General features: G+C 43.5%; 4 protein-coding genes across 16 annotated transcripts; all 4 read right to left on the bottom strand.

Moving 5' to 3' along the window:
* Positions 1 to 2,081: 2,081 nt before the first annotated feature.
* On the bottom strand, positions 2,082 to 60,625 carry LOC115162065 (mitogen-activated protein kinase-binding protein 1). Of its 5 annotated transcripts, none has more exons than XM_029712997.1 (30): positions 59,971 to 60,625; positions 55,856 to 55,947; positions 44,467 to 44,529; positions 42,642 to 42,699; positions 40,419 to 40,589; positions 38,646 to 38,783; positions 34,345 to 34,527; positions 33,649 to 33,666; positions 29,808 to 29,968; positions 28,561 to 28,750; positions 25,574 to 25,714; positions 24,677 to 24,861; positions 23,944 to 24,035; positions 21,072 to 21,197; positions 20,781 to 20,851; positions 19,731 to 19,852; positions 16,950 to 17,025; positions 16,725 to 16,836; positions 16,282 to 16,468; positions 15,264 to 15,415; positions 12,479 to 12,519; positions 11,602 to 11,868; positions 11,215 to 11,342; positions 8,969 to 9,153; positions 8,634 to 8,825; positions 8,251 to 8,326; positions 7,768 to 8,174; positions 5,946 to 6,965; positions 5,380 to 5,465; positions 2,082 to 5,220 (listed from the first exon to the last, which is right to left on the bottom strand). In XM_029712997.1, the coding sequence occupies exons 1-30, from the start codon at positions 60,082 to 60,084 to the stop codon at positions 4,924 to 4,926; spliced, it is 5,151 nt and encodes a 1,716-aa protein (XP_029568857.1). In that variant the 5' UTR covers positions 60,085 to 60,625; the 3' UTR covers positions 2,082 to 4,923. The 5 variants fall into 5 exon arrangements, with proteins under 5 accessions (XP_029568857.1, XP_029568860.1, XP_029568861.1 ...); XM_029713000.1 differs by having other exon boundaries at positions 7,768 to 8,171; XM_029713001.1 differs by having other exon boundaries at positions 42,642 to 42,703; positions 44,477 to 44,529.
* A 5,533-nt stretch (positions 60,626 to 66,158) lies between these two features.
* On the bottom strand, positions 66,159 to 98,224 carry LOC115162062 (MAX gene-associated protein). Of its 4 annotated transcripts, none has more exons than XM_029712991.1 (24): positions 97,686 to 98,224; positions 87,573 to 89,530; positions 85,518 to 87,480; positions 83,976 to 84,063; positions 83,775 to 83,885; positions 83,443 to 83,568; positions 83,184 to 83,297; positions 82,179 to 82,909; positions 81,610 to 81,889; positions 81,283 to 81,431; positions 81,059 to 81,188; positions 80,242 to 80,888; positions 79,522 to 79,822; positions 75,797 to 76,087; positions 73,915 to 74,855; positions 73,547 to 73,669; positions 73,131 to 73,242; positions 72,649 to 73,061; positions 71,851 to 71,988; positions 69,837 to 69,948; positions 69,380 to 69,751; positions 69,073 to 69,231; positions 68,881 to 68,964; positions 66,159 to 68,783 (listed from the first exon to the last, which is right to left on the bottom strand). In XM_029712991.1, exons 2-24 carry the CDS (start codon positions 89,456 to 89,458, stop codon positions 67,909 to 67,911), a joined length of 10,146 nt encoding a protein of 3,381 aa, XP_029568851.1. In that variant the 5' UTR covers positions 89,459 to 89,530; positions 97,686 to 98,224; the 3' UTR covers positions 66,159 to 67,908. The 4 variants fall into 4 exon arrangements, with proteins under 4 accessions (XP_029568851.1, XP_029568854.1, XP_029568852.1 ...); XM_029712994.1 differs by having other exon boundaries at positions 81,059 to 81,173; XM_029712992.1 differs by having other exon boundaries at positions 98,066 to 98,224.
* Positions 98,225 to 99,999: 1,775 nt separating this feature from the next.
* Positions 100,000 to 132,995, bottom strand: LOC115162064 (tyrosine-protein kinase receptor TYRO3). 2 transcript variants are annotated; one of them, XM_029712995.1, is made up of 19 exons: positions 132,549 to 132,995; positions 129,143 to 129,326; positions 125,076 to 125,176; positions 124,787 to 124,957; positions 120,894 to 120,980; positions 120,592 to 120,707; positions 119,890 to 120,070; positions 118,178 to 118,320; positions 115,246 to 115,384; positions 114,199 to 114,325; positions 113,700 to 113,794; positions 113,363 to 113,458; positions 110,279 to 110,362; positions 109,744 to 109,836; positions 108,723 to 108,844; positions 107,322 to 107,431; positions 102,302 to 102,461; positions 101,839 to 101,975; positions 100,000 to 101,641 (listed from the first exon to the last, which is right to left on the bottom strand). In XM_029712995.1, exons 1-19 carry the CDS (start codon positions 132,604 to 132,606, stop codon positions 101,221 to 101,223), a joined length of 2,625 nt encoding a protein of 874 aa, XP_029568855.1. In that variant the 5' UTR covers positions 132,607 to 132,995; the 3' UTR covers positions 100,000 to 101,220. The 2 variants fall into 2 exon arrangements, with proteins under 2 accessions (XP_029568855.1, XP_029568856.1); XM_029712996.1 differs by having other exon boundaries at positions 114,199 to 114,322.
* A 1,577-nt stretch (positions 132,996 to 134,572) lies between these two features.
* On the bottom strand, positions 134,573 to 139,239 carry LOC115162061 (leucine-rich repeat-containing protein 57). 5 transcript variants are annotated; one of them, XM_029712987.1, is made up of 6 exons: positions 139,050 to 139,239; positions 138,468 to 138,786; positions 136,770 to 136,905; positions 136,305 to 136,573; positions 136,007 to 136,192; positions 134,573 to 135,328 (listed from the first exon to the last, which is right to left on the bottom strand). In XM_029712987.1, the coding sequence occupies exons 2-6, from the start codon at positions 138,549 to 138,551 to the stop codon at positions 135,287 to 135,289; spliced, it is 717 nt and encodes a 238-aa protein (XP_029568847.1). In that variant the 5' UTR covers positions 138,552 to 138,786; positions 139,050 to 139,239; the 3' UTR covers positions 134,573 to 135,286. The 5 variants fall into 5 exon arrangements, with proteins under 5 accessions (XP_029568847.1, XP_029568848.1, XP_029568850.1 ...); XM_029712988.1 differs by having other exon boundaries at positions 138,468 to 138,714; XM_029712990.1 differs by having other exon boundaries at positions 138,468 to 138,601.
* Between the last annotated feature and the right edge of the window lie 4,940 nt (positions 139,240 to 144,179).

Here is a 144,179-nt window from a genome sequence, read left to right as displayed (position 1 = left end):
AGCAAAAAAGAAACGTCCCTTTTCAGGACCCTGTCTTTCAAAGATAATTCTTAAAAATCCAAATAACTTCACAGATCTTCATTGTAAAGGGTTTAAACACTGTTTCCCATGCTTGTTCAATGAACCATAAACAATTAATGAACATGCACCTGTGGAACGGTTGTTAAGACACTAACAGCTTACAGACGCTAGGCAATTAAGGTCACAGTTATGAAAACTTAGGACACTAAAGAGGCCTTTCTACTGACTCTGAAAAACCCCAAAAGAAAGACGCCCAGGGTCCCTGCTCATCTGCATGAACGTGCCTTAGGCATGCTGCAAGGAGGCATGAGGACTGCAGGTGTGGCCAGGGCAATAAATTGCAATGTCCGTACTGTGAGACGCCTAAGACAGCGCTACAGGGAGACAGGGCGGACAGCTGATCGTCTTCGCAGAGGCAGACCACGTGTAACAACACCTACACAGGATTGGTACATCTGAACATCACACCTGCAGGACAGGTACAGGATGGCAACAACAACTGCCCGAGTTACACCAAGAACGCACAATCCCTCCATCAGTGCTCAGACTGTCCGTAATAGGCTGAGAGAGGCTGGACTGAGGGCTTGTAGGCCTGTTGTAAGGCAGGTCCTCACTAGACATCACTGGCAACAACGTCGCCTATGGGCACAAACCCACCGTCGCTGGACCAGACTGGACTGGCAAAAAGTACTCTTCACTGACGAGTCGCGGTTTTGTATTACGGAGCTGGAGCAGGATCGATTTGGAGGTGGAGGGTCCGTCATGGTCTGGGGCGGTGTGTCACAGCATCATCGGACTGAGCTTGTCATTGCAGGCAATCTCAACGCTATGCGTTACAGGGAAGACATCCTCCTCCCTCATGTGGTACCCTTCCTGCAGGCTCATCCTGACATGACCCTCCAGCATGACAATGCCACCAGCCATACTGCTCGTTCTGTGCGTGATTTCCTGCAAGACAGGAATGTCAGTGTTCTGCCATGGCCAGTGAAGAGCCCGGATCTCAATCCCATTGAGCACATCTGGGACCTGTTGGATCGGAGGGTGAAGTCTAGGGCCATTCCCCTCAGAAATGTCTGGGAACCTGCAGGTACCTTGGTGGAAGAGTGGGGTAACATCTCATAGCAAGAACTGGCAAATCTGGTGCAGTCCATGAGGAGGAGATGCACTGCAGTACTTAATGCAGCTGGTGGCCACACCAGATACTGACTGTTACTTTCGATTTTGACCCCCCCTTTGTTCAGGGACACATTATACCATTTTTGTTAGTCACATGTCTGTGGATATTGTTCAGTTTATGTCTCAGTTGTTGAATCTTATGTGCATACAAATATTTACACATGTTAAATAAACGCAGTTGACAGTGAGAGGTCATTTCTTTATTTTATGAGTACTGTACTGCAGGTTAATACAACTCGTACTGTACTGCCCTGCCTGTTACTACAACTCGTACTGCCCTGCCTGTTACTACAACTCGTACTGCCCTGCCTGTTACCACAACTCGTACTGCCCTGCCTGTTACCACAACTCGTACTGCCCTGCCTGTTACCACAACTCGTACTGCACTGCCTGTTACTACAACTAGTACTAGTACTGTACTGCCTGTTACTACAACTAGTACTGTACTGCCTGTTACTACAACTAGTACTGTACTGCCTGTTACTACAACTAGTACTGTACTGCCTGTTACTACAACTTGTACTGTACTGCCTGTTACTACAACTAGTACTGTACTGCCTGTTACTACAACTAGTACTGTACTGCCTGTTACTACAACTGATACAACTAGGGTTATTGAGTCTGTTAGGAGGATCATGTAACTTTTTTTTCTTCCTCAGTGAATTTCTGATATGATATGGAGTGACATCAAATACAGCTACTTCCAGCTGGTGGAGTCCCTGTCTGGAGCTGTGGGGCCGCTTTGACATCACATTCAATTAATCTGATAATATACCAGCAAACGTCTGTATGGCTGTGTCTCAAATGGCATCCTATTCCCTTTGATAGGTAACATCCCAAATGGCACCCTATGTAAATAAAGTGCTCAGTCTGAAAAACAAAGGTGAGTGTAATAAATATGTTTTATTCCCTGGCAGAGAGAGAGAAGTTCAGAGAGGGAATACAGTAAAAACACTGAGGTTGGTGCAAAACAGAAAACAGCTCACAAAATGCCTGAAAGGTGATCATTCCTAAAAGAGGAAATGCTGGTCCATCATCTGCAGTTTAAGACAAGTAATCATCATAACATACAAAAGGTGAGATTAGAACTAGGGTCAGCTACAGGGGTACCAGTCAGTGAAAAAAAGCGGGATCGACTCTTTAAAAAGCCTAGGGTACGTTCAACCATGCAATCCTACTAAGGAACGAGCCAGTCAGTCAACCTCCATACCTCCCCACCCTTCATGCATATATACTCATGCATACAAGCAGCAGAAAGTTATCTGTACTACTGTCCATTGAAATACAATCCTATGTCTTAATGAAACCTCCAGTCTGCTAGATAACGTTACCGTTCTGAATATTGTCAATCAGATGGGGAAATACTGAATAACTAATAAACAGCAGAATAATTCATTCTCATTCTATACCATTACCCATGTCCTGTCAGGGCTCGACTGCAATTTAAAATCTTTGCGGTCTGTCCATGCACATCCATCTAGTCATTTGTACATACAATGATTAACTCAAGAGTAGAAAGGATAAAGTTACAGGCGTGGCACTTTGAAAGGATAGAACATTGGGTACCTGATCAGACTGTTTCTACCAATATGTAAAAGTTTCCTAACAACAAGTAACAATAACTGAGAAAATACCCAGTACTGTATACACAGGTGATTAAAAGACTGTTTGAGAGCACTAGTGTATTATAGCATGTAAAATACAGCACAGAATATCATTATCGTGACCAGAGATGAGTGGTGGGAGGTGAGTGATTGGGCTGTCTATCATAGCAGCTGGGCAGTGATTTAGGTCCAACAGCAGGGGGCAATGTTGTGCTTGTCTGCGGCCACAATTACCATAGCAGCAGCAGAACATAAGAATTAGTCTGAGCCCTTGACTCAGATACATTACACCATTATATACACACACAGAGACCCTGAAGGTTCAGTTTAGTATCCTAAGCTATTACAAATACATTAATTTGACCTATGACCATTCTGATAGGAAAGAAAGTGCTTTATATTGTTACTGTCGTGGAAATGTACCAGAGACGAGGATAAAAACGTGAAGCCAATTAATGTTGAGGAATTGGTGCAGCAGAGCTCTGAATGAAATATGTTCTTACCCTCAGGTAACCCAACACTAAGATGTCTCTTTTCATTGTCACCAGAGAACATTTCTCCTTGATGTCATTTGATTCCCTGGGGCGGCAGGGTAGGCTAGTGGTTAGAGTGTTGGGCTAGTAACTGAAAGGTTGCAAGTTCGAATCCCCGAGCTGACAAGGTAAAAATCTGTCATTCTGCCCCTGAACAAGGCAGTTAACCCAGTGTTCCTAGGCCGTCATTGAAAATAAGAATTTGTTCTTAACTGGTTAAATAAAAATTCCCATAGCAGTAGATACATTTCAGTAGTTGCCTTTTGATTACAATTCAATATTATTTTGGTATTGCCGAACACATTTAGAACCATGAAAAAAGCTGGTTTTGAATTAAGGCACCCATTTCCTTGAAACATTTCACACGTTTTATAAAATGATCCAGTAGAGTTGAAGAACGAGGACACTCAGTTGATACTGTCTATCTCTTCAAGGTCTTCTGTTTTTTGCAATATTGGTCCCCCACTGATGACCTCACTCTGGCACAAAACATACTGACACCAGTCAGCAGTATCAAAACAAACTGGACAACAAGAGGCTGTGTAACATGGACCTTTTACAACATAATAAATACAACCACACAACACACACAGACAGGGCCTCTCAAATCACCCACTAAAACATGCTTATGTCTGATAATCTGGCTTCTAAGACTTAGAAGGGTCTTGTGTTCCACTTGTAGTTTTGAGGAGGCTATGGCCTGGTCCATTGTGTTGGTGGGTAAGAGCCCTGGTCGGGACAGGGACACCAACACAGAAAGTTGAAATTGTAGCGATCATAATTGTATTGTTTTAGATCACTGGGGTCAGGAAAGGTATTGAACAACAACACCCTTCGATTCTCCAAAATGTTCTGCAACTTCTACCCAAAATGATGGCCCGCATCAAAATGTAGCAACTATTCATATTTCCTTAATCTAGGGGAGATCTACAGTATCTAACAAATGGCATAACCGCTAATTACTTATGTATTCACCTCAGGCTAACTTCCTTCAAAACAAAGTAGCAGGGCACAATATTTGGCAACAGGGGTAAATAAAACAAGTGTTTGTGAGAGTGCAGTTGTCTGGTAGGTACTGTAGGTGACAGAGGGAGGAAGGTTGGTGAATGACAGTCTATAGTGCAGCTTAGCCACACTGGGAATGAATGCTGAGGTATCGATCATCCTGAGGTATCGATCATCCTGAGGGATCTCCCTACAGTATCAGTATCAGTGCTGTTGGCATGTTAGTGTTATACGTTGGCCTATTACAGTGGGCCTTTGTGCTGACTGCAAGCCACACAATCCCACCAAGTCCTACAGAGATCTGACAGGGAGAGAGGGGACCACCCAACTAGAGTCCAGCAGAGCGAGAGAGCGATAGAAGTCCTTTAACAAAGAACTTGGAAAAAATACGTCCCTCAGGAATATTTTAATTTATTCATCTTCAAAAAGTTGATTTAAAAAACGAGTACTGTAGTAAGTCCACTGATCAATCAGGTCTGCAGATATCCTTGCACAATGGCTTAAAATTCTACATTTGCCAGAGGGTTTGTTGGTTTAGTCTTAAAGGGAGGGGTAAAATAAGATGCCTCTCCCTTGAGACGTCTCTAGGAGACCTGATTGTTGTCCAGCCTCTTCTCCACAGCTTTGAGGAGGAGCTCAGAGTACTGCTCCAGCAAAGCCAGAGTCCTCTCCTCCCCTGAGCCTGATCCCCCTGTCCCTGGTCCTACAGGCCGGCAGGCCAGCATACACAGGGAGCCTCCTGCTGCAGGTTCTCCAGAGGGGGATGGTGGTGAGCTCTGGGGCAGGGAGCTCAGCTCGGCCCTCACAACCTCAAAGGCCTCAGACAGGACCCGGGCCATCTCATGCTGCTCCTGCCTGGAGGCTACTGGCACACTGTTCACCTGCAAGACACAGACATTACCACAAAAATGAAGTGTATGGAACTGTTCTAAGATGTTGTTGTACATTGATTGCTGTATATCAACAGCACATGTCATCTTTGAATCTCCCAGACAGAGATAGTGGTCTATAAAATAGTAGCCTTTCAGTGAGTGACTCACCATCCTGTAGAACCAGGAGGCCTTCCTAAACGAGTTCTGTAGCTCGCTGGCCAACACCCTGCACGACTCCATACTGAGAGAATTGTCTATTTAAGAGGAGAGAGATGTGGTACATGGTAAGGCTCACGCTGCTTAAAACAGCATAGCACAAGCAACTACAAGACAATAGGTTATTTCGTTGGGCAATTTGCCAACATAGGAAACATGTCAACAATATGTAATCATAGAATTTGGAATGTTTGATCTTTTACACAAGAAGGGATGGAAACACAGCAGGACAAGGACCAATGTTAATGAAAAGGGGGAAGTGAAAAAGCGAGAGATGAGACCAGGAGATTAAGAGAGTGTGGTAGAGCGAGAGAGAGAGAAAGAATGAGAGCATGCCTCACCAATCGAGAGAAACCGGTTAAGTGACGGAGGACATGGACAGGGTGAAGGTGAAGAGTACATGGGGGTGGAGACGGCAGGCCACAGTGCACCAGTAGTAAAGAAGTGCTTGGTGCTGGTCAGGGGCAGGCCCAGACGCAGAGATGACAGGGTGAAGGAGGGAGAACGCTGGAGCAAACCTGTGCGGTCCTGGCCGGGCCCTCGTTGTGACAGCAGGTAGACCGGATTTCCCTGAAGAGACAGCTCCGTCACTGGGCTCTCCTCCTGGGTCAGGCCCTGGCATTCCTCTGTCTTTGGCTGTTCCAGTCTGTTGTCTACAACAGGGGCCTCAGGACGCAGCTCTGCTGTGAGACCAAGCTGCTCCGCCTCAGGGCTCTGCACTAGGCTAGTCTCCACAGGAGCAGCAGGGGAGGGGGACAGTGCAATGACTAGCTGGACGTTGTTGGAGAGCAGTGGTGGTTGATTCTGGCCCTGCTGGGGCAACAAGCTAACTGGTGATCTGGGGGAGAGGTTGTCCTCTTTGACAGTCTTGGAGGAAGTGGTGGTGGTCTTGGAGGTACCGTTGGGTGTGAAGACTGCCAGGGAGGGCTTGTCTGGGAGGGACTTGGAGATGTCCAGGTTGAGCTGGGGCCGGGTGCTGCACGTCAGCTTGGCCTGCAGACTCTTGGTGGTTGGGTTAGGGTTAGAGCTAGCTATGAGTGTGGGGAAAACAGCAGCTTGGGGCATGGCTAAACCCATCCCTGAGAGGGAGGAAGACGCCGAGGAGACCATGGCCACTGGGATAGATGTTTTAGTACTCGGACTCTGGGAGGAGCAGCTCTGACTCTTGGTCATTGGAGGGTTGGAGTTGGAGGTGTTGGAACTACTTCCAGACCCAGACTCCTCCTCAGTCACGTTTAGGTCGTCTCCCATGGACACGGAGCGGGACATCTTGGCCATGGAACTGGTGGTGGGGCTCATGTAGGAGCAGCGGGACTTCAGGCTCCTGGGCATAGTGGCTGTGCTGTGGCTGGTACTGGTGTTGTCCTGAGGCTGGGGGGAGGTGGGGCTGCAGAAGGGGGGCATGCTGGGCAGTGTGCTGCGGGGGGTGATGGAGAGTGTCCCTGGACCCTCGCTGGCCTGGGAGTGATGGAACTGGGAGTGATGGGTCAGGGGGGCCACCTCCTTGGAGGGCCGAGGCAGGGTTAGAGGCATGTCTACTGGTAACAAGAGAGAGACAGAGAATAAAGGTAAATTATTAGGCTATGCAGGCCAGGGCGACAACATCTGTGTCTCTTATCAGAAATTGTTTTAGTCGTGGGAATATTTTGGGAACAGATTTCCTAAATTAAACTAATTTGAAGCTGAATTCCTGGTGATTTAAGTATTTTTTGGTCCGCAAGCCACCTGCTGCCGACCAGTGTTTTACACAGGTCCCTAGTGTCTGGGCTGGAGCGTGAAGTCACTAGCTCTGCTGGTCGGCTACTACATAGCAACCTAGATGGCCGTTTTGGGCAAAAATGTGTATTTATTATGAAGTTCGATCCCCACAGTGAATTCTTTTAAAGTTTGCTACAAATCGAGATCTTTAATTAAACAGTGATCCATTGTGACATTTTTTGTCTCACAGGATCACGTGCTGACACAGACCCAATCACGGGCTGGGCAGGCTACGAGGAGGCTTGCGCTCTCATGCCATAGACATTAAGGTTGATGCTCAGGCAGGATGAATACGACTACATCGACCATGATCCTTTGCTGAGCAACACAAAGCAATATGGAGCGCTACAAATGTAAAAAACCTCTGGCTTCATGAGCCATCGGGAGTTTCCCATAGGAATATGTGGATGACGTCAGCACCATCACTATCTACTGGATTTATACCATACATAGAATATAAGATGAGGACCTTCTTAAATCATAACATTGTTCCGCAATACATTATCATAACATTGTCCATTAATACATTATCATAACATCATTACACAAGATATTATCACAATCCCTTCCTTAGTGTCTCACCCTCAGTGTGCAGGTTGTGGACTGACTGGGACTTCCTCATGCCTGTAGTTGTGAGGTGAGAGGCTGTAGCCTTGGCCACAGGGCTGACCATCCTACGGGAGTCCACTGCAGGGTTAAACACCTTCTTCCTCAGAGGAGAGGCCCGCAGATTAAAACACTTCTCCGTTGTGTCCACTACTTCTAGTCTCCCGGTGGGGCCCTTTTGAGAGTCTTCTGAGAGCTTCCTCTGGCTGTGGCCATAGTCCTGAGACTGGCTATAGTCTTGGCTCTGGTCTCTGTCCTGGTTGTGGCTCTGGCCCTGGTTGTGCTCCATGAGAGGCCTCACCTGAGAGACCAGGGGCTTCACCACACCGCTGCCTACCTTCCCCTCACCAATGCTCTTAGATAGGAATGGAAAGGAGGTCCTGCTAGAAAGGAAAAACAATGAGTCATTCAGCTGGGACTGTTTGTCAAAATATTCAGTTGATTTAAAATGATATCTACCTTCCAGGATAGCATTGGGACAGGAACTTGGAGGAGATGCTGATACTGTCAGGGGTGGCAACTCTCGTCGGACTCACTGACAATCAGAGAGGATTAATACAATTGATACATCTGGAAAATAGTTTTACTATTACCGTGTGTGTCTTTGTTATGTGTAAACTACTATGTCTCATGTACTCCTGGCAGCACAATCAATTTCCCTGTGTGGACAATAGTCTCTGGGTGCATCCCAATAATATTTATTTACTCCTGAAGTGTGCACGTGTTCACTACTTCTATTAACAAAAGCATTGGATTGGTGGAGGCATGGGATAGTGGGAGTTTCCAGCAACATGTCTTATACCAGTCAAGGAGAAGGTAACTGGGATGTAGACTGTTCTTACCTGGGTTGTTAAGCTCAGCCAGGTTGCCAAAGTGCTGTTTGAGGAAGGCCTCCTGGTCCGGGGTCTGGGGTACTACCGTCCTCCCCTTGGCATCTCCCCTCCCAACGCCCCCCTCCTCTTCCACCTCCAGTTCCTCCATGTCCAATTCAGAGGAATTCCCATCCATACCGAGAGGCTCAATGGGCTCAGAGTCTGACACACAGACAATTTGATTAACTAGTGGAGGTACATTGCATAAAAACGTCCACAGGGAAACTGTGTGAGCCCTGTGTGTGTGTGTGTGTGTGTGTGTGTGTGTGTGTGTGTGTGTGTGTGTATGCTTGTGTGGGGCTCACCCTCTCCAGGAGGCTGCTGCTGACTGTCTGGGCTGGACAGTCTGCTGCTGGAGTAGTCCACAGAGAAGGCACTGTCTGAGCTGTGTTTGTCATGGTGGCCCTGGCTCCACTGGTTGTGGTTCTGGTACCCCTTCACACTCCTGCTGGCCCCAGGCCCAGGCAGCAGCTCCTTCACCAGGTACTCACTACAGAGAGAGAAACACACATAGTAGAGTGTAAGTTTATTAAAGTGCTAGGATGCATCCCAGATGCCACCATATTCCCTATACAGTGCACTACTTATGACCTGGGTCCATAGGGCATAGGGTACCAAGTGTTACTACACAATATAACAGCAATTGATAAGACATTACATAGTGAAAACAACATTCCAGACCCTAAGTATCTGGATATATGGATTACATGATACAGTGTGTACAGTGCCTTCAGAAACTATTCACACCCCTTGACTTTTTCCACATGTTGTTGTTTTACAGCCTGAATTTAAAACTGATTAAATTGAGATTGTTGGTCACTGGCTCACACACAATACCCCATCATGTCAAAGTGGAATGATGTTTTCTAAATGTTTACAAATGAATTAAAAATGAAAATCTGAAATGTCTTGAGTCAATATGTATTCAACCCCTTTGTTATGGCAAACCTAAATAACAAGTCACATAATAAGATACATGACCTCACTCTGTGTTCAATAATAGTGTTAAGCATGATTTATAATGACTACCTCATCTCTGTACCCACACATACAATTATCTGTAAGGTCCCTCAGTCAAGCAGTGAATTTCAAACACAGATTCAACCACAAAAACCAGGGAGGTTTTCCAATGCCTCGCTAAGAAGGGCACTTATTGGTAGATGGGTAACAATTAAATAAACAGACATTGAATATCACTTTGAGCATGGTGACGTTATTAATTACACTTTGGATGGTGTATCAATACACCCAGTCACTACAAAGATACAGGCATCCTTCCTAACTCAGTTGCCGGAGAGGAAGGAAACCGCTCAGGGGTTTCACAATGAGGCCAATGATGACTTTAAAACAGTTACAGAGTTTAATGGCTGTGATAGGAGAACACTGAGGACGGATCAATAACATTATAGTTACTCTACAATACTAACCTGAATGACAGAGTGAAAAGAAGGAAGACTGTACAGAATAAAAATATTCCAAAACATACATCCTGCTTGCAACAAGGCACTAAAGTAATACTGCAAAAAATGTTGCAAAGCAATTCACTTTTTGTAATTAATACAAAGTGTTATGTTTGGGGCAAATCCAATTCAACACATTACTGAGTACCAATCTCCACATTTTCAGGCATTGTGATGGCTGCATCATGTTATGAGTATGCTTGTAATTGATAAGGACTGGGGAGTTTTTTTAGAGAAACAAATAAACAGATTGGAGCTAAGCACAGGTAAAATTCTAGAGGAAAACCTGGTTCAGTCTGCTTTCCACCAGACACTGGGAGATGAATTCACCTCCCAGCAGGACAATAAACTAAAACACAAGGCCAAATCTACACTGGAGTTGTTTACCAAGAAGACAGTGAATGTTCCTGAGTGGCCGAGTTACAGTTTTGACTTAAATCTACTTGAAAATCTATGGCTTGAAAATGGTTTTCTAGCAGTGATCAACAACCAATTTCACAGAACTTGAAGAATGTTGAAAATAATAAAAATGGGCAAATGTTGCACAATCCTGGTGTGGAAAACTCTTAGAGACTTACCCAGAAAGACTGACAGCTCTTAGAGACTCACCTAGAAAGACAGCCGGAATCACTGTCAAAGGTGCTTCTACAAAGTATTGACTGAGTGGGTTGAATACTTATATAAATTAGATTTTTATTTAGTTTTAAAGAAATTAGCAAAAATGGCTAAAACAATGTTTTCACTTTGTCATTATGGGGTATTGTGTGTAGATAGATGGGTGAGACAAGAAATCCATTTAACCAATTTTGAATTCAGGTTGTAACAACAAAATGTGGAATAAGTCAAGAGGTATGAATACTTTCTGAAGGCACTGCATTTAGTATACAAACTACAGTATATGATATGTAGGGGCCAGGAGTCTTTCCATGTCAGAGAAAACTACAGGCCACAACTATATTGTATGTGTACTATGATAAGGCAGTGATATACACCAATGGCATAATGGAGAGATTATAGAGATCCAGGAGAAAAAAGGTAGAAGCTGTGTGTTTACCTGACGGCTCATTGATTGATTCATTTGATTGATTTACCTGCCGGCTAAGCTGACCCTGTCCTCAAAGCCGTCGGGGTACAGCACTGGGCCTGTCTCTGTGTTAGGTGTCTGTGGAGAGAGCATGATGTATTTGGGCCGCTGCTGGGACCTCTGCTCAGACTCCCCCTGCAAGAAACACAACATGACAAAATACTATGAATCATAAAACATCACCTGAATTAACTGAATTGGACCTTACAATCCTCAATACACAAAATACGGATGAGAGTACCATGGTTTATTCAACCTATTTTGTGCCCCATGGTTGAACATTTAGAAGTATTAAATCCATAGGTAACATAGATGGAGTAATACATTGTCTATCTACTGTATCAAGCAGGGCCAAAGTAAGGTCAGGTGGCTGTTCTCTGTTAAATTAACTCACCCATACAGTGAGGGGTTGCAGGCTGATGGTGCTGCCCAGCTCGTCCTCTCTGAATGGGTCTCTGAAGGAGTCAGAAACAGGCTGGGTCTGGGTCTTAGTGGGGGAGGAGGGGGGCATAGCGAAGGAGTCCAGCTGTCTGAGGTCCAACATGGACTTGACCATCAGATCCATGCTGTCCATGCGTCTGGACCAGCGGCGCCGCGGACGGGGACCCCTGTCCTCAGAGTGGTGACTGCCCTGGGAAGACCGCCTGCCAAAAGAGTTCTCCTACAGGACACACACACACACACACACACACACACACACACACACACACACACACACACACACACACACGAGTTGTGAGCCTACAGTTTATAATGGGAATATTCACAGACTGAGTCTGAATTAAATTTCTACTTTACAAGTGACAAAAAGAAGAGCAAAAATACATGGGAGACAAGGCTGGGGGCAGAGACGACTGAGGAAAGGCTGGGGGCAGAGACGACTGAGGAAAGGCTGGGGGCAGAGACGACTGAGGAAAGGCTGGGGGCAGAGACGACTGAGGAAAGGCTGGGGGCAGAGACGACTGAGGAAAGGCTGGGGGCAGAGACGACTGAGGAAAGGCTGGGGGCAGAGACGACTGAGGAAAGGCTGGGGGCAGAGACGACTGAGGAAAGGCTGGGGGCAGAGACGACTGAGGAAAGGCTGGGGGCAGAGACGACTGAGGAAAGGCTGGGGGCAGAGACGACTGAGGAAAGGCTGGGGGCAGAGACGACTGAGGAAAGGCTGGGGGCAGAGACGACTGAGGAAAGGCTGGGGGCAGAGACGACTGAGGAAAGGCTGGGGGCAGAGACGACTGAGGAAAGGCTGCTTCACAAAGACTGCTGCTACTAACCCTTTTCAGTTCGTGAGAGTTGTGCTTTTCATCTGAGGTGTCTGAAAAACAAACACAAAACCAATTGATATCACAATGTGTCCTGTCAACTTTGTGAAGAACCACATTCTTAATACTGCAGCTATATTGCTTGCTTGTGTACATACAGTACCAGTCAAAAGTTTGGACACACCTACTCATTCAAGGGTTTTTATTTATTTTTTACAATGTTCTACATTGTAGAATAATAGTGAAGACATCAAAACTATGAAATAACACATGGAATCATGTAGTAACCAAAAAAGTGTTAAATCTAAATATACTGCTCAAAAAAATAAAGGGAACACTTAAACAACACATCCTAGATCTGAATGAAATAAATCATGTTATTAAATACTTTTCTCTTTACATAGTTGAATGTGCTGACAACAAAATCACACAAAAATAATCAATGGAAATCCAATTTATCAACCCATGGAGGTCTGGATTTGGAGTCACACTCAAAATTAAAGTGGAAAACCACACTACAGGCTGATCCAACTTTGATGTAATGTCCTTAAAACAAGTCAAAATGAGGCTCAGAAGTGTGTGTGGCCTCCACGTGCCTGTATGACCTCCCTACAACGCCTGGGCATGCTCCTGATGAGGTGGCGGATGGTCTCCTGAGGGATCTCCTCCCAGACCTGGACTAAAGCATCCGCCAACTCCTGGACAATCTGTGGTGCAACGTGGCGTTGGTGGATGGAGCGAGACATGATGTCCCAGATGTGCTCAATTGGATTCGGGTCTGGGGAACGGGCGGGCCAGTCCATAGCATCAATGCCTTCCTCTTGCAGGAACTGCTGACACACTCCAGCCACATGAGGTCTAGCATTGTCTTGCATTAGGAGGAACCCAGGGCCAACCGCACCAGCATATGGTCTCACAAGGGGTCTGAGGATCTCATCTCGGTACCTAATGGCAGTCAGGCTACCTCTGGCGAGCACATGGAGGGCTGTGCGGCCCCCCAAAGAAATGCCACCCCACACCATGACTGACCCACCGCCAAACCGGTCATGCTGGAGGATGTTGCAGGCAGCAGAACGTTCTCCACGGCGTCTCCAGACTCTGTCACATGTGCTCAGTGTGAACTTGCTTTCATCTGTGAAGAGCACAGGGCGCCAGTGGCGAATTTGCCAATCTTGGTGTTCTCTAGCAAATGCCAAACGTCCTGCACGGTGTTGGGCTGTAAGCACAACCCCCACCTGTGGACGTCGGGCCCTCATACCACCCTCATGGAGTCTGTTTCTGACCGTTTGAGCAGACACATGCACATTTGTGGCCTGGTCATTTTGCAGGGCTCTGGCAGTGCTTCTCCTGCTCCTCCTTGCACAAAGGCGGAGGTAGCGGTCCTGCTGCTGGGTTGTTGCCCTCCTACGGCCTCCTCCACGTCTCCTGATGTACTGGCCTGTCTCCTGGTAGCGCCTCCATGCTCTGGACACTACGCTGACAGACACAGCAAACCTTCTTGCCACAGCTCGCATTGATGTGCCATCCTGGATGAGCTGCACTACCTGAGCCACTTGTGTGGGTTGTAGACTCCGTCTATGCTACCACTAGAGTGAAAGCACCGCCAGCATTCAAAAGTGACCAAAACATCAGCCAGGAAGCATAGGAACTGAGAAGTGGTCTGTGGTCTTCACCTGCAGAACCACTCCTTTATTGGGGGTGTCTTGCTAATTGCCTATAATTTCCACTTGTTGTCTATTCCATTTGCACAACAGCATGTGAAATGTATTGTCAATCAGTGTTGCTTCCTAAGTGGACAGTTTGATTTAACAGAAGTGTGATTGACTTGGAGTTACATTGTGTTGTTTAAGTGTTCCCTTTATTTTTTTGAGCAGTGTACATTTTAGATTTGAGATTCTTCAAAGTAGCCACCCTTTGTCTTGATGACAGCTTTGCACACTCTTGGCATTCTCTCAACCAGTTTCACCTGGAATGCTTTTCCAACAGTCTTGAAGGAGTTCCCACATATGCTGAGCACTTGTTGGCTGCTTTTCCTTCACTCTGCGGTCCAACTCATCCCAAACCATCTCAATTGGGTTGAGGTTGGGTGATTGTGGAGGCAAGGTTATCTGACGCAGCACTCCATCACTCTCCTTCTTGGTCAAATAGCCCTTACACAGCCTGGAGGTGTGTTGGGTCATTGTCTTGTTGAAAAACAAATGATAGTCCCACTAAGCGCAAACCAGATGGGATGGTGTATCGCTGCAGAATGCTGTGGTAGCCATGCTGGTTAAGTGTGCCTTGAATTCTAAGTAAATCACTGACAGAGTCACCGCAAAGCACCCCCACACCATCACACCTCCTCCTCCATGCTTTACGGTGGGAACCACACATGCGGAGATCATCCGTTCACTTACTCTGCGTCTCACAAAGACATGGTGGTTGGAACCAAAAATCTCAAATTTGGACTCATCAGACCAAAGGACAGATCACCAGTCTAATGTCCATTGCTCGTGTTTCTTGGCCCAAGCAAGTATCTTCTTCGTATTGGTGTCCATTAGTAGTGGTTTCTTTGCAGTAAATCGCCGGATTGACTGACATTCATGTCTTAAAGTAATGATGGACTGTCGTTTCTCTTTGCTTATTTGAGCTGTTCTTGCCATAATATGGACTTGGTCTTTTACCAAATAGGGCTATCTTCTGTATACCACCCCTACCTTGTCACAACACAACTGATTGGATCAAACGCATTAAGAAGGAAAGAAATCCCACAAATGAACTTATTTTGACTGGTACTGTATGTTAGTGAGATACCAACCTGTGTCTTCTCCTGCACTGCAGCCTGACACCATGTAAGGAGAGACCCTCTCTTCCTCATCCTCCTCTTCTATCCCCTCCTCCTCCACCTCTTTGTCACTGTCGGAGGACATGGTGACAATGGGAGGGGTGCTATGTACCTCTCTCCTGGTGCTGCACAGGACAGACAGAGAATTGAACACACACTATTAGGTGACAATAGTCAAACGGAACATGTTGTATGTGTCCTAAATGGCACCGTATTCCCTATATAGTGCACTACTTTTGACCAGAGCCCTATGGCTCCTGGTCAAAAGTAGTGCACTATAAAGGGGAATAGGGTGCCATTTGGGACGCACAGAGTGCATTTCCAGTTGACATTGAATAACTCTCATAATAACTAACAACGGTCATAGCAACAAGCCTGTAGACAAACAAGGGGGCGGCAGGTATCCTAGTGGTTAAGAGCGTTTGGCCAGTAATCTAAATGGTTGCTGGTTCGAATCCCAGAGCAGACAATCAATCAATCAATCAAATGTATTTATGAAGCCCTTCTTACATCAGCTGATGTCACAAAGTGCTGTTCAGAAACCCAGCCTAAAACCCCAAACAGCAAGCAATGCAGGTGTAGAAGCACGGTGGCTAGGAAAAACTCCCTAGAAAGGTGGAAAATCTGAAGCAGACAAGATGGAAAATCTGTCTATGTGCCCATGAGCAAGGCACTTAACCCTAGTTCCTCTCGTCTGCTAAATGACTAAAATGTAAACAATTCAGGGTTAACATTTGTCTTTCACTCCATCAATCAAATGTATTATGCCAATTGGCATTCAGAATATGTGTCTCCACTAAGTTATGTAAACGTTATGTTTGCTTTCTGCGGGTATTAGCTAGCACAAAACATGTTATCCCATTAACTACATAGTCCAAGGAGGCCCTTTGCCCCACGAGGAGCTAACAGGAACAAGATAACAAACAACAGGAATAAGTCATATGAGTCAAGGTACTTGTCCCACATTAGTGTGTTTAAATACTGCAGCTACCTCAGATTGCAAGGTTTGTGAGGTGGGGTCTTCTGAACTGGCTTGCCGTTTTGCTTGAGGTCCGAGAGACGCTGTCTCATACTGATGGTCAGCTCCGGGGCCAGACGCCACACAAAGATACAGCTATCACCAGACACAGTTATCATGTGCTTGCAGTCATTGGTAAACTTCATTCCAGTCACAACCTCTGTGAAAAAGAAAAAAGACAAACAAATGAAAACGAGGAAAATATCTGGGCACTCAATTATGGACATTTTTACAAAGAAATTATCTGTGGAATTCACAGTATGAGAGGTCATTAAAAGCACTGATGGACATGATGATGAAGAGCAATTCCAGATGGTTTCTCCTTTCTGAATACACTGCTGGCTGCAGATTGTCAGTCACACATTTTGCTGTATTTCTTCTAACTAAATGGGGTATTTTTGTTTTTTTTGTTTTACCAGAGTGTCCAAACATGGTGGCCACACACTCCCCAGAGTAGAAGTCAAAGATGCTGATGTTCTTGTCTGAACAGCTGGTGGCCACATACAGCCCTGAGGGGTCTGTCTGAACCTGAAGAGCGAAAAAGACAACTGTGGGCCCATTTTTATAAACCAGCTACGGTGTTGTCAAATTAGTCTTCACAGCAACACTACATGACATGAAAACATGCAAGCCTAACCCACCTTGATGACAGTCCCATCCTCTCCTTGGGAGCCCTTGTACAGTTTCTTCTGTTTGCCGTTACTGATGTTGAAGATTCTGTTGTTAGGGGAAGGAAGTGTCAAACTAAGAACTAGCCTAACAACCTACAGGCACAGAGGTTCTATTCAGATCTCAACATGAAAACACACCAGCAGCTCAATACTCCAGGAGTAAATCACAAAGACAGTTCTGCTTTCTAAGCACCCGTGGCTTTATCAGGTGATCAATCCTCTGTTTTATCAAATGTCAGCACATCTATAAGATGATGGAGGGCAATAAGTCAATGACCAAGTCAGACGCGTCTGTCCATTTACGTCCTCCCTCAGCAGTTAAGTTATAGACTGAAAAACATTCAGATCAAGAGACTGAGTCATATGACCTTGATAGTTCAATGAAACATTGGACTGTGTTCTGTTCATGAGTCAACCAACTCTGTGCAGCAGTGGGGTATACTACAAAGCACGATTAATGAATTAGCCAGCTAACTGAAATAACTTTACATTTTTTTGAAGCATAGGTTTGAAATGGGCATGGTCTAATTGACTCAACAATCAAAAACACATATCAAAGTTAAGCTTTCTTAATGAACCAGAAAATCAATAGTTATTCCTGGTTGTTTATCAAAGTTAGCTGGCCAACTCATTGATCCTACTTTGTAGCATACCCTCTCTGCTCAGCTGGTATGCATGTCTCTCCCCATCTGACCACATGGGGTCACGCTAACAGCCTAACTGGTGCATTTCCACTGAGTGCCAGAAGGAGAGACCAGCAGCCACCAGCTAGCTGGCAGGCAACCACCCAACAAGGCCCAGTCAGGGCCCTGTCAACCTTGTGGGGAGTTGGCAAAGTGTGAGGGCAGCCAGTCAACCATTGAGTCACACTCTTAAGCACCGCCACTTAGTTGTATAAGGAACAAATCAGAGCCTGTTAAACAAGAGCTAAGCCCTCTAACTCTACCAGAAATAAATACACAAAAAGGCCTGGGGGACATTTATCATTCAGATGCAGTTAAAACAGCCTAGTTTCCATAGTAATGTTTAATCACTGTGCTGAAACAGCAGAGGAGCATGAGGTGTGTTTACAGTTGACTTTAAGCATCTCGAGCGGAGGGAAAGGCCTATTTGGAGTCGTACTACGCTGCCACACTCATCTTATTTACACCAACTGTTCGGTTTCCAAACCACAGGGCGGGGAGGGGGGGCACGCCCCATTTATATATATATACACTACACTTTTGTGGTTACTACATGATTCCATATGTGTTATTTCATTGTTTTTTGTGTCTTCACTATTATTCTACAATGTAGAAAATAGTAAAAATATAGAAAAACCCTGGAATGGGTAGGTGTGTCCAAACTTTTGACTGGTACTGTATATATTTTTATTTCTTAAGGAACTCAGTCCGGCTTTAAACTTACTTTTGAAAGTTCTAATAGTAAATGCACAAGCTGCAATATCCAAAATGGGTACTGCATTATCAGTTCCTCTTGTCAGTCATTGAATACCTTAGAGAGCTGTTTATAACTTGTAAGAACTGTCCAGATCAACTAGCCCATGTCAGCTAATGTTTTCTATTTCGTTTTTTTAGCCCATAGAATTTTGTCAATCAAATATCACATGAATACACAGACATGGCAAAATGTATAGAATTGCAAGAACATTTGCTTTAAAACGGCAACATTTTCTTTGCACCCTATGACAAAATGTGTAGAATTGCAGGAAATAAGCTTTAACCCTGCAAAATTGTCTCCACCAACAAGAGGGGTGTGAACAGTTTGTCATGAACAGTGCTTGTGGCCATAGAAATAGACGTGACACGTGCACAGAAGGGGTGCGGGATGTTCCCCAATGCTGGAAGGGGCCCCCCGAGTGATAAAGTTTGGGAACCCCTGGATTAATAAAGCAGTCCGTAATAAAGCATAACTTGTGGGTAGTTGATAACATAACTTGGTTGTTTGAAATTTCTCCGTTATGGTAGAATTTTCAACCATAACAATTTAATCTCAGATTCATATTGTAACACCCATGGGGTATTTAGGATATAAAGGGGACTGGCCATTCAAACAAGTAGGCACACGACCTGCTGGAGTGGTGAAACAGAGAGGCACATTTTTTACAAGTCTGCATTTGAAATATCAGCATTGTAAGCCAACGCTATGCCATAATTTCTCTCAAAGCGTGTGTTATTGTCGTTGATGCAGGGTGGAGAACGTGAGTGAGAGATGTAAACACTTGAGCAGGCAGGCAGGCAGACGGAGGCTCAGGTCAGGACAGGCTACAGACAGGCTTCACCAGCCAGGGGCTGGGCCCCTGATCTCATCCTTCCTGTGTTTACAACACTCGAGTTAGGACTAATCCACCTGCTAGGGAGGGATGACTGCAAAGTCTGACAGATTACGGAGAGGTCAAACACAAATACACTCACGTGCTTGCGCACGCACGTACTCCCATGCACATACCAGTGGAGGCTGCTGAGGGGAGGACGGCTCATAATAATGTCTGGAATGGAGCGAATAGAACGTTATCAAACGCATCAAAGATGTGGTTTCTATGTGGTTGATACCACTCCATTGACTCCATTCCAGACATTATTATGAGCTATCCTCCCCTCAGCAGCCTCCACTGGCACGTACTCACACTCGCGTACTGTACGCATACACACAGACAGACTAACACTGTGATCACACACACATTGACGCACATATACATACACAGAAAACAATAATTAGGACAAACAAGGACAAGTAGACCAGGCCCCCCACCTGATGCTGCGGTCCTGACAACCAATAACAGCATACTTCCTGGTGGGGTCAATATCCATGTCATACAGCGTTGTCTTGCGTACGATGTGGTGGGTGCGGGTAAACACTGTTCCTTCATCCGACTGTAAACGACAGGGTAAAAACAACCAGAGGTTAAAACAGGTCACCACTCACAACACTACTGTAAATGATCCAGTGAGAAATGAGAGCTGTCCTATTTAAGCTGTTTTGGCAGACATATTGTTACAACGAGTCATAGTATGCGTCCCTATGGGCCCTGGTCAATAGTGGTACATATAGGGAAGAGGTTTCCATTTGGGACGCAGCCATATTCTAATAAACTACAAAATGTATCCCTGTAGGGCTTTTTGTTGCTTTTCTAGCAGTGTGCAGTGACTTCTAAAGCAGTCCATGGATTAAATGGTAGAGAATGACAATACTTTCCATCTACTTGTTAATTAGATTGTAACATTTACATACAGAGGGTTAGAATTGCACACCGATCTCAATGTGGATGAATTAGAATTTTCTCCATTTGTTACTTCATACACTGGTTAGGTTAAGTTCCAAGAGTCAACCTGAAAATAGTCTGACTACTTCAGGATTACGCTATCACCTCAAAAGACTCGAAAGACTACTCCAATTCTGAAGTTAATTTAATTTCATTCACTAAAATGGCTTTGGTCACATGATATCACCAGTCTCACTTTGTGTCTTCTTCCTCTATGTATACCATTACATTATTATCTGCTTCTTGACACCCAAAACTGCCAGCGCTGCTAAGAACAATATGTAGTAAGGAGGACCTGCCGGGGACTTGGGGCATACAACAGCCAGGGTGACACAGAAAGCCTTAGAGGAAAAGTGTCGTTGTTTAATTAAATAGGGGTTGGCTGAGCCACAGTTAAGAATGTGGGTCCATGGCCACAATATGTAGAGAGATCATGATGAAATATTGCCAAGCCTTAACAAAAAAGCATTAGTCCCCCGAACCTAGTTAAACCTCCAGCAGCAGCTGTTCTAGAGCAGCGCCATTGTGTGGGTGTTTACCTTCTGCGCTGTGCGGAAGTAGATGCTCTTGTCAGCGCCACAGCTGATCATCCTGACCTTGCCTTCATCGGCTAAAAGAGAAGGAGCACTGTTACCATGGCAATAATAACCATGTTTACTTTAAACTGCGAGCTAGTGCCACAACTGACACTTCCTTGACACCTTTGGAAGCCAAAGGTCTAACTTCCATAGCTAATATAACTGTTAAAGGAGTGAGACTTGAGAGTTTGAGGTAAAGGGGGGTGGTTGGCAGGATGTTGTAAAGGGTCAAAGGTCATCTGCAAATCTCACCAGCGAATCGTACAGCGGTGATGGAAGAGGAGTGTTCATCCAGCGTCTGCAGCAGGCTGTACTCCCGCTCTGCGTCCAGCACGTGGATCAGCCGGTCTCGACTCGCTGTGGCTAGCAGCTTCAGCCCTGTCACACACAACGCACACAAACTTATTTTAATTCATTACCAGACACTCTTAACCAGAGCGACTTATAGTCAGTGCATTCAAATGGGTCAAAACAGCCACATATCACAGTCATTACAAGAAAAAAACCTTCTTCACACCACATACAGGCCTACATTACACTCCAGGATACTCCAGGACACTAGCAACTTACCAGCAGCCAACCCCTGTTCTCCATTTCAGTGGTGGTAAATCCTTTTCATTAGGAGGTCCTTTTTGTTTTTAACAGCCATAAAGCATCTTATATTAGCCTAATAACCAATGAGCTAACGGACACATCACATGGATATCGAAACCAATCAAAAATGGATTTGAAGCACTTCCCCAGAGTGGACTTGATTGAATTTCCAACCGGAATCATTTCAATAAATGAAAAGCACTACCCTCTCCTTGCTGAGATTGAATGTGGAGGATGAATCGAGGATGAATTGCATAGCAATACCAGGTTCCCCCTCTTATCCATTATGATTTAAAAGGCTAAACTGATCCTATATCAGCACTCGTCGACTCTGAGATGCTTTGTGAATATAGGCCCAGCAGGGCAATGGCTGTTATCTGACTATTATCACCCTTTGAGGTGTTACTATCAAATCAAATTGTATTTGTCACATGCTCCGAATACAACAGGTGTAGTAGACCTTACCGTGAAATGATTACATATAAGCCCTTAACTCTTATATTTCTTAAACTTGCATTGTTGGTTAAGAAAATATTCACTAAATAAACAAACGTTTTTTAAAAAAGTAACACAAAATAGCAATAATGAGGCTATATACAGGGGGTACCGGTACCGAGTCTATGTGCGGGGGCACCGTATAGTGCAGGGGCACCGGTCAGTGCAGGGGCACCGGTCAGTGCAGGGGCACCGGTCAGTGCAGGGGCACCGGTCAGTGCAGGGGCACCGGTCAGTGCAGGGGCACCGGTCAGTGCAGGGGCACCGGTCAGTGCAGGGGCACCGTATAGTGCAGGGGCACCGGTCAGTGCAGGGGCACCGGTCAGTGCAGGGGCACCGGTCAGTGCAGGGGCACCGGTCAGTGCAGGGGCACCGTATAGCGCAGGGGCACCGTATAGCGCAGGGGCACCGTATAGCGCAGGGGCACCGTATAGCGCAGGGGCACCGTATAGCGCAGGGGCACCGTATAGCGCAGGGGCACCGTATAGCGCAGGGGCACCGTATAGCGCAGGGGCACCGTATAGCGCAGGGGCACCGTATAGCGCAGGGGCACCGTATAGCGCAGGGGCACCGTATAGCGCAGGGGCACCGTATAGCGCAGGGGCACCGTATAGCGCAGGGGCGGGGCACCGTATAGCGCAGGGGCACCGTATAGCGCAGGGGCACCGTATAGCGCAGGGGCACCGTATAGCGCAGGGGCACCGTATAGCGCAGGGGCACCGTATAGCGCAGGGGCACCGTATAGCGCAGGGGCACCGTATAGCGCAGGGGCACCGTATAGCGCAGGAGCACCGTATAGCGCCGGGGCACCGTATAGCGCCGGGGCACCGTATAGCGCCGGGGCACCGTATAGCGCAGGGGCACCGTATAGCGCAGGGGCACCGTATAGCGCAGGGGCACCGTATAGCGCAGGGGCACCGTATAGCGCAGGGGCACCGTATAGCGCAGGGGCACCGTATAGCGCAGGGGCACCGTATAGTGCAGGGGCACCGTATAGCGCAGGGGCACCGTATAGTGCAGGGGCACCGTATAGCGCAGGCAGCCAGAGGCAGTGTACTGGGTTTATTCTTAGCCCTCTATCTGCTCCTCTGTGTGGTGCCAACTGGATACCTAGAGGAATGATCCACTAAGAACATCGAAATATTATTAATCCTCCTACTAACATGGGAGCCACTGGATGCATCCCATATGAGACCCTATTACCTATATATAGTGTACTTCTTTTGACCAGGGCCTTTTGGGACGCAGCCAGTGTGACAGATGTGCTGCTACTGGGGCTAGATGATGGAGGTCTGGAGGAGAGCCAAGCAGGACTGGGACCAATGCCAGTGTACTACCCAAGCCCCCAGCTCACACAACACACCCTCAGGCCTGCACAAGCCATGCAGGCATAATATGCTCTGCCTTGCTTTTCTCTGAATTGGACGGCACTTCACCAGGTCTGATAACCCTCTTAATAGCCCCACTGAACACACAGACACTTTGTAACAACACATTCAAATGAGATTAAACATGGGTGTGTGTTGATATTGTTGACTATAGCAGTAGTTACAAAGATAACTTCAATCATTTTTACATTCCATTTCACAAATCTCTTATTGGATGTTTTGGTTTTAATGTGTGAACCAGGAAAGTTAATTCTATAAAGCTGCTCATTTAAACTTTGACTAAGAAGAATTGACATACAGTACATTTGGACCCAACCCAGTCTCTTTATAACATGCTGGAGCTCTGAAGTGGTTTGTTTCACAAGTCACCGGGAGGTTGGTGAAGCATCTGGCAACCAGCTGATAGTGGTTTATACCTTCAGTAGTATCTTTAACCATGTAGTCTCTCATTTCCTCCCAGAAGAGGGGAAATCTGCCTTAGCCGTATCAGGCTTGTCATGGCTTGCAAGCTAACAATAAATATCTGTATTCAGTATGAGTTAGCTAACTACATAGAAGGTGAATATGTTATTATGTTAACAATTTGCCTACTTAAATAAAGGTTAAATAAAAGATTTTAAAATAATTCTGATAACAATTGAATGTACCCGTCTCAGGCTTGGAGTATTCCAGACACAGGATCTCTGAGTCGTGGGCCTGAACGTTCAGAATCTCCCCCATGCTCTCCAGATCGTGGATCCTGCAACAGCAAACAGAACAAAATAGTACTTGATTAGTCCTGTTATGCTCCCATAACACCATTTTTTGTTGTTGCGAGGAGCACACTGTTACAGCTCAGTCTCTCCACACACAGAGACACCGCTGGGCCGCAGTAGAATGCAGAGTAGACCGCCATCATTCAGTTTTGCGTGACAAAGTTCATTAACAAAAAGTAGCCTTGGTGTTAACTGGGTCAGCATCTATCCGTCCAGTGATGTGGACAGAGAGTCAGCTAGGCTGCTGCCTGAATGGACACCAGTCTACTCCAACCCCAATTTAACGAACACACACAGCTCTGATCACACACAAGTACGCGATCACACACACCCTCCCAGGAGTGTAGTTAGGTAATTTCATTAGGACATAGAGGTGCTGAGTCCTGAGGGGTAGTGATGGAAAACAAGGCTCTCTCTGGGACGGCATAGCAGGGGTACTGTACCTCAGGGTTTACCCTGTTGAAGGTCTACTGACCCAAAAATTAATTCGTTTAAAGGGATCCAATCAATTGTTTGTGGAGTAATCAAGAACACCAGTGTGCTAGAGTTTCTCATTCTACAATAGTTTCTTCCATAGACTGAACTACAGGTGTGCGAACAAACCGCTCTTTTTCTCCAACAGTACCTCAAGGTGCCGGTCCGGTCGCCCGATGCCAGGTGCTGCCCGTCTGGGCTGACACACATGGTCCTGATGCCCGTCCTGGTCTCGGAGGTCTGGGGGTCGGCCTTCTCTCCATTCCCCGAGTTGAGGCACTCTGTGTCCAGCAGGCCGGCTGTGTTGTTGTCCATGTAGATGATCTTCTGGAGGTCCTGGACAGAGGGAGGGGGGGGGGGGGGTTATTAGCTGAGAATTTGGGGGTATGTGCAACAGCATCAGTTTCCCCCTCTTAAAGCAATACCAAAGATTTTTTATAACTAAAACAAGATTGACCACAGCTTGTCGTTTCCAAAGGAAACACATGAGTCATAGTGGGCAGGACAAGGAGGAGGTGGGCAGAGCCAAGCACACACTAGCGATATCCTATTGGTTTATTCTAGTATACATCTGCATATTTCTGTTAGGGAACACCTACTCTGTGAAGTGCGCATGTGCAATAACTCAATTCACCTTTGCACTCCTAAACAACGGCATTTTGAAAAACTTTTGCAAGTCTACAAAACTTAGTCCGTTCTGTTCAGAACAGATTCTAGTTTTGGGAACAGAAAATTGTATTGGAGATCAAATGTTTAAATGATGAGAAGATTTGCAGAATGTCGACTAAAATCCATCTCGTTCCATCTTCTTCCACTGCCGGCCAGTGGGCTTCCTCTCACTACCATATTTGGTAGTGAGTGGAAACGCCAACAGGATGCTTCACATTTATACATCCAGTGAAATATCGCTCTCATTGTTCTATCTGTGGCATAACTCAGGATTCAAAGGTTCTTGAGTAGAACTACTTTGCATCAAAACTCAATCAGCAGTCATTCATATTGAGATCAGGGTTTAGATAAAGGGTGTGTGAGAGTGAGACAGACGTACATTGCTGATGACGTTGCGGCTGAGAGTTGTGTTGTGTCCATCAATGTTCCAGAGCCGGACAGTATTGTCTGAAGAACAGCTGAGGAAGGAGCCTGGAGGCAGACAGGGCTGCCTGCCATCACTTACCCTGTCTGGGTACACCTGTACAGGTACAGAGGACATGAAACATCAGTAGACCTATCGTCTAGGAGACGGGTACACCTGTACAGGTACAGAGGACATGAAACATCAGTAGACCTATCGTCTAGGAGACGGGTACACCTGTACAGGTACAGAGGACATGAAACATCAGTAGACCTATCGTCTAGGAGACGGGTACACCTGTACAGGTACAGAGGACATGAAACATCAGTAGACCTATCGTCTAGGAGACGGGTACACCTGTACAGGTACAGAGGACATGAAACATCAGTAGACATATCGTCTAGGAGACGGGTACACATGTACAGGTACAGAGGACATGCAACTGGGGACTACCTGGCATGATGACTCCTTGCTGTCCCCAGTCCACCTGTCCATGCTGCTGCTCCAGTTCCCACTGTTCTGCCTGCAGCTACGGAACCCTGACCTGTTCACCGGACGTGCTTGTTGCACCCTCGACAACTACTATGATTATTATTATTTGACCATGCTGGTCATTTATGAACATTTTAACATCTTGACCATGTTCTGTTATAATATCCACCCGGCACAGCCAGAAGAGGACTGGCCACCCCTCATAGCCTGGTTCCTCTCTAGGTTTCTTCCTAGGTTTTTGGCCTTTCTAGGGAGTTTTTCCTAGGGAGTTTTTCCTAGCCACCGTGCCTCTTTCACATGCATTGCTTGCTGTTTGGGGTTTTAGGCTGGGTTTCTGTACAGCACTTTGAGATTTCAGCTGATATACGAAGGGCTATATAAATAAATTTGATTTTGATTTGATGAAACATCAGTAGACCTATCGTCTAGGAGACGGGTACACCTGTATAGGTACAGAGGACATGAAACATCAGTAGACCTATCGTCTAGGAGACGGGTACACCTGTACAGGTACAGAGGACATGAAACATCAGTAGACCTATCGTCTAGGAGACGGGTACACCTGTACAGGTACAGAGGACATGAAACATCAGTAGACCTATCGTCTAGGAGACGGGTACACCTGTACAGGTACAGAGGACATGAAACATCAGTAGACCTATCGTCTAGGAGAGATGATGTATGTAGATTAATATTTACATTTTGGGAACACCTGACAGGTACAGAGGAGATGAAACATCTGTTCTAAACTAGTGTATGCACATCCAGATAGATTCCAGCTGCAGGGAGGAAAAACGGCTCCATGGAAAATAATAAGCTAACCACACGCGGTTGAATGCTCCGCTGCACACAACAACATACAGAACATTCAGAAAGTATTCAGACCCCTTGACTTTTTACACACTTTCTTACGTTACAGCCTTATTCTAAAATAGATTAAATAACATCAATCTACACACACTACCCCATAATGACAAAGCAAAAACAGGTTTAGACATTTTGGCAAATGTATAAAAATATAAAAATACATTATTTACATAAGTATTTAGACCCTTTGCTATGAGACTCGAAATTGGGCTCAGGAGCATCCTGTTTCCATTGATCATCCTTTCTACAACTTGATTGGAGTCCAACTGTGGTAAATTCAATTGATTGGACATGATTTGGAAAGACACACCTGTCTATATAAGGTCCCACAGTTGACAGTGCATATCAGAGCAAAAACCAAGCCATGAGGTCGAAGGAATTGTCCTTAGAGCTCCAAGACAGGATTGTGTCGAGGCACAGATTTGGGGAAGGGTACCAAAACATTTCTGCAGCATTGAAGGTCCCCAAGAACACAGTGGCCTCCATCATTCTTGAATGGAAGACGTTTGGAACCACCAAGACTCTTTCTAGAGCTGGCCAACCGGCCAAACTGAGCATTCGGGTGAGAAGGGCCTTGTTAAGGGAGGTGACCAAGAACCCGATGGTCACTCTGACAGAGCTCCAGTGTTCCTATGTGGAGACGGGAGAACCTTCCAGAAGGACAACCATCTCTGCAGCACTCCACCAATCAGGCCTTTATGGTAGAGTGGCCAGAGGGAAGCCACTCTCAGTAAAAGGCACGTGACAGCCCGCTTGGAGTTTGCCAAAGGGCACCTAAAGACACTCAGACCATGAGAAACAAGATTCTCTGGTCTGATGAAACCAAGATTGAGCTATTTGGCCTGAATGCCAAGCATCACATCAGGAGGGAACCTGGCACCATCCCTACGGTAAAGCATGGTGGTGGCAGCATCATGTTGTGGGGATGTTTTTCAGTGGCAGGGAGACTAGTCAGGATCAGGGCAAAGATGAACGGAGCAAAGTACAGCGATATCCTTGATGAAAACCTGCTCCAGAGCGCTCAGGACATTAGAGTGGGGTGAAGGTTCACCTTCCAACAGGACAGCGGCCCTAATGACACAGCCAAGACAACAAAGGAGTGGCTTCGGGACAAGTCTCTGAATGTCCTTGAGTGGCCCAGCCAGAGCCTGGACTTGAACCTGATCAAACATCTCTGGAGAGACCTGAAAATAGCTGTGCAGCGACGCTCCCCATCCAACCTGACAGAGCTTGAGAGGATCTGCAGAGAAGAATGGGAGAAACTCCCCAAAAACAGGTGTGCCAAGCTTGTAGCGTCACACTCAAGAAGACTCGAGGCTGTAATCACTGCTAAAGGTGCTTCAACAAAGTACTGAGTAAAGGGTCTGAATACTTAAGTAAATGTGATTTCAGCTGTTGTTTTTTTTATAAATGTGCAAATAAGGCTGTAACGTAACAAAATGTGAAAAAAGTCAAGGGGTCTGAATACTTTCCGAATGCACTGTATATGAGACCACCATTGAACAGTGTGCAACAGGTATCTTGTTTCTTTTCTATATGTAAAACGATCTCTACACAGGGAGTAAAGAGCAACATGTTCCTCCAGGCCTCCCTCCCGGCTTTACCTCGACGCTCCACACGCAGGCCGAGTGGTAAAGGGCGGAGTAGACCTTGCCCACTTTGCGGAGGTCCCGTACGTCCCACACGTACAGGCTGTGGTCGTTGTAGACACAGGACAGCCAGCGGCTCGCAGGGTCATAAGATACAGCCACCGTGTCTGGACACCGGGCGTCCATCTTGTGGCTGAAGAGGTGACTGGAGGGAGGGAGAGTTAGGATGTAAGAACACTGTAATACTCTAATAAAATAAAAATATATATTGAATTTATAAAGCACTTTTCCAGAACCCAGAGATACTTTATAGTTACAGTACAAGCTAACCCAATTCAGTGGTTATGAGAAAAGCCCAGCTATTGGCCGGGCTGGCATCCCTTTACCAACGATTTAATGGTTGTGTTTTTGGCCAGAGGATAATGTGCCTACTGGAGATGTCTTGCCCGTCTATGGCGTTTCCCACAGAAACCTCTATAAACAGCAGTGAGCTGACCTTGATGGCTTCACTTAATAGCAGCTTGGCTTCACTTAATAGCACCAAATAGGGAAAAGGGTGTCATTTGGGATGCAAACATGCAGTTAGTTATTCCATTGGTGGGATTTTTCACAACCCACACAAACATGCTACATACATGATTATTCAGATAATCTGTTATAACATCTGGGGCCTATTGTCAGGAAGTCAGTTGAACAGGGAAATGAACCAGCAGCATTCCAGACTCAGTCCATATTTATGAGGAGAAGAACCAACTCTCAGAGGAATCTCTGTCCGTCTTACTGAAGGCATCAACAACAAAACGTTGATTTAAAAAGAGCTTGAGGGGGATACTGGAATACAAAACAATGACATTTAACTCCAGCTGGGCCCACATGCATCCTGGATGAACAGGAAATCATTAAAGGATATTTTGTGTAGTTGGTTTGCTTGGTATTTGCATAGGTATGTAGAGTATGATGCTGTATGAGAACAAGATACCACACAACCCACACCGCTCTGGCTAACCAACAGGACAGACAGAGACTGTTCCCACTTCCCACAGTCACAAAGACACCATTTAAATACTTCATTCACGACCAGGGCGACATTTAAAAGTCATAATGTTGATAAAAAAACAGGTTCTCTCATATCCAATTTTTTTTCCTATGTCACGATATAGGCAATTACAGCCCCAATTCATTATACAATATGAATTATTGCACACATAAAAACCTCTGCACGTTGTCTGCATTGTGTGGAGGTTAAGGTCGGGGACACTCACCTAGCCTCCACCACGGTGGCGATGTCGGTGCCCAGGCAGTGTGGGCGGGGCAGGGTACAGATGAAGTGCAGGTTGACGGGGCTGAAGGCCCTAACCGTGCCGTCGGCACAGCCACAGAAGATCAGCTCGTCCGTCACAGACAGAGATGTGGCCTGACTGGTCTGCAGGGCAGAGGAGGATGGTTAGAGAGGACACACTTACTGTCCACTACGTAAAACATACACACGTCAGTGTTTCCTCCACTACAGGATGTAGAGAAGACAGGACAGGGACCTGGCTGGCTCCATTCCCTTCTGCCTCACTAGATCAACACATAGGGAATAGGGTGCTATTTGGGATGCAGCCCAGGACTTCAGAGAAATGAATTGCAGAGACAGCAGAAAAGAGCTACAGTGCTGTCTGTTAATGATATTGAACATATTGAACTGAAGACCATTGCCAGAGAGGCATCAGAGAACCCACTAGGACCTAGCAGTCACAGTGTTTCCCATAGGATTTTTTCCAGCAGCGGTGGCAAGGTTAGCTTATGGGAGTGGTGGGCGTGGCCACTGGCACATCTCCGACCCAACACTTTAAATGTCCAGCTCTTGGCCTTAGAAACGACATTTCCTGCAATTCTAGCTTTTTTGCATTGGGGTGGAGAGAAAATGTGTTTTTTTTTGTTCTTACGCTATCTGTGACTCAAATATTACAACAAAATCAATGGGGGCCACATGCCATGACATTTGGGGAATTTTTGCTTCTCCCTGACATCTAGTTTTTATTTTTGTTAGTTCTCAATCTTATTTAAAAATATGTTGCTCCATTATCTTCTCTACATACTTTATAACTGGTTGTAGATGTTGAAGTTTACAGTGAAAACATTTTACCATCACGGAAAGAGTTCGGTATAACCAAACTCTTTGGTTTTTACGCAGATGCTCGCCGCTGCTAAATTAACATAGGGGAAACATTGAGTAAGCATCACATACTTGTCCGTCTGTGTAAATACTGATTACCACACTTTACTATAGCTAGGAACCTGGGTAAACAATATAAGAACATCTCTCAAGTAGTTTAATCTGGCAGAAGAAGTGGTTTCACTAGAAAATAAATATTTTGAAAATGAAACTGTTCAACAACAAAAAAGTATGACAGAAACAGAATGATATGCAGTATATTTCACTGTGGTGAAGGAGATGGGATATGGTATCCACTCCATGAACCACACAACATATATTTCACTGTGGTGAAGGAAATGGGATATGGTATCCACTCCATGAACCACACAACATATATTCCACTGTGGTGAAGGAGATGGGATATGGTATCCACTCCATGAACCACACAACATATATTCCACTGTGGTGAAGGAGATGGGATATGGTATCCACTCCATGAACCACACAACATATATTTCACTGTGGTGAAGGAGATGGGATATGGTATCCACTCCATGAACCACACAACATATATTTCACTGTGGTGAAGGAGATGGGATATGGTATCCACTCCATGAACCACACAACATATATTTCACTGTGGTGAAGGAGATGGGATATGGTATCCACTCCATGAACCACACAACATATATTTCACTGTGGTGAAGGAAATGGGATATGGTATCCACTCCATGAACCACACAACATATATTTCACTGTGGTGAAGGAGATGGGATATGGTATCCACTCCATGAACCACACAACATATATTTCACTGTGGTGAAGGAGATGGGATATGGTATCCACTCCATGAACCACACAACATATATTTCACTGTGGTGAAGGAGATGGGATATGGTATCCACTCCATGAACCACACAACATATATTTCACTGTGGTGAAGGAAATGGGATATGGTATCCACTCCATGAACCACACAACATATATTTCACTGTGGTGAAGGAAATGGGATATGGTATCCACTCCATGAACCACACAACATATATTTCACTGTGGTGAAGGAGATGGGATATGGTATCCACTCCATGAACCACACAACATATATTCCACTGTGGTGAAGGAGATGGGATATGGTATCCACTCCATGAACCACACAACATATATTTCACTGTGGTGAAGGAGATGGGATATGGTATCCACTCCATGAACCACACAACATATATTTCACTGTGGTGAAGGAGATGGGATATGGTATCCACTCCATGAACCACACAACATATATTTCACTGTGGTGAAGGAGATGGGATATGGTATCCACTCCATGAACCACACAACATATATTTCACTGTGGTGAAGGAGATGGGATATGGTATCCACTCCATGAACCACACAACATATATTTCACTGTGGTGAAGGAGATGGGATATGGTATCCACTCCATGAACCACACAACATATATTTCACTGTGGTGAAGGAGATGGGATATGGTATCCACTCCATGAACCACACAACAGATCCAGATCTAGGCCTCCAGCTTGAAAACAACACACAATATAATTCTACAATTTACCAGAATGATGCTTGAAATGATGAATAACAGTAATTCAGCCAGGCATGCAGCCCAGAATGGACACAGCTTTTTCTGCAAGTCCAATAACAGTCATTTACTAAATGTTTTTTTACACATTCTCCACTTGGGCTCAGGTTGCCAAAGCATGCTGTGCTTTCCCAACAGGCAGTGCACTGCTAACCACGGCATGCCAGAGAAGCAACTCTCTTAGTAGGGGAGAAACCAATATATACCAAAGTGGCAGCTTCAAGTGGCCTCTGGGGAAGAGGAGTGTATATGACAGTGTAGTTGTGACAGAGGATGATCCCGCTCATGCCTAAAGCAGATAAGATATGCAGTTGATGTGAGGGGATGAAAGTCATGTCCTAGTTGGATGTTGTGGTCACATGATACAGGCTAGATCACAGCCTGCTTTTAAATGAATCCACACTGGTGGCTTCGCAGTGAGAATGTTAAGAGCGTAAATGAATGAAGTCAGTTTTGAGATGAGCAGCTTGAGTGGAGAGGTTGATATCAAGCTGTCTGATATGCCAGGATGGAATGTAAAGGAGTAGCTACAGTTGAGACAGATCTCTCTCTCTCTCTCTCCCCCTCCCTCCCTCCCTCCCTCCCTCCCTCTGGTCCTGTGTCTGCTACAAAAGCATGACTGTGCACCCACTTCAACCCTGTTAGCAGGAAGGTAGCAGAGTGGGTTACAATCATGTGGTACAAGTTCAGGAAAAGGTTGTTGTGACCTCAGAGCTGGTTTGATCGTAATGCTGCATGAATTCTGTAGCAGGAGAGGCAGGTAGCCTAGCGGTTTAGAGTGTTGGACCAGTAACCGAAAGGTCGCTGGTTCTGTCGATGTGCCCTTGAGCAAGGCACTTAACAATAATCGCTCCTGTTACTCGCTCTGGATAAGAGCGTCTGCTAAATGACTAAAATGTCAAATGTAATGTAAACTGTACAAGCTGACTGTTTGACTGATAATTCCCATGCAGTACATTACAGCTAAAACCCACAAACAGAGTATCCCACAAGTCAACATTATTTTCTCAGGCCCTCAGAACTTGAGGTGAGCACTAGCAGTATCTATCTAAGGCCTGGGGTGAAAACACTGATGAGTTCATGTTTGTTCTCACACCAACACCAAAGTAAAGTGACCAGTGATGTGAGCAGTGATGCTGATAATCACATTGACCACAGCTTGTCATGTGAATTAACGTTAGCCTATAGCTGAGAGTGGTGCTCACATCAACACACCAATAGGGTGGAATGTCAAAGGCATGATAGAATGCAGCATTCTGAGAAACCCTCCAATGGGATGCTCAGGGGAATCGGAGAAGGGGGTGGGGAATAACTTTCAGCTGATGTGACATGGAACTGCAGGACAGGTAATGGACAGACTTACTGTGACACTGTCGTTCTTCTGGACAGTGTGAGAGGAGGAAAAAGCAGAACAACACTGATATTAGACAGACAGCAGCATGGAAGGTCAAATTAATACTTCACCAACACGAGCCAGTTGTCTGTCTACAATTTACTTTTATGCAGAAGTGAAAGCTGTGTTTTGTAAGACAAAGTCGGTGGCTAGATTACATGTAGAATGAGGATATTTTGAAGTAGCCAAGTCAAGTTTGAAACTGTGCCACATGTAGATTGAAAAGGGGTTATATTCTAATCTGATTATGCAGTAAAAAGCTGTGATAAATCACTAACTCTCTCTCTGCCAACATTTACACATAATCGTTACTATAGTGATACATCGCCATTCATTCAGATAGTTTTAGACAAAACGATTCAGTGTTACTCTACGCCTGTGGATACAGCCAGGCAGCTTCAGTCCCAGTGAAACCGAGAAGTAGCCTACTGCCTGAATTTGTCCAATAAACTGGAATATGTCATCAAATTCAGTGTTTCCTTTTTAGTTTATATGGCTTTTGAACCCTGCAGAAGAATACTTATGATTATAAATTATTGAGTCAAGGAAGCCAATTCTTGATTCTATGAATTTGTCTTATAACAAGTCTCATGTCTGTTTTCGGTTGCAAAAGGTTTTGCTACGTTGTGCCCTTAATGAACGTGACCCCAGAGTCTACTTACTCACCCTTAGCTCCACCCATTTGTCCAGCAGGCGTTTGTCATTGAACTCGCAGAGCAGGCCTGAGGAGGTGATGCAGAAGGTGCTACCGGCTTTACGACCCTTCCCACATGCCACGTCACTGAAGAAGTTGTTCCTCAGCTCCCCCAGGAGCCCCGAGCGACCCAGCAGAGGAACCGTGGCGTTCACCTAGCAGACGGACAGAGGGAGGCAGGGAGGGGAGAAGGGTTGGAGCGATGATTAGAAAGATATTGCTATGGGGTCTGATAGATCTAGTTCATCAGTTTGTTATGTTATCCCAAACCCCGGGATGTAAGACCTTCTATACGGCTTCAACATGGCTATTGAAGTAGATATGTGACATCTGTCTTTATTCTAATAGCTTGAGCGATTAGAGAGAACTTTCCCCAACTGGTCCTTCTGACCTCCAACCCAGCGTTGTACAGATTTGTTCCCCCTGTTGATGATGTTAATTATATCTTAAGGTTGAGCCAAAAGATTACATGTAACAAATATGAAATACGAAATTATGTGAAATTGAATGAAACAATAATGTATGTTGATGCTAATATGATGTACAATATTCCATTATGTTTCTATATGGTAACAATAGCTTAATATATTTAATATGCCATATACTATTTTTTAACAGTTTCACTAATTAATTTCAATTAACTTAATCATTAAGACACACCCCTCACTACTGTCATTGGTTACACCAATTGCACTGTGTGTCTCCATAACCTGGTTGAAGTGTTCATGACATTACACTGAGGAAGGCACAGTGATGTCCAAACATGGGTAAAGACCCCTTCAATTGCTGGGAGATTATACATGGAGTGTGCGACTTTATTTTGATAGTTTACATTCCAACAATAACACAAGAGATTAAACTAATGATCAGGGGCTTGCTGATTAATTGCGTAGATTAATTACGTTAGTGTTGGAATTGAACCAATATATGGAACGGCTGAAGATCAAGATGACAAGTTGGGGGAAACGACACCCTATTCCCTACATAATGCACTATATAGGGAAGAGTGTGCAATTTGGAACGCAACCATTATATTAGAGAGAAACATTCCTGAGAGGCTCAGTTAGAACCAGCATTAGTTATTATTTGTCAGTTATGGATGAGTGATGGAGCTGAGGGATAAGCCTGGAGAAATGTAGCCACTCTCAAATTCATAGACAGAGCTATGGATGCAAGTACTGACCATCCATTTTTATTTTTTATTCAACCTTTATTTAACTAGGCAAGTCAGTTAAGAACAAATTCTTATTTACAATGACGGCCTACACCAGCCAAACCCAGACGACGCTTGGCCAATTAGGTGCCGACCCACGGGACTCCCAACCACGGCCGGTTGTGATGCAGCCTGAAATCGAACCAGGGTGTCTGTAGTGACGCCTCAAGCACTGAGATGCAGTGCCTTTAACCGCTGCACCACTCGGGAGCCCATGATAGCCATGATAAAGCCATACACTAACATTCAAAAGTTTGGGGTCACTTAGAAATGTCCTTGTTTTTGAAAGAAAAGCACATTTTTGTCCATTAATATAACATCAAATTGATCAGAAATACAGTGTAGACATTGTTAATGTTGTAAATGACTATTGTAGCTGGAAACGGCAAAAAAAAAAATGAAATATCTACATAGGCGTACAGAGGCCCATTATCAGCAGCCATCATTCCTGTGTTCAAATGGCACGTTGTGTTAGCTAATCCAAGTTTATCATTTTAAAAGGGCTAATTGATCATTAAAAAAATTATTTTGCAATTATGTTAGCACAGCTGAAAACTGTTGTTCTGATTAAAGAAGCAATACAACTGGCCTTCTTTAGACTAGTTGAGTATCTGGAGCATCAGCATTTGTGGGTTCAATTACAGGCTCAAAATGGTCAGAAACAAATAACTTTCTTCTGAAACTCATCAGTCTATTCTTGTTCTGAGAAATTAAGGTTATTCCATGAGAGAAATTGCCAAGAAACTGAAGATCTCATACAACGCTGTGTACTACTCCCTTCACAGAACAGCACAAACTGTCTCTAACCAGAATAGAAAGACGAGTAAGAGGCTCCGGTACACAACTGAGCAAGAGGACAAGTACATTAGAGTGTCTAGTTTGAGAAACAGATGCCTTACAAATCCTCAACTGGCAGCTTCATTAAATAGTACCCGCAAAACACCAGTCTCAACGTCAACAGTGAAGAGGCGACTCCAGGATGCTGGCCTTCTAGGCAGAGTTGCAAAGAAAAAGCCATATCTCAGACTGGCCAATAAAAATAAAAGATTAAGATGGGCAAAAGAACACAGACACTGGACAGAGCAAGATTGGAAAAAAGTTATGGACAGACGGATCTAAGTTTGAGGTGTTCGGATCACAAAGAACATAATTCGTGAGACGCAGAAAACAAATGAAAAGATGCTGGAGGAGTGCTTGACGCCATCTGTCAATCATGGTGGAGGCAATGTGATGGTCTGGGGGTGCTGTGGTGGTGGTAAAGTGGGAGATTTGTACAGGGTAAAAGGGATCTTGAAGAAGGAAGGCTATCACTCCATTTTGCAACGCCATGCCATACCCTGTGGACGGCGCTTAATTGGAGCCAGTTTCCTCCTACAACAGGACAATGACCCAAAACACAGCTCCAAACTATGCAAGAACTATTTAGGGAAGAAGCAGTCAGCTGGTATTCTGTCTATAATGGAGTGGCCAGCACAGTCACCGGATCTCAACCCTATCGAGCTGTTGTAGGAGCAGCTTGACCGTATGATACGTAAGAAGTGCCCATCAAGCCAATCCAACTTGTGGAAGGTGCTTCAGGAAGCATGGGGTGAAATCTCTTCAGATTACCTCAACAAATTGACAGACAACTAGAATGCCAAAAGGTCTGCAAGGCTGTAATTGCTGCAAATGGAGGATTACTTGACGAAAGCAAAGCTTGAAGGACACAATTATTATTTCAATTAAGAATCATTATTTATAACCTTGTCAACGTCTTGACTATATTTCCTATTCAATTTGCAACTCATTTCATGTATGTTTTCATGGAAAACAAGGACATTTTTAAGTAACCCCAAACTTTTGAACAGGAGTGTATATCCATGATATCAACATTTATACTGAACAAAAATAAACACAATTAAAGATTTTACTCTGTTACAGTTCATAGAAGGAAATCAGTCGAGTGAAATAAATTCATTAGGCCCTAATCTATGGATTTCACATGACTGGGCAGGGGAGCATAGGCCCACCCACATGGGAGCCAAGTCTACCCACTGGGGAGCCAGGCTCAACCAATCAGAATACGTTTTTCCATACAAAAGGGCTTTATTACAGACAGAAATACTACTTGGCAACAGCTCTGGTGGACATTCCTGCAGTCAGCATGCCAATTGCACGCTCCCTCAAAACTTGGGACATCGGTGGCATTGTGTTGCGTGACAAAACTGCACATTTTAGAGTGGCCTTTTATTGTCCCCAGCACAAGGTGTGCCTGTGTAATGATAATGCTGTTTAATCAGCTTCTTGATATGCCACACCTGTCAGGTGGATGGATTATCTTGGCAAAGGAGAAATGCTCACTAACAGGGATGTAAACACATTTGTGCACAACATTTTTAAGAAATAAGCTTTTTGTGCGTATGGAACATTTCTGGGATCTTTTATTTAAACTCATGAAAAATGGGACCAACACTTTACATGTTGTGTTAATATTTTTGTTCAGTATAGTTTTATCCATGTTGAGGCTATATAGTGTTTACATTTACATTGTTTACAAACATTGGCTTATATTATGGGTTCTGATGGCGTACAACAGGTGAACTAAGCTCAGGAGGCATTTATACATTATATTCTTCAGGAAACAATCAATGGGCACATATTCATTTTCATCAATAATGGATGTAGCAACTGCACACTGCCCCTTTAAGAAATGTTGTTGTTGGTGTGACTGTGCGAATACCTTGGATGATTTGGTGTGACTGTGTGAATACCTTGGATGATTTGGTGTGACTGTGTGAATACCTTGGATGATTTGGTGTGACTGTGTGAATACCTTGAATGATTTGGTGTGACTGTGTGAATACCTTGAATGATTTGGTGTGACTGTGTGAATACCTTGAATGATTTGGTGTGACTGTGTGAATACCTTGGATGATTTGGTGTGACTGTGTGAATACCTTGGATGATTTGGTGTGACTGTGTGAATACCTTGAATGATTTGGTGTGACTGTGTGAATACCTTGGATGATTTGGTGTGACTGTGTGAATACCTTGGATGATTTGGTGTGACTGTGTGAATACCTTGGATGATTTGGTGTGATCCAGGTACCAGAACTTGACGTGCCTGTTCCCTGCCGTGACAAAGTAGTTGCTGTCATCTGAGAAGGACACAGCTGTGACTTTACTGGACACCTTGTTGGCTGCCACCACTATGTTTTTCTGAGCGGAGAAGAAGAGCACAGAACAGAGCTTTAGATCAACCGTGGATATATACTTTGTCCTCAGAGAAGCATAAAGGAAAAATAGTATAAAACATTGAAGGGTAGCTAAAAACAGCACTTACCATTTTCCACTATACCGGTCTAGTGCATTTGGAAAGTATTCAGACCCCTTCACGGTTTCAACATTTTGATATATTACAGCCTTATTCTAAAATAGATTTTTTTTTCAAAATCTCTCCTCAATCTACACACAATACCCCATAATGACAAAGCAAATGTATTAAAAATATAAAAACAGAATGACCTTACAAGTATTCAGACCCTTTGCTATGAGACTCAAAATTGAGCTCAGGTGCATCCTGTTTCCATTGATCATCCTTGAGATGTTTCTACAACTTGATTGGAGTCCAGCTGTGGTAAATTCAATTGATTGGACATGATTTGGAAAGACACACCTGTCTATATAAGGTCCCACTGTTGAGTGCATATCAGAGCAAAAACCAAGCCATGAGGTCGAAGGAATTGTCCGTAGAACTCCAAGACAGGATTGTGTAGAGGCACAGATCTGGGGAAGTGTACCAAAACATTTCTGCAGAATTGAAGGTCCCCAAGAACACAGTGGCCTCCATCATTCTTGAATGGAAGACGTTTGGAACCACCAAGACTCTTTCTAGAGCTGGCCGCCCGGCCAAACTGACCAATCGGGGGAGAAGGGCCTTGGTCAGGGAGGTGACCAAGAACCCGATGGTCACCCACAGAGCTCCAGAGTTCCTCTGTGGAGATGGGAGAACCTTCCAGAAGGACAACCATCTCTGCATCACTCCACCAATCAGGCCTTTATGGTAGAGTGGCCAGACGGAAGCCACTCCTCAGTAAAAGGCACATGACAGCCCGCTTGGCGTTTTCCAAAAGGCACCTAAAGGACTCTGACCATGAGAAACAAGATTCTCTGGTCTGATGAAACCAAGATTGAGCTATTTGGCCTGAATGCCAAGCATCACATCAGGAGGAAACCTGGCACCATCCCTACGGTAAAGCATGGTGGTGGCAGCATCATGTTGTGGGGATGTTTTTCAGCGGCAGGGATTGGGAGACTAGTCAGGATCGGGGCAAAGATTAACGGAGCAAAGTACAGCGATATCCTTGATGAAAACCTGCTCCAGAGTGCTCAGGACATTAGAGTGGGGCAAAGGTACACATTCCAACAGGACAGCGGCCCTAAGGACACAGCCAAGACAATGTAGGAGTGGCTTCGGGACAAGTCTCTGAATGTCCTTGAGTGGCCCAGCCAGAGCCTGGACTTGAACCTGATCGAACATCTCTGGAGAGACCTGAAAATAGCTGTGCAGCGACGCTCCCCATCCAACCTGACAGAGCTTGAGAGGATCTGCAGAGAAGAATGGAAGAAACTCCCCAAAAACAGGTGTGCCAAGCTTGTAGCGTCATATGCAAGAAGACTCGAGGCTGTAATATCTGCTAAAGGTGCTTCAACAAAGTACTGAGTAAAGGGTCTGAATACTAATGGAAATGTCATATTTCATTTTTTTTTTTTTTTATACATTTGCTAAAATTTCTAAGAACCTGTTTTTGCCTTGTCATTACTTTGTCATTAGTTTAGAGAGTTGCTAGCTACCTTCCAGGCCCAAACATTGATAATCATGTCGTGCTGGTATCCCACGCTGACGATGTACTTGCTATTGGGGGAGAAGGCCACACAGGAGATGCCGTACTTATGTTCCTGTAACTCAGCAACCTGGGTCCGTTCTGCAACGTCCCACACCCGCACAGCAGGCATGTGCCCACTCTGGAGAAACAGAGAGAGAAAGACAGAGAAACAGAGTGACATAGAGAAAGAGAGAGACGAGAGAGACAGACAAAGAGAGAGACAGACAAAGAGAGAGAAAGAGAAACAGAGACAGACAGAGACAGACAGACAAAGAGAGACAGATAGAGACAGAGACAGACAAAGAGAGAGACAGACGGACAAAGACAGAGAGAGACAGAGAGAGAGACAGAGACAAATACAGAGCGAGAGACAGACAGACAAAGACGGAGAGAGACAGAGAGACAGAGAGAGAGACAGACAAAGACAGAGAGAGAGACAGACAGACAGAGAGAAAATAATGCATAATAGAGCAGATAATGTACAAACCATTGTGCTTGTTTTCACTCTACACACCATGTGTCACACATCCCCCACATTCTATATTCATTTTTCTCCCACTTTTATTTATAGCAGCAAGTCAATTGTTATAATAACCACCTGACAGGTTTGTGTTCACAAGGTGATGTCGCCACAGTCAGAATCCCTGGATCATGCAGATGGACAGGAGACGCTCTAGTCTCCACTAAGCTCTTCAATGTACCCTGTAACTGCTTCCCAATCTGCTAATGATTTGTCTTATGCAACTCAACGACAGAACAGAAGATCAAGTGGAGGGAATTTAAAGAGGACAGGCGAGGGAAGCTTAAGCCAGGAAACATATTCTAATACATCCCCTCTGTACGCATCATTCTTATACTGGCTATGGAAAGAGGTACTGTATGAGCGACCTGATAAGGCATATTTCTACAAATGTCAGATACAGGTACGTGTAGTGTTTTGATGGTAAATAAATCTAACCAACTACAGTAGCAGCTAGGTACAGTAAACCCATGGTTGGGATTAGCTTTTGCTGCATCTCCTTAGAACAAAACACAATCAGGAGAGATGTTGTCTAGCTCTTTATAAGAAATAACAGAAGCAGACTGAACAGAGGGACCTCCCTTTGAGAGCATACATAGGGGAGGCAGCATTGTCACTGACAGCATGGTCAGTCAGCTACACCACAGACGACAGAGAGGCAGGGTGAGCTGAGCACCAGCACGTGCTGTGTGCCTTCTGCCACTGGCACATCCATGGAAGTCTCCCTCTTTCCTCTTCCTCTTCCCTCCCTCTCTCTCTCTCCTTCAGACAGCTGACAGAGTCAGTCTGGCACCCTGCCCCCTCCTGCTGCCATGGCAACCCTGCAACAGCACACACACTTTTCTGGCTAGTATGGATTAAACTAACACACACGCGTGCACTGAGAGAGTCAATGGTGCAGTGCGAACACACACACACACACACACACACACACACACACACACACAGTGTGTGTTTTCATGGTACAGTCACAGCTATAGACACAGTCCTTTGTAGATGTGGTACAGACAGTGTTCCGTTTATGAACTGTGGTGTTGGACGCTGCAATGATAGCTCTACCATGCCCTGGCAGTGGATCAGGAAACGGTCAGCAATTTTTTAGGAAGCTACAGTATCATCATTTCATCACGGCATGCAAAGACACAATATAGGGCCCTAAAAAAAATCTGTTTTATATTTTGCCTGATTACGTTTAGTTTTTTCCAAAATTCTGTTTTGTTTTTCCAGGTGTCCGCTTTCCCCTATTTTCAGGTTTTCACTCTCAAATCACACTTTTCTTTATAGAAAAGTAGCATAGGCTACTTTGTAGTTAACATTTAACTGAAGGTTTTTGTGAAAGCCTTTCCATCTACCAGAAGACTTTTCATTAGCATCATCGCTAACAGCTACACAAAGTGGTAGACGCTCGCACTGCACATACAGATGAGGAATTCTCTTCGCTTTTTCAGAAAGTTGCAGGAAATACAAATCACTGATGGATTCTGTTCAAGTCTTATGATACAATTTGACAAATTAATTCACTTTAAATACATTCAGTTGATTCCCTATTAAGTTTGACACATTTTTGAATACTGTTGAATTCTGTTTTAATGTCTGGATTCCGTGATTCTGTCCACGTTTTTTTTTCGCATCACAGATTTTATAGGTCCCTAACAATGGAATGACACTCACCTCTCCGGTGACCACAAATTTGCCATCAGGGGAAAATGACAGAGTGGTGATGGTTTTCCTGTGAAGAGAATAGGAGACAGAGGAGAGGAAACGTTTCATTACTGTCGAAAATAAGTGAATGCATCCTGGTCTCGAGGGGTTTTTCCGCTTGGGGTGTACTCTATGACAATGGCACACTCACCACAATCAATACATCAATCTGATGATTATCGTCACACACTAAAGTAAAGATTAGAGGCTCCTACACCACAGGAAAGGAGTCCTACACAATTGCTGCTGTACCAACAGTACAGTCTGAGAACAGTAAAACGATACACCCTGTGGTGGTAAAGACGAGTGTTGCAGAAATAGTATCTGGCTGAATGGTCACCTCAATGGCCTGTGACTGGGAGTCAAATGGTTGTTTAAAAAGGTTCAATTTCAAGGTGTTTCTTAAACTGTTGAAGCCGTTACCACGGTCCAGTACTAGCACACAGAGATTGTCTGGCAACCTATGTTGTGCAATACTTCATTGGAAATACATTTATGCCCTAGGGCTTATGTGGGGAACCGGTTGCCATTTGGAACGCTAAATTTCCCCCTAGCTAGGTGTCGAATGTTTGATGCATAGCCAAGCAGCTTTTCTCTTATCAAATGTTGTATTAAGCATTACTGAACTGTGATCTAATCACGGCAGGGTAATAATTAGTCTGTAGAGTGATGAGCTGTAGGAGTAAAGCAGAGAGGGAATTAAGTTCCAGTTTTAGTCTCCAGCAAGGAGAGATTAAGAAAACAAACTCATCTCGGTATATGACAGAATGAAGACTGGATGGAGCCAGCTAGTCACATTGATTTAGAGGACATTTTTTCAGCCCTAATGACGCGACCACATCTACCTACCTGTGCTTTTTCCACACATGAAAGGGGTTGGCAGTGGCTTTGAAGCCGGGTGCTGCTTTGGTCGTGGCTGACTGTCTGTCCAGTGCTCTTGTTCAGTCGTTCCATAAGCCATGTTGTGTTAGACACTATAGACTAGCTCCCTCCCGCTCATCCAGATGGCCTGTATTTACAGGTCCTACAGAGTTAGGCAATCCTACTCCATGGAACCAAAAATCTTCACTATTATTCTACAATGTAGAGAATATTAAAAAATAAAGAAAAACCCTGGAATGAGTAAGCGTGTCCAAACTTTTGATTGGAACTGTATATGGGTGGCAGGTAGCCTCGAGGTTAGAGCGTTGGGCCAGTAATCGAAAGATCACTTGTTCGAATCCCGGAGCCGACAAGGTGAAAAGTCTGTGGCTGTGGTCTTGGGCAAGGCACTTCACCTGGAATTCTCCAGGGCTTCCCACTGGACTGATGCAAATAATCATGATCATTCTGCCAGGTCAGCATAGGCTACTTTGTAGTTCAAATTTAACTGAAGGTTTTTGTGAAAGCCTTTCCATTTACCAGAAGACTTTTCATTAGCATCATCGCTAACAGCTACACAAAGTGGTAGACGCTCGCACTGCACATACAGATGAGGCATTCTCTTCGCTTTTTCAGAAAGTTGCAGGAAATACAAATCACTGATGGATTCTGTTCAAGTCTTATGATAAACTTGGACATGTCTTGAGACACAGGTGATGGCTGGGTATGTAGCCTATGCAACAAACCAAGACTATTGTCATGGAATTGCTATTACAATCGTTACTGTTGTAGTTTAGGTATGTAAGCTATGTATGAGGAGGAACCCTTAAGCCTAAGTGACTGTGACTAGCTGGCTGCAGCCACCCACTCTCCTGGCTTTGCCTGGCTTGACGGACTGACCAGGAGGCAGCAGTTACACCGTATGAAGCCTCACCTGGAGCTGTTGAGGATGTGATGCTGTTTGTTCTTCTTGGGGTTCAGCAGCACCACCACACATCTGTAGGAAAGAGAAGGACGAGAATAGGGGTTAGACTACATAGGCCTACTCAGGGGAATGACCCCAATAATCAAGGCTCAGCAGTCTCCCATGTAGCTCAGTTGGTAGAGCATGGTGCTTGCAACACCAACACCAGGGTTGTGGGTTCGATTCCCACTGGGGACCAGTACAAAAAAAAGTATGGAAATATATGCACTAATACTGTAAGTTGCTCTGGATAAGAACGTCTGCTAAAATGACACATTTAAAATGGACTGCAAAGTGCTAGCTAAAAAGTACAGTAAACTAACATGCAAAGTTAGGTAAGTAATAAACTGAAACAAAGCTACTACAGAGAGTGTGGACTGAGTCACAACACAGACTACATGAAATTCCCTGTTGCCAAGCATCTTGCCAAGAATAACTCCTGAGCCGCACTAAAGTAAAGTTACATAAATACTTAATATCCCTCTCTTGCTGTATGTTAGGTTGAATATCAGAGTAGAGGACAGCATGGTTGCAAAGTCACTGTGTGTGAGTGTTTGAGTGAATGCAGGAGCACTGAGTAGCATGACCAAGCAAAAAACAGATTGCCTTTTTAAGCTGCTTCCATTTCTTGTTTCATCTCCCAGTGGGGAAACACTCCTAGAAAGGAAACAACCTTATCACATGGCAGGGAAGATGAGAGGGAATACTTGTTGTGTAGTCAGTCACTGGCCATGTGTCAGGGAAAGGCTGGGCACTGTTGTGATCATCAGAGCTGCTGGAAAAGCCTTTGAATAGAAGTGTTCCAGGTGTACTGGGGATACAATCAAAAGGGACAGCCAGGCACTATGGCATCACCGAGATTGCACAGATAAGAGGGAGAAAGTTCCAGAAAGAAAATGGTGGTGCACCTTGGGAAACTCTACAGTAGCCCTACCATACTACTGTCTACTGAGCTAGTAGCCTCTCCACCACAGAGCAGCTGACAAAGACTTGCTTTGGGGGTCTCTAAGCAAGAACATTGTTAATGCTTCATGTTTTTCTTCCAGAGGACTTCCACTGGAAGTGTGGGGGGAAAAATGAAATGCCATAAAATGAGGGAAGGATCCAGTCATACAGCAGGGTTAACAGGACTAGTGTAGAAACCTGCTGCACTGTGCTGATGCACTGTCCTACTGACACGATGCCAAAAGTTACCTAACACCAATTCACTCTTAAAGAGTCTCCAGAGAATCAAACTGGGCACTGAGACTGCAGCCCGATGCCACGCTTGTACAGGAAGTCCAGCATGTGTCTGTGTGATGCTTAATAGAGTAAAGCTCCTCAGTCCCTCTGAACTGGCTCCTACTGAGAGGGAGAGGAGGTGGTGATGGCCCATGCCAGACAACAACCGTGGCAGACTTAGTCTACCCTGGCACTGCTCATGTGTGCCATTCAGAGGGTGAATGGGCAAGACAAAATATTTAAGTGCCTTTGAACTGGGTATGGTAGTAGGTGCCAGATACACACAGACCTTCCTTCCCCTGGTCAATGGCTGTCTGAGGTGCTGGAGAGGCTTCTGCTTGCAGCCTGAAATGCCACATATGTAGGTTGCAGATACAAATGGGACTGTTACAGTAACTGGCCAGCAGCCAGCCAGCTCTCCAGCCTGGCACGGTGTAAACACGACACACAGACACAGAACGAGAACGAGAGAGAAAACCAGAGAGAGAGAGAGAGAACGAGAGAGAGAGAACGAGAGAGAGACAGACTGCGTCCCAAATGGCACCCCCTATTCCCATAAGGGTCAAAAGTAGTGCACTACATGGAGAATAGGGTGCCATTTGAGACAGCATCTGTTAGTCAGTGGTTGACTACCTAGGCCCCTGCAGCAGGGTTTATGCTGCCTGCTTGCTGGTGTCACATTTCAGAGAGCAGCCAGAGAGGACTGTGGGAAGACGGGACAGGCAGGCCAGCTGGGCCCCAGGGTGAGAGACCACACCACAGAACAATTCCTGTCTGCTGTGCTGTCATCTCATTCAATAGGTAGGAAACAAGCTGCTCGTTGTTGAGTGAGTGCACTACATCACTGCCTTCCATGCCTTGGCTGTCATCGGTTTGTGCTTTATGAGCCTATGTCAGCAGTAGAGGAATGGCTCATGGCTGTCTACTCTGGGGCAGTACTTCAGCCAGAACTACTGGGGTGGGAGGGGAATGAGCTCATGGATCAATATACCATTACTCATTGCACCACAAACACACCATAAAACGCCCTCCCTCCCTTCTACAGTTCCACTGGGTTTTACAGGGGAAGCTAGAGAGTGTGGAATATTGAGTGGTTAGAACATAATAGCATTATTGGATTGGAGTGTACGTAGAACCATGGGATTGATAAAACAGGGCTCAGATCAAAGACCTGAGGAGGAGTGCTGAACGTGAGCCTCTTCTCTCAGACAAAATAATCCTACACGTTCTCTTTCCCACAACACAGGCTGCAGTACTAGGCTAGCACAAACTGCCAACTGCCATCCTGTTTTTTTCTATCCCAGACACTGCTGGTCATCCTGTGTCAGCAAGCACAGTCAAATGAACACAGTTGGCTATTTATTAGCAAAGACATCAGGAAACTAACAGCGTGTCTTGAAGATCTACAGAGTAGCCTAGATAATCAGTAACATCACTACTACCTTAGGCTAAGCATTAGGAAAAGCTCTAATGCTTCATCAAAACATGTTTTCCCCACCTATGCCATGACACTAAACAAACAGACAAGCTCTAACCTGCAGACATTAGCTCCATCCAAAATGGCACCCTATTCCCTACATCAGGGGTATTCAACTCTTACCCTACGAGGTCTGGAGCCTGCTGGTTTTCTGTTCAACCTGATAAATAATTACACTCACCTGGTGGGCCGGGTCTTTTTTCCTTATTAAACAGGTCGGGGCAACTGGGCTGGTTATACACTATACAGTACCAGTCAAAAAGTTTGGACACACCTACTCATTCAAGGGTTTTTCTTTATTATTACAATTTTCTACATTGTAGAATAATAGTGAAGACATCAACACTATGAAATAACACATATGGAATCATGTAGTAAGCAAAAAAAAATCAAAACATATGAATCAAAATATATTTGAGATTTGAGATTCTTCAAAGTAGCCACCCTTTATGACAGCTTTGCACACTCTTGGCATTCTCTCAACCAGCTTCACCTAGAATGCTTTTCCAACAGTCTTGAAGGAGTTCCCACGTATGCTGACCACTTGTTGGCTGCTTTTCCTTCACTCTGCGGTCCAACTCATCCCAAACCATCTCAATTGGGTTGAGGTCAGGGTGATTGTGGAGACCAGGTCAACTCCATCACTCTCATTCTTGGTCAAATAGCCCTTACACAGCCTGGAGGTGTGTTGGGCTATTGTCCTGTTGAAAAACAAACGATAGTGGGACTAAGCGCAAACCAGAGGGGATGGCGTATCTCTGCAAAATGCTGTGGCAGCCACACTGGTTAAGTGTGCCTTGAATTCTAAATAAATCCCATACAGTGTCACCAGCAAAGCACCCCCACACCATCACACCACCTCCTCCATGCTTCACGGTGGGAACCACACATGCAGAGATCATCCATTCGGCAGTTGGAACCAAAAATCTCAAATTTGGACTCAGACCAAAGGACAGATTTCCACCAGTCTAATGTCCATTGCTCATGTTTCTTGGCCCAAGTAAGTCTCTTCTTCTTATAGGTGTCCTTTAGTAGGGATTTCTTTGCAGCAATTCGACCATGAAGGCCTGATTCACACAGTCTCCACTGAACAGTTGATGTTGAGATGTGTCTGTTACTTTATCTCTGTGAAGCATTTATTTGGGCTGCAATCTGAGGCTGGTAACTCGAATGAACTTCTCATCTGCAGAAGAGGTAACTCTGGGTCTTTCTTTCCTGTGGCGGTCCTTATGAGAGCCAGTTTCATCATAGCGCTTGATGGTTTTTGCGACTGCACTTGAAGACATTTTCTGGATCGACAGACCTTCATGTCCTAAAGTAATGGACTGTTGTTTCTCTTTTCTTATTCGAGCGGTTCTTGACCTAATATGGACTTGGTCTTTTACCAAATAGGGCTACCTTGTCACAAAACAACTGATCGTCTCAAGAAGGAAAGAAATTCTACAAAATAACTTATAACAAGGCACGCCTGTTAATTGAAATGCATTCCAGGTGACTACCTCATGAAGCTGGTTGTGAGAATGCCAAGAGTGTGCAAAGCTATCATCAAGACAAAGGGTGGCTACTTTGAAGAATCTCAAATATATTTAGATTTGTTTTTTGGTCACTACATCATTCCATATGTGTTATTTCATAGTTTTGATGTCTTCACTATTATTCTACAATGTAGAAAATAGTAAAAATAAAGAAAAACCCTCAAATGAGAAGGTATGTCCAAACTTTTGACTGGCACTGTATACACAAAAGTATGTGGACACCCCTTCAAATTAGTGGGTTTGGCTATTTCAGCCACACCCTTTTCTGAGAGGTGTATAAAATCGAACACACTGCCATGCAATCTCCATAGACAAACATTGGCAGTAGACTGGCCTTAGTGAAGAGCTCAGTGACTTTAAATGTGGCACCATCATGGGATGACACCTTTCCAACAAGTCAGTTTGTCAAATTTCTGCACTGCTAGAGCTGCCTCGGTCAACTGTAAGTGCTGTTATTGTAAAGGGGAAACATTAAGGAGCAACAACGGCTCAGCCGCAAAGTGGTAGGCCACACAAGCTCACAGACCTTGTCCGCAGAGTGCTAAAGCACGTAGCGCATAAAAATCATCTGTCCTCGGTTGCAACACTTACTACCGAGTTCCAAACTGCCTCTGGAAGCCACCTCAGCACAAGAACTGTTCGTCGGGAGTTTCATAAGATTGGTTTCCATGGCCGGGCAGCTGCTCACAAGTCTAAGATCATTATGTGCAATGCCAAGCGTCGGGTGGAGTGATGAATCACGCTTCACCATCTGGCAGTCCGACGGACAAATCTGGGTTTGGCTGATGCCAGGACAACGCTACCTACCTGAATGCATAGTGCCAAATGTAAAGTTTGGTGGAGGAAGAATAATGGTTCGGGCTAGGACCCTTAGTTCCAGTGAAGGGAAATCTTAACGCTACCGCATACAATGACATTGTGCTTCTAACTATGTGGCAACAGTTTGGGGAAGACGCTTTCCTGTTTCAGCATGACAATGCCGCCGTGCACAAAGCGAGGTCCATACAGAAATGGTTTGTTGAGATCGGTGACGAAGAACTTGACTGGTCTGCATAGTGCCCTGACCTCAATGCCATCAAACACTGTTAGGATGAGTTGGAACGCCCACTGTGAGCCAGGCCTGATCACCCAACTTCAGTGCCCGACCTCACTAATGCTCGTGGCTGAATGGAAGCAAGTCCCCGCAGCAATGTTCCAACATCTAGTGGAAAGCCTTCCCAGAAGAGTGGAGGCTGTTATAGTATCAAAGAGGGGACCAACTCCATATTAATGCCCCTGATTTTAGAATGAGATATTTGACGAGCAGGTGTCCACATACTTTTGGTCATGTAGTGTATTTTAACAGATAAGAGGCTGGAGAAATGATGGGGCTATAACCGTTGAGCATAATTTACATGGAAAATATTATGCAAACTTCAGCCAACCAAAGAATTGCTGCTGAATGGTAACCACTAGTTAGAATAACAATGCTAACACTGTCATACAGTTCTAAACATACTATAGAAAGCTTATATACTTGCAAAACAAATAAAAACATTGATGTTCAACATGGCAGCACGCACCTTATCTCATGCAAGTATTCTAACTGATTTCAGAGCAATATTATTTGCCTTATTTGTTGTCCTCCGTTCACGCTGAGACAGACTGGACGACCTCATCATTAATCTGCCATGCTGCAAGTCTCCTGTCCCGGTACTGTCAGGGTAAATGGCTAACTACAATGGGAGCAAAACTGGTGGTTCTCTGGCCTTAAAAATGCGTAATAGAGCTTGTATCATTTCCACCAGTAGTTTGGAAAGCAGCGCTCACAAGCCAAAACAGGTCCTCGGACATTGTGTACGACGTCATCCATTTCGTATGATATGTTACGTCCTGCAAAAAATAAATCACTGCGCAATTCGTATGACATGTAACAAATTTGTAAGTGTTTAAGATCCTGTTCAATCTCTTTAAATCTACTGTGGAACAATGCAACCCTGACGAAGGAAGCATATTGTAGCTGTACCAACGTTGGTACCTATAAAACGGATTGAATCAGAGCCATGAGAGTGTGCACAATAAGAGAGACTACATAAGAGACAGATACAGTAGTCTACTGTAGATAAACAAAGTGTTAAAGAATATATATTTACTGCCTCAGGATTGAGGCTATTCTCTGTAGTCAGTGCTTTCATTGGAGCTGTATTTTTGTATTCTCCTCAGTTTTTCTTTTCAGTCCATCCAGCGCCTCAAGTCTTACCGCATCCTTTGAGAGTACAGTTACAGATGCTGTTGTGGGACCCTCCAGCAAAGAGCACAGAGGCAGAGTACACTCCTCTACTTCTGAGCAGGGCTATCTAATAGCTAGGGGCTACAAGAGGACAATTACACCCCCCCCCCACCTTCTTCCTAACCCTCGCTCCCTCTTCACACATACGCACCCGTACACACACTCAGTTAATACGGACTCAGTTTGCTGCAGTGCGGTACGGTCAGGACAAGTCGAGGGTGCCTGTCTGACACACATCTATCTAGTCACACATGTTAGACTCCTCCAACAGCCAGCAGGACGTTAAATGCTCACAGAGGACATTTATTCCACATCACTAGAGACGCCGCTGTCTCAGACGACCCAGACATTAATTCATCCAAAACCTACACAGTCCTACCCTGTTCAATAATCTCACATGTTATTCTAGGTTGCACTGTATATATACACACTATAGTACCATGGAAATGGACCTATACAGTCAATGTGCTGCATTCAGGTTCTGCTATAAATGCACTAACAATAGGTAGGCAAAGGTGTCATTTAAAAGGGGCAATCGGAAGTTGCTACATCCATTTTTGGAATTATATGTACCCATTGATTCTTGAAGAATATAACCTATGAGCTCAGTTCAACTGTTGTACCCCATCAGAACCAGTAATAATCTTCTTTTATTCCAATGTTTGTATACAAAGTAAATGTAAACAAACAATACATAGCCTGAAAACATGGTCAAGACTATTATTATGATATCGTGGAAGGTCAGTCCATTCATGCATAGCTCGGTTTATGAATCTGAGATTGGTTACATTTCTCCAGCCCTCAGTTTTTAATCAAACAGGGGCAGGGGGAAATGTTTCATTGTTTCTACTGCTGATTGCCACTTTAAGACGTTCACAGCAAATGGTGATATCCTTCAGTCAAACAACAAAGTTATTTTACATTTAAAAAATACCCTCCCTTGTCACTGACTCAGCATTCAACAAATTGTCTTTGGGATCCTGATATTCCCATTCCCCGATAATATAACAACATTTTTTTATATACTGAGTTACAGTTCATATGAGGAAATCAGTCAATTGAAATAAATTCATTAGGCCCTAATCTATGGATTTCCCAGGACTGGGAGGCCATAAGCCCACCCACTTGGGAGCCAGGCCCAGGCAATCAAAATGAGTTTTTCCCCACAAAAGGACTTTATCACAGACAAACACTCCTCAGTTTCATCTGCTGTCCGGGTGGCTGGTCACAGACGATCCCGCAGGTGAAGAAGCCGGATGTGGAGGTCCTGGGCTGGCGTGGTTACATATGGTCTGCGGTTGTGAGGCCGGTTGGATGTTCTGACAAATTCTCTAAAACGATGTTGGAGGCAGCTTATGGTAGAGCAGTTAACATTAAATTCTCTGGCAACAGCTCTGGTGGACATTCCTGCTGTCAGCATCCCAAATGCACTCTCCCTCAAAAATTGAGACATCTGTGGCATTGTGTTGTGTGACAAAACTGCACATTTTAGAGTGGCCTTTTATTGTCCCCAGCACAAGGAGCACCTGTGTAATGATCACGCTGTTTAATCAGTTTCTTGATATACCACACCTGTCTGGTGGATGGATTATCTTGGCAAAGGAGAAATGCTCACTAACAGGATGTAAGCAAATTTGTGCACAAAATTTGAGAGAAATAAGCTTTTTGTGCATATGGATATTCTCTGGGATCTTTTATTTCAGCTCATGAAACATGGGACAAACGTTTTTTTTTGTTCAGTATACATATTCTAGAGAAGTAGGCTAAATGGAACCAATTAAATTTTCCATGAAGGATCTGGGCCATTGTGGGGTGTGGTCTGGTCAAAAAGTAGTGCACTACCCTATATTAAAAGAGAATAGGGTACAATTTCAGACGCACTCATAGCTAGACCTCGTCAGGTACAGGACTCAGCCCAGGGTCGTATTCAGTAGTGCACACCATAGAAAAGCGTAGCAAAACATTTTGAAATGAGAATGAGCGTTTCTTAAGTTCAGGTTAGTAGTCCCTCCCAGTTTCAGTCCGTTTGGTTCTTAATGAAAACGACCCGGGCCATGATGAAAACGATCCGGGCCATGATGAAAACGACCCGGGCCATGATGAAAACGACCCGGGCCATGTGTGACAGCTTTGTGTAAGGGCTTGGACTGACCCTAAACCCTCCACAGACAGACACTCTCTGGTGTGAAGCTGCTTCCTCTCCAACAAAAACATCTGCAGCGTCGTCCAAATGACACCCTATCCCCTATACAGTACACCAGTACTTTTTACCAGGGCTCATAGGGCTCTGGTGAAAAGTAGTGCACTTCATAGGGAATAGGGTGCCAATTGGGAAGCGGCCTAAGACATCTGCCGGGTCTCATTGGATCTCAGCCTAACACGCACATTAACACAAGCATCTGAGTAAGCAGAAAATAGATCTTTCTGATTCCTGTAATTCCTTGTTGGGATGCCTGTGACCATCTCCCCTCCCAATCCAAGGAATCTATATCAGGCTTACCCCGGCACTTTACACTTCCAGGAAGTAGGCTATGGCTACTGTATTTATTTAGAATCAATGATCTGTACTGATGGAACTGTACGCCACTGTGTAACCTAGTGTGTAGTACATGAGTATATATATATATCACGGACTGGTGCGTCATAGTTCCTCTCTGTTCAGTGGTAAAAGTGGCGGTCATGTGATTCCATTCGTTGTTTTCATAGCCGCACGCAGCTTTAAAGCCTAACAACGTAATGAGATGATGAAGCATGTGATAGAGGGCAGAGACTCTCCCTCACATTGTAGCCCACATTGTCCACAGTCCACCATATGAGCAGACCCCTTGGAGAGATTGAAAACAATATGTGAATGTCGGAGGCTCTTACTCCATACAGCAAACAAATTGAGTTCCCTCAGGAAAAAACTAGTTATTTTACACAGCACTTTTAAGGCTTAAGGAACCTATATGGAGCAATATCCATTGTTGTTGTTGATGGCTGGCTGAGCATAGGCCTACTCGGCAATTTAGTTGCCAATTATTAGATGTGTAGTATTGCAGAGAAACCTTGTGTGGAGACACTGAAAACTGACTTAAAGGCTCTATCATCTCTAAAGACTTCGCTCCTTAGGAGGAAAATGACATGACGTGTTATTGAAGTGATACAACGGTATGACTGTCGTAGTACAAGGAAAGCATCAAGCTGTAAAACTTTAAGCACGGCTAAAATCCTAGTTAAAGCAGTGCTTTGCACAGCATACCGCCTCTCAAACCTTGTAGAAAGGACTTTTTCTGAAAGTGTCAACCTAGCGAGCTACATAACTAAAACAGCTCCTCATGACAGTTCTTCTGTGTTCATATACCACAAGATATCTTTCCCCTGATGAATACAATACACACAGGTCCTGATCACTGCTGAGAAATGACTTTCCTCCTCTCTCTCTCCAGCTTTCTCGCTCCACTCATTCTCTGAATAATCTTACCGTCTAGGGACTTCTGAACTGTATTAAATTCAAAACCTAATGGTGCTCTGCCGCTGTTTACCTAGTCAGCTCTGACGTGACTTACTGGTGCTCTGTTTACCTAGTCAGCTCTGAAGTGACTTAATGGTGCTCTGTTTACCTAGTCAGCTCTGAACTGACTTAATAATGGTGCTCTGTTTACCTAGTCAGCTCTGAAGTGACTTAATGGTGCTCTGTTTACCTAGTCAGCTCTGAACTGTCTTAATAATGGTGCTCCGTTGACCTAGTCAGCTCTGAACTGACTTAATAATGGTGCTCTGTTGACCTAGTCAGCTCTGAACTGACTTAATAATGGTGCTCTGTTTACCTAGTCAGCTCTGAACTGACTTAATAATGGTGCTCTGTCTATCTAGTCAGCTCTGAACTGACTTAATAATGGTGCTCTGTCTATCTAGTCAGCTCTGAAGTGACTTAATGGTGCTCCGTTTACCTAGTCAGCTCTGAACTGACTTAATGGTGCTCTGTTTACCTAGTCAGCTCTGAACTGACTTAATGGTGCTCTGCCTATCTAGTCAGCTCTGAACTGACTTAATGGTGCTCTGCCTATCTAGTCAGCTCTGAACTGACTTAATGGTGCTCTGCCTATCTAGTCAGTTCTGTAATGATAGATCACACATGGCCTCCACGCATATGCTTCACATTATCCAAAAATGACTTTTTTAAATATATTTTTATTTAACTAGGCAAGTCAGTTAAGAACAAATTCTTATTTACAATGACGGCCTACCCCGGCCAAACCCGGACAACGCTGTGCCAATTGTGGCGGGGGCGGCAGGTAGCCTAGTGGTTAGAGCGTTGGGCCATTAACCGAAAGGTTGCTTGATCGAATCCCGAGCTGACAAGGTACAAATATGTCGTTCTGCCCCTGAACAAGGCAATTAACCCACTGTTTCTAGGCCGTCATTGAAAATAAGAATTTGTTCTTAACTGACTTGCCTAGTTAAATAAATGTTTAAAAAAAATGTATAGATAGATATATAGAATATATATATATATAGAATAATAATGCGCTGCCCTATGGGATTCCCAATCACAGCCAGTTGTGATACAGCCTGGATTTGAACCAGGGTGTCTGTAGTGACACCTCTAGCACTGAGATGCAGTGCCTTAGACCACCACGCCACTCGGGAGCCCAGTGGGGCAAAAGAGAAACCAACAACAAAAATTGCATTGAAGTTGAATGAACAAGTATCAGAATAACAAGATGTGGGAAGGTGAACGAGGTGAAGTACTTGGCCTGGACATTAAAACCATTTACTGAACTACTGCTCTTCATTAACACACATTTCTGTGGATTTCCCCATATTTTAGGTTTAGTTGTTGGATGTGTAACAGGTGTTGTCCGGGTCACTCACCCAGCTGGGTAGGCCACTAGTCCAGAGCGAGGGTCACAGGCCAAAGCGCGGTTCCCAAATGCGGTGATCCCTAGTACCTTCTCCAGTGTCACCTGCAAAATAAACATCACTTCAACAATACAATAAATGGACAACACATGACATTACTCACAAATAAACACCACCATAGAAGATGTTCCATAGCATATGTTAAATCATGAATATACATAAGCTTCAGGCCAAGGGTTTGTGTCAGTGTGTGTGTGTGTGTGTGCATATAGTTTGTACCCTTAATACAAAGGAGGAGGATCATGAATGATATGCTACTGTAGCTTCCCAGATGATGAGAAGCGGCATACCAGACTCAGAGTCTCGTTAATTGTTAATTGAAGGGACAAGGAACTACAAAGAAACTCTTACAAATATAGAAACAAGACCGATCAGTATCTGCTATGTAGGCCAATGCACTGCACACATACCTTTTCACAGAGTAAACAAATAGGCATTGGTCAACAACTTGGGTTATAACGTCGCTATAAGCATAGTTGAAGAGAAAAGCAGCATGTCAGCAGGCCAACTTATGAGCTAATAAACATTTTAAATGTTTTGCAAAAAACGAAGCCATCACACTGCATTGACATGTTCTCTGGGTTTCAGCAGTTTGTTAAACAGCAACGACAATTCACAGCAGGAGTAAGCCAGTCAGTAAGCCAGTCAGTAAGCCAGTCAGATAAGATTTAAGTCAAGTTCAGCTCATTGATATTCCTCTCTTACCATCTTCACAGCCTCTCAGAGATAGCCTATACGTCCCTTGTGATTGGATCCCTCCAGGCCTGCTCTTCCTCATCACCCCACAACAAACAGAAAGAACAGCCAAAGGCACCCCCCCCCCAGGAACACTGACTGAACAATAAAACCCCTGGATACGAGCTAGAATAGGCTAGCTACTTGAATCCCAACACTTCCTGGTACAGCCAGTCACCCAACTGTAATGTGGTAGATCACCTCTCCTGGGCTTCAACTGTAATGTGGTAGATCACCTCTCCTGGGCTTCAACTGTAATGTGGTAGATCACCTCTCCTGGGCTTCAACTGTAATGTGGTAGATAACCACCCCCCCAGTCATCACATGACTGTATTCAGTTACTGTGCCTCCCAGTGTGATTGTGTGTGGGGCACATTCGACGACCTGTACAGCTGCCTGTTTTTGTGCTTTCGTCGCCAACCGTTGATTCTCTACGCCTCGCTCTCTTTCTCTACGCCTACCTTGCCGGGTTGTTGGGTTCAAGTTGAAATGTGGCCATGGCAACAATCAGCAGCGGCCAGCAGTGTTGTGGAAGCAGCAAGGTGACAAATAAGTAGCTTGACTATAGGCTAATTCAGTTGTGATGTGATGAATTTATAAATGTATATAATAAATGAATGACCACTAGCCTATAGCTCATAAGACATAGGCTAGATTGTTTTTATGCAACGTCCCAACAGAGGTTGAAGATCCAGACAGGAAAAGGAAAAAAAGTGGAAATTAGGCTATTCCTCCATAAATAGAGTTTAGAACAATGTGCTTTCTGTTGTTTGTTTACAGAGTTCTACGTCAAAGGAATAATTGACTACGTCAACATTTAAAAAAGGGACTTTAATAAGCCCAGTATACCTCCTCCTTGTAAACAAAGCACATCGGAGGAAGTGTTCAGCAGCAAGTTGAAAACGAGCATTGAGCACGGAGTCCACTGCAGTCTACTTCTTCTCGACAAACTGCAGTTGCATCCATGTTCCCAGTAGGCTTCCTGATAATACATAGCCTAATCTTATGGGCTCTGGTCAAAACAACATCCATGTTCCCAGTAGGCTTCCTGATAATACATAGCCTAATCTTATGGGCTCTGGTCAAAACAACATCCATGTTCCCAGTAGGCTTCCTGATAATACATAGCCTAATCTTATGGGCTCTGGTCAAAACAACATCCATGTTCCCAGTAGGCTTCCTGATAATACATAGCCTAATCTTATGGGCTCTGGTCAAAACAACATCCATGTTCCCAGTAGGCTTCCTGATAATACATAGCCTAATCTTATGGGCTCTGGTCAAAACAACATCCATGTTCCCAGTAGGCTTCCTGATAATACATAGCCTAATCTTATGGGCTCTGGTCAAAACAAGTGCACTATAAAATGGGTCATTTGGGACCCATCCACTAACGTTACTATAGGCTACGATCCATGAGGTCGGCAGGCTCAAGGCAGCAGGTAGGCGTCCAGTACAGTAACATTCTAGAACGGTACTCACAGCCTAAGAAAAACAACGTTAGACCCAGGATACGAAGAAAACCCACTCCTCCTTAAATCTCTTATACTCAAACATGTATTCATTTGTCTGACTCCCTACTCCAGAGAGTGTTTCACACTAGGCTAGTAGGCTGTCTGCATAAGCTTGCCATCACATCTTAGCCTACACCCTAAGAAAACAAAGGCAGATTGACATCAAATGAATTAAGCTCACTTAAATAATAAACAATCACAGCAAGACTAATAATTACTCACATCATTACCTATCATGAAGCAAAACAAAATACAAACAATGGGAAGAAGTCATTTTCATATAGCTCCCCCCAAAAAATCAGGACAATCTGATGTAGTATGTTGGTTAACCTAAGGTTGTGAAGATACAGTATAGCCTACATGTGGGCTATGTAGTTGATTCCCTCATACCTGATTCTCAGCTTTCTCCCTGCTGTGTTACATATTGTCAGGCTAGTAGAGTAGTGGTAGGTTAGTGTTTACATCGGTTATGTCTCTGATGTAAGTGCCACGAAGCTCTCGTTCACACACCTCTTAAAACCCACTAGGAGAAACAGCCGTGGACACAATAAAACAATGGGACTAACAGAATGACAGAATTTGGACCTTTTAAAATAGGACACTCATCTTGCCTGAGTAACCTTCCAATGTTTAAAAAAAGATCTATATTTCTATGTAAATAATAGTCATAAGAAATCATAACAGTCGCTAGTGTACTAAAAGAGAGGGAGGGAATTGGAAAGGCTACGTGATGTAGAAAAGTGGGTCTGTACTCTGCATGCAGGCACAAAGACACGGGGCCTACAATCTCTGAGTTTATTCACACATGGGAGATTCTGCAACCATGTTTAAAGACATCTACGAATGACTGTCCAGCATGGCTTGGGGCTTGTTACAGCTTTATAGCCTACGCTTCACAGGGAGCAAGGAGGAGTATTAAGTAGCCTAAGTATGACTGTTCTAGGCACTGCCATGTCTCTTGAGACTTAGTACACTAACCACAGCCACTCCTGGGTGGAACAGGAAGGTACAGTACTGTCGGTGTCCTGCTACAACCGTAATCAGACTGGAATGCACCAGCAGAGTGAACTTCATGGAAGAGGGTGGAATTACTACACATGAAAGCTTGTCATATTGACAACATTCTTGGACTTACCGTCTTCAACGTACAGAATTATTGTCATCTATAAGAACCAATGTTATTTTTATCTGAATTGATTGTACTGCAGGTCTATTCTTCATTGCTTTTCAGGGGGTTCAGTCAACACACATGGAGAGAGAGAGAGAGAAAATGCAGGTAGCATGTAGCCTACATGGGAATGGAACGAACCAAGCAGTCAGTCTGTCTGAAAGGTGACTGCAGGACTAGGCTAGGAGGGACAACTTTATGTATACTAATGATAAGCAACCTCCATGGAGTTGCTGTAGCAAAGGAAAATAAGCCTGCATGCAATGTCAAAGAACATGTTTTTGTTTTATGGTCAGTGACACACTTCTCCAAATATGTGATGTACATGGAATCTATATGAGGATCCACTAAATAAATATGAATGACCCTCCAATGATTGTGTGCATTGTCAATATTTGACGTATTATTCCAGAACACCAGTGCAGTTGCACCACAATACATAATTCTTTCCATTAGAAAGCAATGGACTGTGCATTTAATTTTACTGCTAGATCAATGCTATTTCAATTATATACAAATGACTGATATTGCCTGGTAGGTCGCTCGCAATGTTCGATAGCAAATCTATAAACTGGTTATAAGGGTCTTCTGTCAATGTTCAAAAAACGAAAATGTACAGGGATGAGTGTCCATGCCAGATACATAAATACCTTGTTAGTGAGATTTTCTTTGTTGTTCAGGGCTTTATTCCTTCTCAATTTTATAGATGGCGAGCGAAGCAGATTTTTGATCCGACTCTTTATTGTGGAACCCTCCATCGTCATCTTCAAAAAGAAATGGACCGATCTCTTTAATCGGTTGATAGAATTAGCGCATGCAAATATGGAAACCGGTGGTGAAATACAGACACAATCATTTCTACTTCACCAAAATAAATAAATAGATCAAATAAACAGGAATATGCTGTCATGCTTCCTACAGGTTCAACGAGCTGGTTCTGTCAGCATGTGTGCAGTTCTCGTTTATTTCATTCCCTGCTCTGCCTAGAAAGCTTTTCCGCATTATCTGTCCTTCTTGGATCGCATTCTGATCCACGGAGAGGGATGCATCTGGATGCATTTGGAAAAATTGTAAACGTTCCCAGATTGTCAACAGGATTAGCTACTTCGATGATCGGGTCACAGAAGACAGTCTGTCACGGCTCTGCTCCTCTTGTCATTGCCTCCTCCTCGACGAGAACTCACCAACGATTGGCAAACTGGATCTGTGGCACAACACCAGTTGGTTAGCCAGCTAGCCAAGCTTTCTGGCCATAGAATTAGGAATTACAATACGGAGCTCTATGGTCCCAGCTGTCTCTTGCGTCCCCATATGGGCAAAAAAGATACTAAGGTTTGCTTAAACCACTTAATAAGAATATGCCCAGTGCTATTGCCTACGAGCATGTCAGTTGACAATGTTAACTAGCATTGTATCTAACAATAGTTAGCTAGCTAGATATTTAGCAGTGTCTATTGGGGCTAAGGTTAGCATAGGCGCCTTGGGTACTAGCTACCTTGCCATTGCTATAACTTTTTTCCTGGTTATGCAATGCATGGTTTAATGATCACAATTTCCAACATATCTAGCTTTCTTTTTATAACTTTCCCTTTCGTTTAGACGATTTTCTAAATCACGACTGTCAGGGCCAGACCTTGTCTCGCTTAGTTGCAAGCATCAACATTTACAGTCGTTTGTTTTGATGAGACTGGACAAGCAATCTGACCCAGATCTCACCCTAACTGGTCAAGTCATTGTCGCCATCTAGTGGTGGTTGAAAGCGGCTGGGTCATCCATCTCATGTGGACTGGGCCTGTCTGCCACTGTCAACTTGTTTTGTGTCTCCGAACTCGAATGCAACATTTGAATGAAAAGTCGGCGAATGGCGGCTTTTAGCTATTGCAAATGTAAACACAGCGAATTATAGTTGCCTTGAAAAAAAATACAATTATCGAACCTTTCATTTTCAAGACTTTTCAAACCTTTTATTAATCATTTACATGCATTACACGTTAGTCCCAACTTCCTTGTGTGCTGCGTACCTGGGCACTTGCTCCATATTATAGCTTGCATCATCTTCTTTACCCTATATGACTACACTAATACGTGTGCGGTGGCCAATGTGGTGAACCTTCTAGTGGAGTCCTCCAAATTACTCCACTGCCACAATGCTATTCTGGATCCCTTTTATTTTCCACATCCAAGAGGGGGTTGGGGAGCTTGTCAGTAAAGCATTAGATAGTCTGTTGGTTGTAGTCTGTTGGTGGCAGAAGTATGCATGGAGGGGAAATAAACATTTGGGAGGACCCCCTTCAGTCAGTGTAGTTCAACTGAGCCGAGATGAAGCGTTAGAAAAATGTGCCTTTAGAGCATTTGGTCTAATGCTAGACTAGAGCAATGCAGTGAAAATGTAGGCAATTATGCATGTGTCCAACCTGGTCTCAAAACATTTTGTATTATGTACATACATCCGAGACAATCCATTAGTATGTTACGTTTCGTACGGTATGTATTAACTCTTGAATGTCCATCACCCATTTTGTATTATACGTTACTAATTACAATTCGTAATATGTGTTACGAATTTGCAAAACTTATGATATATTACGAATTCTAGCTAAGTGGCCAGCCGGCTAACATTAGGAAGGGATTATGAGGAGCAAGGGAATGGACACCTGCAGAGTAGTAGGATAACATATTATACAGTAGGTGGCTGCACTGACCTGAACCTCGAGGTAACCACAGTAGCCGATGCCACTCTTCTGCTGCCAGTAGATGATGTTAGGATAGCTGAGGTAAATGAGCAGGACGGGAATGGCCCATATGAGCAGGGAGACCAGAGCAGCGTTGTGGGGTCGGACCAACAGAGATTTGAGTGGGAAGATTATGGACAGGACGCGGTCGGTGATGACTGCACAGATAAACATGGTGCTCGAGGTCAGACCTACAAAGTGGAGTATGTTACTCCGGATGCACAGTGAAAGGCCCATGCTCCAGTCATAGTTCTCACTTACTGCCCAGGGAGATCTATGTACTGTTTGGAGGCCAGGTAGGCTAGGTTCAGTACTCCGATGGAGCAGATAGTCCGCTGTCGAGACGCTTTGAGGCAGGTTACCAGGCTACAGAGGTTTCCAAACATTCAGAGCAGTAAGAGGCTATGGTAGAATGAGGGAATGACTGTTGCAGCCAGTTGCGTGTTTAGCTGCAGTCCTCAAAAAGGGACTAATGGCAGGGAAAGGTCTTCGATGGCCGATGTGCTGTTTCTTTGCCATGACCAGCTGTAGGAGTCTTTTCACAGTTCCTTAATCAACTGATAAATTGAATAAAATGTGTCAGATCAAACAATTACAAATCAAGTAATCTGTCAAATCTCATAGTGCCTTCGGGAAGTATTCAGACCCCTTGACTTTTCCCACATTGTTACATTGCAGCCTTATTCATTAATCTACACACAATACCCCATAATGACAAAGCAAAAAGAGGTTTTTAGAAATGTTTGCTAATTTATATACAAAAAATGGAAATGTCACATTTACTTCAGTATTCAGACCCTTTACTCAGTACTTTGTTGAAGCACCTTTAGCAGATATTACAGCATCGAGTATTCTTGGGTATGACACTATAAGCTTGGCACACCTGTATTTAGGGAGTTTCTCCCATTCTTCTCTGCAGATCCTCTCAAGCTCTGTCAGGTTGGATGGGGAGCATTGCTGCACAGCTATTTTCAGGTCTTTCCAGAGATGTTCGATCGGGTTCAAGTCCGGGGTCTGGCTGGGCCACTCAAGGACATTCAGAGGCTTGTCCCAAAGCCACTCCTGCATTGGCTGTGTGCTTAGGGTCACTGTCCTGTTGGAAGGTTAACCTTTGTCGCAGTCTGAGGTCCTGAGTGCTCTGGAGGTTTTCATCAAGGACGTCTCTGTACTTTGCTTCGTTCATCTTTGCTTCGATCCTGACTAGTCTCCCAGTCTCTGCCGCTGAAAAACATCCCCACTGCATAATGCTGCCACCACCATGCTTCACCGTAGAATGGTGCCAGGTTTCCTCCAGATGTGAAGCTTGGCATTCAGGCCAAAGAGTTCAATCTTAATTTCATCAGACCAGAGAATCTTGTTTCTCATGGTCTGATAGTCTTTAGGTGCCCATTGGCAAACTCCAAGCAGGCTTTCATGTGCCTTTTACTGAAGAGTGGCTTCTGTCTGGCCACTCTGCCATAAAGGCCTGATTGGTGGAGTGCTGCAGAGATGGTTGTCCTTCTGGAAGGTTCTCCTGTCTCCACAGAGGAACTCTAGAGGTCTGTGAGTCACCATTAGGGTCTTGGTCACCTCCCTGACCAAGGCCTTTCTCCCCCAATTGCGCAGTTTGGCCAGGCAGCCAGCTCTAGGTGGTTCCAAACATCTTCTATTAAAGAATGGAGGCCAGTGTTCTTGGGGACCTTCAATGCTGCAGAAATGTTTTTGTACACTTCCCCGGATCTGTGCCTCAACACAATCCTGTCTCGGAGCTCTACGGACAATTCCTTCGACCTCATGGCTTGGTTTTTGCTCAGACATGCACTGTCAACTGTGGGACCTTATATAGACAGGTGTGTCTTTCCAAATCATGTCCAATCAATTGAATTTACCACAGGTGGACTCCAATCAAGTTGTAGAAACAGGATGTACCTGAGCTCAATTTCAAGTCTCATAGCAAAGGGTCTGAATATTTATGTAAATTAGATAGATTTTTATTTTCAATACATTTGCAAACATTTCTAAAAACCTGTTTTCGCTTTGTCATTATGGGGAATTGTGTGTATATTGCTGAGGATTTTATTAATTTAATTCATTTTAGAATAAGGCTGTAACGTAACAAAATGTGGAAAAAGTAAAGTGGTCTGAATACTTTCCAAAGGCACTGTATGTAAAGTCGGGTCTGAAATGAATAGATCCCTTGATAAAGATGAGCAAAATAATATATTTTATACTAATACAGTTGCTCAGAGAAATAGATTTTGTTTAAAGTCAAAACATTTTTTAAACAAAATCTCATCTGAACAATTAGTATAAAATATACATTTTCATTTTTTGAGCATACAATATATACTGAACAAAAATAAAAGCATTTCAAAGATTCTGAGTTGGTCAGATACCTTCAAAAAAAAAAAGTGGATCAGAAAACCGTTCAGTATCTGATGTGACCACCATTTGCCTCATGCAGCGTGACACATCTCCTTCACATAGTTGATAAGGCTGTTGATTGTGGCCTGTGGAATGTTGTCCCACTCCTCTTCAGTGGCTGTGCGAAGTTGCTGGATATTGGCGGGAACTGGAACACACTGTAGTGCACATCAATACTGAGCATCCCAAACATGCTCAACAGGTGACATGTCTGGTGTGTTTGTAGGCAAAGGAAGAAGTGGGAAATTTTTTGCTTCCAGGAATTGTGTACAGATCCTTATGACATGGGGCCATGCATTATAATGTTGAAAGTTGAAGTGATGGAGGATGAATTGCACTAGAATGGGCCTCAGGATCTCATCACGGTAGCTCTGTGCATTTAAATTGTCATCGATAAAATGTTATTGTGTTCGTTGTCCATAGCTTATGCCTGACCATACCATAACCCCACCACCACGGGGCACTCTGTTCACAACATTGACATCAGCAAACCGCTCGCCCACATGACGCCATACACATGGTCTTCGGGGCCGGTTGGACGTACTGCCAAATTCTCTAAAACAACATTGGAGGCAGCTTATGGTAGTGCAGTTAACATTAAATTCTCTGGCAACAGCTCTGGTGGACATTCCCGCAGTCAGCATGCCAAATGCACTCTCCCTCAAAACTTGAGACATCTGTGGCATTGTGTTGTGTGACAAAACTGCACATTTTAGAGTGGCCTTTTATTGTCCCCAGCACAAGGTGCACTTGTGTAATGATCATGCTGTTTAATAAGCTTCTTGATATACCACACCTGTCAGGTGGATGGATTATCTTGGCAAAGGAGAAATGCTCACTAATGGGGACGTAAACTAATTTCTGCGAATTTCTGGGATATTTTATTTCTGCTCATGAAACACAGGACCAACACTTTCCATGTTGCGTTTATATTTTTCTTCAGTATAGCTCAGTATTTGTATTATTTAGAGTATTTTTTTGCCCATCTTTATCAAGGAATCCAATAATTCCAGACCCAATTGTATAATAAAATGTCAATACACAGGAAAATACACTCGTATAGTCTGATATTCTCATTTCTGATATGAAATCACATTTCCGATATGAATAATATTTTTTTTTTTTAAATTATTTGCTTTTCTGTAACAAGCTAAATATTATAAACAACTTTGAGCAAACTTCTAAACAAAAATAGAACTGAAGTAAGGAGGAGATTCTTCTGATCAACACTTACCCTTGGAGAAGGCAGCTGTATTTCAAAACAACTCTTCAATGTTCTGCAACTTTGTTCACACTACGGCATCATTTCACACCTGAAGAAATGATCATGCCTACATCCCAAATGGCAGGGCCCTGGTCAAGAGTTGTCTTTTGGGACACACCTATGGCTATAAATGATAATTCACAGGAGAAATTAAGACATTGTCCGGTAACGGATAAGGTCATTCGTTTGCCATTAGATCCCAGGGGACGATTGGGAAATGTCAGATCTCTCTCTGTCCTTTAAAAAGGGCAAATGAAACCAGGCAGGAGTACTTAGCATTTTAACAATCAGTTACCAATTACCCATGCATGTTCTTTCACAAAATTCCTGTAAAACAAAATGCTTTTCAAACATGTCCAATGTAGGATGTACAGTAAGTCACTTAATCTTTACAGTAATATTATATTTAAAGTCAGAAAGTAACTGCATCAGAAATGTAAATTTGGCAGCCTATGTTCATTATTATATTTTATTTCAAGGCATCTTCCTTTCTCTTACGTCAACATCCTAAACATAACGGTTATTGACCCCATATAAAAACATCAGAAATATCTTTACAAAAAACAACCATCGTCCTCAAAGTGGAAAAACGTCATTATTTACATGGCCTATTATAAAAAAATGGAGTTAATATTTTTTACAGAAATTCAATCTACACTATATGGTTCTAACAGGTATTGATGTAGTTTAACAAGATGGCTGGCTTTTAATTCTGGAAGCTTTACCTTTTAACAGCATAAAAATTATTACAGCAACGATAGCTTTCATTTCCCCCAATTCAACCTCGAATACACAAATTCTCTCAAATGGCACCCTATTCCCTATATAGTATACTTTTGATCAGGGCCCTGGTCAAAAGTAGTGCACTATATAGGAAATAGGGTGCCATTTAGAACAATGGCATAGTGATTTTGACTAATATTATAGTGAATGTCAGGGTCTAATTATTACATACATCACTGAAGTGAAGCTGCTTTAGAAAAAGGTCACAAGCGCTGCAGATTCAACGACCTGTCCATCCTACAGGGACCTATTATGATAATATTTATCAAGGCTTTTCTATGTTCAGATTTGTTGTCCGCGCTGCAAACTGAGTGGTTAGTAGTTTGTTTTCTACACTGTGTGCCATACAAAAAAAATATAATTACGGATGAAATGTTCCTTAAAGGTGAAGTCACTACAAACATGAAGAAATAGAGATCTCCCACTCCAATATGGAGATAGGATTTTTTTCAGAGGCCCTATACACACACACACACACACACACACACACACAACAGTACTGTACTATGAACACCATCAGATGTCTGTCTACAAATCCTCTTGCTCTGATAGAACAAATAATATACTCTAAGGGCTCGAACACACCAATAGCATTTGTCTGCTGAGAGTACTTGTGAACCGAGTGCAAACCGGTTTTACATATAAAAACGTGCGCGAAGATGTCGGCAGTCAGACAAGACGTCAACAGCGCGCTGAACAACAATCGGTAAACGACAGATCCACATTCGGTGTGATGTGTGTAAACCTTAAAGGCAGAACATACTCGACACCCTTAAATGTACCAAGGTCCTGGCAGCTTATTATTATACAATATTCATTGCATCTCCTCTTTAAAATGAGGGAAAGAAAAGCAACAGTTCAGGGCCTGTATTTATAGTGTCTTAGAGATGCGTTGATCTAGGATCAGATCCATGTGAGCTTATTCATTATGATCTAAAAAGGTTAAACTGATTCTAGATCTGTACTCTTATTATGAGACACTTCATGAATACAGGTCTAGATAACAGAGATTTGAACAGAAAAACATAACTCCTGACTGTCAGAACAGTGTCATGTCAGTCTTTCCGATACGCCCGTTAGGTAGTGTCGCTTCTAAAACAAAACAAAATCACTTTTTTCACAAGGATCTCCTAAATGTATGTTCGTAAATGTAGTTATCCCTGATTGGTTTAGCCAGAAGGGTCATATTCATTACGTCACACTGTAGCGAAATGCTTTGCAACAGAAAACAAACGTTTCTCATTGGACAAGTTCAAGTAGTCTCACCCTATTTGTCAGTTTTTGTCCGTTTGGTGCCAAATGAATACGACCTATGTGAATGGGGGTATTGAGGAGAGATGGCTGCAATGTTGACCTGGGCCTAAGTGAGTTGGTGCTTAGTTCTATGTCCGAGGGTTGCTCTTTAGTCATCGTGGGGCTAGTCTTGGCATGGGCCTCATCTTCAGCAGTGGGGGCGGTGCCAGGGCATCCCCCGGCTTCTCATTGGACTCCAGCACCTTGGCCACGCCTCCAACGCTCATCTGAAGTGGTGGTAGCTTCACATTGGACTCCATCACCCTGGCCACTCCTCCAACTTTCATCTGCAGCAGCGGCGTGGTCGGTGCTTTTTGCAGTACATCTTGACCTTTTGTAGTGCCTGCTTTTTCTTGTTGGCTGTGCCCATTGACAGCAGGAGCAGACACAGAAGCGGTCTCTGGTGGTTTCAGGTTGGATCCAAAACCAACTTTAAGTTCCTCTGCCTGTAGCACTGGCAGACCTGGGCCTTTGGAAGTCTCTTCCTGACCCTTGTCCTCGTCCAGTCTCAGGAACAAGGGGCTGAGGGAGCGCTCGTCATCTCCATCTCCGATGATCGCCTTCTCTGTCTTTGGTGGTGGTAGCACCCCGTCTGTCTGAGGTGTGGGTACCCTCACAGTCCCCACCTGCCCAGGCTCGGTGTGTGGTATGCGTGAGACCACTGGAGGACCTCTGGGGCTGCTGTTGTTATCTGTGGTAATCTGTTGGTTGAGGATGAAGATCTCGTTGAGGAGAGATGTCAGGCTCTCGTCTTCACCATTACCATCTTCATTGTCTTCGTCCTCCTCATCAGAGTTTCCATCTGTGTCGTTGATCCCTACACTGTCTACAGCTTGGTCCAGCTGCTTCCCCAGAACCTCTCCGTACTCCAACCCACTGTCCCTACCCTTCACTGGGGATGGCCTCCTCGGAGCTCCCCCTGACACACCTGGGGCTGACTGGTTCTGTCGGGTTTTAACCAATGAAATTACATCGGAGAAATGAGGAACTGAAAAATAGGAAACAAATGCAATTTTTTGTGTCAATGGCATCACATTCAGCTAATTCAAATCAGGTTTAAAGATTTCTACATTGTGGGAAGTTACCTCCCTGGTTGCGGTTATTACGAGTTCCAGTGAGAGAAATGGGTTTGGACATTGAGGGGATAATGATGGTGACCGAAGCAACACCTAAAAAAAAAAAAAGTGAGAAATTTAAGAAGAATCCAAATCAAATCAGAAAACATTTCAATGCAGCTATGAGTCAATGCAGTGTACCTTGAGTCACTACAAGCCTACCTGGTGTTTGAGACTGTTGCATTTCGATTCCAGTGACGCGTCCTACCGGCAACAGAGAACGGGCAGGCTGCATGGCGATCACCTGCTGAGATGTTATCACTCCACCCACTATTGACAGCATTTGAGGAGGGAGAAACCCAGCATGAACTGGTGGGGAATCTGTTGGGGAGGCAGAAAAAAGGATCTAAATGATTCATTTCTTCACATGAAAGTTCAGTCTCTAGACCAGCAGTCTGTCTTATTGAAGTCAACCTGGCCCATTGGGTGCTGATCGACAGTAACAGGGTCAGAGGGACGGGTGGCTCACCTGGGGCAGGCTGTATTTTTCTGCGTGACAGGATGTTAGGTCTGGTCCTTTCACCCGGCGACCGCCACGTTGAGGGGTGTTTACTGGAAGGTGGTGTGATGATGGGACTTGTCTTGGGTCGTTGGGGTGCAGGCTTTTGGGGGATAGAGTGGGGGACTGGGGTGGCTACGACCTTTAACTTGAGGCCGGGGGCCAGGGACTTTGGCTCAGGCTGTCGAGCGCTCCTGAGTGAAATTGTTTTATTGGGTGAGACCGATGACGAGGACGCTGTTGAGGGCGGCCCTCTCCACTTCCTTTTGAACACCACGTCCATGTCCTTCTGTTTGGTCGAGATGTCCTGCAGTTTCCTGATGATGAGCTCCTCTGTCTTTCCTGTTGAGAGAACACAGGCCAGTGTTATAGGAAGGAGAGACCAAATAGGAGACGAGAGAAGGGGGTGAAATGTAAGGCCCATTACCAGATTTCTTTGAGATTTTCTTAATATCACCAGCTCTCCCCCTGGTCAGCCCGCTCTTCAGTTTTTCAAGGCGCTCGCATTTGTCTCTCAGGTCAAGGACTTGTTTTCGGACCTGTTAAATAACAGAGACAATACTTTATATTTCCTGAAGAGATTCTTTACTAAATAAAAGTATGCAGTTCTGGGAGGCACGGTCACAAAGCAAGGTCAATGAAAGTCAGCTGAATATTACTGACTTGTTATTGGCCTTATGGGACCTGGTCAAAACTTGTGCACTAGGGAATAGGGTGACATTTGGGATGCACCCTTAGTCTTACCTTCCCGAGGATGAAAACATTACTTGGTGCTGGGTCGCCAAGATCCAAAGTCTCTTTAACCTGTTATGGCTAGGGGGCAGTATTTGCACGGCCGGATAAAAAACGTACCCGATTTAAACTGGTTACTACTCTTGCCCAGAAACGAGAATATGCATACAATTAGTAGATTTGGATAGAAAACACCCTAAAGTTTCAAAAAACTGTTTGAATGGTGTCTGTGAGTATAACAGAACTCATATGGCAGGCCAAAACCTGAGAAGATTCCATACAGGAAGTGCCCTGTCTGACAATTTGTTCTCCTTCTGTGGCATCTCCATCAAAAATACAGCATCTCTGCTGTAACGTGAAATTTTCTAAGGCTTCCATTGGCTCTCAGAAGGCGCCAGAAAGTGGAATGACGTCTCTCCAGTCTCTGGGCGAAAAACAGCAGGAGATTTTGTGAGTGGTCAGGCTGAGAACAGTGACACTGGAGATGTGCGTTCATGTGAATTCTCCATTTTCTTCTTTCAGCCTTTGAATGAATACAACGTCGCCCGGTTGGAATATTATCGCTATTTTACGAGAAAAATAGCATAAAAATTGAATTTAAACAGCGTTTGACATGCTTCGAAGTACGGTAATGGAATATTTTGAATTTTTTTGTCACGAAATGCGTCCGCGCGTCACCCTTCGGATACAGACCTGAACGCACGAACAAAACGGAGCTATTTGAATATAACTATGGATTATTTGGAACCAAAACAACATGTTGTTGTTGAAGTAGAAGTCCTGGGAGTGCATTCTGACAAAGACCAGCAAAGTTAATCCAATTTTTCTTATAGTAAATCTGAGTTTGGTGAGGGCCAAACTTGGTGGGTGTCAAATTAGCTAGCCGTGATGACCGGGCTATGTACTCAGAATATTGCAAAATGTGCTTTCGCCGAAAAGCCATTTTAAAATCTGACACCGCGATTGCATAAAGGAGTTCTGTATCTATAATTCTTAAAATAATTGTTATGTATTTTGTGAACGTTAATCGTGAGTAATTTAGTAAATTCCCCGGAAGTTTGCGGTGAGTATGCTAGTTCTGAACATCACATGCTAATGTAAAAAGCTGGTTTTTGATAGAAATATGAACTTGATTGAACAAAACATGCATGTATTGTATAACATAATGTCCTAGGAGTGTCATCTGATGAAGATCAAAGGTTAGTGCTGCATTTAGCTGTGGTTTTGGTTTTTGTGACATTAATGCTTGCTTTCAAAATGGCTGTGTGATTATTTATGGCTGGGTACTCTCCTGACATAATGTAATGTTTTGCTTTTGCTGTAAAGCCTTTTTGAAATCGGACAATGTGGTTAGATTAACTAGTCTTGTCTTTAAAATGGTGTAAAATAGTCATATGTTTGAGAAATTGAAGTTATAGCATTTTTCAGGTATTTGTATTTCACGCCACGCGATTCCACTGGCTGTTGACTAGGTGGGACGCAAATGTCCCACCTTGCCCAGGGAGGTTAAGGGCTTTAAAGCTCTTCTGAAGCGCAGCACAGCGTTGTCTCTCGTATGGGTTGTGCAAGTCCGAGTGCTAATGGTAACATTGAACCAAGAACACTGCTAATTATAACCGTGGACAGTGAAATCACAGCACAACCATATTTGAAGGAAAGCATTAAAAGGTTATTTATGTCTTTGTAATAAAATCGAGGGGAGGACATACTCTTAATTTCGGTCGTGTTTCTCCTTCCACTTCTTTAGTGAATTTTGCCTTCAGTTGTGAAGTGGTGCTCTTCTGTGCATTGTCTTCCACACTCTCAATGTCTACAGCCTCCTCCTCTACCGCGCTTTCTTCAACATCCTGGAAGACAGATGTCGTAGTAAAAAAAAACAAAAAAAAAAAACATGATTCTCAAGAGAAAAAGACTAGATTTTAATAGACAGAAACCAAACTGTGTTGTATAATTAAGCAATAAGGGACGAGGGGATGTGGCATATGGCCAATATACCACGGCTAAGGGCTGTTCTTATGCACGACGCAAGGAGTGCCTGGAAACAGCCCTTAGCCGTGGTATATTTGCTATATACCACAAACCCCTGAGGTGCCTTATTGCTATTATAAACTGGTTACCAATGTAATTAGAGCAGTAAAAATAAGTGTTTTGTCATACCCGTGGTATACGGTCTGTTATAAGCTGGGTGGTTCGAGCCCTGAATGCTGATTGGCTGACAGATGCTGTATATCAGACCGTAAACCATGGGTAAGACAAAACATTACATTTGTAATCAGTTTATAATAGCAATAAGGCACCTCGGGGGTTTGTGATATATGGCCAATATACCACGGCTAAGGGCTGTTTCCAGGTACTCCGTGTTGCGTCGTGCAGAGAACAGCCCTTAGCGGTGGTATATTGGCCATATACCACACCCCCTCGGGCCTTATTGCTTAAATATACCACAGACAATCAGCATTCAGAAAACTAAAACCACCGAGTTTATAATGAGGTATAACAATTCTTACACTGATGTTAATGACGTCCCCTTTAACGTTGTTGTTTTTGTTGTTGTCGTCGTCATCATTGGCAGAATCCTCTGTCTCGTCCGAGGAGTTGTCCGTTTTCTCCTCCTCTGTGTCCTCCAGAAGGTCCACCACCTCCATCACCGCTTCCCTGTCCTCCTCCGTGTCCTCCAGAAGGTCCACCACCTCCATCACCTCCTCCCTGTCCTCCTTCTCCTTTTCTGCTGTCACTCCTCCCATGTGCCTCTGTCTTGGTCTCGACCTGGCCTCACTGCAGGTCAAGACAGCTGAAGAGAACGAGACAGCAGAGGAGACTTTGGGAACTCCTTCCATATTACTGTTGACGAGTAGCTCCTCACTCTTCTGCTGGGAACAGACATACTGGATGTTCCTCAGGATCTGCTTCTCAGACTCTGCTGTGGAGGGAAAGATGTTGGTTCAATGTTGGTTGAATGTTGAAATGTTACAGCAGTGTCCATTATTACCAGTTAACTGGGACATCTTCTTGACATAAGCTGCTCTCTCCAGGGTCAGTGAACTCCTTAGCTTCTCCACGTCGGTACTTTTCTTAGTCAGGATTTGGATCTCCTCTGTCGCCTGGTAACATACATTTATTTTAGTTGACTTTTTAATCTATTGACGACGGATGCTTCAACAAAACAAAGCACAGCTCTGACCGGCCACATTATTAAAATATACAAATACCTCGTCTGAGTCCTAAATGGCACCCTATATAGGGATCTGATCAAAAGTAGTGTACTATATAGGGAATAGGGTGCTATTTTGGACACACTTTAATTAAAGGGATAATTAAATTGAACAAAATTAACAATGGTTTGGATAAAGTCAAAGTAAGCAAAAATGTTAAGAAAAAGTTAACCATCCCTTTATAGGTGCTTACTTCTTTAAGGATATACACTTTGGCAGCTTTTTGGGCAAGTTTCAGTGTCTCTCTCAGCCGCTGGAAGCACCCATGGATCTCAAAACGGCGATGCCTCTCCTCCACGTTGTGCTTCAGCTGCTTCTACAGAATGCAACAGGTTGAAGCTCTATCATGGAGTCTAAATGGCAAACTACAGACTTGAATATTAAACTACGGCACAGTAGTTGAGGTACAGAACAACAGACTGTTTTACACACATTACTCAGACCTACCCACACAAATACACAAACAGACTACTACTGTTTAGTCTAAAAACGAGAGAATATGAGATTTCGGTAACAGAGTCTCAAAACAGACGTGTTGTATGAAGTTAAAAGGGTTCTTACACTGATGACGTCGATGAGCTCCTCTTTATTAACACTTGAATCGTCAGAATCGGTCTCGTCAGATGAGTTGTCCGTCTTCTCATCCGTTTCCTCGTCCGTATCATCCAAATCGTAGTCATCCTCCACCAGGTCCTCCACCTCCTTCCTCTTCTTCTTCTTTGGTCTTCCTGCCCACGTCTGGTAGGGGTCATCAACATGAACCATCTTAGTAAGGAGATTGGAGTCCGCTGTGGAGATGGCGTTATCTTTGATCCCTGTCTTTGTGACCTGGGTTATAGGGGGTTTGAGGGGTTTCGGGGGAGGCTGCAGCACTCTAACCACCTCAGGCTGGATATTAGGGTCTAAATTGCAGACCGCTGGGGAGATAGGATCAGCTTTTATAAATTTAAACTGGGGGCCTTTAGGGGGTTTTGTGGATTTAGGAGGAGTTTTGGTTTTCTGGCAAGGCTGCATCCAACTACACACCTCAGAGACTACATTAGAGTCTACATTGGGGGTCACTGTGGAGATATTGTCAGCTTTGACATCTGTGTTCGTAACCGTCTTTGTGGGGGATTTGACAGTAATTACTGTGCTTTCCGGGTGAGGCTGCAGCCCAGTAACACCCCCTACTACAGGCATCACCATGGAGGAGCCCTGGGCTGGCACCATTGGACACTTGATGATGATGGGCTCCTTGTTGCCTGTCTGAGGAACAATCTCCAAGGTGTACGTCCCACCATTTGTCACAGTGGGTGAGAGACTATCATAACCAGGGGTGGTTTTAGGGGCAGTGAAAGTGGTGCTGGATGCAGTCTGGGTCTTTGGGAAAGTGACAAGGGGGACAGTACTGACGGTGGAAGCACAGCTACCAGGGCCCTTGCTCTGCCATGTGGTGAGAGAGGAGGTGGAGCTGTTCATGGTGGTCAAGCACGCAGGCATGGTTAAACTGATCATCCCACCTGAAAAGAAAATATAATAAAGTTCAGCTGTAGCTAGGTTTCCATCCAATTTGCGAGAGATTTTCATCTGAATATTCTAAAATGCGCATTTTCCCATCAGAGATGTTTCCATCAAATTGACTTGTGGATAAACGTCTGTGCATAATGACATAGTGCACATAAAAATAACTTGAGGTTGGCCTCCCGAGAGGCATCACTACAGACCCGGGTTCAATCCCAGGCTGTGTTATTGGGCTCATTGGGCTCTAGCGACTCCTTGTGGCAGGCCAGGCACCTGCGGGATGACTTTGGTCATCAGTTGAACGGTGTTTCCTCTGACACATTGGTGCAGCTGGCTTCCGGGTTAAGCGGGACTTTGCAATTAATTGCAATTCATCTGATCACTCTTCATAACATTCTGGAGTATATGCAAATTGCCATCATACAAACTGAGGCAGCAGACTTTGTGAAAATGTATATTTGTGTCATTCTCAAAACCTTTGGCCCGACTATATATAGTGAATGTGCCCACTCTGGTATTGGCACGTGCTCTAGCCAACAGCTTGCAGATACAGTGGGGGTATGGCCTACATGATGAGATTATTATGGAAAAAATGTATTTCTCAAACGGCAGCCAAGCATCGATCATAATATCACCAGAATAAGACCCTCAATATTTATTGGAAAGGAGCATCAAGCTCATCACTGTTCATTTTCACCACCCTATGAAGTTCACAACTTATTTCATCTGTATCCTAATACACTGCATGCTACACAAAAACAGTATGTATTTAAGCAACATTCATTCATTGGAGATTACTTATTATACATGGGATTCCTTGATCTGTCTTCCTAAAATGTCCAAGTCATTGTTTCATAACATAGTCATCAACATAGTCAGTCTTGCATGTGAAAGAGCAGCAATGCCTTGGCATGAATAGAATCAACTGTCAGACACTCACCCTTGTTGTGCATGACAAGGTTGGGGTTAAGAGCCTGCAGCTGGCTGAGGGCAACCAGCTGAATCAGCTGTCCGTTGGGGTCCCGGTATAGGGTGTTGCCTGAGGCGTTCCTTACCGGCTGCAGCACCATTCTCTGACCTGACGTGAGAGGGGTCAGGGACATGATAGGGGTCGGGGATGTGAGAGGACACGGCATTCTGACAGAGGTACTGGTCCCTGGGACAGAGAGCATCGGGGGACTGGTAACCACTCCACTGATGGGGGACGCATTTTGGGGTGATACATTTGCACCTGTAAACAAAGTGGGGGATTTTTCATTAATGATGGAAAACATGGGTATAACCATGAAACTATGTTCAACCCCCAAAAAAACACCAATCCCCATATCACATCTGCCAGTGTGACAGTGTAGCACGAGACGCAGCATCGACCCAGGATGAGATGGACAGACAAGGGTATAGGCATGCAGGGGTTATAGGATGAAGGTCACCACCAATGTTCCCTCTCATTTTTTCTACAGGTCTGCTGAGTGCAAACTTGAACGTTGTGAAAATTCTATGCAACTTCCGGCGCATTTACTGTGAACACTGAGGCTGTAACCGCTTTTCGTTACAGTTTTAACAGTGGTCAAGTAGGCTACTGTGGCTATTTGATCATAATTAAGGCCTACCAGAGTGACCTACCATCAAAAACATTTTAAAATGGAAAAAGCTGTTCTATCGTTCAGCCTACAGTAGCAGCCAATGTGTGGTGTTCAATGTAGTCCTACAATTCATGAGACTTTTGAAGAAAAAAAAACAAGCAGGGCTTGACATTAACCTGTTGATGCACTTGTCCTAAAGACAAGGACATGACTGAAAATGTTGTTGTGTTGTTTTATGCAAGAACCTTCTCCTCAAACCAATATCACAGAGAATCACACAAATGATGCTACCCTCTGCCTATTGTCTACTTAGCTTATTCAAGCCTGTCCCAAAATACAACACTGTCCCTTTAAGACTAAAACAATAAGCTCTTTACCTGATTCGCTTTTCAAAGATGTCTATAAATGCACACGCTTTGTGCTCTTGTAAGAAGCAATAACTCCCCCATGTTGCTACATGTAGCTCTCTCTTTGATCTCAAAACAAGCACATCTACTGACGACCGCTCATGCTGTAAACACAGTCTAGTTCAAAGTAAATGGCACAGATCCATATATGGCAATGGTCTATTTGCATATAGGCCTACTGCAGCTCTGGTTGGTTATGGCGCACAAGTCTGTGTAGAGTATGAGTCGAACCTGTCAATGCAATAGAATCCTACTCCAATGTGTTCTGCCTATAACAAAACCTCTTGCATAGTTAATTTTTCATACTGTCTTGCATAGTTTCTATTTTATTTTTATTGAATATTTAATATTATGCAGTGAAGCCGCTAAACATCTTCAGCACATTAGTCATCTAACAGACTCCCATCCAGAGCGACCCACAGAAGAAACCAGGGTCAACGCCCTGCTAAAGGGAACGTTGACAGATCCATTAGCCACTGGCCCAAGCTCTAACGCCAGGCCACCCTCCCTCCAAGATCCCCCCACAGTTCATCAAGACCTGCCCCTCAACCAATCTCACCCCGCCCCCCCACGAGAAAAATGAAATAATCCCCCCGTCAAAAGACATCAAGGACAACAAAATCATAACAGCAAGGCCAACTGAATATGTTTGAGTGCATGTATGTACGACTCAGGGATGCTGGCATTCTAGGCAGTTCCTCTGTCCAGTGTCTGTGTTCTTTTGCCCATCTTAAACTTGTATTTTTATTGGCCAGTCTGAGATATGGCTTTTTCTTTGCAACTCATCCCGGAGTCGCCTCTTCACTGTTGACGTTGTGACTGGTGTTTTGCGGGTACTATTTAATGAAGCTGCCAGTTGAGGACTTGTGAGACATCTGTTTCTCAAACTGGACACTAATGTACTTGTCCTCTTGCTCAGCTGTGCACCGGGGCCTCCCACTCCTCTTTCTATTCTGGTTAGAGCCAGTTTGCACTGTTCTGTGAAGGGAGTAGTACACAGCATTGTACGAGATCTTCAGTTTCTTTGCAACCAAAACAAATGGTCTATTGATTCTGTATCCTCACAACAAAATCTGCAGAGCTGCGATGATTGTATGCCCCAAATATTCAACATTTTGTTGTGGCAAGAATTCTGTACAATCATTTTAGCTGAAAAGCACGAAGTCTTGCATTGTTCATTTTGATTATGTATATTGCCTTGAACGTGGCTAATATTTAGTTGATTCGATCACAATTCCCACAGTAAAGGGAAACGTTTATAGTGTTAACTAACGGGGAAAACTCTAGAAAGTTGAGTGAAGTTCAATCTCGTGCTTCTCTGCGCCGGGCTGATATTTCTTCTGCGTCGTAGTCCCGGGAAAGCTCATTGGTCACCACCACAAACAGAGCATGAGAGCGGCAGGCCACAGGACCAGGGCTTAGCCTGTGGGAGGCTGAGGAGTAATGGGATGAGCTGGTTAACTTAGTTACAGCTACAGTGGTGCAGGACTGACTGGGTGTGTGCCTGTGGAATATCTTGGTGCTGAGGGGGCCTTGGAGCTAACAGACACTGCAGATACCAGGGCTGCGGAGCCACCCCTCCCATGAGGTGTTTGGTTGGGTAGACCATGGTGACAACCTGAATCCGCACAGCAGCAGTCCCTGTGTTCTGCTCCATCTGAGCCCCCTGAGAGAGACAGGCACCTGGGTTCACTACCACCAGAGAGGAAGAGGGCAGAGTAAGTGTCTGAACACTGCCCAGAAACTGAGGTGGAACACTAGTTACAGGCAGCCTCTGCTGTGAGGAGCTGATCTGGTTGACTACAAAGCGTGTGAAGCCCTTTCCCACTGGGGGGCAGGTTAGAGCGTGTGAAGCCCTTTCCCACTGGGGGGCAGGTTAGAGCGTGTGAAGCCCTTTCCCACTGGGGGGCAGGTTAGAGCGTGTGAAGCCCTTTCCCACTGGGGGGGCAGGTTAGAGCGTGTGAAGCCCTTTCCCACTGGGGGGGCAGGTTAGAGCGTGTGAAGCCCTTTCCCACTGGGGGGGCAGGTTAGAGCGTGTGAAGCCCTTTCCCACTGGGGGGCAGGTTAGAGCGTGTGAAGCCCTTTCCCACTGGGGGGCAGGTTAGAGCGTGTGAAGCCCTTTCCCACTGGGGGGCAGGTTAGAGCGTGTGAAGACCTTTCCCACTGGGGGGCATGTTAGAGCGTGTGAAGACCTTTCCCACTGGGGGGCAGGTTAGAGCGTGTGAAGACCTTTCCCACTGGGGGGCAGGTTAGAGCGTGTGAAGACCTTTCCCACCGGGGGGCAGGTTAGAGCGTGTGAAGACCTTTCCCACCGGGGGGCAGGTTAGAGCGTGTGAAGACCTTTCCCACTGGGGGGCAGGTTAGAGCGTGTGAAGACCTTTCCCACTGGGGGGCAGGTTAGAGCGTGTGAAGACCTTTCCCACTGGGGGGCAGGTTAGAGCGTGTGAAGACCTTTCCCACTGGGGGGCAGGTTAGTCACTGTGGAGTAGAGATGGAGGTAGCAGTTCAGTCTCCCATACTTGTCTTTCACAATGGACTGACTATTATTCACTTATATGAATCAGAATTCAATGTCTCTGAGGGGTGGGGGGAGCTTTCAGCTCAACAAACTTACATTGAAATACAGTAGCATGATAAACTAAGCTCAAAAAAACACTACAAAGAGTGCTTCTCACCAATGAACTTGGGGCCAGCAGCAACTGGAGTGGTAGAGGGAACACTTGTGGTAACCATGGTGGTAGGAGTGGCTGCCAGTTGGGCTGGTTGTCCTGTAGAGGACCGTTTATCTGTGGAACCTGTAGAAGTTTCTGAGGTGTGTTTTTGTGATGGGACGGAGGTGGAGGCCGCCATAGACCGCTTTAGACAGGCAGGCCTTCGTAACTTGCCCGTGAGGTAAGCAGCAAGACGGTTGGCTGGGTGCATGGCTCCCATCATGCCCAGTTGTATCTTGGCATGGGGGTAGGACCTGCCATTCACCTAAAGACACACAGGGGGAAATACTGAGTAGCAATGGACTGTGTATTCTCCTCAGAGCTAGATAGAGTGTTCGTCCCAAATGGCACCCTATTCCCTATGTAATGCACTACTTCTGACCAGAGCCCTGTGCACTACAGTGGTCGCTGGTTCAAATACCTGAGCCAACAAGGTGAGAAATCTGTCAATGTGCCATTGAGCAAAGCACTTAACCCTAATTGTTCCAAGGGCGCTGTACTACTATGGCTGACCCTGTAAAACAACACATTTCAGTGCACTTATCCGGTGCATGTGACCATAAAACATGTATTTTTTATTTGCACTACATAGGGAATAGGGTGCCATTCCAAATCAATAAGAGAAGGAAAATTAACTGATTATTGGATTTGTTTTGGGAGAAACTAAGTAATTACAATGCTTACCGTGATAAGTTCCGGGTCTGAGATTTCTGGCAGCTTAAGGTTGCCAGTAAGGAGGCCAGCAGGAGAAATTCCTGTTAAGAAAGGCAGGCCCTGCCATTTCAGATCCTTTCTACGCCCCACAGCCTTGTTGTCCACCTCCTCCACGACAGGTACCTCCTCCACGACAGGTACCTCCTCCACGACAGGTACCTCCTCCAAGACAGGTACCTCCTCCAAGACAGGTACCTCCTCCAAGACAGGTACCTCCTCCAAGACAGGTACCTCCTCCACTTTTTTATCCTCCTCCCTCTGCTCTTCCATTAGTTCTTCTTCATCTTCCTCTCCCATCCATTCCTCCTCCTCCTCACCGTTCTCCTCCACTCCGTCCGGTCTCGGGACCTGAGAGATGAGTACCTTGTAGAGGATGGAGCAGCTTTCGCCATCATTTCTCAGGGTCTGAGACACAGGTTTTATGAGGTAACCTTTGACCCAGAAGGGGTTGTTGAGGTGGTCCTTGGCCATGTGCTCACACACGATTCTCAGCACCAGGTTCCTGTCTGCCAGGCTCCTCCACTTACACTTAGACACGATCTCCAGACGCTTGGAGGGCTCCGTGTACTCGGGACCATGGCAGGACAACGACTTCTCTGACATACTGGAAGGGTTCACTACATCAAAAGAAAGTCAACAGCCATTAAAAATGCATTTCAGGGTAGGCTATGATTTTTGGAAGCAACCAATTACTGATGTGTTTCACTTACTGATAAATATACTCTCAGACAGACACTGATGTTTGGGGTTTAAAAAAATCATGTGGTCAAATTTGACTCGAACTTACCTGGTGAAGATTCTATTGGTTTGCAGTGGTCGTCAATGACCTCAGGTCGGTTTGTGCTCTTGCTTTGAAATGCATGCACTCTGGCACATGTCATGGTCCCTCCTTCCTCTCTCACCTGAGAAAAATACACCTTTAGAAAAGGCAGGGGGTGAGAATATACATCACATTTTTTACAGGGGTGTATCTAACACTTGTGGATAGATAGACACCCTTTTACGACTCACCACTGAAGGTTCTTCCTGTAGTGGAAGACGTGGTAGGTAGACCGGTGTTGGGGCGCGGATGGGCTCCGGGTCCGTCTCTCCATCCGTCTGCTTCCACAACATTCTCACACGCGGAGCAGGTTCTGATACCGTCTCAGCCTCCCTGAGAGCTGAAGTTGGAAATTAATGCAAAATGTCATTTTCTACAACATTAGGATGGACACACTTTGTGACGTATTTAACCTAATCTAATGTAGTGTAGCAAAATTGTTTTTGTATGGAAACTTTTTTTTACTATTCATAGAACAATGTTTTATTGTGCGGTTTTCTAAACTAGAGGACACTCACTATATGCCATCCTCATCCTCTTCCACTTTCTCCTCCGCTTCTTGGACAGGCCCTCCTCTGACGCATTGGAATCTGGTCCTTTTAAGTTCTTGAGGACGACCACTTTCTGCCTGAGGCAGCTGCAGCCAAAGATGCACTCAATCTTTCCACAGTGGGTAATACGACGTTCGTGTGCCAGGCTGGCACACACACAGCCCAGCCGGCAGAACGCATTGAGGCAGGGAGGAGCTCTGCACTTTCTGATCCTAATGGGAGCTGTAGGGTTCTCACAAACAAAGCCCTGAAGAGAAAAGTGGGAAGTAAAATATGACGGTTATGCCAGGCTGGCACACACACAGCCCAGCCGGCAGAACGCATTGAGGCAGGGAGGAGCCCTGCGCTGTTAGTGCTAGCGTGGCACATTTCTCAGGGATACCACCGTACAGTTGGTATAACACACTCACAAAATAATCTTATTAAACAAGATCGAAACTACAAATGTACTACAACACATACTTGCTCCTTCATGTGAGACCACACAAATGAGTCAATAAGCAGATGTAATGGTGTAGGGGTGTAACTGATCTTACCGTTGAGGTGAAGAGGGAGGTGAGGGCGACCGTCGCCCTCTCGTCTGTGATATAGGTCCGATGCTTGCCCTCCCAGACAACCCCATCTTCCAAATCCCTCTGTCGGAGCAGGGCCTTGGTCAGCCCAGGAACCACGACCTTGGTCTCGGCAGCAGGCTGTGCCTCTGGGTCCGAGTCATCCTCTTCCACAGGAGCCAGGTCAGCGGGAGGTGGCTCTTCTACCTCTGGCCTGGACACAGGAACGTCTTGGGCTGGTGGAGGAGTCTTGACCCTTAGCTTCCTCTTTCTCCTTTTTACAGTTTCAATTCTGTCATCGTGGGTGATGGGGGCGCCATGATCCATCAATAGTGGTGGTGGCTCAGTGGGCAATGGTGTTGGGGTTGTTGCAGAAGTTGGTTTAGTTCTATTCTGGTTTGAATATTGTTGTTTTTGTTGTCTTTTCTCAGATTTTTTAAGTCCTTTGGATGTGAGGGGCAGTCTGGGTTTTATGGATGGGGGGACAAAAGTGGAAGAAAGTGCCGGTGCCTGTTTCTTCAGCACACTGTCTAGGGTTCGGACGTAGCTGGTGCTCTTGGTGGGCAGCTGGTAGACCACAGGGGTGACGACGGTGGTCTGGGTGAAACTGGCAGCGCGCTCGTCAATGAGTTTACCTTCGTTAGCCAGGTACTCATCCAACATGTCACTGCAGAAGGCCGACAAGTTCTTCGGGACCACATCTGAACTTGGGCAACCTTTAAAGCAAAAACATTCTGAATCAGCACTACACAGTAATTGTACCCTATAGTATAGAAAACACAAGAGGGGATATAGCTGAGATTGTTTAATGTAGAGCCTTTGTAAAGACAGAGGTAAAACGTGTCCCCTCTGGTTTTGCCACCGTTAAAGCACCATGCAATATTTCACACAAAATCAAGGTCAAAGGTTACAACTGCTGATGTGAATGAAGTCTTGAGGATTCACTTATCAAATCAGAGAGGACATGTAGGATTTGAATGTAAATATTACCTTCAGGCTTGGAGGATGATGGCGAGTCCGAGGGGACAAACTTCTCTCTCCAGCCTTTGATTTGGGTGAAGTCTGTGGTCTTGCCTGTCCTGGAAACAAAGGGGACTGAACCACCTGAAGAAAAAAGAGGTATGACAATTAACAATTGCTATTTTCAAAATGTATTAAATTAATTAATAAAACCCTTAACAGGTTACTTAAAAATATACTCTCAACAATTTGAACAAAACAGAAACTCCAACATGAAATAACTACTAACTTGAAGAAGCCAACCCTGGAGAGTTTGGTTCTGGACATAAAAAGGGTGGAGGTAGAGGTAGACGAACACCTAGGTACTGCAGGTCAATGACCAGAGTGGGATCCAGTAAACTCATCTTCAGCCCAACTTCAAACACAGATGACAGATCAGAAATCTTCAAGCATAGACTATGCATCATACTAAAGCATTCTACCATCATGAGTAAGATTAAACATCACATGATCACTGTCATGAAAATCACAGTGGGACATGAGTCACATGCTAGTGTGCAAGGAAGTTATTGACAATAAAAAGTATATACGCTGTCATTAACAGCCATTTATTTGTGTTACCTTCTTGCAACACAGGATGAATGACCTGCCGATGCCTCATAACTTTTACGTCACCCAAAAGAACCTTCTCGAAAGCTACTATTCTTTCCTCTGTGGTTTCTAGTCCTCCAACTGAAAGAGACAAATAGTTTAACTGCTTTAACAGGCGTCAGGTAACAGCAGCTTGGGAGCAAGATCAATCAAATTGGTTGTTTTCTGTACCATTCTCTGTGGCCTCTAGGGTTTTCTGAGGTTGCGCAGTCATTGTCTCACAAAGTGCAGGCTCTCCCAGGTGGACTTCAAGTGCTTCCTGTAATTTACAAGACTTTATTTAAATATGACACTTTCCTTAAATCCAATGGATATAGCTAATGCTTTGTTACCGTAAGTTCCGGACTATAAGCCGCAACTTTTTTCACAGGCTTTGAAACTCACGGCTTAAACAATGACACGGCTAATATATGGATTTTTCCCGCTTTAAATTTTATTTTCCCAAAAAAACACATTGTGACATGCTCAGTTTTTTGCCGGCATGAAGCTTTCATTAAACCAATGAAATTGCCGAACGGGTTAAGGTCAAACAACTTTTTTGTTTGCTGTTTAGATTAAATCGAGCGCTCTCAAACTTCCCATCATTCTGATTACGGTAGTCATTTTTTCACCCTCATCATGGCAAAGACACGGAGAAATGCATATGATGCAGCTTTCAAGTTGAAGGCGATTGATCTGGCTGTTGGAAAAGGAAATAGAGCTGCTGCACGGGAGCTTGGTCTTAATGAGTCGATGATAAGACGTTGGAAACAGCAGCGTGAGGAATTGACTCAGTGCAAAAAGACAACTAAAGCTTACTGCTAATTATTTTATTTTTTTACAAGCCGTGTTTCGTTAAAGCCTATTTATTTTTGTTACAAGCCGTGTTTCGTTAAAGCCTGTGTAAAGTTAATTTGTTTCAATGTACCGGTAGGCACCTGCGGCTTATTAGACATGTGCGGCTTATTTATGTTCAAAATAATATATATTTTTTAAATTCAGTGGGTGCGGCTTATATTCAAGTGCGCTTAATAGTCCGGAAATTACGGTACTTGTTGTGAGCATGTATGAACCCTTATGATGTGTTATTGCACAGCTTATAATATGCTGTACTATTTTCGTAATGCAATTTTTAGCTAAGGATAAATCGTGGACTATAAGAAACATAACCAAAAGAAGGATTTCCTTGTTAAAGATCTCCCTCCCCCATAAATAATAACCAAGGAAACACAGGTGGTGTGGCATACCATGAAGTAATGGTAATAGTTAACTTGAAGGGGGTATACGTAAGGCATTCAGAACACCTTTCACGTAACAGTCTGGGAGTAGCAAAGGGTTAACAGTTAGTGACTGTCTGCATTGAGCCTTGTGCGTCTTCTCTCGTGATCTCTCAATTTGGCAGGATTCCACTGGGTAAACAGCCCTTGGAATTATCTCATTGAATTATGAACATTTCTTTGACAATATCCGTGAGAAGGTGGACTTTAAGACAACAGAGTGCCTGGCCTAGAGCCAGTTCTGGCCAGGAGCACCAATTGTAAATGTCATGTTAGGCCTACAATGTGTTCTCTCCCAAGATAAGCCAAAAACATGCACTCTTAGGGTAACGTGTATACATGTGTTACGAAGGTTCTTGTGAATGATCTGTAACACTCATAAAGGTGTTATGAATGTAAGTAAAGTGTTACCAAAATAACTGAAAAAAAATAATACATTTTACTATTTACGCCGTACCTTGGAGGTGAAAGAGACGAACAGCTGCTCCTCAACTTCCTCCAGGTTGGGCTGCATGGCGACATCTGTGGATCCCTCAATCACTGGGAGTGGATCACCCTTGGCAGATTTCACTCCTTTCCTAGATCTCTTCTTAGATCTCCGGGGTTTATTTCTCTGGGTTGGCTGACTAGAACCAACCGGTAAAGTACAACTAACTGGTATGCTAGGGGTACTTAAACGTGGGACAGGAGGACATGGGACAGGAGGTGCCTCACTGCTGGGAAAGTCTTCAGTTATCTCAAGCTCTTCGGCGATGGAGAAAAAGTTAGTGAGGTCGACCAGTGATGGGGTTGGTGACAATGGGTCAGGACCTAACGATGAAAAGGGCGATAACTGGAATGGGAGTGGAGACGGTGTAGACGGGTGTGTTAATGGTTCATAATTGACTTGGAATGATGAGGCAGTGTCCGAGGGAGATGGGGATAAGGCAGTGTCCAGAGCAAGTGAGCCAGGGTGAGAGGTAGAGGAAAATGAGGTTGCCTCAAAGGGTAATGGGTTAAGGTGAGCAGAAGGCAACAATGGGATAAAGGGTATTGTTAAAAAAGGATCAGGGGCAGGTAGGCCTAAAAGTGATCCATGTGACGAAAATTCAGAGGATAGAACAAACGGGTTAGGGGGCAATAATTGTTCAAGGGCTGGGAATGAGGAGGCATGTACAGGTAAGGAGGGGGCGGCGGCTTCCGGTTTCAATGTAACAGGGGAACGTAAAGGGGGTTCAAGATCTGGTAATGATGCAGGTGAGGATGGCACAAAGCCATCTCGCGAAGGACCAGGGGATGGTAACGAGGGGGTAGATTCAGGTTCCAAGTTGGCAAGACTAGGTGTTGATGACAGTGCAGGAGCAGTTGAGGGAGGGTCAGAGGTAAGTGATGATAAATCAGTCGCTAGGTTTAATGTGACAGGTAAAGGGGGTGGCAATTCTTGGGCTGGGGATGACAAGGAAGGGGCTGGTAACACTGGGTCAGGGAATGGTGATAAGACAGTTGCAGGCAAACAAGGGGTGGGGGATGATAGTGCAATGGATAAGGTAGGCTCAGGGACAAGAAACGAATGATCGGCAGTTGGTAAAACTGAGTCAGGTTCTGGTAACAATGAGTCTGTGGCAGGAACCAAAAAATCTGTGTTTGGGACTGAAATATCAGTGGGTAGACCAGCATAGTCTGTGGTTGGCTCAGTGGGGGCAATGGCTGGAACAATGTGATTGATAGCTGGATCAGCAGGACCACTGGCTGGAACTACAGGACCACTGTCTGGAACTACAGCATATCCAGTAGAATCCCTGGATGGACCAGTAGATTCCAAGGCTGGGCCAGTAGATTCCATGGCAGGGCCAGTTTGATCGGTGGATGGAACGGCAGAAGATGGGGATGAAGACGAAGGCAATACCGGAGGAGATTTTGGTTTGGTCCTAACAGATCTGGATTTTGACTTCAACTGTTGAAGGTAGAGTGCAAGAAGGGGCAAAGGCACAGGTTCAGGTCGTTTGTGTGGTTTAGCCTTCCCCTGCAGCTGTTCATCAAAACCTGTCATTTTTGCTTCAGTGCTCACTGAGGAGCTCTGGGAAGCCTTTTGACTGTTTTCAACTTCATTTGCTGAATGGCCATTGATTGACACACGGGTCTTGACCGGTTCCTGGGACTGAAATGAATTGAAGAGGTCCTTGTCACTGTCAATCATATTCCCATTGTGCAGTGTTCCCACCTTTTCAATAGTGTTCCCGGACAAGGCTTCAGGTTCAGAAATCTGGGGAAAATTGTCATTCACAGCTACTTCCACAATTTTGCCATTGGCAACCATGCCCTTAGTGTTAGTTTGCTCAACACTGCAAGTTGTATTGGTTATCTCAACATTGCACCTTCTTATTTTCAGATGACACTCCCGAATCAGCTCAGGGAAGTTACTTTGGGGAGGACCTGTTGTACTGCTCAGAAGAGAAAGGTAAAAGATTAGAAGGGCATTTTAAAGTAAGAAGCAAAAATGCTAACATGTAGCTGACTGAACTTGAGAACTTACCAAGAATCGAATTCAGTGGACTCTGTGTTTCTGACTGACTTTTGTCCATGATCTGCTGCTGAAGTCTTTTGGGAGTTGCATTTTCTACGCAAAGACTTTCGGGAATATTTCACATAATTGCACACCTTGGGGGATATTGTTTCATCTTTCTCCGTCTCATTGGAGGGACTTGATTTCTTGCAGGAGCTGGGTTTATCCATTTTGACTCCTGACATTTCACTGTCTGCAAGTGTAACACTTTGAGCATCTGAGCTCAGGAGTCCTTGACCTACTGCTGAAGTGTCTTTAGAATTGCATTTTGACATCAAAGACAGATTACTTCTAAGAGGGTTGAATTCCTTCGGAGATGTGGTTTCTGCTTTTTTCAACTCATTGGAGGATCTTGATTTCAGCTTTGGAGTGCTTAAGCTGGGTCCATTAGCGTTGACTCCAGATTTGTTTCTGTCTACAGGTGTAACATTTTGAGCATCTTCACTGAGGACTCTCTGATCTACTGTGGATGTGCCTTTAGAGTTGCGTTTTGCCATCAAAGACTTCAGGTTATTCAGGCTTTTCACAGGCTTGAGGTCATTGGTAGAACTGTTTTCGTCTTTTTTTGACTTATTGGAGGGACTTGTTTGGACTCCGGACTTATCACTCTCTGCAAGAATAACATTTTGGGCATCAGAAGCGAGAAGTCCTTGGCCTCCTGCTGAAGTATCTTTGGAAGTGCGTTTCCCCATCAAAGACTTAAGATTATTCAGGCTTTTCACAGACATGAGCTCATTGGGAGATTGGGCTGAGTCTTTGTTCATCTCATTGGAGGGACTTGATTTCAGCCTGGAGCTGGGTCCATCAGTTTTGACCTCAGTTTTGTCACCATCTGCAAGGGAAACATTTTGAGCATCAGGGCTCAGGAGTTCATTATCTACTGTTGAAGTGTCTTTAGATCTGCGTTTTGCCGCCATCAAAGATTTCAGGCCATTCAAGCCTTTCACAGGCTTGAGTTCATTGGGAGATCTGGTTTCATCCTCCTTCGACTCATTGGAGGGACTCATTTTCAGCTTTAGAGCCCGGGAGTTGGGTCCACTTGCAAAAGGGTTGAAGTCTGCTTTAAACTGAGACATGCGTACATTCTGGTAGGCTGTTACAGCAAAGAATTCAGTCTGGGGAAAGGTGAAGGTTATCACGTCAGGCCCATTGAGCTGAATATCCTCTGTAGCCGTTTCAGCTGACACCAAATGCAGGTGTGGTAAGTAGCGGTGCATTGGGTGCAAAATTACATTGCCCTCCTGGTCCATCGTGTTGTCAGTGAGCTTAAGCTTGTAGAATGACACTGGGTTCTGCATCCATTGGTGACCAGAAGATGGAGAGTCTGGATGGATGAAAACCTGTCTCAGCAAATGGGCCTCTGCCTTTCCACTCATTTGCCAGTCTTGCCCAGTCCACTTGTACCGTTTGTTGTCCACAGGGTTGATATCCATGAGCAGAGTGTACTTCTGGAAGGGCTCCAAACCAGAGATGTGAAAGCGGCAATAAGGGAACATCCTCCGGCCTTGTTTGGTTATTATCATTTCGGTTTTGCATTTGAAAAACTCATTCCACATGTTGTTATTGTCCAACATCACCTTGATACCGCTGTAGGTGCTCTCTGGTGGTAAATTCTCTGGTTGGTTATTAAACCTGGCAGCAGAGTTCAATGTAGAAGCCATTTGACCAGTACCCATTGCAGAACCTGGAGTGGATGTTGCTGGAATGTTTGCTTCTTCATTGGCTACAACTGCACTTGCTTGCCCTGTGTTTAGGACACCAAAGAGGTCAGGGGGAGAGGCAGCCGAGGGCAGTGCTGTGGGGGCAGCAGCCCCCTCCTCATGAAGAACCATTATTCTCTCCTTGTTGGCAGCCATGAACTTGTCACAGTCCTTTTCGAGGTTAGAATGCCCTCTTACATCTGTCCTTCCATGTTTTCATTCAGCATCCTAAAAACAACAAAAAGAAAGCTACATTTCTTTCAACCGATTTTGCTCACTGGGAATGCACTCTTTTGCATGCAATTCTCAGCACATTTGTTTACTTTGGAAATATCAAATTCATGACAAATTATTAATACTAGGCTAAATTACTATACAAAATAGTATGAAAATAAATGCATGCATCATAGCTAAGATAGTCGGTCATTATGCAACTACTAAAAAAAAATGAATCAAAATGTATCAATATGAGCAAATGGCAATAAAGTTGAACACAAAAGAATGAAGGGCATCAAAGAACTGTAAATCAGTTTTGCAAATTAATAATCGATAACACATGAACATGCCTTTGATTAAACCCCCAGTTTACTACGAATAGCTAAGGAAATTGATTGGGGATAGTCTAGCCAGCAGATTCGCACCCTACCATTACACTTGTTTACACTGAGCTGCACTGGAGCCGGCACGAGATAATGGTTGAAAAACGTACCTCAATGCAGGGATGGGATATGCCACTGTACTCCAAATTTTAGCTTTATCCACAGTGATACATTGAAAATATATAAATACTGCAAGTTTTCCGGTAAACTGCCTACAGTGCCATATCCTGTCCCTGCATTGAGATTAGAGGTTGACCGATTAATCGGCATGGGTGATTAATTAGGGACGATTTCAAGTTTTCATAATCGGTAATCTGCATTTTTGGACGCCGATTATGGCCGATTACATTGCACTCCATAAGGAGACTGCATGGCAGGCTGACTACCTGTTACGCGAGTGCTGTAAGGAGCCACGGTAAGTTGCTAGCTAGCATTAAAATTATCTTATAAAAAACAATCTTAACATAATCACTAGTTAACTACACATGGTTGATGATATTGCTAGTTTAACTAGCTTGTCCTGCGTTCCAAATAATCAATGCGTTGCCTGTTAATTTACCATCAAATCACAGCCTACTTCGCCAAACCAGTGATGATTTAACAAGCGCATTCGCAAAAAAAGCACTGTCGTTGCACCAATGTACCTAACCATACACATCAATGCCTTTCTTAAAATCAATACACAAGTATATTTTTTAAACCTGCATATTTAGTTAAAAGAAATTCATGTTAGCAGGCAATATTAACAAGGGAAATTGTGTCACTTCTCTTGCGTTCTGTGCAAGCAGAGTCAGGGTATATATATATATATATATATATATATGCAGCAGTTTGGGCCGCCTGGCTCTTTGCAAACTGTGTGAAGACCGTAATTAATTTGCCAGAATTGTACATAATTACATAACATTGAAGGTTGTGCAATGTAACAGCAATATTTAGACTTATGGATGCCACTCATTCCATAAAATACAGAACGGTTCCGTATTTCACTGAAATAATAAATGTTTGTTTTCAAAATGATAGTTTCCGTATTTGACCATATTAATGACCTAAGGCTTGTATTTCTGTGTGTTTATTATACACTGCTCAAAAAAATAAAGGGAACACTTAAACAACACATCCTAGATCTGAATGAAAGAAATAATCTTATTAAATACTTTTTTCTTTACATAGTTGAATGTGCTGACAACAAAATCACACAAAAATAAATCAATGGAAATCCAATTTATCAACCCATGGAGGTCTGGATTTGGAGTCACACTCAAAATTAAAGTGGAAAACCACACTACAGGGTGATCCAACTTTGATGTAATGTCCTTAAAACAAGTCAAAATGAGGCTCAGTAGTGTGTGTGGCCTCCACGTGCCTGTATGACCTCCCTACAACGCCTGGGCATGCTCCTGATGAGGTGGTGGATGGTCTCCTGAGGGATCTCCTCCCAGACACTGACTAAAGCATCCGCCAACTCCTAGACAGTCTGTGGTGCAACGTGGCGTTGGTGGATGGAGCGAGACGATGTCCCAGATGTGCTCAATTGGATTCAGGTCTGGGGAACGGGCGGGCCAGTCCATAGCATCAATGCCTTCCTCTTGCAGGAACTGCTGACACACTCCAGCCACATGAGGTCTAGCATTGTCTTGCATTAGGAGGAACCCAGGGCCAACCGCACCAGCATATGGTCTCACAAGGGGTCTGAGGATCTCATCTCGGTACCTAATGGCAGTCAGGCTACCTCTGGCGAGCACATGGAGGACTGTGCGGCCCCCCAAAGAAATGCCAGCCCACACCATGACTGACCCACCGCCAAACCGGTCATGCTGGAGGATGTTGCAGGCAGCAGAACGTTCTTCATGGCGTCTCCAGACTCTGTCACGTCTGTCACATGTGCTCAGTGTGAACCTGCTTTCATCTGTGAAGAGCACAGGGCGCCAGTGGCGAATTTGCCAATCTTGGTGTTCTCTGGCAAATGCCAAACGTCCTGCACGGTGTTAGGCTGTAAGCACAACCCCCACCTGTGGACATTGGGTCTCATAGCACCCTCATGGAGTCTGTTTCTGACCGTTTGAGCAGACACATGCACATTTGTGGCCTGCTGGAGGTCATTTTGCAGGGCTCTGGCAGTGCTCCTCCTGCTCCTCCTTGCAAAAAGGCGGAGGTAGCGGTCCTGCTGCTGGGTTGTTGCCCTCCTACGGCCTCCTCCACGTCTCCTGATGTACTGGCCTGTCTCCTGGTAGCGCCTCCATGCTCTGGACACTACACTGACAGACACAGCAAACCTTCTTGCCACAGCTCACATTGATGTGCCATCCTGGATGAGCTGCACTACCTGAGCCACTTGTGTGGGTTGTTGACTCCATCTCATGCTACCACTAGTGTGAAAGCACCGCCAGCATTCAAAAGTGAGCAAAACATCAGCCAGGAAGCATAGGAACTGAGAAGTGGTCTGTGGTCTTCACCTGCAGAACCACTCCTTTATTGGGGGTGTCTTGCTAATTGCCTATAATTTCCACCTGTTGTCTATTCCATTTGCACAACAGCATATGAAATGTATTGTCAATCAGTGTTGCTTCCTAAGTGGACAGTTTGATTTCACAGAAGTGTGATTGACTTGGAGTTACATTGTGTTGTTTAAGTGTTCCCTTTATTTTTTTGAGCAGTATATTATAATTAAGTCTATGATTTGATAGAGCAGTCTGACTCAGCGGTGCTCGTAAGCATTCATTCAAACAGCACTTTACTGCGTTTGCCAGCAGCTCTTAGCAATGCTTGATTCACAGCGCTGTTTATGACTTCAAGCCTATCAACTCCGGAGATTAGGCTGGCAATACTATAGTGCCTATAAGAACATCCAATAGTCAAAAGGTATATGAAATACAAATGGTAGAAAGAGAAATAGTCCTATAATAACTACAACCTAAAACTTCTTACCTGGGAATATTGAAGACTCATGTAAAAAGGAACCAACAGCTTTCATATGTTTTCATGTTCTGAGCAAGGAACTTAAATGTTAGCTTTTTTTACATGGCACATTTTGCACTTTTACTTTCTTCTCCAACGTTGTGTTTTTGCATTATTTAAACCAAATTGAACATGTTTCATTATTTATTTCAGACTAAATAGATTTTTATTTATGCATTATATTAAAATAAAAGTGTTCATTCAGTATTGTTGTAATTGGCATTATTACAAATATATATATAAAAATAAAAATCGGCCGATCAATCGATATCGGCTTTTTTTTGGTCCTCCAATAATCAGTATCGGCGTTGAAAAATCATAATCGGTCGACCTCTAATTGAGATACGTTTTCCGACCCACGTCTCACGCTGGCTCCAGTGTCTTAATTTAACCATGGCCGTGTCCGAATACCCATACTAGCGTCCTAAATAGTAGGCTGTTTCAGTACAGTTTTTTTTGCGTGACATTTTGAAAATGTAGTATGCTTTTAACATGAAGGAAATTTCAACATTTCGGGAATTTCACACCCACAATGTATTCAAACTAGATAAAAGGAGGGCTTCGAGATTTGATAGTTCTTTGAAAGTAAACAAAAAAACAAATTGAAGATGGCAAAGAAGATGAGCAATGAGTCTCCTGTAGTGTTAAAATGTAAGTCGTTTTGTCCTTTAAACTTCTTATGGCTTGGGGGCAGTATTTCGACGTCTGGATGAGAAGCGTGCCCAAAGTAAACTGCCTGTTACTCAGGCCCAGAAGCTAGGATATGCTTATAATTGGTATATTTGAATAGCAAACACTCTTAAGTTTCCGAAACTGTTAAAATAATGTCTGTGAGTATAACAGAACTGATATGGTAGACAAAACCCTGAGGAAAATTCATCCAGGAAGTGGGATTTTTTTTATGTGGGTATTTTCAATTGAATGCCTATAGAGTATATAATGGGTTAGGACACAGATTGCAGTTCCTATGGCTTCCACTAGATGTCAACAGTATTTATACATTGTTTCAGGCTTGTTTTCTGAAAAATGAAGAAGAATGAGACCTTTCTGTCAGTGACCTGAAGAAGAATGCAGAGCTGGTTTGTGCGCCGAGTGCGCGCCCATTGTTGTTTTTCCTTTCTATTGAATACGCTACTGTCCGGTTGAAATATTTTCGATTATTTAGACAATTGACAACCTGAGGATTAATTTTAAACATCGTTTGACATGTTTCGGCGCACTTTACCTGTACTATTTGGATGTATTCGTCAGCATGTTTTGACCGCCTTTGAGCCAGTGGATTACTGAACAAAACACGCCAACAAAACTGAGTTTTTGGGATATAAAAGAGGGACTTTATCGAACAAAACAAACATTTATTGTGTAGCTGGGACTCTTGTGACTGCAACCATATGAAGATCTTCATCGCTATTTCTGACTTTTGTAATTCCTTTACCTGGTTGTAAAATGTTTGTATTAGAGGTCGACCGATTAATCGGAATGGCCGATTTCAAGTTTTCATAACAACCGGTATTTTTGGCCACCGATTTATATATATATATATATATATATATATATATATATATATATATATATTTTTACACCTTTATTTAACTAGGCAAGTCAGATTAAGAACACATTCTTATTTTCTATGACGGCCTAGGAACGGGGGTTAACTGCCTTGTTCAGGGGGAATTCGGGTATTCGTTTTTGCAACCTTCCGGTTACTAATCCAATCCAACGCACGAGGAGCCTGCATGGCAGGCTGACTACCTGTTACGCGAGGGCAGCAAGAAGCCAAGGTAAGTTGCTAGCTAGCATTAAACTTGTCTTATAGAAAACTATCAATCTTAACATAATCACTAGTTAACTACACATGGTTGATGATATTACTAGTTCATCAAACGTGTCCTGCGTTGCATATAATCGATGCGGTGCCTGTTAATTTATCATTGAATCATAGCCTATTTCGCCAAACGGGTGATGATTTAACATGCGCATTTGCGAAAAAAGCACTGTCGTTGCACCAATGTGTACCTAACCATAAACATCAATGCCTTTCTTTAAAATCAATAAACAAGAATATATTTTTAAACCTGCATATTTACTAAATATTGCCTGCTAACATGAAATTGTGTCACATCTCTAGCGTTCATTGCACGCAGAGTCAGGGTATATGCAACAGTTTGGGCCGCCTGGCTCGTTGCGAACTAATTTGCCAGAATTTTACGTAATTATGACATAACATTGACATGACATAACATAACTCGTAAGCATTCATTCAGACAGCACTTTCGTGCATTTTGCCAGCAGCTCTTCGCTGTGTTTCAAGCTGTTTATGACTTCAAACCGGGTGGGTATAATTTGTGGAACGTTCCAACAGGAATCTATTCCAAAAACTTCGTAAATAACAAGGTTGCCAAAAAAACAAAGCATACAAAGTTGTATAGTGGCAGAATAAGATACCGGGTAGTGAGTGGTCTATTTCATTGCATTTTTCACTCATCACGTTTATTCCGAAAAATGTCTGTCCTCACTCTGGTTGCCTATAGACAAACATTAAGAATAAGCTACGTGGTGAGTTGATGCCTATTCGACAGCTAGTTAGCTAGGTTTGTATGCGTTGCTACCTTGTATGCGTTGTTGGTTGGCAACCTTTTACTTTACGTTTTTTGGAACAGATTCCTGTTGGAACGTTCCACAAATTATACCCACCCCTTCAAGCCTATCAACTCCCAAGATTAGGCTGGTGTAACCGATGTGAAATGGCTAGCTAGTTAGCGGGTGCGCGCTAATAGCGTTTCAAACGTCACTCGCTCTGAGACTTGGAGTAGTTGTTTCCCTTCCTCTGCATGGGTAACGCTGCTTCGAGGGTGGCTGTTGTCGATGTGTTCCTGGTTCGAGCCCAGGTAGGAGCGAGGAGAGGGACGGAAGCTATACTGTTACACTGGCAATACTAAAGTGCCTATAAGAACATTCAATAGTCAAAGGTATATGAAATACAAATCGTATAGAGAGAAATAGTCCTATAATACCTACAACCTAAAACTTCTTACCTGGGAATATTGAAGACTCATGTTAAAAGGAACCACCAGCTTTCATATGTTCCCATGTTCTGAGCAAGGAACTTAAACCTTAGCTTTTTTACATGGCACATATTGCACTTTTACTTTCTTCTCCAACACTTTGTTTTGCATTATTTAAACCAAATTGAACATGTTTCATTATTTATTTGAGGCTAAATTAATTTTATTGATATATTAAGTTAAAATAAGTGTTCATTCAGTATTGTTGTAATTATCATTATTATAAATAAATAAACAAAACAAAAAAAACAATCGGCATCGGGTTTTTGGTCCTCCAATAATTGGTATCAGTGTTAAAATCATAATCGGTCGACCTCTAGTTTGTATGCTTTTGTAAACGGGGCGCTATCCTCAGATAATCGCATGGTATGCTTTCGCCGTAAAGCCTTTTTGAAATCTGACAAAGCGGCTGGAATAACAAGAAGTTAATCTTTAAGCCTATGTATAACACTTGTATTTTCTATGGATGTTTATTATGACTATTTCTGTATTTTGAATTTGGCGCTCTGCAATTTCACCGGATGTTGTCGAGGTGGGTCGCTAGCGGAACGCCTGCGTCAGAAAGGTTAAAATGATCACGACTATTTAATCGTACATCTCTGAAAACAGTTATTTGCAGCCTGCCATGCCTTTATTTTAGCTAAACAACATAGCTAACGTTACCCAAGTGCTTTAGTAGGACTTGATAAGCTTGCTGTTGTTGAGCGACAACTTCATATTTAACCTAACTAGCCAGTTATACATGTGAAGCCGTAGCCAACTTTAACCAGGCAAACTTTTTACTAAACTTTACATCATAAATAGTATGCGACAATGAGTACATACTATGCAGTTTAAGGGTGTGCTCGTAAAATCCCTCTGGAGTGCCAGATTGTGCTCTGGGTGTTTAAATTCAGAGTTTCGTGCTCTCGGAGCCTTCGAAGCGCACACCGGCAGTCAAGCACCCAAGCTAACTGGTTAAAGTTGGCTAGCTTGCTAGCTACTTCCAGACACAAATGAGAGAATACCTCACTGACCATTTTACTCACCCTAGCAGAGCTAGTTAGGCTGTTTTCATGTTGTCTAGAGCGTTGGTGACTAACTGTGCTGCTTGCAACAATTTAATAACTTTTTCCCCAAAATTTACTGACACCAGTCATATCGAACGGGTTCAATTCATCAGTTATTCTACGCTCTGGCACACTCAGACAAGAGCGCTCTGGAATTGAAGTAGATATCCAGAGTGAATTTACAAATGCACCCTAAGTATGTAGTACACTAGTACGGGTTTTCGGATACAGCACATGATTGCATTCCGACCCCAGTGCAACTCAGTGTAAACAATTATAACTACAGGGTCGGAATCTGCTGGCTAGGGCTAGGCCTTAATGTAGGCCTATTGAAGATAATGAATGGCAAACTTTGGCCTGAAAATTCTCTAAGCGAAAATCATATTACTCACACAAAATGTGATGTTGATATCACACAATCTTTTGATCGAAAATGGAAACACTCTTTGGCAAACATGTCGCAGACACTGTAATTTCTTTAATAATAGTTCCTGGGTCAAGTTTAGATCTTAAAATAGCTGCCTACTTGAACCTTTAACATAAGCGTTCGATAGTAATTTAAGAGATGTACTATGTTACTACTGGCAAAAACCTTTTCCATTTCAAAAACACAATAATAAATCATTAAATCAAATACCTCTATAAAAGCGGCGGCCATTTTGCATTTCCACACGAGACAACACAAGTAAACAAACAAAACTGGCGGACCTACTGTATTGCGGCGGACCGTGGTAGCATACATTGTGGTTTGCTGATAACACCAAGTGGTGGCAGGAATGTAATGTAGGTTATCTTTCCCAACCTTACTACTATAAGTGGATTAAGACGATGAATCGAGATCTTTCTCTGCCAATAGCCTCGATGCCGTGCACTGCGACGACTAAAAACGTGGCTCGGGCCTTGCAGGCCTAAGCACGCAAGACTTGTAAGAACACACCAGCGCGTGCACAACACGATAGAAATCAATTGCGTGTGATTCCCAAGTCAACATGGTGGGCTTCTCCTCAGGCTAGAAAGAGAGGACTTGGAGCTTGCAAATTCATCTCGGTCTTTCTCGGCAGGATCGTGTGTTTTACTAAACACATGGTTTACCTTATGCACTTTTGAGCAGATCAAAATATGCGATGGTAATCGTCGATTCTTTGTATAATCCTCTAGTTATTTCTCCTTAGTTAAACTCGCATCTCCCAGCTGGAGGAAACATGCGTGCTGTAGAAAAACGTCACCAAGGCACGTTCACGTCCTACTGCGCAGACTTTGCGCCATTGTGTCACATGATTGAAAACGGAGGGAGAAAATGCATGCTGTGGTGGTACCGAACCAAACGCCGCCATGGGGAGGTTTGCAACTCCCCGCTTTTTGGTAGGGGACCTTAAACAAAGACGAAGGTTGGGGTAGAAAAATAGGATCTAAGGTATGAGTTAAACATGTCGATATGGTGTGCGCATGAGCGACTGTACAGTTGTAGTGTAATGACGGACCATGCTTGTGGGCATGTTGGTTCAGGGGAAGACACACGTGCTAGCATACCACCTTAAAATGTTCAATGCACGAATTTACCAGGAACCTTGTATTTTTGTTCTGTGGTTTGGTAACGTTGCCTACTGCCTATGGATCTGTAGTTAGTCATAAGCGCCGACGACGCAAGACATTGTTTACAGCTGTAGCTACCTTTCATTGTTGAGAGGAGAACAGTGGGACTGGCGGATCCATCTTGGCACGCGGTAAAGACAGCAGTAGTTACCTAGCGAGATGAACGGCATTTACAGAATGTATAGCCACTCCTGAGTCTAACGCTGATGGATGGGCCTGGGGATGTTCATTCATTTTGATGCGAACACAGACAGGTCTAGTCTGATTAATCAGGCTGTAATACCATATTAATTGGTATATACAGCCTGAAACTAATGCCTGCAAAATTGTGTCAATGTTCCTTACAGGCTAGATTGTTGAATAAAATTACTTTAAAAATTACTCTACCGGCTGTCTGTGTGGTTTGTCTGTTAGCTGTTTGAAATTTGAGACAAAATATCCACAGTAAAGTATTGTTTACCAGGTAGTTATATGGTTTGTATTGGCACAGAGGTAAAATTAGTTTTATATTGGATATTTGGTTCTATTCAATAGCTATAGATGGGTTAGCTGACATAAAAACAATGTGCATGTTTCAATGGAGCAGAAGTCTGAGTTGTCAAGATTCTGGATAGCCAGGTGGCTAGTTTAATTTTGTTCTTGATACCATGATGTTTTGACAATATGGCAAAAATTCAAGAAACAACTGTAAAGATGTATTTGAGGGACAAGTGCTCATTGTGGAAATGTTGTTTACATGTCAATATTCTAAGCCGAACCAGGCATGCCATGACAATGAAAATGGTAAATTCTAAATTATGGGAGGATGGAGAACAATCCACACCTTTTTTTTGTGTGTGGGGGGGGGGGGGGGGATTTAAAAAAAACTTTTTAAAAGGGTGGATTGTTCTCCAGCCTCCCCTGGATTATTTTCATTGTCAATAGCTATTAAACCAAGCATGCCATGGCAAAGAGAACAGATTATCCAAATTATCCAAATCGAGAACCATATACCTACTACCAGCTCTCATTAAACAATACTTTCCTGTAGATATTGTCTCTAGAGAAGTGGAAGGACAAACTGCACAGACAACCAGTACAGTACGTTTAAAGGTAATATTACTCCATTCTGGCTTATAAGGAACATTTAAACAATTTTGCAAGTATTAGTTTCGGGCTGTATATACTAATTGTGTATTGCTGCCTGATTAATCAGACTGACAGCGCATGAGATCAACACAGTAGTGGTTTTGGATGAAGGCTAAAGTTAACAGTTGCACTCAATTTGAGGCAGTTCAAATTACCTTTTGAAGTTGTGATAAGACATCTCAGTATCTGACAATTTACAATATAACTTTCTTGACCTTCATTTATTCAGATGGGGCACATAGAAGTTAGACTGCACATGGGTTTTATTCCATGCTCACCCAAAAGGTGCAAAGAAAAATATATCATACGATCACAAACAACCAATACTTTATTTATTTACACTTCAGGTGAGAATTACATTGTAGCTTGATGCACAAATCTAAAACAACTATAAACCTGCTAGTTGGGATGTACTGGACAGAGAGAATCACAACACAAAGCACCAGCTTCATAAGTCTCTGTTTAATGCTCTAGGTTGTATCTCTGGAAATAATTTTAACACAATATACAAAAAAATTACATTTAAAATATTAAAACATGTCCCTTGATATCCCATTCGCGGAATGCTCCAAAAGCTAAATCAAGGGTGTTTTGTAAGCACTTTGAACATCAGTCAACGACAAGCTCACATTTCATCAGGCTAATATCTTAACACATATCCATATTCACTCTGGTATTTTTCTTGAATACATACACAATGTTCTGCATATATTCCTGTTTCCATAAAATCTCAATGGTATGCTTAAGCAATAAAGCATGAGGAGGTGTGGTATATTGGCCATATACCAAACCTCTGAGGTCTGCCTTATTGCTATTATAAACTGGTTACCAACATAATTAGAGCAGTAAAAATACATGTTTTGTCATACCCATGGTATACGGTCTGCTATACCATGGGTGTCAGCCAATCAGCATTCAGTGCTCGAAACACCCAGTTTCTAATTCTAAATAACTCAGTCACAATGCTAGGGGATTATTACAGTGGTGGTCCCGTGTAATGTTATTCTAAGGTTAAATGAGAATACAGATTAAGAACGTGTAGCACACTTTTGGACAGGAGATGCTTATCATAGAGATAAGGGAGTTCGTTCGCAAAGCAGCAAATACCAATGTTCAATACCTACCCGCTACAGTACAGTGTACACTAAGGACATAGGGACTGCTTTTATAATCAAATGCTGCCTAATACTATAGAATCTTCCATTATAAAGTTCTGTTTATCAGTCAAATGTATAATTTTAAATATCATTAGTGTTATTGTTGTTCTTTGTTCAATGTAATCATAAGGCTGATTGTGTGTGTCGATGTGAAGTCCTTAGTTTAAAGTACAAAATGACACTGCAAATGACTGGCAATAAAATGGGTAGAAAAGTTCATTGAGATATGCACTTCAATCCAAGTAATGCTGGTAAGCTGTTTTCAGAAACTTCACTGGAGGGCAGTAGTGAGTGACCAACCATCCACAACCAACTGGTCAGTCTGAAATCTGTAGGGCAAGGGAGGCGGCATGTTGTTCAAAATATAAATCACACATTAATGATCGTGTCTTCATATTCCTCATCCCTGACTTCTTGCTGCAAGGTATCCATTGAGGTACCCTGCCTCCCACCCTCCTCTTCAGTACAGTTGCAGTTAGGGCCAATGATGTAGCGGTAGTCTCCACCAATAGCCAGAGCTGCCCCAGAAGACACCATGAGCCAGTCTTTCTCATCCTCCTCCATTCCCACACACTGCCAGGGCATTGCTGACCACAAGGGGTCCTCCCCTGGGCCCAGTGCCCCTGGCTCCCCCTCGTCACTCTCCAGGTTAACGTAGAGAAGGGCCTCCTTCATAAAACTAGGCCCTGAGGACAGGCTGGCCCATAGCCCCTCCAGCTGGTCAATCAGGTGCTGGAAACTGGGGCGGCACTTGGGAACAGGGCTCCAGCAGCTATGCATGATCTCGTAACTGGAAAAAGATTCAAACTGTCAGATCATTATTGTAAAAGTCTTCTCAATGGAGGTACCAGGTTAAATACAGTAAAATATAAAATTTTCTGGCACCAATGATAATTTAATTGTTTAAGTCATTTGAAAAGTATAATAGAACCCATCACGATTTGTCAATGCCTGAGTTTTTTCTACCACATCCAGTGGATCACTCACATGTCATCTTGGCAGTCAGGTGGTTGTTTGAGCCTCTCTCCCTTGATGAGGTACTCGTAGATTTCAGAGTTCTCCACCCCAGGGTAGGGGGTCTGTCCACGTGCCATGATCTCCCACATGGTGACTCCAAACGCCCACTGGTGGGAAACAATCAGTTCACTTCTGGGGGCACTAAAGGCAACGAATTGACAGTTCCCGAAAACATCTTATCGATGAAACAGACTTAGTGAACGTCTGGGGCCACTACATGGTTTAAAAAATGCTAAAATTCAATTGACACATCTGAAAACAAAATCTGCATTTTATCTATGATGTATTGAGTTACATTACAAAACAAATGTAACCCTTTCCACAAAGCTGATTTGAAAAGGAATCCCCAACTAAAATATTGCTCTTAGTGTCACTATAATTTTGAAAGTGATTCTTTGACCACTGAGGGTGTGTCTGGTTGTATGTAACGTACCACATCACTCTGAGTAGTGTAGACATTGTCAGCAAGGCTCTCCAGTGCTATCCACTTGACAGGCAGCTTTGAGACGGATCCTTGTCTGTAGTAGTCACCACTGTAGATTTTCTTTGAAAGGCCAAAGTCTGCCACACAGACTGTCAAGTTTTCACTCAGCCTATGAATAAAGGAGTGGAGATGTTCACAATCTAACCCTGAGGCAGAACCAAGCTCTAGTAAATTCTGTTCCAGTTAAGAAATAGAGTAAAGTGACAGGCTCCGTCTTAAAATTGTGCCCCATTCCCTATTTCAGGGTTTGTACGCTCATGAGAATCATGGAAAAGTCATGGTATTTTAAAATTGTGTTTTTCCAGGCCTGGAAAGGTTTTGGAAAATCCAAAAGGTTTTAGAAATGTATTTAATAATTTTTGTTAATGTCATTTATTTAGGAATAGTTTCTACATATTTTATCAACATATCAGTTAGGATCAGAATGACACTTTAGCCAAATATTTTTACTAGGATTAAATGTCAGGAATTATGAAACTAAGTTTAAATGTATTTGGCTAAGGTGTATGTAAACTTCCGACTTTAACTGTACATACAGACAAAGTCGGAAGTATAAATACACCTTAGCCAAATACATTTAAACTCAATTTTTCACAGTTCCTGACATTTAATCCTAGGAAAAGAATCCCTGTTTTAGGTCAGTTAGGATCACCACTTTATTTTAAGAATGTGAAATGTCAGAATAATAGTAGAGATAATTATTTATTTCAGCTTTAATGTCTTTCATCACATTCCCAGTGGGTCAGAAGTTTACATATACTCAATTAGTATTTGGTAGCATTGCCTTTAAATGGTTTAACTTGGGTCAAACGTTTCAGGTAGCCTTCCACAAGCTTCCCACAATAAATTGGGTGAATTTTGGCCCATTCCTCCTGACAGAGCTGGTGTAACTGAGTCAGGTTTTCTAGGCCTCCTTGCTCACACACGCTTTTTCAGTTCTGCCCACAAATTCACTATAGGATTGAGGTCAGGGCTTTGTGATGGCCACTTCAATACCTTGACTTTGTTGTCCTTAAGCCATTTTGCTACAACTTTGGAAGTATGCTTGAGGTCATTGTCCATTTGGAAGACCCATTTGCGACCAAGCTTTAACTTCCTGACTGATGTTTTGAGATGTTGCTTCAATATATCCACATAATTTTCCTGCCTCATGATGCCATCTATTTTGTGAAGTGCACCAGTCCCTCCTGCAGCAAAGCACCCCCACAACATGATGCTGCCATCCTGTGCTTCACGGTTGGGATGGTGTTCTTGGGCTTGCAAGCATCCCCCTTTTTCTTCCAAACATAAATGGTCAAACAGTTCTATTTTTGTTTCATCAGACCAGAGGACATTTCTCCAAAAAGTACGATCTTTGTCCCCATGTGCAGTTGCAAACGGTAGTCTGGCTTTTTTACGGCGGTTTTGGAGCAGTGGCTTCTTCCTTGCTGAGCGGCCTTTCAGGTTATGTCGATGTAGGACTCGTTTTACTGTGGATATAGATACTTTTGTACCTGTTTCCTCCAGCATCTTCACAAGGTCCTTTGCTGTTGTTCTGGGATTGATTTGCACTTTTTCACCAAAGTACGTTCATCCCTAGGAGACAGAACGCATCTTCTTCCTGAGTGGTATGACGGCTGCGTGGTCCCATGGCGTTTATACTTGCATACTATTGTTTGTACAGATGAACGTGGTACCTTCAGGCGTTTGGAAATTGCTCCCAAGGATGAACCAGACTTGTGGAAGTCTACAATTTTTTTTCTGAGGTCTTGGCTGATTTCTTTTGATTTTCCCATAATGTCTTGCAAAGAGGCACTGAGTTTGAAGGTAGGCCTTGAAATACATCCACAAGTACACCTCCAATTGACTCAAATAATGTCAATTAGCCTATCAGAAGCTTCTGAAGCCATGACATCATTTTCTGGAATTTTCCAAGCTGTTTAAAGGCACAGTCAACTTAGTGTATGTAAACTTCTGACCCACTGGAATTGTGATACAGTGAATTATAAGTGAAATAATCTGTCTGTAAACAATTGTTGGAAAAATTACTTGTGTCATGCACAAAGTAGATGTGCTAACCGACTTGCCAAAACTATAGTTTGTTAACAAGAATTTTGTGGAGTGGTTGAAAAACAAGTTTTAATGACTCCAACCTAAGTGTGTGTAAACTTCCAACTTCAACTGTACATACAGTACCAGTCAAAAGTTTGGACACCTACTCGTTCCAGGGTTTTTCTTTATTTAAACAATTTTCTACATTGTAGAATAATAGTGAAGACATCCAAACTATGAAATAACACATATGGAATCATGTAGTAACCAAAAAAGTGTTAAACAAATCAAAGTAGCCATGCCTTGATGACAGCTTTGCACACTCTTAGCAAGAGTGTGCAAATGTAGAAAATAGTAAAAATAAAGATAAACCCTTGAATGAGTAGGCGTGTCCAAACTTTTGACTGGTGCTATACATACATTACTTGGCAGCGATTACAGCCTTGAGTCTTCTTGGGTATGATGCTACAAGCTTGGCACACCTGTATTTGGGGAGTCTCCCATTCTTCTCTGCAGATCCTCTCAAGCTCTGTCAGGTTGGATGGGGAGCATCGCTGCACAGCTATTTTCAGGTCTCTCCAGAGATGTTCCATCGGGTTCAAGTCCGGGCCCTGGCTGGGCCACTCAAGGACATTCAGAGACTTGTCCCGAAGCTACTCCTGCATTGTCTTGGCTTTGTGGTTAGGGTCGTTGTCCTGTTGGAAGGTAAACCTTCGCCCCAGTCTGAGGTCCTGAGTGCTCTGGAGTAGGTTTTCGTCAAGGTTCTCTCTGTACTTTCCTCCATTAATCTTTCCCTCGTTCCTGATTAGTTTCCCAGTCCCTACCACTGAAAAACATCCCCACAGCATGATGCTGCCACCACCATGCTTCACCGTAGGGATGGTGCCAGGTTTCCTCCAGATGTGAAGCTTCGCATTCAGGCCAAAGAGTTCAATCTTGGTTTCATTAGACCAGAGAATCTTGTTTCTCATGGTCAGAGTCTTTAGGTGCCCATTGGCAAACTCCAAACGGGCTATCATGTGCCTTTTACTGAGGAGTGGCTTCCGTCTGGCCACTCTGCCATAAAGGCCTGATTAGTGAAGTGCTGCAGAGATGGTTGTCCTTCTGGAAGGTTCTCCCATCTCCACAGAGGAACTCTAGAGCTCTGTCAGAGTGACCATCAGGTTCTTGGTCAACTCCCTGACCAAGGCCCTTCACCCCCGATTGCTCAGTTTGGCCGGGCATCCAGCTCTAGGAAGAGTCTTCGTGGTTCCAAACATCTTCAATTTACGAATGATGGAGGCCACTGTGTTCTTGGGAACCTTCAAAGCTGCAGAAATGTTTTATTACCCTTCCCCAGATCTGTGGCTCGACACAATCCTGTCTCTGAGCGCTACGGACAGTTCCTTCAACCTCATGGCTTGGTTTTTGCTCTGACATGCACTGTCAACTGTGGGACCTTATATAGACAGGTGTGTGCCTTTCCAAATCATGTCCAATGAATTGAATTTACCAAAGGTGGACTTTAACCATCTCAAGGATTCTTCAATGGAAACAGGATGCTCAATTTCGATTCTCATAGCAAAGGGTTTGAATACTTATGCATTCATTTCTAAAAACATGTTTTTGCTTTGTCATTATGGGGTAGTGTGTGTAGATTGCTGAATATTGTTATTTATTTAATCAATTTTAGAATAAGGCTGTAACGTAACAAAATGTGGAAAAAGTCAAGGGGGCTGAATATTTTCCGAAGGCACTGTAGATATATAAAAAAATGTTTTTAAGGAACTCAAACCGGCTTTAAACGTACTCTTGAAAGTTGTAATAGTAGAATGCACAAGGTGACATTTCGAAATTGGGTAGTGCATCATCAGTTCCTCTTGTCAGTCATTGCATACCTTGGAGAGGTGTTTATAACTTGTAAGAACTGTCCAGATCACGGGATGTTCCCCAACCCCCCGAGTGAAAGACCCCTGCACTAGTTAACTGTTGAACTATTATTAGCATGTATTCATGTTTTCATCATGTCACCAAAAACTTTCTACAGGCTAACAATTTTTTGGGATGAAAGGAATTATTCACTTCAACATTGTAATAGTTGGGTTTTGGTTCAGTTGCAATGAATCGAATCATGTGAATCATAATAATAATTTGTGAATCGCGAACAGTAATTTTTTGGGGCATCCACTGTATGGGACATTCAACTCAAGATGCTAGTCAGCCTTCAGAGTAAACACCAAGTTAGCTTAGAAACTTAACTAAAAAAGGTACATTTCCTGAAGAAAATGTGTGGGTTTGCTTCAGCTGAATAAAAAGATTTGTAGCCAACAACAGCCACTTGATCTTTGATATATTGAATGAGCGAATTATTTCAAAAGGCATAAAATGTATTTGGTTGTAATATTTTTCATCAAGGGTGGTCAACCATCCTACAGGAGAGCTAATGGGTGTACACGCTTTTGTTCCAGCCTCCCTCTAACAAACCACATTTTAGAGATTAGCTACCCAACTGGACCTTGATAAACTGGCTCTGATGTGTTTGAGCAGGGCTGGATCAAAAGCTTTCACCCAGTAGCTCTCCAGACTAGGGTTGACCACGTGTTTTATATAGTTGCCTAACCGGTATTTTACTTTGTGGGGGTTAGGTGCCTTTCACAACAACAGGAGATAGTACATGGGATCAGAGAGCAGCCTCCCAGTGTTGATACCACATTACGCATATTTTTCATACGTACATAGACACCGCCAATTGTTGGTCATGGAAATTTGGTTAAACGTCATGGAGAAGTCTTGGAAAAGTTATGATATTCCATCTGTCAAAATGTGTATGAACCCTGCTATTTAGTGCACTAGTTTTGACCAGGACCCATAGGGCTCTGATAAAAAGTAGTGCCCTTTATAGGGAATAGGGTGGCATTTGAGATGGAGTCACTGTCTACTCTGCTGGTAATTCACTCACATGCAGTTGCGTGCAGCCAGATCCCTGTGTATGATGCTTTTGTTGCTCAGGTACTCCATTCCACGAGCGATGTCCAACATAAACTGAATGAGCATCTGCAGTGACACTGTCTGTGTGAGGGAGAGACCGCAACATTACTTTGTTAAAACATGATTTGAAGATAAGCATCAATTAGAAAGTGTCCTGGGAAAAAAATATTTGACCCCACACTAAGACTTGTCTTTCCAGTACAGTCTATAACAGGAAATTATGGAATGATTTAAAACATGCATCTAAACTGACAACTAACCTTGAATGTAAGATAATGTCTAGATGCATATATTTTATAGTGGAGATCAAGTTTATAAATTGCCTGGATGGGCTGATGAGACAGTGGATGGAACAGAGTAAATAGGCATTTTAACGTCACTGGTGGGAATGATGGAATAGACACCAGCTGGAATGCGGTTTTAATCAATCAGCATTCAGGATTAGACCCACCCGTTGTATAAAGTTACTGTTTGTGTTACTGTTTGTATCAATATACACTCAGTGGTCAGTTTATTAGGTAAACTGCCCTGTTCACAAAAATGGTGCTCTCCTACAGACAGTGGGTCACGTGGCCGTGATTTCTATATAAAAGCAAGCAGACAGGCATTCAGTTACTGTTCGATTGAACATTAGAATGGGCAAAACAAGTGACCTACGTGTGGTATGTTTGTCGGTGACAGGCGCGTCGTCCTGGGCTTTTCATGCACAACAGTGTCTAGGGTTTACCGAGAATGGTGCGAGAGAGAAAAAACACCCAGTCAGTGGCAGTCCTGTGAGCTAAAACAGCTCGTTGATGAGAGAGGTTGAAGGAGAATGGCAAGAATTGTGCAAGCTAACAGGCGGGCCACAAACAGGCAAATAACGGGGCAGTACAACAGTGGTGTGCAGAACGGAAATTTGGAACACACAACTTGTCGGTCTTTGTCACAGATGGGCTATTGCAGCAGACGACCACACCGGGTTCCATTCCTATCAGCTAAAAACAAGAAGAAGCGGCTAAAATGGGAAGGCAATCACCAACACTGGACAACTGATGAGTGGAAAAAGATTGCCTTGTCCGATGAATCCCAGTTCCTGATGGCAGAGTCAGGATTTGGCGTTAGCAGCATGAGTCCATGGCCTCATCTTTCCTGGTGTCAATGGTACAGGCTGTTGGTGTAATGGTGTGGTGAATGTTTTCCTGGCACACGTTAGGTCCCTTGATACCAATTGAGCAACGTTTCTATGCCCTGAAGAATTTAGGCTGTTCTGGAGGAAAAGGGGTCCCACCCAGTACTAGATGGGTATACCTAATAAACTGGCCCCTGAGTGTTTGTGTCCCTGTATTGGGTATCTATTTTAGTATGGATAAAATGTATAGGTGACACTCACAAAGGGCTCATCTCCAAGGCGGGACATAAGCAGAAAGGTGTGAAGATCCCCGTGCTTCATGAAGGGCAGGATAACCATGGGGATGGGCAACCGCTGCTGAGGCCGCCTGTGCAAACTCACTCCTAGAGAATAAATATATATTCAATCAACAACTCAGCAGAACAAGTCAGTCCAAGCCAGGACCAGCTCCAGGCATAAGCGACATAAGTGGTCGCTTAGGGCCGCAGGCTGCTAGGGGACCCCCAACCTAAACCCCCCCCTTTCGTTTTTAGGAACTCACTAATGAGAGTAAGATTAGTAGAATACACCAGGTGCAATTTAAAAATGTGGTTGTGCATCAGCAGTTTTTCTTGTTATGTCAGTTACTGACAGTCACTCAATTAGCCATGTCAACTAACAATTTTTAGATGAGTAGTTTGTCTAGCCAGCTATCATGGCCGAATACCGACCGGGCATTCGCCCAGGGACCCTGACCTCCAGGTTGCCCCCATTGATTTTGTTTGTCATTTTCACTCATATCATATTAGATGTCCACCCCATGGCAAAATGAGTAGAATTGCATGAAACTCATTATGAAATGTAAATAAAGATGTCAGGCCATTGTAAAATCTGTAGAATTGCAGTTAACTTCATTTAAAACTGCAACGTTTTCTCTATACCCCTTGGCAAAATGTGCAGAATTGCAGGAAATTAACTTAAAGCGTAATATGTTTTACTCTCCACGTCAAGAGGGGACACACAAATGTTTTGCTGTGAGGTGGGGGCCCCCCCAACCAAATCTCGCTTAGGGCCCCCATAAGGCTAGTGCCGGCCCTGGTCAAAGCACATTGATTGATGGGCAACTCTTAAAACACTCCGTTTCTGATCCTAAGTAGCCTACTTGTTGTTGTGGTTGTATTATATGTGCAAGCTGTTAGTATTTGAAATCTGGCAATGTCTTTCTTAATTGCCCTTTAAGGATATAAATAAAGTTTGATTTAATTGAAGTGAGTCGACGGAAGTAAAATGTGTCTTCACTAACCAATGAGCTGGATGACATTGGGATGGTGGAAGTCCTTCATGTAAGCAGCCTCTTTCAGGCACTGCTCTATATCACATGATGAGTTGATATCCGCTGATGTAAAAAGGACACAGAACATAACAATAATCATAACTTCCAAGGACTTATTAGTTCACATTATACAGCTACAATTATCATGTGTTTCAATGTAATACCCAGTAATATCCACTGACACACTCATAAGAACAGGGGTGTTAACCCCGGTATCATGGCTAAATTCCCATCATGGCCATCTAATCATCCCCCTCATTCCTAATTGGTATATATATCACTCCTCACCTCTCCACATGATAGCTGATGTGTGGTGAGCGTTCTGGCACCAAAATGGTCGCCATGCTTCACCCATGTGGGTGCTACACATTGGTGGTGGATGAGGGGAGTTTCCCCCTACTATGTAAAGTGCTTTGAGTTCCTACGTTGGTAGAAAAGCGCTATATAAATCTGCTAAATTATTATTATATAAAAGGCTGTTAAAATGTAAAGTCTAAAGTCTCACTTTTTAGCACCTTCACTGCAACCTTCTGTTGTACAGTGCTGTCCTCCATCTTTAGGAAGGCCTCACGCACTGAGCCAAATTCACCTAAACAGACACAGATACATCACTGGCATGTTACTCCTCAAACAACTCAACATATTCCAAAATATAATACAGACATTGTCTGTGTTGTTATTTAGCAATACACAGTTATGGTTATAGGCCATGCCAGACTTTTGTAAATGCTCTCTATTTCAAATCAAATCTTTTCACATGCTTTGTAAACAGGTGTAGACCAACAGTGAAATGCTTGCCCTTCCCAATAATGCAGAGAGAAAAAATAGAAAGTGAAAAATTATAATAATGAGGAATAAATAGAAAAATAACCAGGAATAAATACACAGTAACTTGGTTATATACACTGGTTACCAGTACCAAGTCCATGTGCAAGGGTCGGCGGTAGCTGAGGTAGATATGTACTATACAGTGCATTCGGAAAGTATTCAGACCCATTGACTTTTTCCACTTTGTTACGTTACAGCCTTATTCTAAAATGGATTACATTTTTTCCCCCTCAATCTACACAAAATACCCCACAATGACAAAGCAAAAACAGGTTTTTAGAAATTGTTGCAAATGTATTAAAAATAAACTTATTTACATAAGTATTCAGACCCTTTGCTATGAGACTTGAAATTGAGCTCAGGTGCATCCTGTTTCCATTGATCATCCTTGAGATTGTTCTACTACTTGATTGGAGTCCACCTGTGGTAAATTTAATTGATTGGACATGATTTGAAAAGGCACACACCTGTCTATATAAGGTCCCACAGTTGACAGTGCATGTCAGAGCAAAAACCAAGTCATGAGGTCGAAGGAATTGTCCGTAGAGCTCCGAGACAGGATTGTGTCGAGGCACAGATCTGGGGAAGGGTACCAAAAACATTTTGATTGCAGCATTGAAGGTCCCCAAGAACACAGTAGCCTCCATCGTTCTTAAATAGAATAAGTTTGGAACCACCAAGACTCTTCATAGAGCTGGCCACCTGGCCATACTGAGCAATCGGGGGAGAAGGGCCTTGGTCAGGGAGGTGACCAAGAACCCAATGGTCACTCTGACAGAGCTCTAGAGTTCCTCTGTGGAGATGGGAGAACCTTCCAGAATGACAACCATTTCTGCAGCACCACCAATCAGGCCTGTATGGTACAGTAGCCAGACGGAAGCCACTCGTCAGTAAAAGGCACATGACAGCCTGCTTGGAGTTTGCCAAAAGGCACCTAAAGACTCTCAGACCATGAGAAACAAGATTTGCTGGCCTGATGAACTCTTTGGCCTGAATGTCAAGCGTCACATCTGGAGGAATCCTGGCACCGTCCCTACGGTGAAGCATGGTGGTGGAAGCAACATGCTGTGGGGATGTTTTTCAGCGGCAGGGACTTGGAGATTAGTCAGGATCGAGGGAAAGATGAACGGAGCAAAGTACAGAGAGATCCTTGATGAAAATCTGCTCCAGAGTGCTAAGGACCTCAGACTGGGGGCGAAGGTTCAGCTTCCAACAAGACAACGATCCTAAGCACACAGACAAGACCACACAGGAGTGGCTTCGGGCCCATGCTGAATATTTTCAGCCTGCTGAGGGGGAAGAGGCATTGCCGTGCCCTCTTAACAACTGTGTTGATGTGCGTGGACCAAGTTCCTTTGTGATATGGACAACGAGGAACTTGAAGCTCTCGTCATGTTCCACAACAGCCCTGTCAATGTGGATGGGGGCGTGCTCAGCCCTCCTTTTCCTGTAGCTCCTTTGTCTTGCTGACGTTGAGGGAGAGGTTGATGTCCTGGCACGTGTCTCTGACACCCTCCCTGTAGTCTGTCTCATCGTTGTCGATGATCAGGCCTACCACCATCGTGTCTTCTGCAAACTTAATGATGGTGTTGGAGCACGCACCCCTGAGGGGCCCCTGTGTTTAGGGTCAGCGTGGCGGATGTGTTGTTGCCTACCCTCACCACCTGGGTGCGGTCTGTCAGGAAGGCCATTATTCAGTTGCAGAGTGAAGTGTTTAGTCCCAGGGTGCTTAGCTTAGTGATGAGCTTGAACACTGAGCTGTAGTCAATGAACAGCATTCTCACGTAGGTGTTCCTTTTGTCCAGGTGGGAAAGGGCTGTGTGGAGTGCAATAGAGATTGCATAATCTGTGGATCTGTTGGGGCGGTATGCGAATTGGAGTGGGTCCAGTGTGTCTGGGATAATGGTGTTTATATGAGCCATGACCAGCCTTTCAAACCATTTCATGGCTACAGACGTGAGTGCTACGGGTCGGTAATCATTTAGGCAGGTTACTTTGGTGTTCTTGGGCACAGGGACTATGGTGGTCTGCTTAACACATTTTGGTATTACAGACTTGGACAGGGAGAGGTTGATAATGTCGGTGAAGACACTTGCCAGTTGGTCTGCGCATGCTCTGAGTACTTGTCCTGGTAATCTGGATGGCCCTGTGGCCTTGTGAATGTTAACCTGTTTAAAGGTCATACATCGGCTACGGAGAGGGTGATCACCGTCGTCTGGAATAGCTGATGCACTCATGCATAGTTTAGTGTTCCTAGCCTCGATGCGCACATAGAACATATTTAGCTGGACTGGTAGGCTCGCGTCACTCGACAGCTCGCAGCTGGGTTTCCCTTTGCAATCCTTGATAGTTTGCAAGCTCTGCTACATACATCTTGATCCTGTATTGACACTTTGTCTGTTTGATGGTTCGTCAAAGGGCATAGCGAGATTTCTTATAAGCGTCCGGATTAGTGTCCCACTCATTGAAAGTGACAGCTTTAGCTCAGTGCAGATGTTTCCTGTAATCTGTTGTTTCTGGTTGGGAAATGTATGTACGTACGCATGGTCACTGTGGGGGTGAGGGTATTATATTACTGCTAGATATTACTACACTGTTGGAGCTAGAAAACAAGCATTTCGCTGCACCTGCAATAACATCTGTAAATCTATGTACGCTGCACATTGCAGCATCAAACAATACATTGTAAAGGTTTTCTATCTAAATGTACTTTATCTGTTGAGCACAGCTAAGTGAAAAAAACAGAGGATGTCCCACCAACCTTTTCCCAAGATGTGTCCGAGGGTCAGTAGCCTTTCTGGGATCAGAACGTCTTGAAGCTTGGCCTTTAGATCGTCGTTGATACCCAAGCTGTCCACTGGTGGAAGACAGAGATACAATTCCTTATTCACAACCCAGGGCCACTACAGTACGGGTCAATAGAGGCACCTTTTTGCCTATGTAGTAGGCCCAAAAGGTTCTGGTCAAAAGTAATGCACTATATAGGGAATAGTGTGCCATTTCGGATGCAACAGCACTGTAGTGCTTGTGCCCTATGTGTCAATAGAGAAACATTTATTTGTGGAGGCTACGAGCCAAACATGACTGACTTTACTTACAGGTGGATTCTGGGAGCTCAGAGCAGGTCCTGTTGAATGACCTGGCTGCAGTGAAGGAGACCGTGCTCTCAGTCCCCGGTGGCTTGAACACAGACCTGCAAGGACAAGCAGAGCCCTGTTATCCCATCTTTATGTTGGTGTTGTATCCTTGTAGATACATTGCCCCTGTGTTCAAATACTTTTAAAATGCATCCTTCCTCCCTTCCTAGAGATATTCCACCGATCAGACCAAAACATTGTTGAAGGGAGTCTCGTGGAAACCTTGCTTTTCCTTATCCAATCATGTCAGCTCAGAAGAAAGAAGTGAAGAAGGATGCTGTCAAAGTATTCAAACAATGCCTCGGATTCTGGTATATACACTGCAGAAAAATCTGCCTGTATGTGAAGGGGGTGGTGCGCTGCTTTCAGCCCATATAAATCCTTCTCACCCAAAAAATGTCTACAGATATATACAGTATGAATGGCTGTATTCTAGTAGAGAGAGACAATCATAGCCTACCCAAACTGTGTTTCCTTCCCTCTGCGGTGCACTAGGACTGTCAGGAGAAGCCCTACCATGGTGGCCACCAGCAGGCCCAACAACAGACCCACCCACATATGGCCTCTCTGAGTCTGGGCTGCCACTGCTTTGTGGAACATAAACACACACACACACACAAAGTATAACAAACTAGCTTTTACAACACAAAGCCGTGTCACCTTCAAATTTGGAGCATAGGTTTCAAAACAACTAGACTACTAGTGGATAGTGACAGAGGACATAATAGTGACAGAGGGACTAATGTTGGATAGTGACAGAGGGACTAATAGTGGATAGTGACAGAGGGACAAATAGTGGATAGTGACGGAGGCCGTTTTTAGACTCGACAGTTCATACAGATTGTATTCTGATCATAGAGTTATGATAATGGAATTCCCGAATACGTCATACGTCTACACCTACATTTAAATGTGTCCACATTGTGTCCGGATTCCCTTTTCCTAGCTTATATTGAAATGCCAGTATGCAAACGGGGGAAAAGGCTAAATTTGATAACACAACAACTTGATGGCAGTAGCCATCTACTATAGCTAACTAACCTCTGTAGCCAGCCAGCAAAGCTAAAGGGATTGCAAACAGGTTAGCATAACTCTAGCCAAACGTATATTTTTTCCCTAATTAGCTAGCATTTATGAAGCCAGGAAACACGTTCCTCACATGCTAGGAATGTATTTCCTCCAATGTTTAATGAAGAAAATGGTGCCTTTCGCTTCCAAAACACAAGTTTTCAGGAGACTCGTGTTGGTGAAGTGCTGATGATGTTTCCCACTGTATGCACTCTCTGTAGCCTGATTGCGTCCAGACTAAGGAGAAATCCACCCGCAATGTGTCCCTGACCACCTGAAGTGGTCAGCCAGAACACAATCCGACCACAATGTGACTTGTTTGTCTTTTCAATGCGATCTTCATATTTTGATAGTAGAAGTCGCATGTAAGTGTCAAGTGTACACAGCCAGCTGTGACAGAGGGACTGATAGTGGCTGAGTGACAGAAGGGCTCACTGACCTGAGGCGGGCATGACCAGTACGGGCTGGCTCCAGGGCCCACAGCCGGCCACTGTACACGCCGACACCTGGAAGGTGGCGTTGAAGAAACGACCTCCACCAGACAGGTGGGCCATATTCTCTTTAAAGAGCAACGCCTCCTGGAACACAACAACCAAAACGTATGTCAATGTGTGTTCTATTAAGACATATTGCTTTGAGTTTAACAAACTTAAAAACAAAGCTTCCATTGCAAATTAGATCCAAGTAAGTGCTAGCCTTTTATCACAGAGACACACATTATGCTTTGGCACCACAGGAACAAAATATGAATGTGACCTTTTAATTATTATTTTTTTTTTTAAATTCTCTCCATTATGACAGAAGATTACATTGAAGACCATGCAAGTTGACTTGGAATACATTTTGCACATTAATTTGGTGTTACAATTTCAGCAACACAAATGCTCATGATCTTTAAGGGCACTGTGTCACTGAAGTCTCATAATGTTAGATGTTGCTGTTTACCTTTTGAGTTAATCCTTATATAGTACCTTCAGAAAGTATTAAATCAGTGTCCCCGCCGTGGGACGGTTGAGCTAATGTGATTAGCATGAGGTTGTAAGTAACAAGAACATTTCCCAGGACGATATGGGCAGAAATCTTAAATTATTGTTAATCTAACCGCACTGTCCAATTTACAGTAGCTATTACAGTGAAAGAATACCGTGCTATTGTTTGAGGAAAGTGCACAATTATGAACTTGAAAATGTATTAATAAACCAGTTAGGCACATTTGGTCCATCTTGATACAACATTTTGAACAGATATACAATGGTTCATTGGATCAGTCTAAAACTTTGCACATACACTGCCATCTAGTGGCCAAAATCTAAATTGTGCCTGGGCTGGAATAATACATTATGACATTTCTCTTGCATTTCAAAGATGGTACGAAAAAAAATATATAATCTTTGTATTATCTTTCACCAGATCTAATGTGTTATATTCTTCTACATTAAGTTCAAACTTCAAAGTTTTTCCTTTCAAATGGTATCAAGAATATGCATATCCTTACTTCTGAGCTACAGGCAGTTAGATTTGGGTATGTCATTTTAGGCGAAAAAAAAAAAAGGGTCCGATCCTTATTAATACCCCTTGACTTATTCCATATTTTGTTGTGTTACAGCCTGAATTCAAACATGTTCCTAGAATTGTGATTTAAAAAAAAAATTAAATACATAAATATCTAATTTACATAAGTGTTCACATCCCTGAGTCAATAGTTTGTAGAAGCACCTTTGGCCCGACTACAGCTGTGAGTCTTCCTGGGTAAGTCTCTAAGAGCTTTCCACACCTGGATTGTGCAACATTTGCTCGTTATTCTTTAAGCTCTGTCAATCATTGCTAGACAACCATTTTCAGGTCTTGCCATATATTTAAAGTAGATTTAAATCAAAACTGTAACTCGGCAACTCAGGAACATTCATAGTATTCTTGGTAAGCAACTCCAGTGTAGATTTGGCCTTGTGTTTTAGGTTATTGTCCTGCTGAAAGGTGAATTAATCTCCCAGTGTCTGGTGGAAAGCAGACTGAAGCAGGTTTTCCTCTAGGATTTAGCCTGTGCTTAGCTCCATTACATTTATTTTATATCCTAATAAACTGCCCAGTTCTTAACGATTACAATCATATAAGATATGCTTGAAAATATGGAGAGTGGTACTCAGTAATGTGTTGTATTTGCCCCAAATATAACACTTTGTATTCAGGAGGAAAAGTGAATTGCTTTGCCACATTTTTTGCAGTATTACTTTAATGCCTTGTTGCAAACTAGATGCTTGTTTTGGAATATTTGTATTGTGTACAGACTTCCTTATTTTCACTCTGTCAATTAGGTTAGTATTGTGGAGTAACTATAATGTTGTTGATCCATCCTCAGTTCTCCTATCACAGCCATTAATAAACTGTAATAAATGTTTTGGCATCATGGTGAAATCCCTGAGTGGTTTCTTTCCTCTCCGGCAATTGAGTTAGGAAGGACGCTTGTATCTTTGTAGTGACTGGGTGTATTGATACACCATCCAAAGTGTAATTAATAACTTCACATGCTCAAAGGGATATTCAATGTCTTCTTTTTTTTATTTTTACCCATCTACCAATAGGTGCCCTTATCCCTGGTCTTTGTGGTATGTGTGGGGTACAGAGATGAGGTAGTCATTCAAATATCATGACATGGAGTGTGTCCATGCAACTTTTGTGACTTGTTAAGCACATTTTTACTCCTGAACGTATTTAGTGTTGCCATAATAAAAGGGTTGAATACTTATTGATACAAGACATTTCAGCTTTATTTTTAATGAATGTGTAACATTTTCAAAAATGTATTTCCACTTTGACATTATGGGGTACTGTGTGTCTAGGCCAATGACAATACATCTTGGTGTGAATACTTTCTGGAGGCACTGTATGGTCATTATACAATTCTAGTGGCCAAGAAAAAAAAACCAGAACACATGTAGCTAGCTCAAAGGGTTTAGATATTTCACCTGAACACCTGACAGATTGGGAGTCATAGAAAGGAGAGTAAAAATGCTTTTGACCCATTTTCTATATCAACTAAATCCCTAGTATGGCCATAGCAACTTCTGGTATGACCATAGGATTGTGAACGTAGTCATTCTGTAATGTACCACATTCCATAATAACAGAAACATAGGGATTGTAATGAATAAGAAGTAGTAGATTGTTGACAGCAGCTGAAGACTGGTGTCGGTTGGCTGTGGTTATTGTATGCCTCACTGACCAATGTCTACCGTGACTGAGAATTTGGCATATTAAATTACTGAAATGTGCATTGATCTGCACAGCCAGAGACTATTTTCTTCCTGCAGCTTTGCTACCATCTGAGGTGTATACTAGATTTCTTCAGTGTGTACAGGTGTATGGGTCTGAACCTGTCCCTCTCCTCCCAGGTTCCACTGGACTTTGTAGGCCATCAGTTTCCCCTGCAGCTCCTTGTCGTCCAAGCTCGCCCAGTTCAGGGACAGCTGCTGTTCAGTTAGTTCAAAGGTCAGGTTCCGGGGGGCAGCAGAGGGCACTAGGAAGAAAGAAGACACAGGGACAGTGTCATGACAATACTTTACATTTCATCAAAGAACAATAAGGGGTTGCCATTGTATATGTCCATGCTGTGATCACTCCCTTGGTCCTAATCCTTAAAAACGTTAACAGATCTAAAGGGTCTGGATAGGTATAAGCAGTATTGCTTCCACATCTGCAAACATATGGACATTTATTTATTCATCGCTGCTACAGATTGTCGTTTAAATTTTTTAAATAATTTTCATTATTTTATTTAACTTAGTCCTGCATGTTGGAGCTCGGAGCATAAGATTTTCATTGTACCCTCCAATCACACCTGCAACCCTGTACATGTGACTATTAAACACACTGAATCGGATATAAGGTAAAGGGCCAAGATTAAGGTATACTTCGGGATTTTGGCAATGAGGCCCTTTATCTACTCCAGCAGTCAGATGAACTCGTGGATAAAAAAAATGTATGTCTCTGTGTCCAGTATGAAGGAAGTTCGAGGTAGTTTTGCGAGCCAATGCTAACTAGCTTTAGCGCAATGACTAAGTTTATGGGTATTTACTGGAAATCTATGGGTATCTGCTATCATGCTAGTAGATATCCATAGACTTCCAGTCATTGCTAGTTAGCAATAGCTTGCGAAACTACTTCTAACTTCCTTCATACTGCACACAGAGACATAAAAATGGTATTCACAAGTTCATCTGACTCTGGGGAAGTAGATAATCCCGAAGCAAATTGAGGCCGGCTTCAGGTCACCCTAAAACGAGACCCAATCATTCCTGCAGTGGCCTCCTTGACCAGTGTGTGTCAACAATGAGACAACAGGGTTTAGTTCAGCACTGCAGCACATTGATATGGATTGAGGGCATGCACAATGGTTCATTGTACAAGTGGGACTGGAATCCACTGGCCTGTGTCCAGCACTGGCAGTTTACAAACATACAAACAAGGTCGCCACCAGAAACCCCCACTCCACTGCTCCCCTCAGACTAGCTCCCATGATCACCTCTAAACTCAGCCGCCTGTACCACTTATCTTTACAACCCTCATTTAAAACTGCATATCAACTTAGACCGTATCCTATATGGACATTATGGGGTTGATTCCCAGACAAAGATTAAGCTAATGCTAGTCCTAGACTAAAAAGACAACTCAATAGAGAATCTCCTTCAAATTCTTTTTGGTCCAGGATTAGGGTTAATCTGTGTCCGCTTAACCACCTTTAAATGTTTCCTGTTACTTTGACAGAGTAACAACTTTGAAAGGTCGTCCGTGGGACTGTGAGACACAGAGGGCCACAAACACAGAGATTCATTATGTTCCCATTGTGATAAGGTTGCTACTCGCCATACTGTTGCATGGATCGTCACATGCTATTGATGTCCAGCTGGTGATGTGAGTGCAGTTGGTAGAAAATGACAACAACAAAAACAACTGTTGATGAACAAAAGGACTAAGTCCCAAATGGCACTACTTTTGACCAGGGCACATAGGAATAGGGTGCCATTTGGAACTCAGCCCTGTTCAGCCCCAGATATGTCATCATCTATTCTAGTGACTGGATGCACACCTGCTTCTGGTGTCTGAAAGTCCAGCCATCCAGAGAACGGGGATGTCCCCACCTCATTGTCACAGCACACTCTAACGCTGTAGTTGGAGTAGCAGCTCAGCCCACTGAGGATCTGTTGGAACGGTGGAACCTTCACACGCTGGTCTCGAACTTCCACCTTCCTCCCAGAGTTCTTAGACATCTGTAAAAGGTATGAAGGAAGTTAGCGGTAGTTTAGCATTAGCTGGCAAAACTACCTCTAAATTCCTTCATACTGGACACAGAGACATACAAATGGTATCCAGGAGTTCATCTGACTCTGGGGGAGTAGATAAAGGGCCTCGTTGCCAAAATCTCAAAGTATCTCTTTAAAAATGGTCATGTTTCCATTGCCAAATTCTTTCATTCCAATATTGAAACGGAGGTCTAAATACTCAGGGTGTCTCATTTTAAAAGAATGGGTATGTGGTTTTCATTATCTCAGTCTAGGCCAAACATTCATCCAAGGCTTTAATGGAATTCTGATGGTTGTCACTCCCATCTTAAAGTAGCACTGACAACATCCACCACATTTCGTAATAACAACTAATTTATCCACTGCATATTATGGTAGCTTTATTGAAAATCTAAATGTAAGAATTAGGTCAAGGGGTTCTTTGTTATATGAATTTAGTACTGGCATAGGACATCTCTGTCATGTTGGTTCAGTCTTAGTTACTGTACCTGGATGGTGCAGGCTGACAGGTCAGAGTGTCCAGTGAAGCCAGGGCTCCAGTCCAGCGTGACATTGTCCTCCACCATGTGGACCACCTGCACACCTTTAGGGGCTGCTGGGAGGACTGCAGTCAATTAAAGAAGGGTTTTAGATTTACAAACATCCAACTCTGAACAGAAGCTGGACTAGGGGCCGATAAGCCTAGCTAAATTACAACAGCATACTGTAACGTGCATTGGTCTTCATCAGGCAGCGTATTCTAATCTGAAAAAAATGACTTAGTCACACTCATGATTCATGAATTTCTCACCTTTAATGTGCACAGTGCCTGTTCGAGATACTGAGATACCTCTGGCATTCTTGGCTTCACAGTAGAACTTGATGCTGTTATTAACACCTACAGGGAACAGAAGAGGGAGACATGGTGTACTCATGTGGTGTACTCAACAGCATGCCAGAGCCCTTTTAAAAGGTAAGCTGCCAGTTTATGCCAACAGAGAGTGTTAAACCAGTCCCCTGCAATCATGCCTGACCAACAGTCTTTCTCCAATGTAAATTAGCAATTCTCACACACTGGAAAGTGGCAATGCATACCAGAGTAGAGTACTGTATATGAAGTGCTGTGAATATTTGTAGTACACTTGGCTCATAAGGATCAAAGAGATTTTGGCACTACCAATTTGAACAAACCAGCTACTGAAACTACACAAGGAAACAAGGCCAGCACAATGAATAACTCCTTAACTGTCTTGATAAGCCTGTTGTATCCCTCCATTAAATACATGTCCTTGGGCTAATCCTTCATGACAAATATGTTTACCAAAAGGCGGGTGTTTGTGTGTACTGTACAGTGATTACTACCAGGCACTGTGGGACACTGCCTACTTATTCATCAACTGACTGACAATCACAAAAAAACATGTCAGAGTCATAACAGAGCTGGGCTGAAACGTTTCTGGTTACTCTCACATTCCAGGGAAACATCAGTCTCGGAGTCAGATAGGAAAACATCAAAGCCTGTTAAGTTGACTATATGGCTGCCGCATTCCTGACTCAGAGTAGGCACTTAGCAGCAAATTATTTGTATGCGCCCAAATGGAACCCTTTTCCCTATATAGTGCACTACATTTGACCAGAGTCTTATGGGCCCTGGCCAAAAGTAGTGCACTACATTGGGAATAGGATTCAATTTGGGACACAACCTTATACTGACAGGTTCTGGTCAGCAGTGTTGATTGAGATGAATGAGATGAAAGGGCCAGGCAGGTCCAGTTACATGGCAGATTGTAGGAGGCTCCTTATTACTGAAACAGAACCAGCTCAACATAAAGGAGAAATTAAAGAAGAGAGACACTAACATGAAAAGCTTGCATATCACGAGAACGGAATAAGACAGACAACTAATGACAAATCCAGTCAATTTACTTCTGTGGATGGGATGTGACAGAGGACTGGCTAGTGTCAAAAAAAAAAAAACTTGGACACTTTTATGTGTTTTCAACCAATTGCAACACATTTCCAATCTCAGGTCAAGACATTTGTCCTTTCACATATTTCAGCTTTTATTTCTTTCATCACATTCCCAGTGGGTCAGAAGTTTACATACACTCAATTAGTATATGGTAGCATTGCCTTTAAATTGTTTAACTTGGGTAAACATTTCAGATAGCCTTCCACAAGCTTCCCACTATAAGTTGGGTGAATGTTAGCCCATTCCTCCTGACAGAGCTGGTGTGACTGAGTCAGGTTTGTAGGCCTCCTTGCTCGCACATGCTTTTTTAGTTCTGCCCACACATTTTCTATGGGATTGAGGTTAGGGCTTTGTGATGGCCACTCCAATACCTTGATTTTGTTGTCCTTAAGCCATTTTGCCACAACTTTGGAAGTACGCTTGGTGTCATTGTCCATTTGGAAGACCCATTTGTGACCAAGCTTTAACTTCCTGACTGATGTCTTGAGATGTTGCTTCAATATATCCACATAATTTTCCTGCCTCATGATGCCATTTATTTTGTGAAGTGCACCAGTCCCTCCTGCAGCAAAGCAACCCCACAACATGATGCCGCCACCCCCGTGCTTAACGGTTGGGATGGTGTTCTTGGGCTTGCAAGCATCCCCCTTTTTCTTCCAAACATAAATGGTCAAACAGTTCTATTTTTGTTTCATCAGACCAGAGGACATTTCTCCAAAAAGTATGATCTTTGTCCCCATGTGCAGTTGCAAACGGTAGTCTGGCTTTTTTACGGCGGTTTTGGAGCAGTGGCTTCTTCCTTGCTGAGCGGCCTTTCAGGTTGTCGATGTAGGACTCGTTTTACTGTGGATATAGATACTTTTGTACCTGTTTCCTCCTTCCTCCTGCATCTTCACAAGGTCCTTTGCTGTTGTTCTGGGATTGATTTGCACTTTTCGCACCAAAGTACGTTCATCTCTAGGAGACAGAACTCGTCGCCTTCCTGAACGGTATGACGGCTGCGTGGTCCCATGGTGTTTATACTTGCGTACTATTGTTTGTACAGATTAATGTGGTACCTTCAGGTGTTTGGAAATTGCTCCCAAGGATGAACCAGACATCTGGAGGTCTACAGTTTGTTTTCTGAGGTCTTGGCTGATTTCTCTTGATTTTCCCATGATGTCAAGCAAAGAGGCACTGAGTTTGAAGGTAGGCCTTGAAATACATCCACAAGTACACCTCCAATTGACTCAAATAATTTCAATTAGCCTATCAGAAGCTTCTAAAGTCATGACATTTTCTGGAATGTTCCAAGCTGTTTAAAGGCACAGTCAACTTAGTGTATGTAAACTTCTGACCCATTGGAATTGTGATACAGTGAATTATAAGTGAAATAATCTGTCTGTAAATAATTGTTGGAAAAATTACTTGTGTCATGCACAAAGTAGATGTCCTAACCGACTTGCCAAAACTATAGTTTGTTAACAACTTTAATGACTCCAACCTAAGTGTATGTAAACTTCAACTGCATCTCAGATAGCTGGGAGTGTGGCCTAAGAGGGTTTTATAAATAAGCATCAACCAGTGGGTCTTGTGACGGGTATACAGAGATGACTAGTTTACAGAGGAGTATAGAGTGCAGTGATGTGTCCGATAAGGAGCATTGGTGGCAGATCTGATGGCCGAATGGTAAAGAACATCTAGCCGCTCGAGAGCACCCTTCCCTGCCGATCTATAAATGATGTCTCTCCAATCTAGCATGGGTAGGATGGTCATCTGAATCAGGGTTAGTTTGGTAGCTGGGGTGAAAGAGGAGCAATTACGATAGAGGAAACCAAGTCCAGATTTAACTTAAACCTGAAGCTTTGATATGTGCTGAGAGAAGGACAGTGTACCGTCTAGCCATACTCCCAAGTACTTGTATGAGGTAACTACCTCTAAACCCTCAGAGGTAGTAATAACACCTGTGGGGAGAGAGTCATTCTTCTTACCAAACCACCTTTGTTTTGGAGGTGTTCAGAACAAGGTTCAGTACAGAGAAAGCTTGTTTGACACTAAGAAAGCTTTGTTGTAGAGTGTTTAACATAAAATCCAGGGAGGGGCCAGCTGAGTATAAGACTGTATCATCTTCATATAATTGGATGAGAGAGCTTCCTACTGCCTGAGCTATATTGTTGATGTAAATTGAGAAGAGTGTGGGGCCTAGGATTGAGCCTTGGGCTACACCCTTGGTGACAAAGCCAGAAAGAGCAAGACAGCCCTTCAGTAGCCTTCCACCCATTGAGAATAACCTTTGGCTTAGTTCTAGCATTCAAACAGTTATATTTCCAACTCAGAGCAGAGCTCAAGGACCAGTGAGAATGCTATAAAACTATAATCCATTCCTTGTAATGACTAATGGCACTCTTACAACAGATAGACGGCAGTCCACCTTATTGAACATACAGTATGTGAAAATGACACACTCTGATCTGACTCATTCTTATGATTCATCATATCACTGTTGATTTAACCAGCCAGAGGGAGGGGAGAAGCAGCAGAAATAGGATCTTGCTCAGTAGTCAAATCATCTCTCTTCACCACCTCCTAAAAACCTTCTCATTGGAGGAGAGGGCCTGAGGGGAGGAACCTCAGATCTCCCACAATGCATTTTGAGAAGGTGAGAGGAGATGATGCAAGGAATCAAGGAAAGTAAAGAGATTTCAGGAAAGGAATCAAGGAAAGATTGAATAACAGCCCTGGTAGAGACTTACCGTTAACATGGAGTACAGATGGAGAGGAAGTGACGTCTCCCTCCTGTACTCCTCCCAGCCACCACAGCACCTCCACCGGGCCCGGGGGACCCACAGCAGTACACGTCAGGTTAAAGGGCACGCCAGGGATCGTAGCTATGTCTTGGGGCTCAAGTGTAAAGTGGGGGACACCTTGAGAAAGAACCAGAAAGTATGACCACGATATCAGGATAATACATTTTATCATGTTATTGAAAGAAAGAGACAGACAGGACAACAGTTATTGATTTAAACGTGTTGATTGATTTACCCTCTACTGTTATCCAGGCGGGCTCCGAAGAGATGGTCGAGCCTCGGAACTCTACCTCACACCAGTACTTCCCTGCATCCTGCTGCTGGACAGACTTCACACTGAAACCACCCGGACAGACAGACACACTCAGCGATTCCCCTAGTACTTAACATGATGCAAAAAATCACATTTAAAAATTATGTAGTAATTCTATAAACCAAATTATTCCCTGAGCACGCCCAAAAACAAAAAGATGTGGATTAGAACTGATAGATGAGGGGAGACCCACTAGGCTGAATGGAGGTAAAAGCCCATCACATATAACTGGGTAGCAGAAGAAAAATGGACAATATAACAATAAAGATAAAGAACCCTGGAGGATGTTGAGAGATGAAGTAGGCGGTTGTGGAAAAAAGTACCCAAATGTCATACTTGAGTAAAAGATAATAGAAAATTACTCATGTAAAAGTTAAGTCACCCAGTAAAATACTACTTGAGTAAAAGTCAAAGTATTTGGTTTGAAATATATTTGAGTATCAAAAGTAAATGTAATTGCTAAAATATACTTAAGTAACAAATCTCAAATTCCATAAAGTAAACCAGACATACTTTTTTTTTAATGTAAGGATAGTCAGGAGCACACCATCACTGAGACATAATTTACAAACTAAGCATGTGTGTTTAATGAGTCCTCCAGATCGGAGGCAGTAGGGATGACTAGCGATGTTCTCTTGATAAGTGCGTGAATTGGACCATTTTCCTGTCCTGCTGAACATTCAAAATGTAACGACTACTTTTGGGTGTCAGGGAGAATGTATGTAAAAAGTACATAATTTTCTTTAGGAATGTAGTGAAGTAAAAGTAGTCAAAAATATAAATAGTAAAGTAGATTTCAGATAGTTTAAAGTACTACTTAAGTAAAACATACCCAAAAAACTACTTAATTACTTTAAACCACTGGAAGTAGGACAATAACTAATTGGAGCAATAAACTAGCTTGAGGAAAATTTCACTCAGCAGGAGTACACTGTGTATTTGTATTAGGAGTCACTCAGGAAACCATTGCCTGCATTGACAGGTCCTACTCACTCATAGATCAAAATCGATGCATGCGCAACTGTGGAGCAAAACAGGCGGGGTTTGCTTAGAATCAAAGGATTGTTGACAACTTGTAAACCAGTATATTTTCTCTCCAAATCTTTATTGAAAACATTCATGCGTTTGCACAATGAGCACTTGTCTCTCAAATACATTATTACAATTGTTGATTAGCTAGCTAGACATGAGTCAAAACACCTCAAAACATGGTATCAATAACAAGATACAATGAGCTGAAACAAGCCACCTACCATTACCCATAAGGCAGCTTGTTGTCGTCATTGTTGCTAGCTACAGTGGTAAGAAAAAGTATGTGAACCCTTGGATTTAATAACTGGTTGACCCTCCTTTGGCAGCAATAACCTCAACCAAACGTTTTCTGTAGTTGCGGATCAGACCTGCACAACGGTCAGGAGGTATTTTGGACCATTCCTCTTTACCAAACTGTTTCAGTTCAGCAATATCCTTGGGATGTCTGGTGTGAAGTGCTCTCGAGGGCATCCCACAGCATCTCAATCGGGTTGAGGTCAGGACTGACTGGGCCACTCCATAAGGCGTATTTTCTTCTGTTGAAGCCATTCTGTTGTTGATTTACTTCTGTGTTTCGGGTTGTCGTCCTGTTGCATCACCCAACTTCTGTGTAGCTTCAATTGGCAGACAGCTAGCCTTATATTCTCCTGCAAAATGTCTTGATAAACTTGAGACTTCATTTTTCCGTCGATGATAGCAAGCTGTCCAGGCCCTGAGGCAGCCCCAGACCATAATGCTCCCTCCACCATACTTTACAGTTGGGATGAGGTTTTGATGTTGGTATGCTGTTTTTTTTTCATTTTTTTTTCAAACAACTCAACTTTAGTTTAATCTGTCCACATAATATTTTGCCAGTAGCGCTGTGGAACATCCAGGTACACTTTTGCGAACTTCAGACGTGCAGAAATGTTTTTTTGGGACAGCAGTGGCTTCTTCCGTGGTGTCTTCCCATGAACACCATTCTTGTTTAGTGTTTTACGCATTGTAGACTCGTCAATACAGATGTTAGCATGTTCCAGAGATTTCTGTAAATCTTTAGCTGACACTAGGATTCTTCTTAACCTCATTGAGCATTCTGCGCTGTGCTCTTGCAGTCATCTTTGCAGGACAGCCACTCCTAGGGAGAGTAGCAACAGTGCTGAACTTTCTCCATTTATAGACAATTTGTCTTACTGTGGACTGATGAACATCAAGACTTTAAGAGATACTTTTGTAACCCTTTCCAACTTCATGCAAGTCAACAATTCTTAATCTTAGTTCTTCTGAGATCTCTTTTGTTCGAGGCATGGTTCACATCAGGCAATGCTTCTTATGAATAGCAAACTCAAATTTTGTGAGTTTTTTTATAGGGCAAGGCAGCTCTAACCAACATCTCCAATCTGGTCTCATTGATTGGACTCCAGGTTAGCTGACTCCTGACTCCAATTAGCTTTTTGAGAAGTCATTAGCCTAGGAGTTCACATACTTTTTCCAACCTACACTGTGAATGTTTAAATGTTATATTCAATATAGACAAGACAAATAAACTAATAACACACAAATTATTGTAAGCACACTATGTTTGTCAATTGTTGTGACTTAGATGATGATCAGATCAAATTTGCTGACCAATTTATGCAGAAATCAAGGTAATTCCAAAGGGTTCACATACTTTTTCTTGCCACTGTATCTGACTGTCCAGAATCATAACACACAGATTTCTGCCTCATCGACGCGCACGCATCGTTTGTGACATTGTCAACTAACCCCTGTATGGTATCCCACTTCTGACAACAATCGGATCCAAACTCACCACTCCAATCAACAACCAATGAAGGACTAGTCACTAGACCATAGATATTAATCATTCTATCAATCATGTCATTCTTGTTCCCTAGACTAGACACAGCATATGGTGGATGTCCGTGGTATCTAGGACATTGTTGTGGGATGAGCATTAGCACACAGAAGGAAAAACGTTTCAGACTTCAGAGAGGTCAAACTGAAGACCTTTGAGCTTCAGTGCCTAGCGCATGTGCATGAGATTAACAGAAATGGCTGCCACTGACAATGCAAGTTCACTTAACCATTAGGTCTAGCAGTCTGCACCAAGCTTTAGGTCACTCAGTCACAGGCAGCTGAATGCATTCCAACCCAGCCTGCCCCTGCCCCTCTTTGGGGCCTGGTTTACCTGCTGGGTGGGTTACGGTAGGGGCAGACCCCCGTCTCTCCACTTCAGCCATGTTATTTACAGGTTTTTTTCTCTTTCTGCCAGGGACAACGCCTCCCCAAGCCAATTATTAAGCCTCACCCACATCGACACCACCAGTACCCAAAACTACAAGTTCAGTTCCGCCATGTTGAGCAGACCTGAGTTCAAATACTATGTGAATCATTTCAAATACCCAGGTCTGATGTTGAGTCAAAGCCAGGGACAGCATCACTAACTCTATTTACGGTATTACACTGCATGTTTCGTCATAACACTGAACAAACTCATACCATAACATACCGTGCCTGCCTACATGCTGTTGGCTATTCCCTGTAGTTGTACCTCCAAACATCCACAGCATATCTAAGGCAGACTGACCTAAGTTTGAATTTACACAAGGGCAAAGAATGTTGAAGAGTAAAAGGCAATGCAAGCAGCCACATGGTTTAAAGATAAAAACAATGTTGTTTTTCTAGCTTAATGATTCAATGTACAAGCACCTTCTCTGGAAATAGTAAAGAACCGTCAGGACACCTGACCTCTTGAGAAGCTGATCTAGGGGATGTGAGCTAAGTGCTTTGCAACACTCCAAGGTTAGTTTGCTTGTGCTTTGTAAGACAGCTTCCCAATCATTTCTGGTGAAATGCAACACAAATGTGATGCTATGATGAATATGATGGAAGGTCTGAGGACATCTTCCAATCAGCCTATAAAGTGGTAAGGGTAACACTACTTAATAGTAGGTCAGGACTACTGAAGCACTGACCTGTGGAAGGTCTCCCAGTGGTGTTGCTCCAGGGGGATGTACATCTGGTCTGTACTGTACAGCTTCTCCCCATCCTTCATCCACACGATCTCCGGCTCACTCAGGCCCTCGATGGAACAACCCAGGCGAACCATGTTGCCCTGGGTTACCGTCAGGTTGGCGGGGTTCTTGGTAAACCTGAGTCCTAAAGGTCAAGGGGTAGGAGTCACCAGAGACTTGAATGAGTCATTCATTAAAAGCCTAAGTCCTAGGCATTTCTTCTTCACTTCTCTAAATGCCATTCAGAAAATATAATGGACGGGATCTGAGGCTCCATCAGATTCCAACACATATGCAGCAGTGAGCATTACAGGAGAGCTAGCTAGATACCCCTTAAAGGTAGCCTACAAAATTATGTTTGTTCAGTTATTGTAATGTGCAGGGATAAAAAAAATTTGAAGTAGAAATTGTGACACATGAAAATGGTTTTCCAACGATATTTGAAAAATAGTTGTTTTTGCAAGAGTCTTTTGTCTTTAGAACGGTTTGTCTCCATTGTGTTGCTTGGGCCATTGCATGCATCTTGGCTGAGTATCTGCATGCTCCGACTTGAGCCTGGGTGCAGACAGAGCAGACGTCATACAAGGCTGTAGAGTGCTGAAAGCTCTCCACTGTGGCAGCTCACTACAGCTGCTGTTGCTGGGTTTAGCTGCCTGCAACAGACCAACGGCCAGAGAAGTAATATCAATGACCATATTATACTGCAGTGCTCAGAGGCAGGGGAGTGTCCATGTAATCAAGCTAAATGTAGCCTGTAGGCCTCCCTATCCTCCCACACCTTCACTCTGTAATTAAGGTCTCATTAGTACATGTCCAGTCCAATGACCTGTTACCCAAATGCTATATAAGAGGGGGGTGGGTGAAGCCTTCAAATACATGGGCCTATGTAAAATACTTATACATATTTGGATCCAATGGAATAGTCCCAAAAAGTGTAAATCAATCAAGCACACCTTAAATACTTGAGTATGTATTTGACCAAGGTCTGGTCTTGACAGGGAAAAGGGAAATGACCTCTACCTTTACATTTACATTTTAGTCATTCAGCAGACGCTCTTAGCCAGAGCAAAAGACAGTAGTGAGTGCATACATTTTCATACAGGTCCCCCATGGGAATCGAACCCACAACCCTGGTGTTGCAAACACCATGCTCTACCAACAGAGCCACATTGGACCAAATCTCAGATATGTGCTCAGTTTGAACTGGTTATTTTGCTCTTATGATAAACATTGTTACAAGAAACAGACCGACTTCAGTATTATAATTTTTAGAGAACAAGGTTGAGAATATGCCTACTGAATTTTGTGCAAAACTTCTCTACTGTGGTCCCTTGTACTTGTGTGGTGAACAACAATAGTGGAATTGGCGGTTTGCCTTGAAAATAAAAGTCCCCAATTGAAACCGATGCAAACGGATAAAAAAAGAATGAAAACATGCCACAATTGGATTATAGAATGCTAAACAATGAAATGTGGTACCAACCTACTCAGTGACATCTACAGAACACAATTATGTAGAGTTTACACAAATATTAGCATCTCAGCTCTTATTGCAGAACTCGACTGTAGGAAATCACTGTCCCAGTCAGTCGATTGTGTGTATTGGACATTCATATTGCATTGTACAGGCTAACCTATGGATTGTGCACTCATGAAATGGGGTATCAACCTAATCAGTGACAGCATACAGTTAATTAGATGAGTTCATTAATAAGGATTAATTCAAAAATAATTTCACAACAAGTATATCATAAAATGATATCACTCAGCTAGAGCTTTCTAAACAAGTACTTTATAATGTAAAATGTTGACAGAAAACAGTCATTTAGCAGACGCTCTTATCCAGAGTGACTTACAGGAGCAATTAGGGTTAAGTGCCTTGCTCAAGGGCACAGACAGAATTTAACTTGTCAACTCATACAACCAACAGTCTATCATTCCTTTGTCGCAGAATTGATTAATGCTTTGCCCTGAAACGACTGCTTTGGAAAACAAACATACATACAGTAGATACCACAACTGAATTCTTTATGACAGAATTCATAATCAAGGACAATATCCATCACAACTCTATTCAATGCCAAGTATTGCACAGCCAGCTATTTGTGGAATCAGTACAGAATGCCATTAATCTCCATTTGGTATTACTGTAAGGCAGGGCTGTCAAACTCATTCCATGGAGGGCCTAGTGTCTGCTGGTTTTTCCTTTAAATGAACACCTAGACAACCAGGTGAGGGGAGTTCCTTACTAATCAGTGACCCTAATTCTTCAATCAAGGACAAGGGAGGAGCAAAAATCCGTAAACAGTCATTGGTCTCCCGAGTGGCGTGGTGGTCTAAGGCACTGCATCTCAGTGCTAGAGGCATCACTACAGACACCCTGGTTCAAATCCAGGCTGTGTCACAACCGGCTGTGATTGGGAATCCCATAGGGCGGTGCAAAATTGGCCCAGCGTCTTGCTGACTTGCCTAGTTAAATAAATCTATATACACATTACATTTAAAACACGTGCTGTAAGGAGTCCATAATTCCACAACTTAATGTTACGGTTGTCACATTACTCACTCTATGCTCCATGTCAACTGCTATGGCGACCCATTGTGATGACTTGACATTATCACTACAACTCAGAATGACACCAATTGAACTCTGCTTTGGTGTTCTGGGATTGTCATGGAGTAGACTGATACCACATTTCATGGGGGTATTTGAATGTCCAATACACAAAAGACTGACTGGAAAGGTGATTTATCACAGTCAATGTCCTGTAATAAGAAGCTAATATTGGTGTAAACTCTACATAGTTGTGTTCTGTTGCTGTCACTGAGTAAGCAGATTTCATGGGTGCACAATCCATAGGTAAGGCTGTACAGTGAAACATAAGTATGCCCCCAATGCAGTTATGAAGTATAATACATCCATAATGCAATAAATATATACATAGTTAAATGTATGTCACCTGCACTGCTGTAGCAGTGCTCTTTCCCAACAACGCAGTAGTAATATAAATAAAACAGATTTTATATTCGTCAAATTAACTAAATGATTGTCTTTTGTTCAATTTATGTAATAACATTCTGACCTTGTTTGGCACCATCTAGTCCAATTGTGGCTTGTTTTCACTATTTGCATGTTTCAGAGGGGACTTACTTTGAAGGCGAACCGTCGATTCCGCGATTGTTGCTTACACTAATGTTCAACACACCGGTGTCTCGAGACTATCATCCACCCTTGAAAAAGGCTAAAATCGACGTGTTGACAAACGCTTACCGCGCAAATGTACTGAGTATCAATATAAAATAATATATTACACATTGATGAAACGTAGCCGTGTCATGCAGTATAGGGATAACTTTTCCAACTTACCAGGGATTGCTCTACTACTTTGTGCCAAGAAGACTATGATCCAAAGATAAATGGTCATCTTTTCATCATCTGGTTCACAATTTGAGGCTATTTTCCACAAATATACGAATCCCAAGTGCTGAACAGTCGAATGAGTCGATGCCCTGAACTAAACGTATTTTCGGGGCTCCAAGGTTTCCACACTAGAAAGTGACCGCTTGAGATTTTTCGCCAGTAATTTATCCAACGGCGTTGATACACAATTCACCAATACCAGATTGTCAGTAAATTCCTGTCCGGGATGATAGACAAAGTATATTGTTCTCTTTCCCCTCGTGAATAACCGGCTACACTTCTTTAAATAAGTTGGTGGACTTTTGTCTTCTAGGCTGATATACACGTTGTTGTTCTAGCCTCATACGACAAGAGGACGAAGTGCTGCTCTCTTGAGGAATGTTAACGTACATTAGCGCCGCCTAGAGAGAGCGCAGGAAATAAGACTCCCAGTATGAAGTGGTATGAAACACAGTATCAATACAACACCTATTGAACTTAACTAAGGCACAGCGACACATAAGCAATTGTATGTATTATATTTTTATTAGGAGAACTTGCGATGAGATCGGGGTTTATTAAATTACTGCGTGTACTTTCCTTTCACAAAATTAAGGTTGTGGCAACCTGATATGAATTTGTCTGAATACTGTACACTCTTGCACAAAGCTGTGCAAAAAATGGAATCATATTTAAGGAAAATTAAATAAAAGCATTCAAATGAAACAAAGTTAAGTAATTCTACATAAATCAGTGTTAGTATATTGACACAATTCATGGAGAGTATTCTGTTACAATTAAATTACATACACCTGAAAAATGACATTTGTTAATGTCAGCCTAATGCAACTCCTCCTTTCACAGAAAGTGCACCCTTGATCAGCAACACTGATCAGAAAATAGATATGAATGATCCTCTATGTGAGGTTGTCTTCAATCTAGTAATAAAGGTTACTAGAGCCTTGCCCGATAAAACAATATGAAGAGGATCCATCAACACTTCTTTGAGGGTCAAATTTAGAACAGTGGAGGTGATCCTGTTTTGTGGATTTTATCTGATACAATCCCACACACTTCTTAAAATGTCTACAAATTATTTACAGAGTTAAATTACTAAAATAGTAAGGATGTGTTCAACAGACCAACTGAAATAACACATGAATACAAATCAAGTCCAAATAATTTAACTACTGAGCATTCAAAAGCAATAAGAGTAGGCTTGCGAAGAGCCAAATGTTCCGATCAAAAATATAAACGCAACATGTAAAGTGTTGGTCCCATTTTAATGAGCTGAAATAATAGTTCCCAGAAATGTTCCATACACATAAAAAGCTTATTTCTCTCAAATTCTGTGCACAAATTTGTTTACATCCTGTTAGTGAGCATTTTTCATTTGCCAAGATAATCCACCCACCTGACAGTTGTGGCATATCAAGAAGCTGATTAAACAGCATGATCATTACAGATGCACCTTGTGCTGGGGACAATAAAAGGCCACTTAAAATGTGTAAGTTGACACACAACACAATGCCATAGACGTCAAGTTGAGGGAGCATGCAATTAGCATGCTGACTGCAATTAGCATGCTGACTGCAGAAATGTCCACCAGAGCTGTTGCCAGTGAATTTAATGTTAATTTCTCTACCATAAGCCGCCTCCAACGCCGTTTTAAAGAATTTGGCAGTACGTCCAACCAGCCTCACAACTGCAGACCACATGTGACCACGCCAGCCCAGGACCTCCACATCCGGCTTCATCACCTGACGGATTGTCTAAGACCAGCTACCCAGACAGCTGATGAATCTGAGGAGTATTTCTGTCTTTAATAAAGCCCTTTTGAGGAGAAAAACTCATTTTGATTGGCTGGGCCTGGCTCCCAAGTGAGTGGGCCTATGCCCCAGCCCAATCATGAGAAATCCATAGATTAGGGCCTAAATTTATTTAAAATGACTGATTTCCTTACATGAACTAACTCAGTAAAATCATTGATATTGTTGCGTTTATATTTTTGTTCAGTATAGATTTGTTTACATTTAGGCTGTGATTTTCTTCATTCTTTCACGGCACCAGAAAATCTAGCTCTGGTCCAAGGTTTTATGTGTGGCATGCTGATGAAACAGCTTTCCTCAGCTGAAAATAAACACTCTGGACCAGAGCTACAAAAAAAATGTGACGTCCCATTCCAGATCCACAGGGTAAGCCTGACATTCTGTACTACAGTTTTCATTCGCTTGCTGGTCACGGCACAAATACTATCTGACAGGCAAAACACTGCTTGATACTGAACCGAGGTGTTTGACTTCTACAACAATTGTATTGTTTGATAATTTATATGCAGTTAAAAGCAAATGTATGTACAGGGACATTTTAGCCCACTATACTATTTAAGTATAACCTGCTTAGGTTTTCGTTCGTAAATTAGTATTCAAGATGCAATTTCTATGAATATCGTAAGTGAATGCACTGTCTATCGTCCACTGTTCACATAGTTCTCTATAACCATCCATGGTATCCTGTTGCTGTCATACACAGATCATAGCATGCTGTCAATCAGTACTCATTCTACTGTGGTTCTTACTGTTGTAACCTGTTGCTGTAGTGCAGAAGCCATATATACTGTAGTAAGACAACCACTAGGGACTAGGGAGGGTGCTTGGGTGTAGTGCACAAGCTGGACTCAGGGGGATGCTCCCTCTCGCTACTCTTCAGGCAAACTTCTTCTTGGTTGCAGTGAAACGCTCCATGTACTGTAGGGTAAACAAATGAGATCGCCATTAGTCACATCTGGGACACTACGGACAGCATAACAACTGAAGAGATTAGCTATTTGTGTAAGCACTGAATGGTTGGTTCAAGTTCTAACTATTATAATAGGTAATATTTAAATTGACTAATTTCCTTATATGAACTAACTCAGTAAAAGATAATCCATCAGATTAGACCTTGATTATTCCAAGCTTGGGAAATTCGATTGTCATTTTAAGCTTCACAACATAATTTCAACACTGTAATATCATCATGAAACGTCATAGATGTATTTAGTGTCAGGGGCTATATTTGACCGCTGATTATGTCAAGTGCAGGGATTATGGCTGGGAAAGAATACTAGAGCTGTCTGAGCCACAACTTTCTTCACTTGATCCTCCTTATGTTGAACAGGAAATCCCATTATTGTTGAGGTAGTCCACCACTCTGGGGAAAGAGTCTTGTTTCCACACTGATCACAAACAAATTACGTCAACCATGGGGGACGGACATATTTCAAACCAATGCCTTTGAAACTCATGAGTGGTTTAGTTTACAATAGATATAAAGACAGCTTAGTGATTTAGTGCAGCAGCATGACTGTTCCTTGCTGTAACCATGACCATTCATTTGGCAGTAGGCAGCAAGTTAAAGAAACAAGAATTTGTTTCACGCCTCACCTTCTCATACCCTTCCAGGTCCCGCATATTTTTCACCTCGAACAGGTTGCCCTCCACAGAGAGCAGAGACACCTGGGAGCTGGTGAGGATGGACACAGGGATGGAGGTGAGCTCTAGACAGTTCTCCTCCAGTCTCAGCACCTTTAGCCTCTGGCAGGTGGACACCTCCGCAGACACCACTGAAATCTGGGATCATAATTTATATAGATTTGATTCTAGATTAGGTCCCTGGCTAAAAATAGTGCACTATATAGGGAATAGGGTGCCATTTGAGATGCACCCATAAACACCTGATTACCTGGTTTTGGTTGAGATTGATCTCGATGGCCTGCAGGGCCGCTACCTCAGCAGGCACAGCCTGGATGTGGTTCTTGGACAGGTCCAGGACGTCCAGGTGTCGTAGGGAGCCGAGGCCGCCAGGAAACTCCCGGAACTTGTTCCCAGACAGGCTGAGGGTGCGCAACGCTTTCAACTGCCCTACACCGCTAGGGAGCTGCGTCAGTTGGTTCCCATTCAGCAAGAGGGTCTCTAGTTTCTTAAGCTTCCCAATTTCATCTGGGAGACTTGCTATGTAGCACAAAACAGACACACTAACTTAATATATAGCCTAGCTATAGAGACTGATTGAAGCAGAGGAATTCACATCAATAATCAATGCACCTAATGGGCATTCATTATTCACTGAAAGCAAAGGGTTAATAATTTGTCATCAGCAGATGCTGTAGTATAAGACAGAATCTGAGGAGATGTAGCAACCACTTACTGAGTTTATTACAATTTAAGGTCAGACTCTTCATCTGAAGGAAATTTCCTATGGCGGCAGGCAGCACTTCAATCTTGTTGGAAGACAGATCTACAGTCCGTAGGTTTCCAGTCAACCTCTGGAGCTCCTCGGGGAACTGAAATATGTTAGTGGGGGGAAGAAATACGCTGAACAAAGGTAAACACAACATGCAACAATTTCTAAGATTTTACTCAGTTAAAGTTCATATAAGGATATCAGTCAGTTGAAATGAATTCATTAAGCCCTGATCTATGGACTCCACATGACAGAATACAAAACTGAATATGTTGGGCACAGGCACTGTACCTTAAAAAAAAGGTAGGGGAGTGGATCAGAAAATCAGTCAGTATCTGGTGTGAACACCATTTGCCTCATGCAGTGCGACACATCTCCTTCACATAGTTGATCAGGATGTTGATTGTGGCCTGTGGAATGTTGTCCCACTCCTCTTCAACGGCTGTGAAAAGTTTCTGGATATTGGCAGGAACTGGAACCCACCGTTGTACCCGTTGATCTAGAGTATTCCAAAAATGCTCAACGGTTGACATGTCTGGTGAGTATGCAAGCCATGAAATAACTGGGACGTTTTCAGTTTCCAGGAATTGTGTACAGATCCTTGCGACATGAGGCCGTGCGTTATCATGCTGAAACATGAGGTGATGGTGACAGATGAATGGCACGACATTGGGCCCCAGGATCTCGTGAGGGTATCTCGGTTCATTCAAATTGCCATCGATAAAATGCAATTGTGTTCGTTGTCCGGAGCTTATGCCTGCCCATACCCCCACTATGGGGCACTCTGTTCACAACATTGACATCAGCAAACCACCTGACCACATGATGCCATACAAGCGGTCTGCCATCTGCCCGGTACAGCTGAAGCTGGGATTCATCCGTGAAAAGCATACTTCTCCAGCGTGCCAGTGAAGGTGAGCATTTGCCCACTGAAGTCGTGAGGTCGACGAGCACACGGATGAGTTTCCCTGAGACGGTTTCTGAGTTTGTTCAGAAATTATTGGGTTTTGCAAACCCACAGTTTCTGTCCGAGTGGCTGGCCTCAGACGATCCGCCAGATGTGGAGGTCCTGGGCTGGCGTGGTTACATATGGTCTGCGGTTGTGAGGCCGGTTGGATGTTCTGACAAATTCTCTAAAACGACGTTGGAGGAAGCTTATGGCAGAGAAATTAACATTAAATTCACTGGCAACAGCTCTGGTGGACATTCCTGCGTCAGCATGCCAATTGCACACTCCCTCAAAACTTGAGACATTTGTGGCATTCTGTTGGGTGACAACTGCACATTTTAGAGTGCCTTTTTATTGTCCCCAGCATAAGGTGCACCTGTGTAATGATTATGCTGTTTAATCAGCTTCTTGATATGGCACACCTGTCAGGTGGGTGGATTATCTTGGCAAAAAATGCTCACTAACAGGATGTAAACAAATTTGTGCACAATTTGAGAGAAATAATCTTTTTGTGCATATGGAACATTTCTAGGGCTCTTATTTCAGCTCATGAAACATGGTTTCATTGTTCAGTATACATACATTCAAACCGTCGACTACAACAACTGAATGGAATTCTGCTAAATAAACGAAGCACCAGTTAGCAGACTGCCGTGGAGTGCTGATTTTAACAAGCAGACTATAAATGGGCTGTGTGTGCATGCAATTCTTACCTCAGGGAGACCTTTCCCTGTCAGCTGAAAGATCCCAGTCTTCTGTGAGTTTTCCAGATGGGCTTTGATGGCACTGTTTCCCATCTTTGTTGTAGTTTCCCGCTGATGCGGCTCTCCTAAGTGATGATCTTCAACTTTACAGTTGGTCACACGCTTATGTAATCAGCTAGCCTATTATTGTGATGGTGGTACTATATACTGGGGTTGTGCCTTTAAGATAGATACTTCCCTGGTTGTCAGTGTGGCCCTTATAAGAGATCAATTATACAAATCAATCATTAATTGCTGCTGCCGGCGTTTAACTATCCGTTAACAGTAGCTGACAAACAAGAAAATAAGGAACATGATGTAAGAAGCTAACGTTAGCTACCCTACTACTAGTACTGTCTGAGGCAAGCTTTGAGACATTCATGCATATTATTGAAATTGGGAGTAATTTATCTAGTACTATAACAGCAAAGGGTCATACCTATTTGTTCTTTTAAATAATATTTTCCCAAGGATGGTAGATATTGTTGAGGCTGTTAGCATAGCTAGCCAGCGAGTTAACGTTAGACAATCTGGGATTTTAGTTTTACTTACCTCACGAGCTGATTTGTCCTTCTCGTGCAATACTTGTCTGTAAATTGTAAGTTATATATTAGGAACAGATAACTATGAGGGTTATTGGACTAGTCAAACCTAAATACAAGCCTAGGACATAGTAGTGCTGCTCGAACAATAAACATGTCGTTAGGAAGCTAACAGCTTGACGTCAGTGCATATGTGGCTCGCTCAGCCAATCCGCTAGTTGGCAGTAGAGCAAGAACAAATCCAGAGGCCATTCATTCATCAAATGGAAAAGGAACAACTATATCGGCGGGTTAAATTTGAAAGAAGAATTGCAAATAAAAATCGCTAAAAAAAGCTATTCCTGTATCCAGTAGTTGATCTAAAAGTGTTGGAGAGACTACATAAAGATAGGGAGGGTGTTGATCCATCTGATTTGATTAATAGACGTCTGGATACTGTGTATCAGGATTTTGTGTCCATTTACATAGATGATTCAAAAGATCCAAGAACAGGACGTACTGGGTCAGCATTTGTAGTGCATGAATGTGGGGTGGCAGTCAGGAAATGTATTACATATCATCTGGCTGTATATATTGCAGAGCTGATGCCCATACTGTTGACCTTGCAGTAGGTGAAGGAAGTCAAGCCAGACAGTAGTTATTTGCTCTGCCTTCATGTACAGTGTTGATGAGTGCAGTCTTTTAGCTCACGTAGCAGACATGACCTGCTTTTTGAGTTACTACCAACCCATGGCAGGACTAGACTGATGGGTATACAGATAAGATTTACTTGGGTCCCAGCCCATGTGGGGGTGGAGGGGAACGAGGCAGTTAATGTACTGGCTAAACAAGCACTTAGTAGTCAGGATGTTGGTGTTGTAGTGTCAATGCGCAAGGCAGAGCTAAAAAGCCTGATACAGACAGTGATGGTGCAGAGATGGCAGGAGCAGTGGAATAGAGATACTAAGGGCAGGTATTTATTTATTGAACCTTTATTTCAAGTACAGAGGAAACTCAGGGAGGGGAGGATGGCAGGAAGGGAAGGAAGAGAGGAGGCTATTTTTTACAAGATTAAAGGTGGGACACAGCCGCTTGAATAAGACTTTAAATGTGATAGGAAAGCATCCAACAGGAAAGTGTCATTTTTGCTAGGAAACAGACCGTGGAGCATATTGCTACAGTGTGGGCAGTATCAGAGGGAAAGAGAGAGGATGTGATCTAATATGAGGGAGAAGGGGATACAGGAAATTAGTTTAAAGAGTATATTGAGTAGAACTTAATAAGATATAGTCTCAAATATTTTGTTATCTTTTTTAAGAGCAACGTGGCTGGCAGGTAGGATTTAGTTTCTCCCTGTCTCTGGACCACACTTCAGTACAGTAGGTGGCGGTAATGCACCATAACGTTGGATGCCAACCACCGATAAACCCCACCAAAGAAGGAGAAACGCTAAGAAAAGTTGAGTTACACATTCCAATATATTGGTAGCTGTATAAGAACTTGGTAGTTGTGGGAATGGGGTAAAATTAGGTTTGCTATCTTAATGTAGACAAAACAATGCTTTATCAGCTAGCACAACCTAGCTAACTAGCTAGCCTCTACGAATACGAGACTGGACATACTAAGTTAGCTAGCTAATGTTAATTACAGCAGATAATATAGCTAGCTAGTTAACTGAGATCCCCTCGCTATAATATAGCTAGCTAGCTAACTGAGATCCCCTGGCAATATTGACTATGCATCTTTGCTTTTTCACAGCTACATATTTTCAAAGTTTGACACCGCCACCAGCCTTACAAATGAATGCGTGGGACCTTGTTCCAGGATCATATCACTTCCACTTTACCTGACACCCTAGACCCACTTCAATTTGCATACCGCGCCAATAGATCCACAGATGATGCAATCGCCATCGCACTGCACACTGACCTATCCCATCTGGTCAAGAGGAATATCTATGTCAGAATGCTGTTCATTGACTATAGCTCAGCCTTCAACACCATAGTACCCTCCAAGCTCATCTTTAAGCTCGGGGCCCTAGGTCTGAGCCCCGCCCTGTGCAACTTGGTCCTGGACTTCCTGATGGGCCGCCCCCAGGTGGTGAAGGTAGGAAACAACACCTCCACTACGCTGATCCTCAACACAGGGGCCCCACAAGGGTACATGCTCAGCCCCCACCTGTGTACTCCCTGTTTACCCGTGACTGCGTGGCCATGTACACCTCCAACTCAATCATCAAGTTTGCAGACAACACAACAGAAGTAGGCCTGATTACCAACAATGACGGGACAGCCTACAGGGAGCAGGTGAGGGCCTTGGCGGAGTGGTGCCAGGAAAAACGACCTCTCACTCAACGTCAACAAAACAAAGGAGCTGATCGTGGACAGCAGAGGGAGCATGCCCCTATCCACATCGGCAGGACCGCAGTGGAGAAGCTGAAAGGCTTTAAGTTCCTCTGCATACACATCACTCACAATCTGAAATGGTGAGTGAGCGCAACATTGCCTTTTCAACCTCAGGAGGCTGAAGAAATCTGGGTTGGCCACTAAGACCCTCAAACTTTTACAGATGCACAAATGAGAACACCCAGCTGTATCGCTGCCTGGTACAACAACTGCACCGCAGGGCTCTCCAGAGGGTGGTGCGATCAGCCCTATGCATCACCAGGGGCACACTGCCTGCCCTACAGGACACCTATAACACCCGATGTCACAGGAAGGCCAAAAAGATCATCAAAGACATCAACCACCTGAGCCACAGCCTGTTTACACTGCTATCATCCAGAAAGCAAGCTCAGTACAGGTGCATCAAAGCTGGGACCGAGAGACTGAAAAACAGCTTCTATCTCAACGCCACGAGACTGTTAAATTGCCACCACTAGCCGGCTACCACCCGGTTACTTAACCCTGCACCTTAGAGGCTGCTGCCCAATGTACATAGACATGGAATCACTGGTCACTTTAATAATGTAACTCTAGTCACTTTGATAATGTTTGCATACTGTTTTACTCATTTCATACAGTACCAGTTAAACGTTTGGACACACCTACTCATTCAAATCCCTTATTTTTACTATTATTCTACAATGTAGAAAATAGTAAAAATGAAGAAAATCCCTGGAATGAGTAGGTGTGTCCAAACTCTTGACTGGTACTGTATGTACGCTACCGTTCAAAGGTTTGGGATCACTTAGAAATGTCCTTGTTTTTTAAAGAAAAGCAAACATTTTTGTCCATTAAAATAACATCAAATTGATCAGAAATACAGTGTAGACATTGTTAATGTTGTAAATGACTATTGTAGCTGGAAACAGCAGATTTTTTTATGGAATATCTACATAGGTGTACAGAGGCCAATTATCAGCAATCATCACTCCTGTGTTCCAATGGCACGTTGTGTTAGCTAATCCAAGTTTATCATTTTAAAAAGCTAATTGATCATTCGTCTTGTTGTGTCCCGTCTATAGGTTGAGTAGGTTGAGCCACTGACGTGGTCTTCCTGTCTGGGTTGGCGCCCCCCCCTTGGGTTGTGCCGTGGCGGACATCTTTGTGGGCTATACTCGGCCTTGTCTTCGGACGGTAAGTTGGTGGTTGTAGATATCCCTCTAGTGGTGTGGGGGCTGTGCTTTGGCAAAGTGGGTGGGGTTATATCCTGCCTGTTTGGCCCTGTCCGGGGGTATCATCGGATGGGGCCACAGTGTCTTCTGATCCCTCCTGTCTCAGCCTCCAGTATTTATGCTGCAGTAGTTTATGTGTCGGGGGGCTAGGGTCAGTCTGTTTCATCTGGAGTATTCTCTTGTCTTATCCGGTGTCCTGTGTGAATGTAAATATGCTCTCTCTAATTCTCTCTTTGTTTCTTTCTTTCTCTCGGAGGACCTGAGCCCTAGGACTACCTGGCATGATGACTCCTTGCTGTCCCCAGTCCACCTGGCCATGCTGCTGCTCCAGTTTCAACTGTTCTGCCTGCGGCTACGGAACCCTGACCTGTTCACCGGACGTGCTTGTTGCACCCTCGACAATTACTATGATTATTATTATTTGACCATGCTGGTCATTTACGAACATTTTAACATCTTGACCATGTTCTGTTATAATATCCACCCGGCACAGCCAGAAGAGGACTGGCCACCCCTCATAGCCTGGTTCCTCTCTAGGTTTCTTCCTAGGTTTTTGGCCTTTCTCAGGAGTTTTTCCTAGGGAGTTTTTCCCAGCCACCGTGCTTCTTTCACATGCATTGCTTGCTGTTTGGGGTTTTAGGCTGGGTTTCTGTACAGCACTTTGAGATTTCAGCTGATGTACGAAGGGCTATATAAATAAATTTGATTTGATTTGATTTGATATATATATATATATATATATATTATTTTTTTTTATTTTTTTTTATTCATATATTTTTTTCTAAAAACTCAACTTCAAAACACTCTCCTGCAACCCGCCTGACCAATTAAAAAAAAAAAAAGAAGGATTATTTACCTCAAATCTGAAATCCACAACAGAAGCTAGCCAGAAGTTAGCCAGTTCACTAGCTAACGTTAGAATTCAGCTAACCACGGTTGGCGGTCATCAGCTATCCCTTAGCTCGAAAAGCTATCGCCAGTTTTGTACAACGCGATTTTCTCTCCATATCCCCGGATTTCTACCGCAAGCTCTGGACATTTACACCTGGATCTTGCAGCTAGCTAGCTGCTATCCGAGTGACTATTGGCTAACGTTGGTCCCGGAGCTAACATCAATTATTCTGGAACTAGCCAGCTGAAGAGTTCCATCAGCCACTCCTGGGCTACAATCACATATCCGGACCCGTTTTACTGTCGATGCGGAGCCCCATCGGGCCTTCATGACTGGACTACCGATGTTATCTGCCCAAGGGAGTTAGCCAACTGGCCTCTCCATCGCGACGTAACCTGAACGCACATCTGCGGCCAGCTAATCGTTAGCTGTCTTATCGGCTGCTATCTGAATAGGTCTATCGGTCAATTTTCTTGGGCCACTATAACTATAACTATTTTTGCCAATTGAATTGGTCCCCTCTACCACACGGAACCCCACTAATCTACCGACGGAAACGCACGAGGTGGCTAAAAACAGACCATCTTCTGCCAACTTGCTACCCATGGCCCGGCTATTTGTCTGAATCGCCGTGACCGCAACCGACCTCACTA

This window comes from Salmo trutta, chromosome 25 (genome assembly GCF_901001165.1).
Source record: "Salmo trutta chromosome 25, fSalTru1.1, whole genome shotgun sequence".
Lineage (NCBI taxonomy): Eukaryota > Metazoa > Chordata > Actinopteri > Salmoniformes > Salmonidae > Salmo > Salmo trutta.
The sequence above is the reverse complement of the archived record's forward strand: the minus strand, read 5'-3'. Positions and strand labels throughout refer to the sequence as shown.

Bases quoted from the DNA above. Each gene is read 5' to 3' on its own strand.
- LOC115162065 (XM_029712997.1), bottom strand. From the start codon at position 60,084: ATGACGATGGAGGGTTCCACAATAAAGAGTCGGATCAAAAATCTGCTT. The intron at 16,469-16,724 runs GTAAAACAAAAA...TCTTTTTCACAG, and splicing joins CACCATGTTTGGACACTCTG to AGGTTGTGACTGGAATGAAG. The intron at 8,327-8,633 runs GTAAGAACAGTC...TCTGATTGTCAG, and splicing joins GGCTGAGCTTAACAACCCAG to TGAGTCCGACGAGAGTTGCC.
- LOC115162062 (XM_029712991.1), bottom strand. From the start codon at position 89,458: ATGGCTGCCAACAAGGAGAGAATAATGGTTCTTCATGAGGAGGGGGCT. The intron at 83,298-83,442 runs GTTAGTAGTTAT...TTTTTTCTTCAG, and splicing joins TCCAGGGTTGGCTTCTTCAA to GTGGTTCAGTCCCCTTTGTT. The intron at 74,856-75,796 runs GTGAGTGTCTGA...TTTTCTTTTCAG, and splicing joins CCTTGTCATGCACAACAAGG to GTGGGATGATCAGTTTAACC.
- LOC115162064 (XM_029712995.1), bottom strand. From the start codon at position 132,606: ATGACCATTTATCTTTGGATCATAGTCTTCTTGGCACAAAGTAGTAGA. The intron at 125,177-129,142 runs GTCAGTGCTTCA...GGGTGGTTTCAG, and splicing joins CACTGGGAGACCTTCCACAG to TGTGAAGTCTGTCCAGCAGC. The intron at 114,326-115,245 runs GTCAGTGAGCCC...TGTTCCACAAAG, and splicing joins ACTGGTCATGCCCGCCTCAG to CAGTGGCAGCCCAGACTCAG.
- LOC115162061 (XM_029712986.1), bottom strand. From the start codon at position 138,551: ATGGGAAACAGTGCCATCAAAGCCCATCTGGAAAACTCACAGAAGACT. The intron at 136,906-138,467 runs GTAAGAATTGCA...AACATATTTCAG, and splicing joins CAGGGAAAGGTCTCCCTGAG to TTCCCCGAGGAGCTCCAGAG. The intron at 136,574-136,769 runs GTAAGTGGTTGC...TGTGCTACATAG, and splicing joins CTTAAATTGTAATAAACTCA to CAAGTCTCCCAGATGAAATT.